This window comes from Setaria viridis, chromosome 8, assembly GCF_005286985.2.
Source record: "Setaria viridis chromosome 8, Setaria_viridis_v4.0, whole genome shotgun sequence".
Taxonomy (NCBI): domain Eukaryota; kingdom Viridiplantae; phylum Streptophyta; class Magnoliopsida; order Poales; family Poaceae; genus Setaria; species Setaria viridis.
Window position 1 is genome coordinate 35,275,996 of NC_048270.2, and position 141,405 is coordinate 35,417,400.

The following is a 141,405-nucleotide window of genomic DNA, read 5'->3' on the forward strand; positions in this document are numbered from 1 at the left end:
TGGAGGGGGATGAATTTACGACCACACTTGGTGAATTTTATGATGAAGAACAAGGATTGTTGTCCCTATTGTGTGCATGTAAAAAAGCAATTCTTTGTCTTAGGATCCTATGTATAATGTACTTGTTGTAATTAAGGATGTATTGTAGCTTTGAATTTATGTCTTATATTACAAAATTCACAGGGGGCATGCTATCTTGAGTAAAATATATAGTTCATAATGAAGGTAAATCTCCGGGCTCTACCTAAATTGGGGATGCACACATCTAGTTTACCTTTTATAATGTATGGGACACCATTTCTTGACCATGCCATAGGTAGGTGCTGACCATGTAAAACCATAATATTTAATAAATCACTTTAAGTGAATTAGACTTAACCTAATGTTTTTGAAAAATACAAATTGTAGCTTTCATATTTGAGGAGCATGCCATCCACTTGCCAAACCTCACAAGGTGAAATGGAAGATTATGCAAAGCAGAAGTATATAGAGTCTTTCTTATGGATCTGATACACAGATAGAATTGTGGTTTAGAGCGTATGCTTAGCAACGTGGTTATGTAAAATTAAAGTTCTACCCCTCTGATACACAAACTGAAAACATCGAAGGTGCTATAATATAGCTGCTTAAAGTGCAAATTTGTGACTGTATGCGCATAGTTTGAATAATATGGTGAATTTTACCCCTTTTCCTTTATACGTTTAAGTAATTTGGAGGTAAAGTGAATAGTATGAAACGATGCTTTGGCCGAGTGGTTAAGGCGTGTGCCTGCTAAGTACATGGGGTTTCCCCGCGAGAGTCGACGTCGTTGTTTTTTCCATTTCCCCTTTTTTTTTTATACAATATCATTTTTTATATGAACCGCCGTTGTGCCAGCATCTGTCACGGTCACATCTCAAATTTGCAAGATGAGCGACACAAGTTGCAAGCCACTCGCAGTAACTTTCTTTCTTTTTTCTCCCATTTCTGCAGTTTCTAAGCTTTAGCACTCTCTGAAGCTTTATCTGAACAAACGGTAGAACAAGAGCACCGTGCAGAAGCTGAGCAAGTGATTCGTGCTGAAAAGGATCACTGAAAAACGAATAGTCGAACCACTGTACTACTCAACAGGAACATAACCTGCTAAATTTTTTTAACATATATTGTGCATCGTTACCCAAAAGCAAATCCCTTGATACAAATTCCGAACTATGTCACTGCGGTGAGGCCTGGCATGTCCAATGAAGTCCGATTTGAACAAACCGTGCAGCAAGTAGAATGCAGAGGCTGATCAAACGAGTTTATCTTTTTGAGATTATGAAGTAATCAAACCACAACAATGCAATGACTTTTGTCACTTGCATTGTTACAAATGACGAATCTTGTGCCCCTTGCTTATTCGCCCAAACACAGATTCCTTCCAACGCTTCCCCACAACAATGCGCAACGATGTTCAGCTCCGTTACTGCAATGAGATTCTCTCACGGCCCCAAAACTTTGGCTTCCGCTAACATCTTGCTGGAGATGGCGTGCGGCATCATCGAATCGAAGCCGGTACCAGCCTAGCAGGAACATACTTGTTGTACTCTGTTCTTTCCAGACCTCCATGTCGTCAATTGCAGTTGCAGGTTCACCAGGCCGGCACATTGCGGTACTATTCCCCACTGCAAGATGCCAAGATCCTATTGTCCCTGCACCGCGTTACTCATTTCAGACAAACAAAGGTAAAATTTAGCTAGCTAGGAAGACATAAAAGTGAATGAGCAAGCATGTAAAAGACACATATCAGGTTGCTTGAGCCCGGAAATCTAATCCAAAGAATTTAATCATTTAAAGTTTGGGCCTCATATGAGCAGCAAAAAAAACTTCAGCATCTGTTCCACTGTAATCGATTATATACATTCACGTTAATCTACACACTAGTAGTCCAGAGACTTCGTTCGACAGCATATACTGACATCTTAGCTAAACCTGCAAGTGATAAGTCTGTAAATTTCATTTTCATTGTTATCAATGATTTCTACAATTTCAACTATCAAGTTGCAGGTTGCAGGGAGGTGATTGGATTGTTTTTGATTCATAATAAGTTCTATTTGATTTTTAGCAAATATCAAAGGATATTTACAGGCAAGCATGCCGTACTGGCGATCAGCAAATCTAGTATACACAATCAAGGTACACAATTGAAAAAGAAAAACTACATAATCATAACCACCAATTGAATAAAAGAACCTACAGTTGCAACATGTGATTGATCTGGGGGTAGAAAATCATGTGAATAGTAAATGGACAGTTTTATATCTTTCATAGAGTAACCATAATAAGAAAATATTCTTGTGTTCTTACCAGCACTACATTTCCTAACTTGCAACGCGTATCCTTGGTCCCAATGAGTGAACAAATATGATAACTGATAACAGTACTGAGAATATGTTCGGGTAGAACCATGTCAGATTTTTGATAAATTGCGACACATTAACGTACATACGTGCAGGCCTGATGTACTCGCATGGTCAGCTTGGCTGATGGCACTGTCCATAGATGGAAGCATTTGATTTCTGCAAGTGTGGTGATTGATGTTAATAACTAGAAATCATCTGTCCGAACCATCGTTCATCAGGAAAGAAAATCAGTGGAGGTAGCACACCTTCATCCCAATTCATCAGAGTATCTCAAGTGTGGGATGGTTGGGATGCATTTCAATTGCACGCCTCAGCGCACGCTCAGCTTCCTCCACCTGCCCCTCTCTGGCACCTCCACGGCGGAGCAAAAAGGTGACATCTTGGAGCACCGGCAGGTTCCCCAAGCCGAACTCGAAACCGCCGGCGATGTCTCTGGCCTCCAGCACAGGGATCTCCAGGTGAAGTCTTGCCAGCTTCACCATAGCTCCTTGGTGAAACGCCACGGGCCCTATGTATCCCCGAAGCACGCAATGTACCAGGCATGGGAAGGAAGAATCATGGAAGACTAGCCTCCGAAGGATTCCGTGGTTCTGATTGCCCACCTCCACATCGAGATAGAAGAGAGCCGGCAAACTCCCAAGGATCTCCAGATCCTCCTGCCGTAGCTTCCTCACTTCGATGGACAGGAAAGAGAGCTCCTGAAGAAGCAATGGATTCAACCAAGCTGACAGAGTAGATGAACAGCATCCTGTTATTTCCAATCTACGGAGATGTGGAGGGGCGACCCAGGCATCAAACTTGCATTCACCAACAACTGAGATGGATAATGTGTGGAGTTTTTGCAGCTTGTGTAGACACTCCACCAGGGATTTCTCAAACCTTTTGAAGTTCCATCCAGTGTGGCAGTCAATACCCAGCACTCTCAGCTCTGTTTGATTTCCCAGGCCCTCTATAAGATCAGTGGAGTCTTGGATGCATAATGTTGACAGCTCTTCAAGTGATGTGAAGCTCCCAATCCCGCTTGGAGCTCTTGTCCAGCTATCAATGCGTAGGCACATCAGATGCTTGAGCTCAACGACAGTCGACGGCAAGCTAGAAATTTCATTACCTGTTACATCCAATGTCTGTAGAAATTGCAGCTTCCCTATTTCTCGAGAGAGTTGAGAAATGCCTGTGTCTCTCAGTCCCAGGTACCTTAAGTCAACTAAATTTTCAAGATACTTCAGACTGTAACCTTGTGAAAGGCAGCAACTTTGTAAATCTAGCACGCGTAGAACTCTGAAGCTTGCAAGCGCTGGCAATATGTTAACAGCAGATGGAAATACAACAACTGACCTCACTTCCTGCATGCTCATAGTAGCCCGATGCGTAGCATGATCTACCATGCAATTTTGAAGGGATAACCGCTGAATAATCTCTTTTGAAGGAAATGTGTGATGCACGTGATCCAATATAGAAACGAAGTTTTCTTTACATGACAAGTAGCAGATAAGTTCAAACACCATATCATGTACACGGCAATTTTCTGTCATGTCATAGTACCATCTCTTATACACAGGTTGGATCATACCTCTGTCTATGAGCTCGTAAAAATACCTCTCTCCAATTTCAAATAGGCTCTCCCCTTGTTTTTCACATTGGATAAGATCTTCAGCTATCCATATTCTTATCAAACGATCTTTGCCAATTTCATAACCTGCTGGAAACACACTTAAATATAATAAGCAAGTCCTTAGATGGGATGGCAGATCATCATAGCTAAGTGACAAAATCCTTTTCATATTCTCATCATATAGACTATCTTTTATGGTAGTACCAATAGAATTATAGACCTTATACCACTCATTTTTCTTTCCTCCTTTAGTAGCCAACAATCCAGATATCATAATGATAGCCAAGGGTACACCACCACATTCATGTAGTATTCTCTCGGATAGTATGATCAACTCATATTTATCTGTGTCTTTAATTCCAAATATTCTTCTATTGAATAATACTCTAGAATTTTGAATGCAAAGATTTGGCATCTTGTAATAAGCACCACCAACTTGTTTAGCCACATCAAAAATACGTGTAGTTGTAATAATTATATATCCACCATTATTAGTTGGCAAAGCACATCTAATCATTTTCCAGACAGAGATATCCCATATGTCATCAACAACGATGAAGTATCTGCACATATGGTATCACAAAACCATGATATTAGCAAGTTAAGCTAGCTACGGTAGAAAATTTATGATTTTTCTCACATATGATGTGTATATTAGGCTAGCAAGATGACTATTAAAGATTTAGTGAGTTAAGATAAGAAATATAGTACTAAATCTTAGGAATAAATTTTTTGAATATCCAATTTACAATACTACTAGGCTTTTGTGTTTTCTCTTTGGTTTATTGTCAGGTTTCACGATATTCATTATATTGTGGCCATACATGGCATTATATACATTTCCTTTCTTTTTTAGTTCGATCTTTGGACACCAACATATGGGAGGCCCAAAATGATGATTAGGTGAAAGAGTATCGGAAGATGCAAGGTAGTGTCACTTTGGGTAAATTATATTATAATAACATATATTGGTAATTCAGATATTTGGGTTTTTATTTTTTTCAGAATCACAAATAATTAAAAGAAGATACTAGGGGTACTTTGGGTTGTATCTCTAGGAGAGGAAGCCTCGATGCAACATGGGAGGTTATCACGGTCAGATAATGACACAGTATTGGGGGGAGGGGGGGGGGATAAACTCACTATGCTGATGACACAGTGGTGATGGTTGGATGTGACCAGTAATCTGTTACAAACCTAAAATTCTACCTCTACTATTTCGAATGGATATCGGGACTCAGGATAAACTACCATAAAAGTGAGGTTGTGGTATTTGGGGTTGATGAGGAGAGCAAGACCAAGATTGCTAATATGATAAATTTCAAAAAAAAATTGGGAGGGGGGGGGGGGTTGATCTTAACTAACACATCTCTGAGCAGCATGCCCATATACCTCATGAGTATGTTTATGTTCCATGAAGGACACAAATGGATACTGTGAGATAGAGGGGATAGTGACAAGTTTAAATACCATATGGTAAAAATGGGAGAATGTGTGTTTACCTATAAAGACTTTGGGGGCCTCAGAATTATCAACACTAGGCTTCTGAATGAGGCCTTGCTACTAAAATGGGTATGGAGACTACACAACTGTGAAGAGGATGACATCTGTTGTCAACTGCTGAGGGCTAAATACTTCCCGAATAAACCTTTCACCCGTTGCAATGATACCAAGGGGTCACAATTCTGGAAGGGGGTCCACAAAGTTAAAGAGAAAGGGGGGCGACCTACCAAGTAAACAGTGGCAAACAGAGGGCCTGTTTGGTTATAGATGCTTATTTATAAGTTGCTTATTTGCTTATTGTAGTTGCTTATTTATAAGTCTAGGTGTTTGGTTTGGGTTGCTTATTTGCAATAAATGAGACTGCTATTGACACATTTGCCCCTGCCATCCCATTTCCCACTACCCCTACTAATTACCAGCTCCTTGGCGCCAGAAGAAGCGGGCAGCGGCCAAGCGCGAGCGGCGGGCGGGAGCGGCGGCGGGTGTGAGCGGCGGCGGGCGGCGAGCGGGAGCGGCGGCGGCGGGCGGGAGCTGCGGCGGGCGCGAGAGGCGGCGGGCGGCGGGCGGGAGCGGCGGCGGGCGGCGCGGAGGCGGCCGGCGGCGGCGGGTGAAAGCGGCACCAGAGTGGTGACGGACTGACGGGAGAGAGGAGAGAGAAAGGGGAGAGAGGAGAGAGAATGAGGGTAGGAGGTGTAAAGTACCCCATAAGCAACCATAAGCAACCCAAAAGTTGCTTATTTGCTTATGCATAAGCAACTTATAAGCAAGTCTATAAGCAAGAGTGTTTGGGTTATAAGCAACTTATTTGCTTATTTTTAAGTTGCTTATGGATAAGCAACCATAACTAAACAAGCCCTCTTTTTTGGGAGTATGTATGGGTAGGAGAGGTGCCACTGAAGCTGATATTTCATCAACTGTATGAGTTCAGCAGAAACAAGAAAAACTTGGTTAGTGAATGCTGCAAAGATATGGGGAGTAGGTAATAGAATTTAGAAGGCCCTTTGGGCCGGGCGAACTGGCACAGTGGGAAGCTCTACTAGACATGCTGAGGGGTGTTGACTTAAATGGAGAGCGAGACAAAATTCGGTGGAGCTTGGAAAAATCCGGAAAATACACCACCAAATCCATGTATGGATCGAGCGCTAATGCACAGAGGTGTGGCCAGCGCTTGTCTGGGGGGTTTATCTACCAATCAAACTAAAAGTTTTCATGTGGCCAGCTTGTCAAGGAAAAACTGCAAACGGGTGTGGCCCTGTAGAAGAAGAAATGGAAAGGCAACATAACTGTACTATCTGTAGAGTGCCTGAGACGGAAAAAGTGTTGTCTTAGCTGAACTAGTCTCCTTTGTCTCCGTTCTCTAGTTTCAGTCAGTTCCTATGTTTGAAGGTTTGCTCTATATGTAATATCTAGTAACCCCAGCAGGGTTTCGGTCATGTCTGTACCAAACTTTATATGCTCCTATATAAGCTGGGTTATCCTGTTTGCAGGGGGGGGGGGGGGGGGGCGTACTTTGGGTTAATGTTTTTGAGTTTTTCGTATTGACATAGCTGGTTAACTTATATAAAGGTGCCAAGTGGTGGATGCCAAAACATAGGGGGGGGGGGGGGGGGGGGGAACCACCTTGGTCTGTCAGCATGGCATTTATGGACTAATATTGTGAAGTGGTGGATGCCAAAACATACCGGAAAAACGTTTTCTGTTGGAATACATTGATTTGTACTGCACCCATACCTTCTTTTCTGAAGAAATTCAATGAGTTCATAGACGAGCAGCCTCTCATCCAATATTGATTCGTGGATGTTTGCATTGCTTTTCTTGCCGAGCTGATAGAGCATGCACTTGAATAGTTTCTTCATGTCAGGATTTCGAGACACCGAAACAAAAGCATAACAATTATATTGTGCTCTAAGTTTTTGATATATTGCATGAGCAAGAGTTGTCTTTCCGAGGCCCCCAAGTCCAACTATGGAAACTATCTTGCCTTGTTCCATGGACAATTCATTTCCATCTGTTATAATATTCATTAGCCCATTTACAGCCTCCTCGATGCCAATGAGCTCTGCCGTATTTGCTTTTTTCTCGGACAAGAGCTCTATCGCCTTCATTTCTCGATCCCTAAAAACGCTCGAGGACACGCTTTTGTACGCCCATTTGTACTGAAAACGAGCACCGCTCTGTACTGAGCAAATAAACAAGTAAAAACAGTAGTACTGATAGGCTTAGCAATAACACCATGCCTCTCACAATCGTCTTTTCATATGGCTCATGACGTCTCTTTACCAGTAACGAAGGAATGCCATTGCACGTGAAAAGGCTGATGAAACCATCTAGACATTTAGTTTAACATGTGTCTCAACTACTTTACAAATGCTCAAGGTAACCAACGAAATTATGTGTTTTAAACTGAGATTCTATATTTGGTTTAGTCATCAGCCTTTGCAACAAAGGAAAAAGCGAAACGTTTCTTGAATAACTAGATGATCTGAGCAGAGGTCATTAGTGTGACAATGTGTCGAGTATTCATACCTGACCAAGAATTGGTACACATTTTCTATGGAGCTTACCAACAATATCCACTATGGAAGGCCTCTTGTTCCGATCAGCCTCCACACACTTTAGCCCTATTTCAATGCATGCTTTTACATGCTGGAGGTGATTTGAATCTAGCAGTGGGTAATTGCATTTTATTTCATTTGCCATCCAAAGTTGATGTACCTACATAACAGGATTCTGATCCTTAGTGGTAAGGTAATATATAAAATGAATGTAAAGAAAGCTTCTAAAACGGATTTTTCAACCATCAAGTCATCAAGTAATGTCGTCTTACATTCTCAACATATCTCCTTGCAGATCTGTCCTCAGCATCGGGACAGTTCTTCTCTCCAGTTGTGATCTCAAGAATAAGCATGCCTAAACTATATATGTCTGACATTGTGGAGATTTCACATTCTGGAGCCATATACCCACTGCAAGAGTTTATCATGCATCAAATGTAGTTTACTTTATAATAATTAGAAGGAATAGGCATATTTCACTGTTTGTTCTGGCTTACATATTTTCCTTAGCATTGATTGTGTGCAGGATCGCCTCTTGACCAAAGAGTCTCGAGTGACAAAAAACGGCAATCTTTGGCACCCCGTTATCATCCAACCATATAGAGTTAGGCACAAGATTCATATGAATAATGGGCTTGTCCAATGCCTTATGAAGGAAAAGTAAACCCTCACATATCCCCATAATTATTTCGAATCGTGTTTCCCAATCAAATGACCTTGTGTCCGCTGAGGAAGTAAATAAAGTACTAGTGAATGTATTATGAAATAATATTTTCGTCCAAAGTGTGTATTGTTTACAGTAGTGGCACAAAAACGACTATAGAAAAATAAGAATCATAATAGCATAAAGAGTTATTGGGATTCTTATTTTCAAATGGATTGGGTAGCACATTACATACCATTAAAATGCTTTTCAAGACTTCCTTTGGGCGGATATTTGTAGCATAGACAGCTTACGACCACCTCTTCGAACACAAATCTTCCCTTGTGCTCAACTAACCTCTTCTGTGCTTCAAGGCAGGAGCCAACCAGCTCTACTATATTTTTGTGCTGAAGTTTCATAAGATTTGCAACCTCAGTTTCAAATACTTCACTAGGTGGCACTGGTGAGTTTTCAGTAAGCCTCTTCACAGCAATTAAGCTCCCATCTGGAAGAATCCCCTGTTTAACCTCCATGGATCATTAGTGGAACGATTTATATGGCAGAGTTTCATGTTTAAATGTTAGGGCACCATCATATACCTGATAAACTATTCCAAATACGGAACGACAGAGTTCTTGCTCTGCAGAAAAATCATTGGTAATCTGCCTCAGAAAGGACGCCGGTAGATTCTTCGGAACTGCACTTGCAAGACTCTGCTTTTTTTTTAAGAGACTTGCAAGACTCTGCTTGCTCTGTACGCTTGCCATTTCTGATGATTTAAGTACTTATGGATCTGTGCTGCTACAAATTACATTATCAACAAGGCTTCTAATGTGCTCAAAGAAGCAAGAAAGTTTCCTGAACCACATACACCTAGCAAAAACATGATTCCTCTAAGACCTTATAAACTGATCCAAAAACAGAACGACCAAGTTCTTGGTCAGCAGGGAAATCACATCCTTCATAATGAACTTGTAGGACTCTGCTAGCTCTGCAGACTCGCCACTTCTGACTATTGAAGTAGTTAAGAATCTGAGCTGATGCAAATTTTAGTTGTGAAGGCTACCAATGTACCACAAGCACTCAAGAAAATTGCTTCATATAGCAAGAACATGATTCTTCTAAAACCATTCGAGAGCAAGAAAGAAATCATGTTTCTTTTTTTTAGGCACAAAGGGCCTAAAGGCGACAAAATGCGCATAAGCAGATTCTGGACTAAATAAACGGAAACATGGATGTTGCAAAGTAAACCAACTCAGAACAACCAGTTTCTTAGAGGCACTGACCTGGATCGAAACACTTGAAGGAATCCTATCTGCAGGGAAGGATCTGGAGAAGCAGCTTACGGCCTCCATTATTGCTGCAAGGGATATAAAGAAACAGAACCGCCCGTAAAATAAAAAAGTTGACTTGACCCAAGCCTCGATGCCCAATAAACATCCAACACGTTGTCACGAGCTCGTGTACTGGACAAGTACTATGAAAGTTTGCATTGCTATGTACACTAATCTTTATGTCCCCAGCGAATTTACACTATGAAAATTTGCATTCCGAAGACTGACGAGTTTTCATACAAGTTGCTATACGAGTACAATACAGCACACTTTGGCTGTAGCTAGCATGTCCTGTTCTATAATAAAGACATGCGAATCAATACATTCTGTAGTAGTAGACAGTTCGTAATCAGGCAACCAACCTCGTAATCAAAATGAAGAATGCCATAATTTTTGTCAAGGCTGTTTCCACTTGATCCTTCTCTCCATTAAAGAAAAACAGAGGAAATGTTGCAAGATGCATGTATGTGCCCAAATCTCATAATAAAGGAGGGTGCCATATTTCAGAGTACTGAGACTGAAGAAGAGAATATCCTCAAAATTGTAGTAGGATTCTCCAAGTACTACTAGGGATAGGGGTGTAAACGGTGCTAAGAGCAACCGCAACAGATGGAGAAAACCAATCCCCTCTCCCTGTATTCCTGGTTAAAGGGGATTGAGGGGGGAAAATAGATTGAGAAAACAATCCTCTTTCCCTATAATTTTTTCTCAATTGAGAAAACTAACCCCATCTCCCCTTTAGAAACGGGATTCATCCCTCTCCCCTTTCCATCTTTTCATCCCTTCCACACAAATTCCTCCACGCGAGTGCTCGCCATGCCCGGCTGCCCGTGCGCCACCCGCCACTGTCCCCGTCGTCCACCCAATCGCCGCTTGCCCAAGCGTCAGCGGGCCCTACCTGGTTGCCTCCGTCTCCGTCCACCTGAGGGCTGGCGGGCCCTGCCTCAACTGGCTAGCCGGCTGCCGTCTCTGTCCGCTCGTGACCCGTCCACCCCAGCGCTGGTGTGGGGACTGTCCCCAGACGTTCGCACTTAAGTAATACAGTGCCATGCCCTGGATCAGTATCTGACACCAACGTATATTGGAATGATTATCAAAGTAAGAACAAGAGAAAATAGAGGGAATTATGCCAGTGTATCATCACCTTTAAGGAGTAGCAGGCAGCAATCAAGACGCATCAGAAAAACAAAAATCGCTCCCTAGACAACCTGGCAAACAAGCAAGATTGAGTACTTTTGCCAGAAGTACTCAGCAAGTATCTTAACATAGAATAGCTAATGGCATGTAAGGTAAATCAAGGGAATACTAGGGGTTTTATGCAGAAACTCATTCTTATACGAAGTGTAACACCGTTTGGGCTTTTAAAAGAAAAGTTGTTTAAATATTAATATTGTTGTTTTGGTCTGGAGGGGGAAAACAAGCCTCCCCAACCAGTTCCCATGTTTTAATGGCAGCGATCATCAGGATCCTGCTTATCTCAGAAATACGGGCATCCGCCCTTTCTTACTCTACTTTTATACCAAGGTGTGACTAATCAAAGAGAGATTTGACTATGTGAGTTCATGACCAAGAACCTCGGCTATTTGAATAGATTAATTAACTCTGCAGAGCTCGTGTCACACCCAATTTCTGGATAAAACCAGATGCATCGCATATGTGTGCCAGGATCCGTTCTCAGACATATGTTGACATCATTAGTGAATACATCAAAGACAGTGCTAAAAAATGTACATAAACCAGTAGGAACTTTATTACACTCAACGAGATAGACACGAAGGTCTTTAATCGTTCACCGATAACTTAAACGCACACACACACAGTGCAGCTTCTCCATAGGCTTGACTGGTGAACGCCTGCCTAGAACTCCTCGAAGTCGTCGAATAACTCCACGTCGTCACAAGCTTCTGAACAGCGTTTGGGCAAGGGTGAGTACACTTATGGTTGGTACTCAGCAAGTGGGGGAAACATGCAAGGCTCACAAGGAATGGCTCAAGGCTTTAAGCGATTAGCATTTTAGTTGGTCAAATTTTATTAGCAGCACCTAATTACTAAGTGTAAGTTTATACCAACCCAATTAAGCATATAACATTAACATTAACCCAAAGCTAAAGGTAACACATTTATTCTCATCTTTAAGTTCAATTATCATGTGAGGGTTCAAGCCACTCTTAACCGTGAGCACGACTGATATATCAGTTTTCACTCTGCAGAGATTGTACACTTTACCCACAACTCATGGTCCCCTGTGTCGCCCGGGTTTGCAAAGCCCTTAAACACTTCCTTTGGTGAGTGGCTGGGGGGTCCACTACGAAGCCTTTACAAAGACACGTAGGTAACTGATAGCCCGCTAGAGTTTCAGTAGCGATACGGACCACAACCTGTTAATGAGACAGCACCTTAGCGAAGGCTACTGCTTCGGATCATGCACCCAACACCTTCCCCCTCCTTGCCCTTTCGGTAAAGCCACCAGCTAACCACATGCCTAATTATTCGGCTAAGATCAGAGCTATGTGATGTTGTGGTTGTACTATTTTCTTGGGTGGTTCTCCATGTTCCGATTAAAATAAGTGTTCTTGCAATTAAACAGGTATAGCAACATAAATAAAGCATGATTAACATCTTTCATGATTACCAACCCAAATTAAGAGACTAGCAAGTCTACCCAACATGATTAAACATGTTTTCAAGGAATAAGGACTAAGACTAGGTAAGTCCAAAGTAAGCATTCCCGTCAAACTTATGCACATACAAGAAATAAATAAAGTGTTTAATCATGATATTATTGGGACAAAAAGAATATGCAGGGGAGAATACCACTTGCCTTCCTCAGCAAACTGGGAGTACTCTTCTTCGAACGGTGGCTGCTCTTGGACTTGCTCCTCCACGAACGTCACGTCGTCTACACGATCACACAAGGCAAACAAACAAAGAATAAGTAAAACAATACAACAAACATATGCAAAGGCTTACAACAAACTCCTAAAATTAACGTTCATGCAGAGATGATCGCGTGAGCGCAAGAATCGCTAAAATCAAATTTAAAACGCTAAAGATATGAGATAAACAAGTTTCAGGGGCTAAAACAGAATTAACTATATACTTCAGGGGCTAGCAAGGAATTTTAGAAAGATATACTGAACAGTACATGCGAAAACAGAGAAACATAGGGTTAGATCTACAAGATGGCATGGGTTGTGTTAAAATGAAAGTATACAGAAACTTCAGGAGCTTCTCTGGAAGATTTACAAGACACAAGAATTAAGTAAAAGGAATAACAGAGAGTTCAAGGACTAGGTCACAAAACGCCTTATCTTCTTCCTTCAACGGGCAACCGAGCACACAGAGGCATGTCCAACGGGGAGAGGGTCTCACCGGTGTGGGAGGGAGGCCTCGCCGGCGGCAAGCTCGCCGGCGCGCAGGCGACGGCATCCCGATGGGGGAGAGGGGGAGAGAGGAGGAGGGAAGGAAGGAGAGGGCCCTCACCGAAGGAAGAACAGGAACTTCGGCTGACGACAGGATGGGCGGCGGCGCGGCTTGGGCGGCGGTGCGAGAGAGTGACGGGTGAGTAGCAAAACGGAAAGAGGAACTCTGAGCGAGGTCGATGGCGACCTTTATAGGCCCTAGGAAGGAGCGGAGGGGCTCCCGAGAGAGATCGAGAGCCGGCCAGCCATTAATGGCCTTGAAGCTTTGTGCGGCCATTTCCGGGGAGAGGAATGGAGGGAGCGTCGGTTTGAGGCCGGGAGTGGGTGGGGAAGGTGCGGCACAAGGGATTGGAGGGGTCAAGAAGGCCGAAGGTCGCCGGGAGGCGAGGGGCCCCGGCCGAAGGCGCATAGGGGGGCTCACGGCACCCGTGCGTGCGTCCCTGGAGGCAATCGAAGGTGGGAGATGGAGGAGCTGGCCGGTTGGGCCAGTTTGGGCCGGCTGGTGGAGGAAAGGAGGGAGGTGGCGGCCCAGAGAAAAAGGAAGGGGGCTGGGCCGGCGCAAGTAGAAAAGAGGGGGGAGAAAAAGGAGATGGGCCGGCGGGGAATGGGCCCATGCGGCTGGAAGGGGGAAGGGAGAAAAAAAACGCCCTGCGGGCTGAAAGAGAGGGAGAAGGGATTTCGGCCCAAGGAGAGGAAAGAGAGGTGGAGGGTTTTGAGAATTTAAAAAGAGTTGAAGTTTTCAAAATCAAATTCAAATTCTTTTGAAATTCAAAAGCAAGCATTCAAACAAAAGCCAAAATAAAAGAGAAAACAAAAACTCTACCAAGCACTTATTGCTTCTAAAATTATTTCAAGTGCTCTTTAATTATTTAAGACCGTAATTTAATTAAAGTAATTTATTTAATCCTTAGAGCACAAAAAACTAGACCGAGTTGCTTACATTGCATTGTGATGGAATTTTGGGTGTTACAGCTCGTACACTTTACCCCTACAATTAAGTAGCCCATACCAAGGTCTTTGGTAGTACTACCCTACAAGACCCGTACCCACCAGCGTCCATTTCTGAATGACATCCTCCAGCTCCATCCACGGATACCACTAGGGCCTAAGTAGGGGACATTCAACGTCCACTCAGGAACAATTCCGGGGAAAGATGCATCATAACCTGGCATACAATGCCACCAGGTCCTAGGGACCTCAACCAACAACTCGTGTTGATCAAACTTGGAACTATGCGAAGGTCCAGCTCCAGTCCATCCGTTGCCCACCGTGGCCCCTTGGGATGATTTACTAGATTCTATAGTAGGGTGTGAATCAAGTCCTCACATAAATAGGCACTCCCGAAGGCTGTACCTTTTTAGCTCGTATGGTTGCACTTATACACTAGAAAAACTTACTCAATGAAACGGTCCTTATATGACTGATATAACGTTGGATAGGAGCTCCTTGCGAGGCTACCCAACTTACCTCGCATTCCTCCTTAGCTTGTTGCTAGTCAAATTTTATAGTTGTTTCCTTTACCACACCTCACACCTAAAAGATTTGTATTGAAAACAGAAGATAAATATAAAAGGTCTAATAGGCCTTGGTTTCAAAGCCATTCCTAGGGTTTTAAACAAGGGGGAGGAATAAGGGCTTGCTTTTAGGAATATGTCTAATCTTATTTTTTATGAGGCTTATGAAATATGCAATACCATATTATTATCTTGGTTGATTTTAGTATTATAAATTATGGAATCAAAATATGATCAAGGGGTTGGTGTTAAGACTTGCCTTACTTGTTGAGTGAGGAACTCAAATAACTTCGGGGTGGAACGTGATCCTCCCGGAGAGCTTAAGGCACTAGATAATCAAAGAAATAAGCATGCAATCAATAGCCAAACAATAGTAATCCAAAGCTCATTGGAAAGAATTTAAGGAAGGTCGTGAAAAGGGGTTGAGATGGATTTTCCTAGGTTTCTGGTGATCTTATATATTTCATGTGATTTTTCTAATTGTAGGTTCATGGGTTAGGGGGTGGTTTAGTGGTGGACCCTTGGTTATGGGGCTTGGGCATGTGTTAAGAATTTCCTAAGCTCCTAGGAATGATTTGGAAGTTTGGCATGGTTTCCAGTATAAGTGAAATAGGATTTCTATAGGTTTATTAAGTGGCTCCTTAGTTCTAGGGGTTTAAGACATGAGTTTGGGGAGGTGAACTAATAAATGTGTTTAGAATATATTCTAGTATTTTTGGAAACTTATTAGATATTTTTGGAGCTAAGAATGGCAAAAGGAGAGATTCTAGGTACACTAATAGGGCTTTTTTTATTGGCCGAAAAGGATTTTATTTAGTTTTGGACCTTAAGGATGTGCAAAAAGATGTGGGATGGTTCCAATATGTTTGGGAATTTAACTATTATTTTAGAGAATTTTTGTGGAATTTTCGGATAAAAGAAATGAGCAGAATAGTATTTGGTGTGCATTTAGTCGGGTGTACTTAGCATTTTTAGTTGGTTTGGGAGGCCAAAAGGTAGGGTCAGGCTGACGTGGTCAGCGGGTGGGGTCAGCATGGGTCGTGCGCGCTACTATGCCGTGGATCTATGCATGGACGCGTACTGCGGCGCTAGTGAGGGAGCGGTCCACTGGACCATGTGCAGGGCAGGGTAGAATGGTGATGGGACAGGTCAGGTGGCGTGTGCATGTGGTTGTCATGTGGGGCCAGCACGGACATGGCTACCTCGTCAGCGCCACGTAAGGGCGCCGCCCAAGATGAGCGTTGTGTGAGGTGGCGGAGCAAGGGAGCTCACCAGAACTCTTGCTGTCAACCGCTATAGGGCGGTGCCCGCGGTAAGAGCTGGGTCTAGGGCTTTGGGTGACGCAGCGGAGTGAATGGGGCAAGCATTGCGGTGGATTGAGGCTAATGGCGGCTAGTGGAGCTCACCGAAGTAGCGGCGACGACGCGAGGTGAAGGGGAAGCACGACTAGAGAGGGTTTGGGGCTCGACGGGGTGCGTGGGTGTGTTTAGGATTGCGAGCTGCAAGTGCCCTTGAGTAGGCTGGTGGGTGACCGGCATCGCCGGTGGCTTTCCGAAGTTGGGCAAAGTGACAGCTTGTCAGGGAGGGCGACTGGAGAGGGGATGAGGCTCGGGAGAGGGCGCGAGCATCATAATAGGGCTACCTGGGATGTTTTTGTGGGTGGCATAACGGCCAGACCTGGACGGTGGCACGTAGTAGCGGTGAGGTTGAGCGGCTGTCGAGGATAGATCCCTATTACCTGCAAGGAAGGAAGAAAACGGACTCCTACTAGGACTCCTCTGTAATCCTACTAGGACTCATACCATGTAATCCTACTAGGACTCCTACCTTGTAACCGACTAGTAATCCCGCCCCCTAAGTATATAAAGTAGGGCAGGAAACCCTAGATCAGTAGGCGAAGACCTCATAGAACCACAACAGAGGATCAAATCCTCAACACCAAACAATACCCAAGCGTAGGGCACAATATACAACACCCCAAACAGGACGTAGGGTATTACGCTACTGTGCCGTTCCAAACTTGTATAAATTTGTGTCTTGTGTTCTCACTTTTACCTTCAAGTTCCAGATCCAATGATCCCCACCAACCAATCCACTACCTCGGGATACCCCTCGATAGGTTGTCGAATATAAAACACCGACAGTGGCGGCAACGGGTGAGTGCTTAGCGGCCGGCAAGGCGGCACTGCATCGCGAGGAAGGAGGTGGCTAGGGGCAGCGTGACAGCCTCGACTTCGACCCGGCTTGACTTCGACGTGGCGCTCTTTTTAGCATCATGGGGAAGGCCGAAATGAGCAGATTAGCTTAGCGGCCGCTGCAATAGGGCCATGGTGTCATGCGCATGCAAGGGTGGCCGGCAAGGTTATGAGGGAGGGAAAGAGAATCCTGACAGAGGGAGTGGGCGAGGTGTGGCCATGGCAGTGTGGCGCACTCATCGCGGAACAGGGAGGTGGCTAGGGAAGGCGCATCCGGGCGCCAGCGTCGCGTGTCAGGGGGGAGGAATGGGCGGCGTGAGAGAAGGAAGGTGGGCCAGGTGGACTGGGCCGGCTGCTGGGTAAGGTGGCCTACTAGGCCAAGCGGCCTGTTGGGCTGCGCAGAAGGGAAGGAGAGGGATGGAGGCGGGCTGGGCCGGTGCAAGGTTGGGCCGGGGTTTAGAGTTGCCAGCCTGCTTAGGGATTTAGTGGTTTTTCATTTGTTTGCTTTGGTATTTGACATAGTTTATTTGAAAATGTGTTTAGAAGCTTTGGATTACACCTAAACTCTAAAGCACACAAATGCACATTCATGTGATGTTTATGCATAGTGGAATATATTTTAAGAAATTTAATATGAGGGGAGAAAAAGAGGATTAATGTTATGTGTGTTTTAGAAAATTTTTAAAGGGTCTCACTTTTTTATGTGTTTAATTTTGGGGATGTTACAGCCGGTGAGCCCTGCCCCAACCACCGGGTTTTCATCCGCCCGTGGCCACGCCGCCCCTTTGCCTGTGGCTGTGCCACCCCACCACACCAGTTGACGCACTACTACGCCGGCAGCCACCTTGCCCTGCCGCATGCCACCCCTTTGGCCGGTCGCTGCGCAACCCCTCCACATGGCCGGGCCCTTCACACGGCCCACTACGTGAGATGCAAGAGGGAGAGGAATGGGAAAAGAGTAAAAAAAACGAAAGGAAAAAATAGATTACCCACTGACAGTCAGGGCCCACTATTAGATGAAAGAGAAAGGAGAATAGAGAAAGGGGATCTGCTCCAGTATTGGTTCCCTTCATGTTTAAAATGTGTTTTCTCAATTCTCTTTAACTAGTACAGGGGAGCGGAGTTTTCTCAATCTGTTGGAGCTGCTCTAATAGTTTCCAACTGGCTGTGAGGAACTAGTCACGTGTTTGGTTTCTAGGATGATCTAGGATAGGTCGGGGGCAATCCTCTTTTTCCTAGTGTTTGGTTGGGAGGTTGAGAGGACGAGTCGATCCCGTAGATGAATATTCGCTGTAGATGCGGAACGTCCATAGAAAATGAGAAGATGGACTCATCCCTCATTGACGCCATCCTCCTATGTTGTTCATCGAGAAGGCTTAGGTCACCACGTAAAAATTAAAGACGCGACTATATCTCGAAAAAAAAGAGATCCAATTTAGGAGGAACTAGGCGATTTTTTCATTAAGAAGAAAAAAATAGACATCCAAATTAGAGCTAGATGGGACTGAGGTGCAGGACCACACTTCCCGCCCTATAGCTCACTTCCTAGACCGACGTTAAATAGCGTTCGAACGGGCACAATAAAAAATTTGGTCAATGCAAGCGGTGCACCTCGGACGCCTCAGCTGGGGGCCAGGGCAGCAGGCAGCGCATGTTGCGGAGTGGTCCACATGAGCCGAACTAGCACATGACGAGCACCCTTCGAGGTCGAGAGGTTTTGTCCACTGGTAGCTTGGTTGGTGGCAGCAGGGCCCGACCGATAACTTCAGGGTGTTTGGATCCGAACTAAACTAACCCCTATCGTATTGAATGTTTGGACATAAATTAGATGTATTAAATGTAGAATAATTATAAAATTAATTTCACAACCTCTAGGTTAAATCGCGAGATGAATCCATTAAATCTAATTAGTCCATGATTTGACAATATAGTGCTACAGTAAATATTCGCTAATGATGGATTGATTAGGCTTAATAGATTTGTCTCGTGATTTAGCCTAGGGGTTCTGCAATTAGTTTTGTAATTAGCTCATGTTTAGTCCTTCTAATTAGCATCCGAATATCCGATGTGACACGGACTAAATTTTAGCTTCAGGATCCAAACAGCCCCGGAGAACTGCCAACGCTCGGGCAATCACATGCCCACGCACCGCCAACCAATCAGCATCCGGAGAAACATAACTCATATAAAAAAAACTCCAATGACACCATATAAAAAAACTCCAATGACACCATATAAAAAAACTCAGAAAAGATAGGACGACGAATCAAATATAATTGTCAACAGTCAGCACCGTCCTTTAGCTAGGGGGTGGAGCAACTTCTTCGCGTCCCTCCAGTCTTCAGATCCAGGTCTTCAAGCCCAGCACAGGTCAGTACTTCAATTTCTAGAAGCTCATCTCTTACTTCAATTTCTAGAAGCTCATCTCTTCATCGAATCCATCTGGAATTTGTATTTGCACTTTGTACATGTTCTTTCCAATCCCTTGTTAATTAACTCTGTTTTCATGATATAATGTCCCAGAATCAACCGATTATAGTCAAAATGGGGGGGAAACGATGAAAGATAAGTCAGCTTTGGATACTGAGATGGAAGAAGCGGGTGAAAGAAGAGCATCAAAACGAGACACCACAACACTGGTCATCCGTGATGTTAGCAAGGAACGGGAGGCTTTCAAGTCCGAAAGAAGGAAGAGGATCAAAACGAGACACCACAACCCTGTTGTTGCTGCAAGGAAAAGTTCCATAGTTCCTCAGCGTACAGCCATGGACAGGTCAGGTATGAGTCACATACGAAGCAATCTCTTTGCTGTCTTTTGTGATGATGATTTTTAGAAGACATCGCGTTAAGTTGTGATATTAATCTGGGTAGAAATAGTGATGAAGTGCAATCAGCTTTGACTGCTATGAAATCAGGAAGACTGGAAGAGCTGCTGTTACTGAAGCAAACTATAAATTTCGTATAGAAAAGAAATTAGCTGGACTACATTTCTTCGGGCGGGGGGGGGGGGGGGGGGGGGGGGGGGGGGGGTAATCTTGAAACTTTCGAAAACGGGGACATGCTGGAGTATCGAGAAGAGAGCTTAACCTTCCTAGTGGCCCAAATAAACGCTTGAAAAGATAAATTGTTCAATTTTTTTCGAAAAGATAAAGAAGAGAGAGGGCCGATCAGCTAATCAGAGTCAACAGCCAGCACCATCACCTATCTCTTCTTGCTCTCCAGCCCTTCGCTTCCCTCTAACTCCAGATCTTCAAGCGTAGCATAGGTTAGGACGTTTTAGAAGCTCCAGCTGTTTGCTGCATTCTTTCGGACTGATATATCCCGCTCCTGTTTTTACACTTTGTACATGTTCTCTTGAATCCCTTGTTAATGCTGTTTTCACGATTATCCGTTCTTAAAATTTTTGAGATCTACAATTGATATGTTTAATGCCAATTTTTAATTTTATATCGATTATTAAAGTAGGTAGTCGATCACGAGCAGCTTGTTTCGACGGAGCTTCCCATCTTCCACTTAACATGTACAAAATTACCCTTCCAGGGAATATGAGATTTTACAGGAACGTAGAAAATCCTTCTAGGTTTCCATGCAGGGAATCTTTTGATCCAAAAGGCTACAGATCCGGGCTCTTTTTCCTAAGGAAACATCAAAATTATGTTTGAAATACAATTGTTCTAGACATTTTAACTCCCTCCGTTCTTAAATATATAATATTTATTAGTACAAGCTAATCAGTTCATTTTGAGATAATTAACTTGTCCTAAGCATCATATTAAGGATGATGATATCTATTTGGCCCTAAAAAAATTCACAACAAGCCCTTCGTTATCAATGTATACCAGGGCACATTACTACCCTAAGAAATGCTCTCTGTGTTTGGAAGTACATGATGTTTTAGGGCTGTTTGGCTCTCGCGTGCTAAACTTTAGCCCCTATCACATCGGATGTTTGGATACTAATTAGAAGTATTAAACATAGTCTAATTACCAAACTAATACACAGATGGAGTCTAATTCGTGAGACTCCATCTGTGTAATTAATTTTATAATTAGCTCATGTTTAGTCCTCCTAATTAGCATCCGAACATCCGATGTGACACGTCTAAAGTTTAGCACCTGATATCCAAACACCCCCTTAGTATTTGGTTGACCGTTTCCTTAAGATCGTCCACTATCTAGAAACCTATCTAGATTGGCAAGATAAAGTTTACTCTGTTTAAATTTTTAGAAGAGGCAATTTGACCAATATTCTCTTTTGTCTCTATTAACATAGAAGTCCAACAAAGCACGAGGGGAGCCACTGCGTCATCACATTATCTCTCTGCTATTGGATTCTGATAAAATTAATTAAAATATACTACAAATGAAATTTACGATTGCCAAATAATCTATAACACACATGTTTATAAGAATAAATAAAAAACAAGGTCGTTCAGAATGTCCTTGGATTTAAACAAGTAAAAAAAGCCATATGTCCTTTTCTATATCGTTGGCAGTACAATGTTTCCCATATGCTGTAAAATTAGAAGATACTTACTGCCTGCGGACACAATTCAGTTTACTAAATACAATAACAGTTGCTTGTTAGAGATTGTGACTTATGTATTTCTAAGTAAGTCATATATCCTTCACCATACAGATCGAGTCCATTATGCTTTTTTACATGGAAAGAGAAAAGTTGCAGCGAGATTTATTCCACTGTATTTTGTCTCTTATATGTAGAAATGAGGCAAGCAAGTTACGTTGAAGACGTGGAGCGCAGACTTAGTGATGCAAGTGCAGGACCCATCAGCATACCTTATGCAGTTATAAAATCTATTACCAAAAATTTTGCTGAAGTGATCGGTAATGGTGGCTTTGGTGTGGTTTACCTGGTATGATATTAGTAATTGATTGCCTCACAACTAATAAGCTTTCATTCATTTGCTTGCCCATGGGAACAATGTTGATGTGTCAATACTTACAGGGCATGCTAAAATACGGAGGTCTTCAAAATGGGATGGTTGCTGTGAAGAAGGTTACCACATGGGACGATTTTTCTGATAAGCTATTTTTGGATGAAGTCAACTGTCTGAAGAGGGTAAAGCACAAAAATATTGTAAAATTTTTAGGCTATTGTGCAGATATACAAGGGGAAGTGATGGAAGTAGACAGAAAAAAAACAGTTATTGCTGAGAACATACACAGGTTCCTTTGCTTTGAGTATGTACCGAATGGAGACCTTCACCATTACCTTGAAGGTATAAAGTTTGCTACATTATCTCCCTACCATTGTATTCATGACATCATTCTTTTACCTGCCTGTCATGTGAGGTGTGGTTAATTTAGAAGTTCTACCATATAATTTGTAACAATATAGACAGCTGATATCTATATATATCTATATATATATATATATATATATATATATATAACTCAAATTTTAAATCCAGTGCATTAAGTAAGCTGTTTAACACAGCCTTCAACTGGAAAATTTTAGTAGCTATATTGGTCATGGACCTACTAATATGTAACCATAAAATCTATTAGCCGCACAAAAGATAACTATCCTATGTACCTGCCAATGGGTATCCACACCCTCTCCCTAAATCCACACCCACTTCAAATGGGGAGGGGTAGAAAATTATGTACCCATTAGAAATGGGGAGGGTAAGAAGTGAATAATATATGTATATATATGTAGCACAAAGTTAATTATCCATTGGATATGGGTGAAATTGGGGAGGGTAAGAAGTGAATAATAATTATATGGATTTGAGTGTGAACAAGAGTGGGGTTGCCCATACCCTCCCCAGTGGTAGGTATATTGTCATATAGGCATTAAGTCTTTTATGGTCTGTCAATATCTTTAATGACAAAAGTTAATTTTCAGTCAGGATGACTAATAAGTTCCTTGTTCCCCAACACCACAAATAGACCCACCACAAATTACATTAAGTAGTAGCCTACAACACATTGCATCTCCTATTGATCACTACAAGAAAACCGTGGGTTCTCTGTTTCGCTTTGTTCGCTGACTCCATGCCATGTGTTACTTTGTCACTAGGCTGCTGCTTCACACGGTCAGCCGTTCTGTAGAAATTATGCTATCTGCCGCTGCAACACCACAAATAGATCCACCTTGTTTAGCTTTGCCTCTACCGCTCCGAGGAGCTTTGATGCGGTCGAGGTCCTTCCCTCACCTGCCATCGCTTTGACGCCACATCGTGGTATAGGGAGGGAGCTGGAGGGAGGGAGGGAGGGAGGAAGGGAGAGAGAGAGAGAGGAAGGGAGGGAGGGAGAGAATGTAAAAGGGAAATAGGTATAGCAGGTGAGGAAATAAGGTTGTTCATGGGCCCTACTGTGATTGAAAAAAAGACAGAACACAGGAACGGTCAACATTGTGCATGCATGCCTTTACAAGGGCCTACACACATAATGGGATTCCTGGACCAAAAGAAGGCGATGATGGCGAGACAGGTCGTGAAAATTTAGGACAGGGAGGAGGGTGTTAAGTGTCATCTCAAGGGCATCAAGCTTGTGTCGGTGGGACAAGCTGCTACCAAGGAGGACATCAAGGAGGGAGACATAATCTAATGAAGAAAGACAGGATGGAGTGTAAATGGAGGATGAGGGATGATGGACTCCAAGCAGGGCAAGAAAGGGTCATGGACATTGGTTTTATTTTTTTAATTATTCTCTCTGCTATATATTAAAATTGATTATTGAATTTAGTGTGGTATTCCCTGTGGAAAAAACCACAAAATCATGGTGCTCACCATGCAAAATTGATGAATGTAGTGTCCAAAGTCCAAACCAGATGTTGCAGAGGCTCTTGCTCTTCCCTGTTCTGTTGTTTTTACGCTTCTGAGTATATGAATAAAGCCAACTTTAACCTTAAAAGAGGGGGCCAAAACTACACTCTTTTACTGTCTCAATAGACAAATTTCCCTAAGCAAAATCTTGCAATGAGCACCTTGTAGCTAGCTTACACGGATTGTTAAAAGATGATCTCTTGCTCCAAAATAAGTGCTAGACTAGAAAACATTAATGTGAATAAATTCATGCTCTTTTGAATGGTTTCCCTAATTTTGAGCCTATGCTCAAATCATCTACTAATATAAGTGGGATTCTCCTCATAAAAATATAAATGGGATTCTAATTTAGAATTGTAGTCCTGCTATGTGCAATTGCGCATAAAATGTGTAATGGAACCTAACTAAATTTGCATGTACTGATCATCATCCAAACGTTGCGCATATTGAAGCTTCCTTCACAATGAACTCGTTTTCTTTTGTGATATTCACGATGAACGCATTAATTTGAATGCTCTTTTGTGTACAATCTACAGAAAAGTTCGATGGATTTCAATGGAACATGCGTTATCGAATAATAAAGGGAGTTTGTGAGGCTCTGGACTATCTCCAGAAAGCACACATTTATCATTTGGATCTCAAACCTGCAAATGTGCTGCTGGGTGCTGACATGGAGCCAAAAATTACAGATTTTGGTTTGTCAAGGTGCAATGACGAAAAAAAATCCACAATATTGGCTACGGATGTTAAAGGAACTAGGTAAGCACTCGTCTTGAAACCTCAACGTTTATCTTGAAACCAGATCTGTACAATCAGCCTTTTTTCATTATACTTGAAACCTTCTTATTGCCTGCAGGGGATACATTGCACCAGAAATGATAGACAACAAACAAATATCATGCAAGTCAGATATATACAGTTTGGGTATTATCATGATAAGACTACTTACGGGGAATAACGAGGTTATTGTTGAAAATGTAAGGAGAACCGGTAGTACTTCTTCGAAAGCAACATTCCTTTCAAAAAACATCATGTCAAAATTTTCACCTAAAAGTTAAAATATATAAGAATCATTTAAACTAAACAATAGTCGAATTACAGCTCAAATGTTTCAGCTATTAAATTGACTGCACAAAACTTCACAAAAAAAGTTACCACATAATATTTCCAAATCACAGATTGTATGAAAAAATTGGAAAAAAGCTAGGAGTTAAACAACTTTGGTTGCATGTTAGAGCTGAGGGATAAAAGTGGCAGTGGCCCAGATGAGGAGGGGAGGACCAAAATTAGAAATTAAAGTAGGGGGAAAGCAAGCGGAATATTGAGAAATGTGACATGGGAGCTTCGGCAGTAGAAAACAAGCGCGGGCCTGGATAGGGTGCCTCATGCAATGCATTTTATCACTATTGAACTGGTTCATACCACAACCCGAAAATAAATGACATGACCCTACAACCCCCTTGGGAAGGAAACAGTACAGTGCTGAGGTATTGTGTGAGGTGGCTTGGTTTGAGCACACATTATGTAAGGAGACACTCCAACTAGAATAGAGAGATGATACAATACAGTGCTTGGAAGGAACCTTGCCTCAAATATGTTTGGAGCATTAACAAGGGAAGCATGAGAAAGTGAAATTATGCAATTGAGTGTAATTTAACAATAATACCAAGTCCCTCTAGTTGACACTATATCCATCCGCCCAACCAATCACTGCCATTCTTGTGCCTAGTCAAGAAATTGTCTCTTGCAATTGTTCGGGTAGTCCCAACCTAGAGTTTCCATAGGCAGTGTCTATGTCACCATGTGAACAATAAACCACCTATGGATGGGACACCGCCTCTCCGACCCATCGTTTCTTACTATGGGCCCATAATAAATTCACCTCTCTCTCTCTCACACACACGCACGCACACCTGTCTATCCTCTTCTCCTTCCTCTTTCTGAAACCAGGTGCATTAACATGTATTAATATGTTCTCGTCAGACATCCTGTATTAACATGCTTCGAACATTAGATACTGTCATCCTTACTGTATTTTTTGAATTTTTGCAGTGGCACGAATCATTAGATGGAGGCTGCAAACTAATGGACAGATGCATTGAAATAGCACAAATTTGTGTTCACCATGACCCAAGTAAAAGACCTACTGCGTGTGACATAATCGTTATGCTTAACCAGACAGAAGCCATGACTCAAAAGGTTCCTTCGTTTTTTAATAGGCTAAGAACTGATCCACCGTTTTCATTACGGCAGGTATGATCACTCAAGTCAAAGATGCAATATATTTTCATTTCATGATCAATTTACACATGGATCCTTTGAGTACATATTCCACTCGTTCCTTGTGTCAACTGTACTGTATCGCACCTTAAACCTCAATATAGTACGTACATGATACTGAAAAATTCCAAATACCAAATACTCCCGAGTAAATACTGGTTTAGATTCTTCACAAAAAGAATACGTACAGGTTTAGATGCTACAACTGGTACGGTGATACTAGTACATTTAAATTTATGTACTCAAACCAAAAGCATTATTGACACAAAACACCTCCTTTAAACTAATCGAGAGGAATATTGCATTATTTATAATGTTGCATATTAAACGAACATCAAAACATTTGTTAGGAACTGAGTTCAGATAAAAGTACATGCTAACAAGTTACATGCCGATGAAGGGATATTTCTTTCCATTTGTTTGAATGATGGAAGTTGTATATTTTAATTTCTTTTCGGTGTATGTTTGAATGATGGAACTTGTACCCTTGAATTTCCCTTCCATATATCATAAAAAGTCGAACCATGTACAGCACTCAGCTTTGGCATCAACAAAATTCGGATTATATATCAACGAGATCCTTTGCAATGTCAGGTGCTACTAAAAACTAAGGGGGTGTTTGGGAAACACCTGTTAAAGTTTAACACCTGTCACATCGGATGTTTGGATGCTAATTAGGAGTACTAAACATAAGCTAATTACAAAACTAATTGCACAGATGGAGTATAATTCGCGAGACGAATCTATTAAGCCTAATTAGTCCATGATTTGACAATGTGGTGCTACAGTAACCATTTGCTAATGATGGATTAATTAGACTTAATAGATTCGTCTCGCGAATTAGCACAAGGTTCTGCAATTAGTTTTATAATTAGCTCATGTTTAGTCCTCCTAATTAGCATCCGAACATCCGATGTGACACTGTTAAAGTTTAGCACCTCGTATCCAAACAGCCCCTAAATCTAGTACTGGAATAGTAATTAAGTTCACAAATACCACGTGCATCGGCATGCACAGTTGGTTCTAGAAGTTAAATAATATGTTTAACTGGATTGATTTTGTGATTTACCGGTGGGTACTTTCAGGTACTTTTCTTTAAACTTTTGCTAGCATTTGATCTGAGGAAGATAATTAAAAAATCAAATTAATTTAGGTACCAGTATTTTTGGTACTTAATCCCACCTGTTTAGTACCTCTTGGTACTATACCTTAGGTACCTCCTATCTTTATCCACCATACAAATTCCTCTTGATGGACGGTTCTCATTTTTTTCTAACTATTGTAAAAATCCTTATAAAATGAAAATGATCGCTTATCATTTGTATTATGACTGTAGATTGTGCAAAGATTCCAGAAAATGTTCTCACAAACTCTTTGCGAGCATTGCAGGTACGTTAATGCTAGTCATGTGGACTACAGCTAATGTGCATTTTTTTTTCATTATGATGCTTTATCCTTACTTTAAGAGATTGTCCATTTAACTTGTAGCTTTGTGGTTGCTTGTGCCATTTATCTTAAGGGCGCAGACGGATATAGTAACCCAGCTGTCTCTGTGTCTTGCTGGTCGATTATGGATTAGTTGATTAGTTTAGCCAACAGGAAATGACTGCCCTGTTTGACTCTGAACTAATAAGTTACCAGGTAATCCCTCCGTCCCAAAAATAATAATTTTCTGAGATTTTTCAAACAGATTATGGGTGAATGAAAAAGACACATGTACCCTTAATTAGTTCAGTTTGCATATAGAAAATGGAGAAAATATGTTTCCATAGAATCATGCATGCACGAGATCAATGCGCCAAATTATGTATGCATAGGATTTAAATCCTAAAATATCATTCTTTTTGGATAGATTTTGAATCCTAAAATATCATTCTTTTTGGGACGGAGGAAGTATTTACCATACCAGAAATATAAAGCAAATTGGTGTAAATCCAACTGATTTGGCACGCCATGCCAGAAATTAGTTTAAAAACCCAACTGATAGTCCCATACAGCTAATGTTTGCATGCTGAATCAATGCTGATTTATTATATTTCTACTTTTCTATGTTAGAGGACCAGTACTTAATGACTGAGTTTTGGGGACTTATGGGTTTGTACAAAGTAGCGGACTGTCAGACTAATTCAACTGCAATAAATTTTGGTCAATTTATTTAAAATTTGAAGGTGTGAACACAAGATTTTAGTTTTAGGGTTCGACTCTTGACCCGGAGCCCTCACATGTAAGTCTAGCCGCACTACTTTGCACAAAGTAGCAGACTGTCAAACTAATTAATCTGCAATAAATTTCAGATAATTTCTCTAAACTTTTAAGGTGTGAACACGAGGTTTGTATAAACTTACTGCTTCATGTACCAAATCCACAGGTTATATCAATTTGTGGGGCGGGTTGGGTTAGGTTTACACAATAGAATTATGGAGCAGGGCGGGGTGAATGAGTTAATTTATTATGGGTTGGGTGGGTTTGGGGCGGGTTTCAACCCATTAGCAGTCCTAATTTCTGTGTTAGAGGACCAGTACTTAATGACTGAGTTTTGGGGTCTTATGGGTTTTCCTTGAAAAAAATAATAATGTTTTTCAAGCTTTGCCCCAGTTCTCCTGACAACCTTGCTCTGTCCAGCAAGCAAGATAAATTTTCATTGCTCTAACTTTAAAAGTATATTGTTTGATTAGAATGGTCGACATATCTGATGATCTTAATATACTGGAGCGTATACTTGAGGGAAGCCAGAAGCCGAGTAAGATATCATATCCACTTCTGCAGTTCATCACCAGAAATTTCTCTGATGAACGAAAAATTGGTCACAATGAACTTGGAGATTTTTTCAAGGTAAAAATGAACTTTTCGTCGCACCACTTTTGCAAGTTTCCTCACAGCAGAAAAGAAAAAGCTATCTAAAGCTCATCGGTAATATAGTGGCCGTTCTAATAAGTGAAGTTTAACAGGGAATCCTGCGGATCGTTGCTGTGACAAGGCTTTCTAGGAGCCTCAGTATTAGCGATAAGATCTTTCATCAGGAGGTTAAACTCATGACGATGGCTCAGCATGGAAATATAATACGGTTGCTAGGCAACTGTTCTTATGCAGAAGAAGAAAATGTAGGAAAAGATGGAGAAATTACCATCGATGAGAGGGAAAGATTGCTCTGTTTTGAGTATTTAAGCAACGGAAGCCTTAAGAAGCATCTTTCTGGTACGATAGGAGAGACATATAAGTATCTAGCTAAGTGTAGAATTCCATTTTCTTATGATAATTCTATTTCCTTTATCTCGTCATCTTCCCTTTATCCGGTTCTTCGTTTTATTCGAATGTCGATTTATTAGAAGTGATAGAAGAAAAAAATGCCCTACCATCATGCATGAATAAAATATTAGATTATTTCACGCTTCAACTATTCTTCTTATTATTTCACATCTGCAGATGAATTAAGGGGGCTTCAGTGGCATACACGATATCAGATAATCAGGGGAATCTGTGAGGGTTTACGTTATCTTCACAAGGAAAGGGCAATTTTTCACATGTATCTCAGACCCGCATGTATACTACTGGATGATTTTATGGTTCCAAAGATCACAGAATTTGGTATATCATCAGAACTTGTAATGACAAGCACTAACCATCATCAACAGCGGTAAGCTACACATTTAGATATCCATCATCGAGTTATAACTTATAAGTGATTACACGTCTATATTTGAATTTACACTGCTCCTGTTATTATTAAAAAAAAGATGGTTTCATGAGTTTATGATTCGCCATTCCAAATGCGAAAATTGACTTGCCACTGCAAACATAGGCCCTTGTCATTTGACTTCATGGAAACTGACGAGTTTGATATCAAATGGTCTGACCAGCAATGGACAGAAATGTTGTCTGGTTGTTCTCAGTCACGCCTCTTCTGCTGTCCAAAACTTCCCTTATGTGATTTCTCCAAAACAAAAGAAAAACTTTGTTTCCGTGGTTTTATTTCACTCCAGACCAAAGTGCCTGGAGTGTTCTAGTGCTTGGGAGGAACAAATTAAATCTCTTTTAATCATTGAATATGCATAATTTATACATCTACTCACACCCCTATAAAAGTCAAAGGCTTCTGAGTTGCATAATTCAAAGTCATGCACACGGCAACTGTAGGTTTTCGGAGCAGCATGTTGAATGTCATGCAATGTTCTCCTTTTAATGAAAAACGTGCTAAGCAGGTATGCTTGCTAAAATGTCATGCAATGTTAGTTTGTCATTGATAAATACTCAACCCATGCTCTTACAAATGCTAGCAATTTTGTGCCTGTGTAATTAATGCCATGGAAACCATCACATGGAGCATTACTGCCCTTAGACCAGTTCTGTCTTGAGATAGTGTCTAAATTGCCATATCAGACAAATTTTTCTTGTAGAAACTGCACTCCTCAACTCATGATTTCTATACGTGGGCCCGTAATAAATTACCACGTGAGATATAGGGGGTGTTTGGATACCTTTGCTAAACTTTAGCAGCTAAAAGTTTAGTCAAGGGTTGTTTGGATACCTTTGCTAAACAGCATTAATTGAGGTGGATAAAGACATGTTTGCCCTTAATGAATGCTACCCATACGAGCAATAATGAGGGGCAAAGGGTGTCCACCCCACCTTTTAGCAAGGTTTAGCAACCAAAAACTTGCTAAAGGGCTAAAGTTTAGCAATCATAGTTTAGCAAACTTTAGCAAGAGTGTTTGGCAAATTTTTTTGCTAAAAGTTGCTAAATTTTAGCAGTTTAGCAAGGGGTATCACCCCCGTAACACGAAGCCGCTTGCTGAGGTAGGGAGTTCCACCATCTCTAGCGCCTCTGAGTTTCTTTTAGCGTGAACAAGTTGCAGCATCACCGATGAAAAAAAAAGGAAGAACGACCAGCCGCAGGGGAGATTCATCCGCCGCTGCGAACACTGCATCTCGGATTTGGGGCGGCTCCGAGCTAAAGCAGCGCGCGGGGCGAGTTGAGTGAGACGGGGTCTTCGCACCGCCGGCGAGAGGGAACAGGCAACCAGGCAGGTGCTCCGATCCGCACAGGAGGAGCTTGCACGCAGGGTGGGCATGGCGGCGGAGCCGCGGGCGCAGCAGATCGGCATGCCGTGGGAATCGCGGGGAGGAAACGCTGCACCTCCCCCAACCCCGTTTTTCTGCTTTCTTTCCTCTTGGCCCGCGCGACGAGCTAGTTTCCTGCATGCCACCCGGTTTCCATATTTTTCCTTCTCTCTTCTCTTTAATTTTCGTGCCACATCAGATTAATTCTTGTTTACTTGGCACTCCCATTAATTCTACGGAAATCAGCTGACTAGCTAGATTGTTACAGTATCATTTACTATCTTCCATTATGTCAATGTCATTATATTAGTGCATAAACTTGTGTTTCCATGTAGAGAATATTCGGCTCCGGAGAGCATGTTGAATGGCAGTGTGTCATTTAAAGCAAACATTTATAGTTTGGGTATCATAATCAGAGAGTTGGTGACCGGAAGTAAGGAGGCACCCTGTCTTACTACAGTAAGTGTGATTTATCTTATCTTTCCTGCAGTTGCGTGTATTTTGGGTTATTTGGAGTAACAAACCGACAAGCCCGGCATATTGTCCAAGGAGGAAAATACATAAATGTGTCGAGTAGAAGAGAACAGCAGAACTGTTACACAATGCACATAGCAGTTCGCTGGACTGTTGCACACGCATTGCAATTTGCTAACCTGTTGCGCCGGCACATTCAGATATTATCCTAAACGGTCTTTGTGAAATGGCAGGTACTCCGGAGATGGAAACACAGGTGGGGCAAATCAGGTCCATTGTGGTGCCTACAGATAAAGAAATGCCTGGAATTGGCGCAAAGTTGCTTGCAAAAAGACCCAAACAAAAGACCTCCTATATCCCACATAGTCGGTGAACTCAACGAATTGGATACTAACGCCAATGTTTCTACGCTTGATCAGGTAAACTCGTGTGCTGGCATCGAGCTCCATAAGCCATGCATCTTAGTAAGCAGGAGTACATCGTCATGGTAATCCATATCTATCTTCTCTCCCAGATAAATTCTTGCTCGGAGGACATGCTTGAGATTGAGCCACTTGAGCTTCATTTCCGGTTTGAGCATAATAAGGCGATAACACGCTCGGTTGAGCTGATCAATGATACAGACGATGCCTTCGCCTTCAGAATCACAGCCTCGAGCTCACTCCCGTACTACACAGAGCCAAGCAAAAGTATCGTTGGACCGCGATCCAGGTGCAGTGTCACCATAGCATTGGAAGCACTTGAGATGGCACCAGAGCAATGCGAGTATGGTGCATCACGGTTCTATGTGCAGAGCACCAGAGTGGATGAGAGTCTTACAGCTGAGGATATAACTGAAGACATGTTCGACGAAGAGACTGCTGATAAAGTGGTCGATAAGGTGGATTTGATTGTTTTCCTTGAGTGATTGCATTCACTCCCTACTCTGTTGGACGATGTAAGACCACCAGTCAATGTAAGAGTGCAAGTGTCTAGCACGAAGCAAAAGGGCCTACGAAAATGATGGGGACTTGCTCTTTGAAATTCCAGTGTGCATCTGAGTAAGATACTTGAATATGCATTACTGGGATTTTTGTGAACTTGCCCGGAGTCACTTTGATTTTCTCAATTATGGAAGTGCATTTCATGTTTCCCAGAACCATCAAATGATTTGCATGTATGACTTTAATAGCAATAAATCCCAGAATATTTCATAAACTCCAACATATTATAATTATTGACTTATCTCCGCAAGCTTTAAAAGTTGAACTGAATAGCAAACGAAGTCGAACGATAGTCTCGAACTGCTGAAAAGATGGCTTATTTGACGAATAGGTTATGGCTAGAAGATGGTCCCTGCCCGATGAATGGATATCCAGAGGCCAATTCTACAACAAGAACAGTTGCATTTCTAGTCTGGCTTGGCCTTTGCACTTGCAATTCAGCTAGCATGCTAAAAGAGATGACCTTCATACTCAAAATTCTGTTTCTTGTCCCATATAAGAAACAGTAGTTGGAAGCTGGACGGAAGGAGCGCGACTATGGCGGCAGTGGCGATGCAGAGGCCGAGGAGGACGTGGAGGAGGTAGTGGCAGTAACCAGTAGCCCTCCAGGAGTGGAACTAGAGCAGCAGAAACCCTGCCGTGAATGGCGTGACCGGCTCAACGCATTCATGCACAACACGGCGACACGGTCAGCCGGCAGGTACCTGCTGCTCTGACCAGCCATTTCCACAGATTATGTTACTGTGTCAACTGTGGGTATGAGATGATCAACTGTCTTAACTTGACATGAACCGCTATCAAAGAAACAGTTGAACTGGAGTTACGGAGTACTAGATACGAGGAGCATAGAGTTTTGTATGTTCCAGAATTCAGACAGAAGATATTTGAGAACTAGCAGGAAGAGAACCGGAAATGAGTCAGATCGAAGTGCTGCTGCTTCCCTGTTGGTGGAAGCCCATACCTTCGCATTTCAATCCTTGCACAGCACCTGAACCTCCAAAATAAAATGCTCCTTGCACTCTGATGGCTGCACTCTCGCCGAGCTGTCTTCACAACGCGAGCACAAGCTCACGCCTCAACGTACTGCCGGTGAGGTCGCCATCGAATAGAATTACGGACCATTTTTCACATCAGTCGGATCGCCATGCAGAGTTGGACCGGATTAAACCGATCCTAGAAAAGGTGGAAAACAATATTTTATTGGAACATTAGAAAAACGGTTAACACCTCAATCCTGCATCCTTCAAATAATGGCAATTTTCTGACCATGTATTCCTATACCAAATCCGAAAACCCAAGCAATATATAAATTATTCATAATGTTGATAACCACACCAATCTATGTGTTTTTCAAAAAAAAGAGATATAAACAACTCGCACAAAAACAATTAGTAAAATTTTCAAAAAAGATAGAAATCCTCTGTTGGTCCATCATGCTGCCCCCTTTTTGTTGTTTACTCTCTCACCCATGAGGCAAATATAGGAAGGCCATCAAGGCCCACGGCCGGCCCAACTGAGAGTTATTCCAGCACAAATGGGTCCTTACTCCAAGAGGTCGCAGGTTCGATACTTGACCTAAATAAATAATTAAATATATTTACTTTCAAAACTGATGGATGATGGATAGCTTTAGGAGGCTACGAAGACATACGGATCAAAACAGTAACGGTCCTCAAGTAAATGTCGTAATTTGCAATTACAAGCATCGTGCGCCATTTGTTAGCAGCGACAAGATATATGAAAAGAGAAAAGGGCCTCAAACAGAAACAAAAAAAAAAAACGTTTTACTACCTTCACGTGGATAGGTGATGGTAGTAAAATAGACTTTTTCCAACAAAGAAATACTCAGCCTATATATCTCTTCATTGATTGACTCGCAAGATGATCTAAGGTGGAAATCACAACGGTAGCATCTTGTGCTTTGGAACCTGCATCCTTTCTATTTACTTAGTTTTTGATATGCACTTAGATATACGCTAGAATGGAGAGAGTAAGAGTGCAGGAGGGATTGAGGAGAAAATTGGTTCATTTTTCACGACAATCCATAAGTATTGGGATGACTTGAAAACAAGACCCTATAGGGATTTTTATATTTCTATGGCCCACCTTCAAAAAAAAAAGATAGCAGGGAGCTAGCAACCTCCCTAAGGAGATTCACATGAAAGAGAGGTCCATAAGCTTGGGATCAGTTCAATATGGCAGTGTAGGGAACGACTAGTCATGTAGTTTCACTGTATAAAGATGTTGAAGGACGAAACAAACATCAGCAGAGGAAACTAGCAATGATGTAGTTTTATCCATTAAAGTATGTATCAAGTCAGCTTTTTAGTAGAAGTTGCAATAGATTCACCCAAAAATCTTTCCTTTTAAAAATGTAGACATGACTCCTTGACTGATGGTGTGGTAAGGGCACCGAAAAGTAAAAGACAACATGCAACATGTCCTTGGTCAAATGAGCAAATAAAACGAAAACTACTGTGAAAATGTTCCAAAGCTATGCAACATGTGCTAATGTGCAGGATTCATCGATCTGTAGGACAAAAATCTGTTGTCCAGACCAACATCAATCTGAATATGAGATAGAGTCCAGAGGAAAATTAAGGTTATTAACTCAACAGCCTAAAAAGAAGAAAGAGAAGATAACAACTGTGGCTTGCTAACAACCTTCAACCGCACATGTCATAGTTGGGATGATTGGGATGAATCTCAAGCGCATGGCTTAGTGCAGCCTTTGCCTCTTCAACTTCCATTTCGCTAGCGCCTCTTGATCGGAAGTAAACCATGACATCCTGGAGTGACAGCAGGTTCTCCAAGCCTAAGTTGAATCTACCATCGCTGCTCGTAATTCCTCACACCTCCCGTGCATGGAATGTGAAGGCAAGGCTTGGAAGCCTCATCATAGCTCCTTGCTGAAATACCACGGCTCCTAAAAATCCCAACTATCTGCATCCTACAAGGCATGGTAATGAACAAGTACTAATGATGAATCTCCAAGGGATTTTGAGATTCTCATGGTCCACCATCAGATACAGATGGCGGAGAGCTGCAGCCTCCCAAGAGTTGCGATATCGTCCTGGTGCAGCTCCTTCAGGGATATCCATAGGAAGGAAAGGAACACAAGTGACGGATTCATCCAATCTGGCAACTTTGAGAACCAGCAGCAATACAGTTGCAATCTGCGGAGATGTCGAGGGGCGACCCATGCATCGAAGTTGCATTCACCACCTGAGGCCCAAATAGTTAGACTCTGGATTTTTTTGCAATTTGCATAGGCACATCACCAGAGATTTCCCCAAAGCTTCGTTCCCTGCAGGGAACAGGAAGATTTCCAGCGCCCTCAGTTTCGTTAGATGGCATAGCTCTTCTGTAATATTCGTGGAGTCGCATATATATAACGTAGAGAGGTCTTCAAGGGACGTTAGGCTCCTAATTCCATTTGGCAGTCTTGTATTCTGGTCGATGCATAGACGCACTACTGGAAATACTCGGCAAAGGCTTTGCTGAGTGTTACACTCGGCAAACGTCACTCGGCGTTGATTTGGTTTGGTCGGCAAACAGTTCTTTGCTGAGTGTTTTTTGTCGGACACTCGGTAAAAACTTTGCTGAGTGCTAAACTGGCTCTCGGTAAAAAAAAAGGTACGGGACGTGGAGAAGACAGTGACGACGGCTTTGCCGAGTGCCAGAGTAGAAAAAACACTTGGCAAAGAGCCAAAGGTGTGCCGAGTTCCAGGTGGAAAAACACTCGGCAGAGGGCCAAGGTTTGCGGAGTGCTAGGTGGAAAACACTCGGCAAACAAGCTTTGCCGAGTGTTTTTACCGTGACACTCGACAAAGCTTTGCGTTCCGGGCCAGATTTTAACCTCTTTGCCGGCAAAGAGGCCAAAATCTGCCTAGAATGCACAGAATTTGACCTCTTTGCCGAGTGTTTTTACCTTGGCACTCGGCAAGAGCCCTCTTTGCCGAGTGTAACACGGCAAAGCGACCATATATTTGCCATTTTATAGTTCGGTCACATATAATGTACCCCACTTAAACAAACATTACAGGCATCTGGGGATGAGGCCAAGCTGGCCGAGAGACCCGAAGCTAAGCAAGTCTCTGGCACGAAGTCATGTAGCGTTGATGACGTGGACGACATGGGGAGCATGATTGGCGGAGCCATGTGAGAGCGCAAATCACGACGCTGGCAGGTGGCAGGGAAAACGTGACTCCCAAATGACCTTTATGTAAAGCATATACCAAGAATGTAGTTGTTGTGTAAGGGTAAAGATGTAATGTAAAAATGCCTTCTGAGCACTATAAAGGGGAGCCCTGCCCCATTGTAAAGACACATTCATTATTCGAGTTGAGGGGCAGCTACCGGAGAGAAGTTGGCCGAGATTAAGTACTTTGTTTGTTCGAAACCAATTGTGTCTTGTCCTCGTAAGAGTTGGAGACCCAACAACCGCCAAGATGACTCTTCAAAATTTTTATCCATTGACCAGTATCTAAATGAGTCATTTCCTCATGGAGGACACCAATTAACTCACACGTAAGAAACATTGTATGAAGCTAGCCTACCAGAATTCCAAAAAGTTCTACTTTCGGACACAAATGGTCTTAGCTTGGGTGTAGGACCAAACTAAATTATATGACCTTTTTTCGACAAAAGGAAGTTGTAATAATTTTCAAGAACCTTACATCGAGTTGATACAATGAACCCACTGTCGGTAGAATAGGACCAATTGTCCACCAGGCCGGATCCCATTCACTTGCACTGCAGCACAGGTACTGGCAAGGGAACAAAATGTAAAATTTAGAGGAAAATTTGCGAAAGACATACGGATCATGACAGTCCCTAAGCATGAAAATCTAGTCCACGGCAAACTACCATTTGAAAACAATTTCACTCCTAAATGACAATAGCCCCGCTGCAACTCTTTATATGCATTTATTTTCATCCAACATACAAACTGACAAATGATTATTCCTTTTCATGTTATTTATTTTTTAGCTAAAAATGAAAGCCTTAATCTCTGTATAAGCTTCACTGCAACCAAATGATCACTAGTAGAGAATTGGCTTTCGATGCACCCCATTTTATCCCGGTTTAAAGTTGGCCCGGGATAAAAGGTTCACCAACCGGGACTAAAGCTCGGTCACTGGTGGGGGGCTCACCAACCGGGACCTTTTATCCCGGTTGCAAAGGCTAGTATGAAAAAAAGATCCTGAGAGGCATTTTATCCCGGTTTGTAACACCAACCGGAATAAAAGGGTCGAGAGCCTTTTATCCCGGTTTGTAACACCAACCGGGATAAAAGGGGGTCATTTATCCCGGTTGGTGTTTCAAACCGGGATAAAAGGGTCCCGAACGAGGTCACTGGAAGAGGACTAAATCCCTCGAACCCTTTTATCCCGGTTTGTAATACCAACCGGGATAAAAGGGGGTCTTTTATCCCGGTTGGTGTTTCCAACCGGGATAAAAGGGTCCCCCATGAGTTAATACAAAAGGATAGCATCCCCTCCTGGGAGCTCGGGATTTTTTTTGGCAGCGCCGACCGTGGTGACCCGTTTTATCCCGGTTGGTATTACCAACCGGGATAAAAGGGGGGTCTTTTGTCCCGGTTGAGTGACCCGGGATAAAAGACCCCCCCTTTTGTCTCGGTTGGTTTATCCCGGATGGATTTTCGGGAGATTTGCACCCTACCAACCGGGACTAAAGGCCAATTCTCTACTAGTGGATGTAGGAGGTTTAACAAATTCTTCTTAGGTGCTGTAATTCTAACTACTAACACAAATTGCAGGCTAGCTGCATGAAGGTTATGGCCACGAAATTGAGTCACGAATTCTATTTTCTAAAGGGGAATAGAAGAAGTAGCATGGAGCTAGCAGCACCTTCATCTTCATTATCATATCCAAAGAGTGGGACGATTAGGATGGTTTTCAATTACACGTCTGAGTGCAGCTTCCGCTTCCTCTACCTCCTCACTGCTGGCGCCACCGTATCGGAAGTCAATGGTAACATATTGGAGTGACAGCAGGTTCTCCAGGCCCAAGTGGAAACCACCATCACTATTGGAGATTCTTCCCATCTCCCGCACAGGCAACGTTAACAAAAGGAAAACTATTCCATCTGACTCATCCCCGACCCCGAGCTCCTCGACCTCTCCCTCGAGTCCTCGACATGGAGGACCCAAGGACAGGTAAACAATTGCGTCTGTTTCCCTTTGTGCCCTGGTGGAATCCGATGGCTTCACGAATCCATTTGATGGGATTGGGCTCTAATGTTTCACGAAGTCACATCAATCTGAGAGGATTCTGCATCCCTTCGGTCTGCAACTCATTTTGACATTTATATATTTTCGTCATCACCGCATCGGAAATATAATGTCTAGAAACAACGGCTCATCAGCTGTTTAGAAGGCAAGCCAACGAATAGCTTAAGTTGTGTTAATTTGACAGCGAAGCCGCGCACCATGAATGCATCGATGCTATATATCCTCAATGTCATAAGATAGCTCCCTCAAAAACCTGAAAGGCGTGGTGAAAGATCAGCTGGAGATCGACCATCTCAAATAGAGGAATAAACACAAATATAGTTTAGAAGAAAGGGGAATAACAATCAGGATCTGGCGCACCTAGATAAAAATATAGTGACGGGGATGATTGGGATGCATTTCAGCTTCATGCATCAGTGCAGCCTTGGCTTGCTCCACCTCCTCCTTGCCAGCACCATCACATCGCAGGTCAGCCCGGACATCCTGCAGCGATGGCAAGTTTCCTAAGCCCAAGTTGAGACTACCGTCATTGCAGGCCATTCCTCTTGCCTCCCGCAGATAAAACCGCCAGAACGAAAGCACTTTGAGCCTTGGCATAGCTCCCTGTTGAAATACCACTGGCCACACAAATTTCTTGAAGTAACAGCTTACAAGGCACGGAAACGCACCTGCACCAACAACGAATCCTCGAATGATACTAAGGTTCTTGTTGTCCACCTCCAACTGTAGAAAGCAGAGAGCTGGAAGCCTCCCGAGGATTTCGAGATCAACCTGATGTAGCTCCCTCACGGTGATGGATAGCTTAGTGAGGTCTAGAGAAAGCGATGGATTCACCCAAGCTGGAAGTATTGAAAACCAACAACTGCCTATTGTACTCAGTATGCGGAGATTTCGAGGGGCGACCCAGGCATCCAATCCGCAGATGTTGCGTTCATCAGCATAGACAGCGATAACTAGTTCCTGCATCTTTTGTAGCTTGCATAGGCACTCCAATAGCTTGTGGTTCCACTCGTCCAATTTAGTTAGCTGGATGGACAGCTGCCTCAATTCAGTTAGCTGGCCCAACTCTTCTATAATGTTTCTGGTGGAGTCATCAATGCATAACCATAACAGTTGTTCAAGGCATGTCAGGTTTCCAATTCCGTTTGGCACTCTTGTAGACCTGCCAATGTATAGGCAAATCAACTTTCTTAGCTGGACAACACTCGAAGGCAAGCTAGAAATTTTGTTGTGCCTTAGATCTAATGTTTGTAGAAACTGCAGGTTTCCTATTTCTTCCGGGAGCTGAGAAATACCTGTCTTACGTAGTCCCAAGTACCTCAAATGATGCAGATTCCCAAGGTACTTAAGGCTACTATTAGCTCGTGAAAAATTGCAGCCATCTAAATCTAGAACACGTAAAACTCGGCAGCAGGCAAGAGGCGGCACAAGAGAAGCAGCAGCCGGAAAGACAACAACTGACCTTGCATGTTGCAAGTTTCATGTAGCTTGAGCCATCACATGACTTTCCTGGCAATTCTGAAGGGACAACCTCCGAATCGTATTTGGCGGAGATGTGCCTCCCATATTACTTACTACGGTAACAAAGTTTTCTTTACTTGACAAAGAGCGGATAAGATCAAGTACCATATCATGTACACGACAGCTTGATATCATATCATCTCGACTATTATGTATTGGTTGGATCATGCTTCTATTTATAAGCTCGTTGAAATAACTCTCTCCGAGTTTAAATAGGCTCTTCCCTGCTTTTTCACATTGGATAAAACCTTCACCTATCCACATCCTTATCAAACGATCCTTCCCAATTTTATAATCTTCAGGAAACATGCTCAAATATAATAAGCAAGCCCTTAAATGGCATGGTAGCTCATAATAGCTAAATGACAAAATCTTTCTCATATTCTCCACATCTAGATTGTTTTCCAGACCAGTACCAACAGAATTGTACACCTCGTACCACTCCATTTTATCTCTTGCTTTGCAAGCTAGCAAGCTAGCCATCGTAATTATAGCTAATGGCACACCAGCACATTTCTTCAGTATTCTGTCAGATACTTCGTCCAGCTCCTCATGACATTTTTCTTCTGCTTCATTGTTGTCTTTGTTCCCATTACCAAATATTCTTCTATACAGTAGTTTTCGGGAGTTATTCAAAGAAAGAGGTTTCATGTTGTAAGCACCCCCAGCTTGTTCAGCAACATGAGAAATACGGGTGGTTGTAATAATAGTGTATCCAACATCATTATCAGGCAAAGCACATCTAATCATTTTCCAAACTGATATATCCCATACGTCGTCAACAACAACAAAATACCTACACATATGCCAAGTTATTAGCCAAAAATAGTTGTTTAAGGACTGAAGAAAGCTCTAATGTTGTTCATATACCAGCTAATGGTTTAATGATTAAACTAAAATAGCTCGGGAGCAGCTGGATTAGCAAGTCTGTGGATAAAACAAGTCCACTCAGAATTTTGTCAAAACAAAATGAGGTCCAGTGAGGAAATTATTTGCACTTAATAATGCTGTGGTAAAGCTTAAGTGGCTGTACTTTGTAATTTAATAGGTGCCACGTGCATTAACATTTAATTAACCCTATGTAGACTTATAGTATTGTGATCAGAGGGCATAAATTATCAGTCAAAAAAAGTTCATATGTATAAATTGGCGAAAGGAATGCTTTCGTACCTTTTGTCTGCAAGGAATTCTCTGAGTACTTCTATGAGCCGCCTCTCACCCAATGCTTCGTCATTGATGCTCTTGCCAAGATCATATAGCAGGTCGTTGTACAGTTTCTTCAGGTCAGGAGTTTGAGAAACAGAAACAAAAGCATAGCAATCAAATTGTGCTCTAATCTTTTTGTACACTGCAGTGGCAAGAGTTGTCTTTCCCAGGCCTCCAAATCCAACAATTGAAACTATCCTACCTTGCTTCAAGGGAACTTCATTCTCTTCTATGAAAATCTTATTGATTAACTCATCCCTCGCCTCACCAATGCCAACAAGCTCTTTCACCTCCGTGTACTGAGCGAATAAGCGAGGATCCACAGTTACAGGCTTATCAACACCAAGGCTGACCTCATACCTGCTGCGCCGCTCGTGCACCTCGATGACACAGCTTTTGATCCCTCTGATTTCTGTAGCAATCTTACGACGAATCTTAGGCTGCCTGAACCATTTGAGGGTCCTAGCAATGGCTTCCTTGAAGCTATGCTGTTCGGTCGTCTTCCACCCCTTGCACTGCATGATAAATTTGTCAATATTGTCCTCTATATCGTAGGACATCTCTCTCACTTTCCTAGCCCAGATCTTGTCCTGGTCGTCAATCTTGTCTGCTGGTGTCCTCGAGATCTTCTCGAGGGCACCTTGCATGCTCTCGAGCTCAGCTTGGAGGAAGATGATCCCTCCCTTCACCTCCTTTTGCAGATTGTACTCGCCAACTAGCAACTCACCGAGCTTGTGCAGGAGGCTTGGAATTGCCCCTGTCACGATCTCCATGGATTTGTCCCTTGGCAAGAGCAATGAGTAAGGTTGTACGCTATGGGTATAGGTGTAGCAAGCAGGGGCGCGTGATGATGAATTATAGTGCTGTCGAGTGCCTACTGCCTAGTGCCCTCGGAGGTCTGCAGACGGGCACAAAGAATGGAAGTGAGCGAGGACTCACCGGTTGCCGCACTCTCCTTGTCGCCGGAGTGACAATTCCCACCGCTAGATTGGTACCAACTTGCTGCCGAGGAGCTGTTAGTTGCCTACGCCAAGCTTGCTGCTGCCTTGGAACCACCGGATGGACAGGAGACAAGGGGAAAGCTTATCGATGGTGGAGGCAGACAAACAAACAAACAAACAAAATAAACAAAATACAAACAAGGAGACAAGGGGAAAGCTTATCAATGTCCATACTTGAAAATACAAACAAACAAAAATATAGATAAAAATAGATGCCAATCAATTGATCTGAGAGATGCTTTCATACCTCTTCTTCTCGAGGAATTCTCTGAGCTCGTTGGTAACATCACTGCTTTTATTACTTTCCCTCCCAACAAGTTGATAGAACATGTGATTGAGTAATTTTTCCAGGTCAGGTGTCTGAGATACCGAAACAAAAGCTGTGCACTTAAATTGTGCTCTGAGCTTTTTATACACCACAACAGCAAGAGTTGTCTTTCCCAGGCCTCCGAACCCAACAATGGAAACTATCTTGTCTTGCTGCTTGGACACTTCATCGCCTTCCATCAGAATCCAAATTATCTCCGTTCTTGCCTCCTCAATGCCAACGAGCTCTGTCACCTTCTCGTACAGAGAAAATAATCGAGGGTCGACTGTGACAGGCTTAGCTACATTACTGTTTAATAACTTGTACCGATCATGCCGCTTGGCCACCTCTTCTACACGGCGTTTGATGTCTCTGATCTCGGTGGCAATCCCATGGCGAATCTTGGCCTTTCTAAACAAACCAACACTTGTATCAATGAACTTCTTGATGCCATGCAGGTTGGCCTGCTCATTGCACTTGCCACGGACCATGAATGTGTCGATACTGTCCTCTATATCATAGGACAGCTCCCTCAGATTCCTAGCCCAGATCTTGTCCTGAATGTCAAGCTGGTCTATTGGTGTATTGGAGACCTTCTCGAGGGCACCCTGCATGCTTTCGAGCTCAGATTGGAGGAACTTGATCTCACCCTTCACCCCCTTTTGCAGATTGTACTCTCCGATGAGCAGTTCACCGAGTTTTTTTATGACGCTTGGCAGTGCCCCAGCCATGACCGCCATTTGATCAGTCCTGGATGAGCGAAAAAAAAGTGAGAATCATGTATGTGTGTGCGAATCGATTTGAAGACTCTTGCTTAGGCCAGTTTAATACTAGAAAAGATCCTGGCCTAGTAGCAGTAAAGAACGAGAATGTGTGAGCAAGGACTTACTGGTCGCAATGGAGCCTCGTCGCCGCCGGTGAAGGCTCCCCGCCGCTCGTCGCTGGACCAAGCTCCCTAGATTCGAATTCGCTGCTGCAGCCACCCAGCTCAATGCTCTGTGGTCGCTAATGATGCCTTGGAAGCGGACGGTGAAGGTAACAATGAGCTACCGCTCACTCGCTGTACAACTACCGAACTCAATACTTGCTGGTCGCTGCTGGCTTGGAAGAGAACGAAAGAGCCCAGCACGAAGGAGAAGGGAATTATTGGATCCCTGCACGTCCTGCTCCTGGCCGCTGCTTGTCCAGGAGGGCCACGCTCACGTGCTCACTCCAGTCGACGACTCGAGGTCAAGACCAAGGTCTCCCCACGCTTCAAACGTTTCCCGTTCCGTTTCGCTGCCTTTTCTCCGGTCACTATCGTGAGTTCTTGACATACTAATGCAATTTCTGGACAAATGCAATATAATGCTCTCCCATGCACTTGTTTCTCTTGATTACTTGCTCTTATCTGTACGCCTCTTCCATGGAGTAGGTGCGGCCGCCGGCAAGTCCATGTTGGCTTTGAAGAAATACGAGTTTGACCTTCATATTGAGGAAAAAGGCAAAAAAAAAAAAACAGAGAGACGTCATTCTGCTGCAAGAGAATTTCTTATGGTCTCATGTGCCAGCATGTTTTTGTATATACGTTTTCCAATTTCCTCCCTGGCTGCATTGACCAAGTCTCTGCTTATGCTTACAATTCTGCAACATGTCAGGAGCTGCAAATAGATGCAACAATTAATATCGGCCTCACCAGCCGAACGACCATTCATACTGGAAGACGAGAGAGCTAATACAACAGGTCACTATTGAAGCCTATCATTCGTGGCCCATGTGACTCTAACGATTGCACGTTACACTTGACAAGGACTTTGAATTCCGCCTCATCTGTTTGTCCAGAGAACCACGGCCAGGCACGAGGTCAAGGTCTGCGGTATGGCTCTCAGTGTAGAAACTAATTGATCACTTACGGTGCAATTTCTTTAGTCCCTGTCGACTGTGGTGGTTCCTTGCAATTTCTTGGCAAATCCAATCACCCCCGTCCACTGTCAAGATCTTTTTTTCATCACTTGCAGTTTGGTGCAACCATGCCTATACATGCTACTGGGCACCCGGGACAAGCCGTGACATTAGTCTCCACTCCGCAGACATGTTTATTTTTTCGATAAAGGGTAGACATGTTGTTCATGCAAGCTTTGTTCTTGAAGAAATCTTCCAGTGTACGTACAATCCTAGAGGAAGGTAGCTTCTAGCGTAGATGTTTATTTTTTGGCAGTACTATAATGTCGACGTGCGGCATTATAGTACTGCAAAATAGAGTAAAATTTAGCCGGCTAGGATGACCTCCAGGTTCCAATGCAAGCGTACATGCATATGGCAGACATCGTAATAGTACTTCACCAACCAAATCTGACCCACACATGTGACACTTCCATGGGAAACTCAGTTTTGATGTAATGGGAAAAGGAGACAAGCAACGAATAACAACAGGACATAGCAAGCCACCATGTTCTGCGGAGCAGAGTTACGCACACAACAGAAAAAGCACACTGAAACAGAGCATTGGATCACTACTTTCACTGCACGCCAAAACAGAGCATGTGCGTCCTAGTTGCGATGATCAAGCGACTATGGCTAATAATTTATATTGATCAAAGATGAGCTTTCAGTAGTACATAGGGGGTATTTATACTAGGAGCAACCCTCCTAGATGGGTGTAAGATAAATCTAAACTGAAGTGACCACGTTGAGAGCTTAAACGCCATCTAGTGGAAGCATTCATGAAGTCTTCTTCGGTTCACGCGCGTCTTCTCAGCTTTTGTGCAATCTTTACTAAAATGGTCATAACTCCTAGCTCGGATGTCCAAATGATGCTCCATTTGTTGTATTGGAAACAAGAGTTGAAGGAGTTTCCAAGCATGTGCAACTTGGCCCTTGTCTCTTCCCTAGATGGTACAGACTTGGATGTGAAGTTGAAGCTTCTGTCATGTAACCTTGAGTCGTGTGTGTAAGCCTTCTCAGCTGGGGCAGCAGTCTTGGTGTAATCGGTGTAACCTTCAACGTCCTCCAGGTAACCTAGCAGATAAGCCTCTTGTGTAAACCTTAGTCTCTGACAGTCCATGGTCCATCACTTCAATCTGAGAAATGTAAAGTTCAAAATAATCTGAGAAATAAATATGGGGAGAAAAAGCAAATGCAAACTAAGCCCGGAAGAAAGGGGAATAGGAGAGAAGCAAGGAATAACAGCAGGAGCTAGCTCACATCAAACACAAAGATATATATCATGGCAGGGATGATTGGGATGCCTTTCGGCTTCATGCATCAACGCAGCCTTGGCTTGCTCTGCCTCCTCCTTGCCAGCACCATCACATAGCAGGTTAGCCTGGACATGCTGCAGCGATGGCAGGTTTCCCAGGCCTAAGTCGAGACTACCGTCATTGCAGGTAATACCTCTTGTCTCCCGCAGGCCTAAGTCGAGACTACCGTCATTGCAGGTAATACCTCTTGTCTCCCGCACATAAAACATCCAGAACGCAAGCGCTCTGAGCCTTGGCATAGCTCCCTGTTGAAATACCACTGGCCACACAAATTGACTGAAGTAACAACTTACAAGGCACGAGAACGCATCAGCACCAACAACGAATCTCTGAATGATACTGTGGTTCCTGTTGTCCACCTCCAGAGATAGATAGCGGAGAGCTGGCAACCTCCCAAGGATTTCGAGATCGGCTTGATGTAGTTCCCTCACGTCGATGCATAGCTGGGTAAGGTCCGGAAGAAGTGATGGATTCACCCAAGCCGGAAGTGTTGAAAACCAATAGCTGCCTTGTGTACATAATACGCGGAGATGTCGAGGGGCGACCCAGGCATCCAATACGCCGATGCTGCATGGACCATGATTGTCCTTGATAAATAGTTCCTCCATCTTTTGTAGCTTGCACAGGCACTCCAACAGCTTGCCGTTGGGCTCGGTGAGTCGAATATGCAGTTGCCTTAGTTCAGTTAGCTGGCCCAACTGTTCTATAATGTTTCTTGTGGAGTCATCAATGCGTAAACATGAAAGCTGTTCAAGGCATGTCAGGTTTCCAATTCCGTTTGGAACTATTGTAGTTCGGTCAATGTATAGGCACATCAACTTGCTTAGCTGGACAACACTCGAAGGCAACCTGGAAATTTCGTTGAGCCTTACATCCAATGTTTGTAGAAGCTGCAGGCTTCCTATTTCTTCCGGGAGCTGAGCAATACCTGTCCGACGAAGTCCCAAGTACCTCAAGTGATGAATATTCGCAAGGCACTTAAGGATACTATTAGCTTGTGAAAGATTGCAGTCCTTTAAATCCAGAACACGTAAAACTCGGCAGCAGTCAAGAGGCGGCACTAGAGAAGCAGCAACTGGAAAGACAACAACTGACCTTGCATGTTGCAAGCTCCATGTAGCTTGAGCCATCACATGACTTTTCTGGCCATTCTGAAGGGACAACCTTCGAATTGTATTTGTCGGAGATGAGCCTCCCATATTACTTAGTACAGTAACAAATTTTTCTTCACTTGACAAGGAGCGGATAAGATCAAGCACCATATCATGTACACAACAACTTGATATCATATCATCTCGACTATCATGTATTGGTTGGATCATGCTTCTGTTTATAAGCTCATTGAAATAACTCTCTCCGAGTTCAAATAGGCTCTTTCCTGCTTTCTTAGATTGCATAAAACCTTCGCCTATCCACATCCTTATCAAACGATCCTTCTCAATTTTATAATCTTCAGGAAACATGCTCAAATATAACAAGCAAGCCCTTAAATGGCATGGTAGCTCATAATAGCTAAATGACAAAATCTTTCTCATATTCTCTACATCTAGATTGTTTTCCAGACCAGTACCAATAGAATTGTACACCTCATACCACTCCAATTTATTTCTTTCTTTGCAAGCTAGCAAACTAGCCATCGTAATTATAGCTAATGGCACACCAGCACATTTCTTCAATATTTTGTCAGATACTTCGGCCAGCTCCTCATGATATTTTTCTTCTGCTTCATTGTTGTCTTTGTTCCGATTACCAAATATTCCTCTATATAGTAGTTTTCGAGAGTTATTCAAAGAAAGAGGTTTCATGTTGTAAGGACCCCCAGCTTGTTCAGCAACATGAGAAATACGGGTGGTTGTAATAATAGTGTATCCAACATCATTATCAGGCAAAGCACATCTAATCATTTTCCAAACTGATATATCCCATACGTCATCAACAACCACAAAATACCTACACATATGACAAGTTATTAGCCAAAAATAGTGGTTTAAGGACTGAAGAAAGCTCTAATGTTGTTCATATACCAGCTACAAGAAAATTAAGCAAACTAGACCACTGCTGATGGTTTAATGATTAAAATAAAATAGCTCGGGAGCAGCTGGATTGGCAAGTCTGTGGATAAAATAAGTCCACTCAGAATTTTGTCAACACTAAAGGAGGTCCAGTGAGGAAATTATTTGTACTTAATAATGCTGTGGTAAAACTTAAGTGGCTGTATTTTATAATTTAATAGGTGCCACGTGCATGAACATTTAATTAACCCTATGTAGACTTATAGTATTGTGAACAGAGGGCATAAATTATCAGTCAAAAAAAGTTCATATGTATAAATTGGCGAAAGGAATGCTTTTGTACCTTTTGTCTTCAAGGAATTCTCTGAGTACTTCTATGAGCTGCCTCTCATCCAATGTTTCGTCATTGATGTTCTTGCTTAGATCATGTAGCAAGCTGTTGTACAGTTTCTTGAGGTCAGGAGTTTGAGAAACAGAAACAAAAGCATAGCAATCAAACTGTGCTCTAATCTTTTTGTACACTGCATTGGCAAGAGTTGTCTTTCCCAAGCCTCCAAATCCAACAATTGAAACTATCTTGCCTTGCTTCTTGGGAACTTCATTCTCTTCTATCATAATCTTGCTGATTAACTCATCTCTTGCCTCATCAATGCCAACAAGCTCTTTCACCTCCATGTACTGAGCAAATAAGCGAGGATCCACAGTAACAGGTTTATCAACACCAAGGCTGACCTCATACCTGCGGCGCCGCTCGTGCACCTCTATGACATGACTCTTGATCTCTCTGATTTCTGTAGCAATCTTACGACGAATCTTATGCTGCCTGAACCATTTGAGCGTCTTATCAATGGCTTTCTTGAAGCCATGCTGTTCGACCGGTTCCCTCCCCTTGCATCGCATCATATATGTGTCAATGGTGTCCTCTATGTCATAGGACATTTCTTTTACTTTCCTAGACCATACCTTATCCTCACTGGTAGAGAATTGACCTTTAGTCCCGGTTGGTAGGGTGCATATCTCTCGGATATCCATCCGGGATAAACCAACAGGGACAAAAGGGGGGGTCTTTAGTCCCGGGTCTTTTAACCGGGAGTAAAGGTCCCCCTTTAGTCCCGGTTGGTGTCACCAACCGGGACTAAAGGGCCTGCCACGCCAGGCGCAGGACAGGCCCTTTAGTCCCGGTTGGTGACACCAACCGGGACTAAAGGGTGTCCCTTTAGTCCCGGCTCAATTCCAACCGGGACTAAATTGCGCTTGCATGGCACTGGTGACGCCTGAATTTTTCATGCATGCATCACATATACGTATAGTAGTACCGCGGCCCTTTTAATTTGTTAACCTTGTAGTTGAGATTTTTTTAGAACGAAATCAACTAGTATTTAAACGAATGGGATTTGTAATTATACAATTACTATATATATACACAATCCTTATACACAATTCATATACACAATTCAACTAGCTTAGTACAAATCGATCATAATTAGCGCGTATTATATATACAAATAAATCAAAGTATCTTCCTACGATTTTCCCGTCGTGGTGTTGCTGAGAGGAGTGTCTAATTGTCGTCCATCGTAATAAAATTCTCCTCTTGGATCTACCACCTCGTCCATTATGAATCCAATGAGACCTTCACATATTGCCGCTACTCTTTCTTCCTTCAAGAGTCCTTGTTGAATATTTAACATCTATAATTTGGAAATTTGTGAATGTTACATGAACAAATACATATAAGGAGCTAGAAAATAATTAACTAGTAATATATTTATTTTACGTACTTTAAAGTTGTGCGGCGTCATCTTCCGTCCCTTGGGTCCCAAAAAACTGTGCATGTGCTCACAGATGTAGTAGCCACATAGATTATTCCCGGGTTCCTGTCTTAAGCACTTCAGTGCGGAAAAAAATAAGTTATGAACTATTCGTGTTATACAATGTAATAAATGTGCAGACTTCATACGTACCGGGAAGTCTGTGTTCCATGTAAGATTTTCTTTGAATGGACCTTTGTGTGTCCTTATGAATTGTTTCCATACGCTGCGGATTAGAATAATGAATGACATAGTGTAATAGGGATAAAATTTAGGAAATAAATTTTTGCATAGAGATAAAGGTCCAGAATTATTACAAGCCTAGCATGTCTTGCAATTCTTGGTAGTCCACCGGATCTTTCCTTAACGAATCAAAGACAGTGACGTGGCTTCTTTCAGGCTCAATTATAATAAGGATCCAGTGGAAGCTGCGTGCGTAAAATGTTCATGCATATTAGAGCTAACTAACATGTAGAGATAAGGAAAAAGACATCGAAAGTAGACGGTATACACACACTTACTTGAAGTTGTATGGAAGTAGTATGAAATCCTTGAATGTTTGTTTGTGTAGGAAATTGTATATTTCCGCAAAGGTTTTTTCCGGCGCTAATTGTATCTGTTGTTGGTTAACTACAGATGGATCCATGAAGCCTACATGTAGGTACGCCTCTCGGCGGCATGTCTGAATTAGCATCCTACATGAAATGGAAGATGAAGTTAGTACGGTGACGCACGCCAAAATTTACATGTAGAGATAATAAACGGACACTTACAGAATCCAAGCGCTGATCAGAGAGACGTCCAGGGCATCATGATGGTACACTTCGTATATATCCTTGAAGTCTAGCCACAGCACTTTCTCCCCTTCACCGTGAAAATCTATCGGTTTTACCTTCATGCCGATCATCTCCCTCGAGTTGGCGGATGCCGTCATGTACCATTGATGGAATTCGTACATCTTTGTTGACAGCTTCCGTAGCATTGAAGGCTTCACTAGAGGTTTGCCTAGCTCATAAGGCCATCTCGGCTCAGGGGGCGGTGCAGTTGGCGTCTCGACTTGCCCTATGCATTCATCAAGTCCCAGACCTGTTTCTTCCATGAATTTCAATATATTTGCTTGCTGATCCAAGGGCATTGCTTTTACCCGTTGAGCATCTTTTTTTGATAAATGGCTGAGGTCGGGGACTGGACCTTTGGAGGATGATTTTCCTTTTCTTTTATCCTTTTCATCAGCCTTTACTAGAGCCCGTTCATAGTTTGACAAGAGTGGTATCCTTTTCTTTGCTCCTTCCTCCATCCTGATAAAAAAGTTTAAATCCCGCCGACTTACTGGCGGTGGCTCCATCTCCCTTGCCTTTTTTAATTCGGCTTGTTTCTTGAACCACTCACTGGCCTCTCGTTGGATTTCTGTCCACTGTTCCGCATGAGACATTGCCTCAAAGCGTTCCTTGTGAGCCACTTCAGGGTCGACCTTTGTTTTCTTCTTTCGAGGCTGTCTTTGCTTGGGAGGCGGTGCTCGTGACTTCTTGAGTGGTGCTGCAGGTTCCTTCGAGGTCCATTGCGTGATGGCATCCACGGGGAACCGTTGCTCCTCCACGGGTAACCTGGGCGTCTGCGCATCGGGGACCCCTGTAGAAGCACAACTGCTCCCGAGGCGTTGAGAAGGGCTGGCGGTGTGAGGATTCGGCATTGCTCCAGATTGCGCCAACTCCGCAATTGCGTCGGCCACCCGCCGATTGATTTCATCCATCATTCTTTGTTCTAGCATCTGCCGCCAGCTCTCCTCCATCTGTTCCTTTCTTCGCTTCCGGCTTCTGTAAGAGGCGCTGTCGCCTCGGAAAGCGAACTTCCACGGAACCACCCCGAACCCCCGGCAACGTCCTGGGTGCTCTGGATTACCGAGGGCCAATGTGAGCTCATCATTTTCTCGGTCCACCCTCAACCTCCCAGCCTTGGAATCTTCAATGTTCTTCATGAGATGTTCGGCCTTCTCACGTATTCTATCATTGAAAATCAGCGTCCCATCCTCTTGGCTTAGGGAGCCTCCATGAGCGTAGTACCAGTTCTTTGATCGTTCGGGCCATTCAATAGTTGCAGGTATGATTCCCCGTTCGATCAGATCTTGTTCCATCTTTCTCCACTTGGGAATTGCTGAGCCATACCCACCTCACCCCAAATGATGGTGGTAGCCCTTCTGACTAGCATTTGCAACGTTGGTCGTGATCTTTTTCACACCTTCTTCACTCCTCTTGTATTCAACAAATGCATCCCAGTGGTCCCTCAACTTGGGCCACGCGTTGAAGTCTGGAGTTTTGCCCTTCTTGATGTAGTGGGTGTCCAGCATCTTCTTGAATGTCTGGAATTGAGTAGCCATCTTCTTAAGTGTCCACGCTTTGACATCCTTCTCGCTATATCCTTCGGGGAATGTGAAATGTCTCTTCACGTCTTCCCACAGCATATTCTTTTCTGTCTCTGGAAGGGCGTACGGATTATCGCTTCTGCTCTTCCATTCTCTGATACTGATAGGCACGTTGTCCCGGACGATTGCCCCGATTTGACTAACGTACTTCTTTGCTACTTTCTCAGGAGCAACCGGCCTGCCCTCTTCTGTAACTTCGGTGATGACAAGCCTCCCTTCCATCACCTTTGTACGACCTCGGGTCTTCTGCCCTTGTGTCGATCCGGAGGGCTAACAGTTCAAGATTCGTTAATTAGTACGTAGTAGTAGCGGTGGCGTGAAACAATACAAGAATGGTTGTATATACCTCGCCGGAACCTTCCGCCACGGCAAGTTGTTGCTGCGGCTGTTGCTCTTCATTCCCATCGGCAGACATGTTGAGGAACATGTCCGCCTGGGTGCCCTCTTCATCCGTGTATGATAGTGGAACGTTGTCGCCACTACCATCACCAGCGATTATCTGCTCCATGATATACCTTGCGGTCTCATCGTCTGCCATTTCAACTATTGCTGGAAACATACATGGAATCATACATGACAGTCATAGAAATCGTCTTAATACAAATTTGTATATAATGAAATCATAAAATAATGAAATCGTCTTAATACAAATTTGTATATAATGACAGTCCGGAATCATACATGTATATAATGAAATCATAAAATAACATGAATCGTACAAAGTCCGGAATATTTATACAAATTTCTATGAATTTCTACAAATTTCTATGAATTTCTATGAATTTCTATGAATTTATACAAATTTCTATGAATTTCTATGAATTTCTACAAATTTCTATGAATTTCTACAAATTTCTATGAATTTCTATGAATTTATACAAATTTCTATGAATTTATACAAATTTCTATGAATTTCTATGAATTTCTACAAATTTCTATGAATTTCTATGAATTTATACAAATTTCTACGAATTTCTATGAATTTCTACAAATTTCTACGATTTTCTATGAATTTCTACAAATTTCTACGAATTTTGACGAATTTCTACGGCGGCGATAAGGGCGGCGGAGGCGGGACGGCGGCGGTCAGGGCGGCGGTACGGCGGAGGCGGTTCACCGGAACCACGGGCGGTGCCTACTACGTTGTGATGGGCGGCAGGACGGCGGCGATCACGGCGGCTACTCGGCGGCGATCACGACGGCTACAAGGCGGCTCTCACGGTAGCTACTCGGCGGGACGGCGGCGATCACGACGGCGGGACGGTAGTTAACAAGCTAACTAGAAATCTAACTTAACAAACTAACTAGAAATCTAAAAATCTAACTTAACAAAATTAGAAATCTAAAAATCTAACTTAACAAAATTACAATTCCATCTAAAAAAAACAAAATTAAAAATTAAAAGAAAACCCTCTCCCGGCGCACCGGCCGGCGCGGCAGACCTCTCGCGCGCGGGACGGCGGCGGCCGGGGCGGCGGGACGGCGGCGGCCGGGGCGGCGGGACGGCGGCGGCCGGGCGGCATGCGGGACAGCGGCGGCCGGGGCGGCGACGAGGACGAAGACGACGACGGCGGGACGACGGCGGCCGAGGCGAAGACGACGACGGCGGCTACAAGGGATGGCGACGAGGGGCGACGAGGGGCGACGAGGATGGAGCCGGCGACGAGGGGCGATGCAGCCGGCGACGAGGTGGCCGGGGGCTGGGCCCGTCGACGGACGAGGAGGGGATCGAGGAGGGCCGGCCGGGGGACGACGACGGCGCAATGCGGGACTTCGACGGCGCAATGGGGGACGACGACGGCGGCGGCCGGCGAGGGAGGCGGACGGGCGGCGACGGCGGAGAGCGCGGGACTTGCGAAATTTTCGCTAAGTGTGGAACTGGCGGGGGGTAGAAGGGAGTACAGTGCCTTTTAACCCCCCCCCCCCCCTTTTATCCCGGTTCGTAATGGGACCCGGGACAAAAGAGCCTTTTGTCCCGGGTCCCGTCACCAACCGGGATAAAAGGGGGGGCCTTTTATCCCGGTTAGTGACGGGACCTGGGATAAAAGGGTGCGCTCCAAGCCCCACCTGGCGGGGCACCCTTTTATCTCGGGTCCCATCACCAACCGGGATAAAAGCCCCCCCCCTTTTATCCCGGTTGGTGACGGGACCCGGGACAAAAGGGTGCCCCCGCCAGGTGGGGCTGGGAGCGCACCCTTTTATCCCGGGTCCCGTCACCAACCGGGATAAAAGGGGGGGCCTTTTATCCCAGTTGGTGACGGGACCCGGGATAAAAGGGTACGTTCGGGCGGGAGACGAAACGTACCCTTTTATCCCGGTTGCCGTGTGCAACCGGGATAAAAGGGGGGCCTTTTGTCCCGGTTGCTGTTAGCACCCGGGACAAAAGGTCTTTTTTCCTATTTTTCTTCTCCCGCCTGTTTTTTGGAAATGGATTTTATTTAACCTTTTCACTGCATTCCAGGATGAAAAACAAAACCTTCTCAGATTTTGTACATGCAAAAATATATTTAATTAACGAGTAAATTGACAATAAGTATGAAGTAATCATTATTTCTATACCAACTCATGTAGCCTGTAAAATATTTATTTTACTGCATTGCTGTGATCAATAAATTATTCAATTAAATTATTTGAATGCGCAGAAAAATCCATGTTAGTATGTGGTTAACAATGTTCATGTATATCTAAAAAATCTTCACCTAACAAATTTAATAACACATGAAATCATACATAGGGTAAATTACAAATTGTATCAATTAATACACAAAGGTCATGTACATTTAACGCATTACAATACAACATTGCAAAATTTCTTCTTCACGAAAGTTCCTTGATCATGATCGCGGCGTAAGTACGGAGCCTCTTCTTTGGATAGCAGGATGCTTGGATCAACTTCAACGGCGAATGGAGGCATGCCATCAAACTGATCATAATCATCTGATTGGTCTGTTTTATCCTCGACTCCCACGATTTTTCTTTTACCTGGAAGAACTATGTGGCACTTTGGCTCCCATGTCTCTTCTGGATTCCTCTTGGGTTTGCTGCACATGTCCTTCACATAGAACACCTGATGCACATCATTGGCAAGTACGAATGGGTCATCACTGTATCCAATCTTGCTCAGATCTACTATTGTCATTCCGTACTGATCTTTGGTGACGGCAGTTAGCTTCACCCAATTGCAAAGAAATAGAGGGATGTACAGCGGTCCGTATTCGAGTTCCCATATCTCCTGTATGAAACCATAATACGACTCCTTGCTATTATTTCTGTCCATGGCATCTATGCGGACACCACTATTCTGGTTCGTGCTTTTCTGGTCCTGGGCTCTCGTGTAAAATGTGTAACCATTTATCTCATAGCCTTGGAATTTGACGATTGTGGTAGCAGGTCCCCTGGCTAACCAGGCAAGCTGTGGGTGAATCTCAGAGTTACCCATAAGTTGTTGGCGCAACCAGGAGGGAAAAGTTTCCATGTGATGACGGGTAAGCCAAGCATCGGATTTGGTCGGGTTTTTGGAAGCTACCATCTGCCTGTGCTGCTCGATATACGGAGACACAAAGGATGACTGTTGTAGAACAGTGTAGTGTGCCTTGTCGAACAAATCAGTATCATTGCTCAAACTTGATTTCCTTCCAAGGGTGCCCATTCCTCGGAGCCTCCCCTCGTGGCGTGAAGTTGGAACCCCAATCGAGTCAATTGAATCAATAAAATCAACACAAAACTCGATCACCTCCTCTGTTCCATATCCCCTGGCGATGCTTCCTTCTGGACGGGCACGATTACGAACATAGTTTTTTAGGACTGCCATGAACCTCTCGAAAGGCCACATATTGTGCAGGTATACAGGTCCGAGAATACCAATCTCTTTTACTAGGTGAACCAGTAAGTGCGTCATAATATTGAAGAAGGATGGTGGAAATAACAACTCAAAACTGACAAGACATTGCACCACATCGTTCTGTAGCTTTGATAGCTTGGATGGATCGATTGCCTTCTGCGAAATCGCATTGAGAAACGCGCATAGCTTTACGAGCGGCAACCGGACATTTTCTGGTAGAACACCCCTCAGTGCAACCGGAAGCAACTGGGTCATCAACATGTGGCAGTCATGAGCCTTGAGATTTGTAAACTTCTTTTGTTTCATATTTATTATTCCCTTTATATTCGAGGAGTACCCAGACGGGACCTTCATACTATTCAAGCATTCAAACATGCTATCCTTCTCCTCCTTGCTGAGAGTGTAACTGGCAGGACGTAAGTAGTGCTGTCCATTATCTCTCTTTTCCGGATGTAGGTCATCTCGTTGCCCCATGGCTTTCAGGTCCTGTCGTGCTTCCAATGTATCTTTTGAGGTTCCATAAACACCCATGAAGCCTAGCACGTTCACGCAAAGATTCTTCGTCAGGTGCATCACGTCTATTGCGTTGCGAACCTCTAGGATTTCCCAATAAGGTAGCTCCCAAAATATTGATTTTTTCTTCCACATGGGTGCATGTCCGTTATCATCGTTCGGAACAGGTTGGCTACCAAGTCCCTTTCCGAAGACTACATATACATCCTTCATCATCTCGAACACACGCTTTCCATTACGGTGTGCAGGTTTTTTACGATGGTCTGGCATCCCTTTGAAATGCATCCCGCTCTTTCTCAGCTGGTGGTGAGCAGGGAGAAATCGACGCTGACCCATATAGACGACCTTCTTACAGTGCTTCAAGTACATGCTATCTGTGTCGTCTAAACAGTGGGTGCATGCCCGATATCCCTTATTTGTCTGTCCTGAAAGGTTACTCAATGCAGGCCAATCGTTGATGGTTACGAACAACAGTGCTCGTAGATTAAAGATCTCTTGTCTATCCTCATCCCACACATGTACACCTTCTTCCTTCCAGAGCTGTAAAAGGTCATCAACCAACGGCCTTAGGTACACGTCAATGTCGTTGCCGGGTTGTTTTGGGCCTTGGATAAGCGCCGGCATCATAATGAACTTCCACTTCATGCACAGCCAAGGAGGAAGGTTGAACATACAAAGGGTCACAGGCCAAGTACTATGACCACTACTCAACTCACCGAATGGATTGAATCCATCAGTGCTTAAACCAAACCTTATGTTCCTTGCTTCACTTTCAAAGTCTGGGAATGTTCTATCAATTGATCTCCACTGTGCCCCATCTGCGAGGTGTCTCAGCATCTCATCTTCCTTACGGTCTTCTTTGTGCCATCGCATCAACTTAGCATTCGCCTTGTTCCTGAACAAGCGCTTCAAGCGTGGTATTATAGGGAAATACCACATCACCTTCGCGGGAACTCTCTTCTTGGGAGACTGCCCCTCGACATCACCAGGATCATCTCGCCTGATCTTATACCGCAGGGCTTCGCAGACGGGACAAGCATCCAATTTCTCGTATTCATCACCACGATAGAGGATACAGTCATTAGGGCATGCGTGTATCTTCTGAACATCCAATCCGAGAGGGCAAATAATCTGTTTAGCTTCATATGTTGTGGACGGTAATTCATTATTCTCGGGGAGAATCTTCTTGACAATGTTCAACATCCTCTGAAATGCCTTATCGGACACACCATTTTTTGCCTTCCATTGCACAAATTCTAGTGTCGTACCTAGTTTTTTATGGCCCTGCTGGCAACCTGGGTACAACAATTTTTGGTGATCATCTATCATGCGCTGCAACTTTGCTGCTTCCTTCTCAGTTTCGCAATCTCTGTATGCATCTCGTATCACCTGACCAAGGTCATCAGTAGGGTCATTTTCTGCAAACTCATCTTCATCAGCCTCGCCCATTGTAGTACCTGCAAAAGCTTGGCCTGCAACCCAGTCCGGAATGGTGTCATCTTCCTCCTCCTCCTTGCCATCTTCCATTACAACCCCTAGTTCACCGTGCTTGGTCCAAACCAAATAGTTAGGCATGAAACCGTATTTAAACAAGTGGCTGTGAATAGTCCCCCAGGAATCCTTTGAATACTCCTTCCTGTTATTGTATTGGAAGCATGGACAACATACGAACCCATTCTCTGGCTTGTTCGCTTTTGCCACTTCGAGAAAATAATGCAAGCCATCAATAAACACCTTGCTCCGCATGTCTGCATTATACATCCATTGCCGGTCCATCTGCATCGTATTACGCATGAAAATGGATTACACTTGACAATGGATTACGCGTGAAAATCAATTAAAGATCCAAACAACATGGTACAATACAACAACATGAAGATCCAAATACACATATTTAAATTAAAGTCCCAAACACTGCATAAGTTGTTCAACTTGAAGACCGTGATCATCTCGCGAGGATGTCCTCAACTGGGCGGCACCGGTATTCGTCATGAAAGAGGTTAGATGCTACGAAAAAGGGGACACGGTCACGATGTCCGTATCCACTCTTTCTCGTAGAATCGAACCTCCTTGACATACGTTGCTGCTCGGCGGAGAACATTCTCGCCGAAATGAACACGGTATGCAAGTTCAACAAGTATATGGATTTAAAAAACCATATTGAATTTGATAAGATAAACCGTCTAGACAAGGTAGCATATGGATTTAAACCATTGCAATAATGCATACTATATATGACATATCAATCTCCCTCACATTCTAGCTCAAAATACCTCTCCATTTTTCTACTTCATCATCACATTGTAGCAAATAATCTTTCCATCTCCAAAGAATAAATCAAAGCATAACACGAGGATGAAGTAGCAAACCTTCGCATTACTTGTGTTGGCCGAGTGAAATTCCCACGAAAATGAGGGAAAAAACTTCGGGCAGCACCTCCCTTGCTTGGGCACCACCGGAGAGTAGGTGAAGCTCAGCTCTCTATCAATGTGCTGGACTGCTCGGGCTGGAGGAAGAAGAAAGTCTCTGTCTCGGGATATAGTGGGGGATGAGTTTTTATCCCGGTTAAAAACTCCAACCGAGACAAAAGGAAACACCTTTTGTCCCGGTTGGAAGTTTATCCCGGTTGGAGGATCCAACCGAGATAAAAGGGATACCCTTTTATCCCGGTTGGAGGCACCAACCGGGACTAACCCTTTTATCCCGGTTGGTGCCTCCAACCGGGATAAAAGGGTAAAAGGGTGTCCCTTTTATCCCGGTTGGATCCTCCAACCGGGATAAAAGGGTCCCGCCACCGACGCCCCCCCGCTAGCCGTTGCAACCGGGACTAAAGGGGGCCTTTAGTCCCGGTTGCAATTACCAACCGGGACTAATGCTCCCCTCCAAATTCCCGCACCCCGGCGCACCCCCTTTTGTCCCGGGCCACTTTTAAACCGGGATAAAAGGGGGCGGATCGAAAGTCAGTTCTCTACTAGTGTCTATAACTAACCTTCATAAAGCTTCATACGACACACAGCTTCTCGGCTGCGGTACATATACAATTGGACAACTCAGTACCATTCATTAAAACAAACTTTTTTACTGTTTTTTTTTTTCAAAAAGAAGCGCAGCAGAACTAGTAAAAAGTATTAGAACTAAAATGATTGGCATTTTCAAATAGTTTGAATCGTTTACATACCGAGGTATTATGAGGCATTAACAATGTTGATTAATAATTATATAAATCAAATACAAATCATGCTGCCCGTCCCGCCAACCTTTTGTCGTACGTCAACAGTGTTCCTAGGGATGAAAAATAATTGAAAACGGTAAGGAAAAGCCTTCAACGCCTCTTCAATTTCATTGTTTTACATAAAATTGATAAGGGGAAGCTAGGAAGAAAAACGATATTTGATATACCGAAGTTGAAAATGAAATCATCCAACTGGAGGCAAGTCGATAATGGTCCGAAACGCAAATGCACCAGTAGTGCAATGATTGGTCCCTAAGTAGTGCTGCTAGCTAGCCGAGGTTCAAAAACCGAAAAAAAATCATGCCATCGTGCTTCCCGAAAATAGTGCCATGATTAGGGGTTAAAACTATCGATAAACTGAACTGATATTTATTAATTGTTATCGTCCAAATCAAGTAGATATCGGAATATGAATGTGGATTTGAGCTATCCATTTTGTATTTGCATTCAGCAACATCTAAATCTTGATTCTATTCGAGATAAAATGCAGTAAAAAGTGCTATCTGATTTCTAACGAATCTGATCCGATTCCATCCCTAACCACGATCATTTCGGGGGTACAGAGGCTGGCCGGGAGGCCCTTTTTAACCTTGCCATTGAAATATGACTGTTTTTTTTATAAAAAAAATCATATGACTGATTTTGGCACAGTCCAAGCATGCATTATTTATATATATGGCTGTCAGGAGAAGCATGATCCATCGTCAAGCCAAGGGTTGCTTATACATCCATAGGTTTTCAGACGAAACAAGATTTTCCAGCTTTTATTCTCCGCGTACACATATCAGCAGCAAACATGACGTAGCGTTCAACGGTCGCGTTGTGGAATCGTCGTCATGAAGCACGACCCTGTCCCTGACCCTGCTCAGTAGGAGGGAGCTTTCTCACTAGGAAGTAGGATGACGCTGGCATCTTTTGGTGCCTGCAAAATCAACATGCATCTTTCAGAGACCAATGTAAGCAGCTGATGATGGCATGATCAGTTGTTATCCATGAGCAAGTTGATTCGATGTGGCGAAAAAGTTGATTGGAAAACTGGCCTCGGCCGGCATGGGTTCGCCCAGCAGGAACTGCTTGAACAGGACGAGTGCCTGCTCCGGACGGTGCAGCGGAACCTCGTGCCCGGCGCCGCGGACGGTGACGTAGGTCAGGCCGTCATACTCCATGCTCCAGCCACCAACCTATATGTCATCACAATTCACAGCATGCATGGCCATGGAGGAAAAAACAATGTATCCGTAAGAAACTAATACAAGGATTCAGAAGAAGCTTGGTATTTAACTTTCTCCTGTCCAGTGATGAACACTGACCTCAGTTGGGACCATGTACCAGGGATACCAGCTGGTCTTAACAGGAAGGCCCAGAGCAGCAAGGGAGCGCCTGGTCGAGCTCAGCGGCACTGCAGTGTCTGTGTCACCACTGCAAATGCAAAAGCATGTATTTTCTTGCAGGGAAATCGACAATGAACTCACTGAAGAAAGGCATAGAACACAGCCAGCTTCTTGTTACCTGAAGACCCAGATCTTGAGGCCAGCTCCAATGAGCTCCTTGTAGATGGGTATCATGGAAACATTAGGCGTGATTGTCGTCCAGTTATCATAAATGGGATTGCTGCAGATAAACAACGAATTCAATTGAAATAATTTGAATTTTGAAGAAAGATGGATCAAACAGAACTCAGAAATGTTGAAGAATACAGAGTAATACTTACTTGCACATCGTCCACGGGTACTTTATCATGCCGCTGACGTTGGCGTGCATGGCGTTCTGCACCTCGGGGATGTTCAGGTAGTTGGTCGAGTACCAGGCCGTGCACGGGTCGTAGGGCGGCAACATCAATGGCTGAACGACCCACGCATGCATCATCAAGATCATCATCGATCGTTCGTCAAGCAGTTTCCATGGCGAGATCGAGCTAGAAATGATGATGGCCGGCCGGAGATGACCGCCGGCAGACAAGAGAATTAACTTACGCGGCGGCTCCGCTCGAGCATGCGATCGTATGGGTTCCCCCTCTCGCACGGCGGCGTGTAGATGCTGTAGCCGTCGATCTTGCCCATCTCCTTCGCGGCCTGCACGTCGCAGATCTTCTGGCACTCCGGCGAGGGGTGGATCAAGGAGCTACCCAGGCAGACATCGAGCCCGCTCGCCAGGGTCTCGTCGGAGATGAGGCCGTGGTGCCACCAGTACTCGAGCATGCCGATCATGTCGCTGAGGTCGTCGATCAGGCCGTTACCGACCTGGGATTAATCAAATTAAACTGAATGTGCATTTTTATAGTTTGGTTGGTATTTACATTTCGTTGTACGTGTGTTCGTTCGTTGATTCAGTTTGGATATAGTTATGATGAAATCCGTTGTGTGAATTCAAAGGTTTTGATGGATTGTAGGTTTTGATGGATTGTGTGCGCGTAAATACCATGAAACCTTTGAAGTTGATGAAAGGCTTCTCTACGCCGATGTTGTTCCTGTACACAAGCTGGGACAGCTGAGGAACATAGTGACCTGAAAAATTAAATACTTCAGGAATTACTATGGTTGGTATCAAATGAAACTGCAAATATAGACAGAACTAATTAAGTGGAATAATTTTTCAACATTTTGCATGTCTTTTCGAAGTAGGATATAGTGGGGATTTTGAATTGAGTGCACTAAAAATTTGCAAACAAATAAATCTGGAAGAGAGGGAGAGGGAGGGAGGAGCAAACACTACTGACCTGCATAGCTCTCTCCTGCAATGTAGAAATCGCGGTACTTGTACTGCGGGAATCTCTCGAACCATTTCACCAGGAAAATGTACGAGTCACGTGCTGCAAATAGAGCAAGAATTAGTATTAATGCTCACATCAGAGGAACGGTAATATGTTTGTGTCATGTGTTTTTTAACGACCCGTTCTGTCGTCGCCAACAACGAGGTCAGAGCTGGTGTTGCTGTAAGAGAACCCCACGCCGGCCGGCGACTCCAAGAACAGTACGTTCGCCGCTGCAATGCACATCACATTTTCCTTTAGTCTAAGGCCTTCTTGCTGTAAGGTCATTAATCTTGATCGTTATCTAAAAAAGTGATTAATAATCTTGATTGTTCATGTCGATTAGTCTTGGTATCTAAAAGAGTGGTTAATAATCTTGATTGTTAATGTCGATTAGTCTTGGACTCAGATTAACGTCTGTCTTTTTTTTTGCGGTGATCATCGATCTCTCCGTTAGCTTATAGTACCTTTGTTCCAAGCGAACTCGTTGAGCAGGAGCGTCTGTCCGTCGGTGTTGACGCGGAACGCGCCGAGCTCCTCGAACGCGCCGGAGCCGACGGAGGAGCACCCGGGCCCGCCGTTGAGCCAGAGGACGAGCGGCGCGGTGGCCGGGTCGGCCGTGGCGCGGTCTGCCTCCTGGAACCAGTAGTAGAGCGCGCGGCCGGCGCCCTCATCCACGGTGACGTAGCCGCCGTACATGTCGAACGCCACGCCGTCGTTGGGCTGCCCCGGCATCCCCAGGATGCGGTCCTCCTCCTGCGAGTTCTCGTGGGACGACCCACTTGCCAGTGGCGGCACCAGGAGGAGGAGGAGGCCGGCGGCCAAGGCGAGGAGTAGTGGAGAGCAGTGGCAGGAGCTGCTAGCCATGATGTTTGATTCTTCCCTGACCTTGATTGGCTACAAAGACAATGAAAGACCAAGAATCACTTATATACTAGCAGGAGCTGTTTGATGAATTACCGCACGTGTGTTGAAATGCTCTATCATCATTTCGTAACAATCATAGGGATAGCAGCTAGCATGAATAGGAGCATGTGGACATACTGCCTGGAAGCTGAAACGAGAGAGACTACTAGCTCGCCGGTGATCGTCCTATATTATGCTCTCCCGTAAAAGCTGCTACGAAGAAACGGCCCAAGTAATTCAATGCTGTCGCCGTTTTGGCCCCAGAAGTGCACATCGCCATGGTCTCCGTCCTCCCCATCCTGCACCATCGCCACTTCCACATGGCGGAGCAAAGGTGGTCCACCTGGCCGTCTGTAGCCATGGCGGTGACCACCAATGTCGTCCTCGATCAATCTTGTCGGAGATTTTGCGATGGATACCACTTGTCGTGGTGTCACGTTGCATCGTCTCCGGTGTGGCGACCGATATTGTCTTGATTGGATTCATGCGAACGCTACATCAGCACGTGTTCATATGCGACGAATCAAGCACGTTATTCATAGAGTGGTACTGTGGTACTCTAGTAGAGGCTGGTGGAACAATTCGCTTTTTAATTGATATAATTAAACATTGATTTTAATTTAATGCTAGTTATCAATTAAGAAGAATAAACTAAAGTGAACTAAAAAAATCATATTAAACAAGTCTTCAATAATCTCAATAATGTTCAATCATCTTTTCTTCAATAGACACTACAAACAAACGGTTTTTTTTTCCCTAAGTGATGTAAATTGGACTGAAAGTTTTATTTGTGGTGGTAGTGTGGGCATAAAAAAGGTTAAATGGTGACATCTCTTGGCAAAGAATGAATAGTAGGGAAGTAGGGACATTCGACGGGCGTCAACGAAGCTTTCGCGGGTCACTAGTTCAAAGAATGATGGCTAAATAAGTGGATTGATTCCTCACCACCATGAAAAGATGCCTTTTCCATCTTACAATATGCTGACAATGCAATTTTGCTTTACGGACAGTGATTTGATTTGGATCAGAACATATAATTGCTGATTTGTGATTTTTAGCAGTTATTCAGTCTTAAATAAATTACTATAAGAGTGAAGTTTTCTAGTATATATGGTCAGGAGAAATAATACGCAGAATTGTTCAGGGTGGCCATTTAGATATTTGGGTATGTAATCAAGTAATCAAACCAACGTCTGGTCATGTACACCACAATTGCCACTGGCCAAGAACTCTAGGTCATCTCTCATTCTATCCCTTGTGTAATATAAGCATACAGATATCAATAACCATTACAACAGAAAGCTCATTAACCAATCAAAGCTTGGGTAAATTTGAGAGAAAAAAGGTAGATTGGCTTTAAACGAGCCGAAAATGTACACTCCCTGCAATTGTGCCTAGCTATTTCTGACCGTGGATCTGCACCTATACCAAATCCATTACTCAAAGAACATCAGCAGAGTTGCCACTAGACAGCCCACTCCTCGGCACCAGAGGCTCGCTAATGCGAGGAGCAGCGTCGTTCAACACGCAGGAACGATGGAGCTAGCTATTGGTTACTTGGTTAGGCGAAATTGGGCTTGGATATAAGAAATGTTGCTACTGTAAGTAATAATGAAACTATACATCACCTCTTTTTTCGAATGTCGCATGGCTAGGCTGCTTTGGAGAATAATTCATACTACCTTTGGCTTACAAATACCTAAAAATGTCATTCATATGTTTGGGTAATGGCTACAAGGTATTAGATGGAAGGAAAAAAAAATTAATATTGACAGCTATAACATGTGCACTACCAGAGCAACTTGCCGACAGTAGCCCATAGTGAGGAAACATCGCTTTCTCCTGTCGGTTGGACGGCAGGAATCATTTCCCAGTTCCTGACGGCCACCCTAACATGCCTCTGAAGGCCAATTCACCGTCAGGAAACCAACTAAAAAGGGTAAAAAAAAATATAATGCATACACCCATGCAGATAAGCATCAATGATCAAAATTTCTCAGCAGCATCAATTCTAATTTGTATGATAGTTTAATATACATGTCCTTTACAGATCTGCATCCACGATTACAATTTCTCACCTCCATCAAATCCAATTTGCATGATAGTTCCATGTACATACATATCTTATAAATTGTACATACAGATCACATTGGCGTCCATCAAGTTATTGGCATAAAATGACTACTGCCCTATAATATACATCTTTTCAGATCTGAAGAGAACTTAAGATGACAGATTGCTTAAAAATCTATACATAATTCATTGTATACCCGAGTACGTGACTCCCAGCTAGTTTTGTGAACTTGTAGACAGCTCAATATTAAACTTTTAGTCAAACTAAAGGTCGTTGAACTTCACCTTCAAGTTGAACTGAAGTATTATAAAGGATGGCAGTTCTCGCTAACTCTATTCCGTTGTATTTTTGTACCAGACCAGGAACAAAATTAACGATGAAATGGCAGGCATGTTCAAGTTGTCAAAACTGAAAAGAACTAGTAATGATCATTGTTTTCACGGCGGTAAGGCGACGCGTGGTGATCCACCCCCTTCGAGACGCCTAGGCGAATAAGGCGCGCGGCGAGGCGACGCCATACACATAGCCTAACCTACAATAGGGTAGCACAAACATACACTGATACATACCTTCTTGCTGCCAACTAGCGAGCAGAACAGAGCAGCACTGAGCACAGGAAGGAGGTGAAGGAAGAGCAAAGAAGAGGAGCAGAGAGAAGATATACATATACCTGAGGGCGGAGCAGAGGAGCAGAGCAGAGGAGGCGCAGAGGAGCAGAGCAGAGGAGGACTTCCCCCTCGGCGGAGCTGAAGCAGCAGGGGACTTACCCCTCCAGGTGCCGCCGCCGCCCTCTTCTCTTCCCCCTCGGTGCGCCGCCGGATTCCAGGTGCCGCCACCGCCCTTTTCTCTTCCCCCTCTCTCCTCTCTTTCCTCCTCGGCTGGATGGAGGCAGCGCGCCGCCGGATTCCAGTGCCGCCGCCGCCCTCTTCTCTTCCCCCTCTCTCCTCTCTTTCCTCCTCTCTCAATTGGCGCGCTGCAGGGATGGGGCGTGGCGTGCCCGCGCAGGGGGTACAGGCACGCGCGCATCTCCCTCTCCCTTCCCGCGCGCGCGCATAGGGCCGCGCCTTTTTTTCCCCGCGCGCGAGGCGACACCTTACCCGCGCGATGCCGCGAGGCGACGCCATACCTCATGTGCCTTCTCCACCATCAGGCTGGCCTCCGGCAGCGCCACATTGCCCTCCCCCTTGGCCGGCGCTGACGCAGGAGGTGATTGGATCTTGAGGGAGGACAGGCAGCAACTAGGGGCGAGATGGAAGGAGGGCGGCGGCGGCAGCATCAGCAGCGAGGCTGAGGAGGAGGAGGAGGAGGAGGATGCGGCGCCCGCGGGTGGCGAGGACGGAGGAGGATGCGCCGCCACCAGAGGGTGCGAGATGCGGCCAAGAGTCCAAATTACACCCCTGATATAGTCACCCAGTCTAAAAGACACCCCAAACTCCGATACCGGCCAGATGAACCCCCTAGCCTGTTTTACGCTGCTTTCTATCCTACGTGTCACTGGTTTTACTATTTTTTTTTCCATGTCAGCCTCTTTCTAGCGTTCGCCCTCTCCTTTCCACTGCTCGGTTAACAGCCGGGGGACGACGAGGAGCCGCACGGACGGGGACGCGCGGGCAAGCGTAGTTGCACAGGCAAAGCAGACAGGCATGGACGGTGGAATTGGCGAGGAGCGCCGGCGAACTGCAAGCCGATGCGACGAATCGCCGGCGCGTCCCGTAGGCGGCGCAAAGATGATGAGCCACCTGCGCGCGGATGGGAGGATGGGCCGATTCTGCGGAAGCAGCCTGGAAAAATCAGGCAGGAATGGCAGCGCGGCCACAAGCTCACCAATCCAAGCCCCTCAATTCGGTGCATTTTCTCCAGCGCATAAATCTGCAGCTGCACAGTCGCCGCGGCGTTGTCGGACCTGCCCGCGAGCAAGGCCGCCACAGAGGCGTCGATGCCGTCCACGGCCACGCCGCCGAGCGCGCTCCTCGTGTCAATGCCGCCTTTTCCCTCGTCCACGGCACCGCGCGCGGCGAGCGTTCGCCAGCTCCTCCTTGACGGTCGGCGCTCGGGCGGCACCTGAGGAGGTGGAACCACCGGGCCTCGGCCTCTTGCTGATCGCGCCGCCGAAGAGATTGCGCGGGTGCGCCGCCGTGGTGCCGTGGTTACTTCCTTTAGCCACGGTTCCTTACTAGGTGTACCTTTAGCGAATTATGGTGTACATACCTGAATATCTAAGTGGGTACTCACCAACATCACACCCGAACAATTCTGTATAATCTTTCTCTTCCTCATATTGATCATACTAGAAAATTTCACACATTTTCTAGTTTAATTTCCCACTCATTTTTAATCAATGATAATTTAAATTAAATTACCAGTCCGGGATTGGGCCTGGTTTCCTTTGGCCACGACCAGCCCGGACAATAGTAGGTGTACGCAAAACCCAGCAGGCTCAGGGTGGGACGGGCCGGGTTGGGCCTAATAAAATGCTTAGGTATGTTTATCTTAAGACCAAATAATGGCTAAGATAGCAAATGAATAATTTCTTTATGGCTTGATCCAAATTATAATCCGTAAATAAAATTGTGCCATCTGCACACTGAGAGATACTGAAACAAAAGCAGAGCAATCGAATTGTGCTCTAAGCTTTTGGTACACCACATTAGCAAGAGTTGTCTTTCCCAGGCCTCCGAATCCAACTATAGAAACTATCTTGTCTGATACTTCTTCATTCCCTTCCACCAGAATCTTGCTTATCTCATCTCTTGCCTCATCAATGCCAACAAGCTCTGTCTCCTTTGTGTACTGAGCCAATAAACGAGGATCAACAGTTGTCTTGACCCCCTGAGCAACAACACTGTCGATCTTGTACCTCTCACGCCGATCGCACACCTCTATGACGCGGCCCTTGATGCCTCTGATCTCAGTAGCAATCTTATGGCGGAACTTAAACCGTGTCAACAAATCAAGGCTTCTATCAATGTACTTCTTGAAGCCCTTGGCCTGCTCATTTCCCCTGCCACGAACCATGAATGTGTCGATACTGTCTTCTATATCGTAGGACAGCTCTCGCACATCCCTGGCCCAAATCTTGTCCTGCCTGTCAAGCCAGTCTGCTGGTGCCTCCGAGAGCTTCTCGAGGGCAGCCTTCATGCTCTCGCCTTCACCCCCTTCTGCAGCTTGTACTCGCCAACGAGCAAATCGCCGAGCTTAGGGAGGAGGCTCGGCAGTGCCCCCGTCACAACCTCCATGGGTCTGTTCCTGGGAGAGCGCAAGGAGTAAGAAACTTTCCTAGCTGCTCTTGAGAGTTCGAACGACCGCAAAGGACGAGAGAGAACAAGCGAGGAGTCTAGGACTCACCGGTCGCGCCTGCTCTCCAATCACGCCGCCGCTCTTCGCCTGATCAGACTGCCCGCCGCTTGTCACCGCATCGAGCTAATGCTGCGACGGAGTGCCAACGCCCGCCGCTCGCCGGATTCCAGGTTGCTCCTCGCTGTCTGCCGTTCACTTTGAACAGGACTGACTCGAAGAGCCCCATGAGACGAAAGATGCTTTGCTTTTTCTTAGCCCCGTTCGAGCATCTAATCTTATCAAATTTTATGAACAAACAATATGTATACGTGGCCTTCTTCGGGAGGGCTTTCTTGGTGGCTTCAGGTGAAGCCCTCCCAGTAGCAGGGAGCGAAACGGCTTCACAGCCGAAGCTTCGCATTTCCCTTATATTTCCCCCCTAAGGTGCAGTGGGAGCTGAAAAAATCGGCTCCCTAGCTCCTCCATGCCCTTTGCCAGCCCTGTCCTTGGGTGGGGTCCGTCGGGATGGCCGTAGGGGCATGGCCCATGGGGAGAAGGTGATTAGCGGCGGTCACAAGGGCGGTGGCCTGCGGGGCCGTGGAGGAGGTGGCCGGCAGCGGTCGCAGGGGCGCGACCCACGGGGAGGTGGTGGCCGGCCGCAGGGGCGCGGCGATGCCTGCAGGCTGGGGCTGGCTGCGGGGAGGAGGTGGCCGGTGGTGGGTGCGGGCTGTGGGAGAGTCCGTGGAGAAGAGAGTGCGGGAGAAAAAGTGAGAGGAAAGAAAGAAAAATAAAGAGGAAGGAAAATAAATAGGAAGAAGGGATGAAAAAAGTAGAAAAAAGAAAAGATAACTAGATAAGGGAATACTATACATTTTACATTTTCTATCCACTTTAAACAGTCACAAGAAATCATTTTGTTAAATATTTTTGCAACGAGACAAGCTGAAAAAAAACCTGATTCATCAAAGGAGCTGCAGGTGAAGCTGTTTCAGCCACAAGATGCGTCAAGCCAAATCAGCAAGCTAACCACTCGCTAACAATGTGCGGCATGAATAAATGTGCCCACATACACTTAGGGTGCGTTTGGTTTGGAGACAAGATGGGATGGGACGGTGCCGTCTCTATTTTTTGGGATGGGATCATCCCGTCTGATGTTTGGTTGAGAGGGATGAATTCATCCCAGTTTTTTGTTTGGTACGATGGATTGAAAACGAGGGACGGATGGCTCGGGTAACACCGTTAGCTGCATGTGTTTAGTGGGACCCACATGTCATATATGGGCCCACATGTCATCTTCTTTTCTTTTTTTTCTCCTCACCCGTATCTTCTCCAACCAGACCCATCTCCCCATCCGACGCCGGCAAGCCGGTTCCCGCCCCCGCCAGCGCTCCCTGCCGCCCCAAGCCGTGCCGCCCCCGCTCGCCACCGTCGGAGCTCCCTACCGCCCCCGCCGGAGCTCCCTGCCGCCCAGGCCGTGGGCACCGGCCGCGGCACCGGGGGCGCTCGCCCCGCCGGCTGGACCCGCTTGCCCCGCCGGCCGCTCGCCCCGCTCGCCCCAGGCTCCGCCGCCGCCCGCCGGATCTCAGGGGCCGCGGTGGAGCTCGCCCGTGCCGGCCGTGGCGGATCTCGCGCCCGCCGGCCGGGGCGGAGCTCGCCCGCGCCGGCCCATCCGCCAGCGGCTCGCCCGCCGCCCAACCTCGCCCCCTCCACCGGTGCGGACGGCGCGTGACGACGCGTGACGGGGGCGAAGTGGGATGCCCCCGTCCGCTCGTTTTGGTGGGATGGGGGCATCCCGCATCTGGAGGGTATATTCCCTCGTAGGGATGTCCCCGTCCCACCTGTCCTCCAACCAAACGCGGGACGAAGTGGGATCGTCCCGTCCCGTCCCACTTCATCCTCGCAACCAAACGCACCCTTAGAGATGACAGAACAGATATTGCAAAAGGTGCTGCAGCCGCTGGGCCCCTACAAGGCCCAATGCCGAGCAGCCCATCTACTGCTTTCAGTGCTACTTGAATTACCGATTCGTATATTTTGTGCAATTTGGAGAGCAACCATGGGGCACAGCACATTGTTTGATGTGTTATGTATTTGCTTTAATGCTCGGCGGACGTGTGGTTGTAGATTCAATTAGTCAGGCTGATGAGATGTATATTGGACTTAGTTAGGGGGCAGGACCTTGTAGTCCTGGAGCCAGCTAAGAAGAATTAATCTGAGAGCTGTTTTTCATGCATCATCTTTTGTAGATGCATCTTCTCTGTTAGCCTACTTGTTCATGTCAGCTATTTAGGATCATTAGTATAGCTTTCTATGTCTATATTCTGCCAAAATGTTCATGTCTTTCAAACACCTGTTCTACATGGTATTTGCGTATATATATTGTTGATTTAAATATTGGGATCATTTAACTGTAAGTTTGCTTAGTGACCTGTAAAGTGCATAACAGTTAATTATTGGGATCATTTAACTGTTATGCACTTTATAGTCATACTCCCTCCGTCCCAAATTATATATCGCTTTGGCTTTTGTAGATGCATAGATATTATTATGCATCTAGGCATAGGGTATATCTAAGTGCATAATAAAATTTATAAATCTAATAAAACCAAACGACCTATTATTTGGGACAGAGAAGTAGTACTTTTAAAGTGGGAGGTGGGGCCAGAGTGTTGTCCTAGTGCTTCAATCACAAAGCTGAACATTTTTCTCAACCCATATTTCCTGACCCATGACGTTTGGATTGGCAAAAGCTAGCGAAAAAAAAACATACTGAGAAAATGCACACCTAGATTCGTCTGTCTGTGCAGAATTCATCAACCAGGGTCAGTTTTGCTTGAACCGTCTATCGGCGAGCATCATAATTCTTGCAATGTTGGCGATTGGCGATAACGAAAAATATTTTCTCACGTCCATTATCAATCTGAATCTGAGACAGAAACAAAGAATTTCTGGGAAACATGGGAAAGGGGGAAACAAGAAGGATGATAAAACAACTGAAGCCACAGCAGCCTCACCTTTTATTGTCAAGGTTCACCAAGATGTAGTTCAGCTGCATGTGGCAATTGAGCACTGGATGTAGTCTGTATCTTCACCTGCTTATCGACTTCATCAGAGTATAGTAAGGCGGGGATGATTGGGATGAAATTCAGCTGCACGCCTCAGTGTAGCCTTTACATGTTCCACCTCCTCAGTGCTGGCCACTTCAGATCGCAACTCGATGAACACATCCTGCAGCAATGGTAGGTTCCTTATGCCCATGTCGAGACCGCCATCGCTGCTGGTGGTTTCTTTTGCTTCCCACATAAAGAACAGGTCGAGATAAAGCTCTCTGAGCCTCGGCATAGCTCCTTGCCGAAATACGACAGGCTCTACAAATCCCCAAAACTTGCAGTGTACAAGGCACGGGAACAAGCCAGCACCAACATCGAATCTCCCATGTATTCCATGGTTCGCATGGTCCACCTCCAGTTCTAGAGAGCGAAGAGTTGGCAACCTCCCGAGGATCTCGAGATCCTTTAGCTGCAGCTCCCTCACGGCGATCCATAGAAAGGAGAGGTTCGGAAGGACTGATCTATTCATCCAAGCTGGAAGTGCTGAGAACCAGCAGCTCCGTACGGTATTCAATCTACAAAGATGTTGAGGGGCAACCCAGGCATCCAATCCACCAATGCTGCGTCGACCATCGATGACCTCAATGTATAGATTCCTAATCTTTTGCAGCTTGCTTAGGTACTCCACCAAATTGTTGTTCCAATTGTTGAAGACAATACGCAGCACCCTCAGTTCCAGTAGCTGGCCCATCTCTTCTATGGAATCCATGGTGGAGTCGTCAATGCGTAATAGCAGATATTCAAGGCATGCCATGTTTCCAATCCTGCTTGGCAGTCTTGTAGACCAGTCAGTGTATAGGAACATCAAGTTTCTTAGCTGAACAACAGTCGGTGGCAAGCTAGAAATTTTGTTACGCGTTACGTCCAAAGTTTGTAGAAATGAGAGGTTTCCTATTTTCTCGGGGAGTTGAGCAATACTTGTGCCACGTAGTCCTAGGTACCTCAAGTGAAATAAATTCCCAAGATGCTTAAGGCTGTAGTTTTGTGAAAGATTACAACCATCTAGATTCAGGACACGTGTAACTCGGAAACTCTCAAGGGCCGGCATTAAATCAAGAGCAGATGGAAATACAAAAACTGACCTCACTTGTTGCAAGCTCTTTGTAGTCCAAGTCACAGAATGATCTTCCTTGGCACTTTGAAGGGACAACCTCCGGATTATATTTGACGATGTGTTTTCAATATCATTTAGTATTGTAACAAAGTTTTCTTCATTTGAGAAGGAACAGATAAGATCGAGTACCATATCATGTACTCTGCATCCTTCAACCACACCAGAGTACCAGTCATGCATGGGTTGGATCATACTTCTATTAATGAGATCATTGAAGTAACTCTCTCCAACATCAAATAGGCTTTGGCCTTGTTTTCCACATTGAATAAAACCTTCGGCTATCCACATGTTTATCAAACGAACTTTGTTAATCATATAATCTTCTGGAAATAGACTTGAATATAATAAACATGTCCTTAGATGGGATGGCATATCATAATAGCCAAGTGACAAAATCTCTCTCATATTACTCACATCTGGATCATTTTCCAATCCAGTACCCATAGACTTGTATACCTTGTACCACTCTATTATATTTCCTCCTTTCCTAGCCAATAAACTAGCTATCGTAATGATAGCTAAGGGTACACCAGCACATTTCTTTAGTATTTTATCAGAGACTTCTGCCAACTGCTCATCAGGACATTCATCTTTGTCTTCATTGGAAAATATTCTTTTATACAATAGAATTTTCGAGTCATGAAGGCAAAGAGGTTTCAGCTTATAAGTACCACCAACTTGTTGACCGACATTGAAATTGCGGGTAGTTGTGATAATTCTATATCCAGCATCATTATCAGGCAGCGCACCTCTCATCAATTTCCAAACTGAAATATCCCATATGTCATCAAGAACAATGATATATCTGTTTGTATGGCAACACAAAATTAAAAGCCATCCTATTAACAAATTAAGCGACATAGGGTATTATGCTTACACACACTGTGTACGTTGAGCTGACTAGGGAGTTGTTGTTAACTTACAATAGCTAGAGTATTAAAAGAACAACTAGATTAGCGCTGCAAGTCCTTTAAAGTCAGGAGTCTTCTTTAAGTCCTTTATGAAATTATTTTTCTATATTACGTGATAAAGCTTGAATGGTTGTATTTTTTTAAAAAAAATAACAAGGACATGCATGAACATTAATTTATCATCAACCTTATGTATACTTATTACCATGATGAAACGGAGGGCATATATTATCAGTGAAAAGAAAACAACTTCATGTATATGTACAAATTGATGAAAGGAGTGCTTTTATACCTTTTATCTTGAAGGAATTCTTTGAGAATATTGATAAGCCGCATCTCATCCAACGTTTCTTCATTGATGCTCTTGCCAAGGTCATAGAGCAATCCCTTTAGTAATTTCTTCGAATCAGGATTTTCAGACACTGAAACAAAAGCAGAACAATCGAATCCTGCTCTAATCTTTTCATAAACTGCTTTAGCAAGAGTTGTCTTGCCCAGCCCTCCAAATCCAACAATTGAAACAATCTTGCCTTGCTGCATGGGTACTTCTTCCCTTTCTGTCATAATCTTGATTATCTCATCTCTTGCCCCGTCAATACCAACAAGATCTTTCACCTCCAGGTACGGAGTGGATAAACGAGGATCCGAAGCCGCTGTGACAGGCTTATCAACGCCAATTTTGACCTTATAATTGCGGCGCCGCTCGTGCACCTCTATGACGCGGCTCTTGATCTCCCTGATTTCATTTGCAATTTTACGGCGAATCTTGGGCTGCATCAATAGATCGAGGCTTCTGCCAATTGCTTTCTTGAGACCATGCTGATTGACTAGCTTTCTACCCTTGGATTGTACCATGAACATGTCAATACTGTCCTCTATGTCATAGGACAGCTCTCTCACATTCCCAGCCCAAATCTTCTCCCCATTGGGAAGCTGGTCTGGAGGATTCTTGGAGATGTCCTCTAGGGCACCCTTCATGCTCTCCAGCTCTTTTTGGAGGAACTTGATCTCACCGTTCAGCCCCTTCTGCAGATTGTACTCACCGGCGGCCAGATGAGCGAGCTTTGTGATGACGCTTGGCAGTGCTCCCGTCACAACCTCCATTGCTATCTGCATTTACACGGTTATCAGTGGCATGCCTATCGGAATTCATATCTATAAAGATCGAGAAAGAGCAAGCTAGCTATAGGACATTAGGACTCACTGAGTGCTCCTGGTTCCCTATGGAGCCTGCTGGTTGCTGGATCCGTCAGCTCGCTCTATGTTTCTGCTCGCTGCTTTCTGCCTTTGCTGCTGCTTTGCAACAGGATGGAGAGCCCGATGGGATGTAGGGGAAGGCAATAATAGTCGAGATGGAGAAAGTAGAAGAGGTCGCTATGGAACCCTGTCATCCGTGGCCCACGTTACACCTAACAAGGGCATGGAATTCCGCCTCATCTGCTTGTCCAGAGAAACACGATGGCCCATGCGGCTGTTGTTTTGTTTCACTTCTTTAGTTGTTTTCTTTGTTCCTTCTGAATTCCCCTACCAAATCCCCAATTGTTTGTGTGGTTGTGCTGAATTGGTGGACAAGCAGGTTCTCTTACTTGCAGAATTTCGTAGACTTTGACAACGAAGAGGACCAAGACATTGAAAACATTTTATTCTGCTGCTGCTGCTGCGCCTATTTTACAACCCAAGAGCCAACCTGTGCAGAGTACGTGTAGAACTAGTTAGTGCAACAAGCACTCAGGGGCAGCAGGGCAAAGCATGCATGGCACCGGTAGCAGCCTAGCAGCGGCAGACGGACACCAGGAATTGGCGGTGGCTGGCTGGTGAAAGCAGCCTAGTGGCGGCGCCGCATAGAACTCCAGCACCAGCTGTGTCTACATAGGCGGATAATGGGATCCGGCTTCCTATTTCGAGCGGATCAATCAGCAGCTATTACAATCTGTACTAATCAAACCGACTCAGAAATAAATTCTCAAATTAAAAGACCATCCATTTGAACTCCACTCAAAAATAAATTCTCAAACTAAAGGATCATCCATTTAAACTAAAGTGCTGCCATCTCGGAAGACAGACACGCTGAAATTAAGAAGTCCTAGTCGTCACTCTCATTTTGGTGAAACCTGGCCCCGTATCGCAGCTGGTACGTTCTCCGAATAGTACGTGAAAAAAGCTTTCAGTCAGCATTTTTCAAAAACCACATCATTTCTAAACATCCAAATTGCCAACAAAAAATTGCAACCCCATCAGTAAATATAAATTTGGTTTGTGTCCCCTTGCCTAGCGCAACCGTGAAACAAATCATAAATATTAGATGGTGGGAGATACCAAATACTATATAAACATCTCGGTGTAGAAATTTGGTACAGGTGCATCTAAAGAAAAGATGGTTAATTGATTCTGCATAACTACAGCAGTATTTGTCACCCTTCTAATTTCTTCTAACAGCAGTATTTGTCACCCCTTTCTTTAAGTATCGCATACTAGTAGTAGTCTCAACTGCCACTAGTACTGACGAGACGATTATACATGAATTTAAATGAAAAAACATCATTCTTGTGTAGAGACCACACAAATGTATCTCTTCCTTAATGAAGATTTACATCTACAATTCTAGTCTCTAGATTATGCCACTCTAAAAGCTTAACATGTGGGGGCCTTACTCTGAAGGTTCCGCTGATCACCTATATTAGTCCCTGGATTAGTAGACTATTACAGTTATCATCACAGTTCAGTATTTAAGGAATAAAAGACGTATAAATTAATAAGAAATCAAATTCACCAGTGAAGAGAAGTGCAAGTGCCCATCCACTAACAAGATGGTTGAAACACCCAGAGACCTATATCTGCACAATGAAAGTAAGGTTGAGTACACTTATGAATGGTACTCAGCAAATCCTAGTGTCGAAATTATATTAGATGCCGGGGAGATCAAGGGAAGGGTATGAGGTTTGATAATAAGCATATTTAATGCAAGGTGAGGTGGTATTTTGGAAGAAGAAGAGGGAGAAGGCAATTTTATTATATTGTTGGCCCTGGAGGGGGAATCTTACCTCCCCTACCAGTTCCTAAGTTTGAAAGAAGCTCCAGAGGCCGTCAGGGTCATTCTGGGCCGGCTTACACCTCATTTCAAGATTACTCTCTTGGGGCCTCAGCCCTACCTCACCAACACCCAAGCTATGGAACACATGATCGCTAATCGACGAGAGCTTTGACTATGTGGGCTCGTAACCATGAGCCTCGGCTATCCAGATAGATTTATGACTCTACGTAGAGGTGTACACTTTACCCATACGTTCGATCAACCCATACCTCCGCGAAAGGTGATGCTAACCTATGAAACCCGTACCCACCGACGTCTATCTCTAGACAACATTCCCTAGTTCCATCCACAGATACAGCTGGGTCCAAACAGGGGTCATACTACGTCCACAAATGGACACTATCCCTGGAAATAGATGCATCATTACATGGCATACAATGGCACCAGGTCCTCTGGACCTCAGCCTATGACTCATGCCGACTGAACCTAGGACTATGCGAAGGTCCTGCTCTAGTCTACTTGTTGCCCACTGTGACCCCTTGGGATTGTTTACTAGGTTCAGCTAGTGGGGTGTGAATCAAGACCTCACATAAACAAACACTCCCAAAGGTTGTACCTTTTTGGCACGTGTGGTTGCACATTTCACTAGAATGAGTTTCCCACGACCTGGTCCTTGTACGACCAAAGTAAACTTTTGAGACACGATCCTCTACCAAGGCTGCCCCCTTACTTCCTTGTCTTGTCCTTAATGGGTTCTAACTTTTTAGTTGGTTGATTTTATTACAAACTCACACCTTCTAGGGTTTTAGTGTTTAGACCTGGCAACCTACCGAGGGGGTGCCTGAGGTAGTGTTTTGGTTGGTGGAGCTCGTCGAGATCAAGAACTCAAAGGTAAACGTAGACACATGATTTAGACAGGTTCGAACCGTTGAATAGCTTAATACCCTACATCCTATGTGTTGGTTATATTGGATTGCTTTGGAGGGTATCCCTGCCTCGCCTTATTTACACGGAGGTAGGGTTACAGGTTGGTTGGTTACAAGAATACTAGTCGGATACGACTAGAGAAGTCGTACTCTCATTATAATGATTACTTTTCTAATCCTCGGCTAGTTCCTATCTTTCCATGTAGATTATGCCGTCCTGTGCCATAGTTTCAATGTCAGATGTGCCTCGGAGTACAACCCCATATTCGGAACTGCCAAACTTTCTAGTGGGCCCATGGATGTAAGTACGACATAGGGTTTTCCATAAAACATAATGATTGTGATATTCTCAGAGAATTCTATTTCTAAATGACGCTCGGTCATTGATATAGTCATGACTGGTATCATTAATAGGATTTCTGGCAAGAAGCGGCTGCAAGTCAATGCGAGAAAAGAGTAGAGGTGGGTTGCTCCTATAACCTTTTAGAAAATGCAAGTCAAGTTATTATCTTGGTGAATTTTATTATTTCTAAAAATATAGTTCAAAATATGTTCAAGGAGGTTGGTGCTAGGACTTGCCTTCATTGATGCTTCCTTAACGTATCTCAGGTCGACCAGGGTCTTGACTTGTCATCCTTCTCTTGATTGTCTACCGAGTGATAAAAGCGCATAAGACAACAATCAATAAAACAATACACCAATCAATACCTAAGGAATGGAAACAAGGAGGATGATGGACATTTTGGGAATTACTTGGCATTTAAAGGTGAATTCCCGGATAAAGGATGAAAGGTTTATTAATTATTTAGAAATAAGTTTCTAAATAATTAATGGATCGATTAGTTGGATTTTTCAAAATAATTTTAAGAAATTATGAACGGATTTCGTAGAGTTTTGGAAAGGCATTATAATGGCTGGGTTTGGATGATAATTTGAGATTTTGGTTGGGTGGCACTACAGCTAGATGGGGTTAAGGTTTAGGATTTTGGTTGGGTATTATAATGTCTAGGTTGGGATGATATTTGGAGGTTTCAATTGGGTGGCATAACGGTTGTGCTTGGACGAGGATTGGATTTTTGGTTGGGCGCCATAACGGTTATGCTAAGAGGCTATCTAAGGTTCTATTTGAGCATCATAACGGCTATGGGGCGGAACGGACCGGAGGTTTGAGTAGATCTTTAAGAGGTTGGGGTCACTAGTGAATTGTGGAATGATCCTAAAGAGTAGAACTTGAGAGATTGTGCGACAGTTGGTCTATCCCGACACTAGTGGATAGTACACATGGCGATAGACGCAGTCGGGCAATATCCTAGTTACTAGCTAGTCAATATATGCAATAACGGGCTATCAATCAAAACATTAAGACCAATTGCAAAATGTCTAAGTTAACCATAACGGCCTACAAAAGAAAGTACAACCATCAAATTCTTAAAACCTTTCGATTTAACAGAATACGAGAGTGACTAGTAGAGAAACGCCTATTTTTCTAAGGTGATTTCAGTCACCTTTTTTTGTCGAATCATAATGTGAAACGCTAAAAAACCCATCTTACTAGAAAGCAGACGGAAAAGGGGAGTCTATTGAAAAGTAATGATAAAACCAGTAAAGAAAAGGAACATCATCCAGACTAAGAACCAGCTGAAAATTAATGAAAAAAATACAATCAGAAAAAAGAGAGCAGGCAGTTTGCACGAATTTTTCAGAAGTTGTCCTTGAAATGGGACTCATTTTTCAGATGCCACTCAATCAGTTGCAGCAATATCTGAGAGCAGAAGAACATCAGCAACTCAGACTGTGTTATCTGAAACTTTACTTGCTACTCTCACTTTGGCATAAGAAAGAAAAGAAAAGAAGATCCGGGCCAGAACACTTGATCATGTTGTACAACACAATTTTCTATGAAGAACTATTTTCCAATCAACAAGAACTTTCCTTCTCTTATTCTACTCCTCATGTAACAAGCATACAAAAATCAGTGACTGTTACAAATCAAGTTAAGCAACTCATGAAACCTTTTTGTAAATTTCAGGAGAAAAAGGCTCTGGTAATTTCTCTTTAATTAATCCCAAAATGTACACTCCCTACCCGTATGCCGAGCTCAAGTCTGAAAACTCTCAATGGCCCAGCCATTTCTTCAAGTACTCCTATACCAAATCCAAGAAGCAGAGAAGCAGCAATGGCCACTAGATCGCGCACTCCTCCCGGGCGCCCGTGCCGGCGTCACCCTCCATCGCCGCGACGTGCTTGTCGTGCATCGCCGTCAAGTCCGGGTGCCCGTACCTCGCCGCGGCGACGGCGTAGCACACAAGCACGTACAGGAAGGCCAAGAACACGAGCCCGAACAGCTGGAAGTTCGCCAGCTGCTCGGAGCGTTCCTGCGCGGCGTGTAAATGGCACTCGATGTGGCCGTCGGCATCACGGGCACAGCCCTTGGGGAGCATGGGACCGTACAGCGTGAACGCCGTCTGGTAGAACCAGAGACCCTGCAGGGCGATGAGGATGCCGGAGGCGAGGTCGACGGGGAAGCTCTCCGGCAGGAGCGCGCCGAGGACGGTGGCGACGATGCAGAGGCCGACGAGGACGACGAGGAGGTAGTGGTAGTAGCCCTCCAGGCCCATGTGGGTGGTGGAGTGGAAGTAGAAGAGCACGAACTCTGCTGTGAACGCTGTCGCAGCCAACAGGCAGAGCACGCCATCGGTCAACGGCATGTACCTGCAGCGATCACCATGTTAGCTCTGCACCATAGATAATCCTTTGTTTACCTGACTGTTACTCTGTTAAAACTGAAAATGACAATGAGAGAAGTAAGGTGCGATTTCGTTCTTTTAACTGAAACAATAGCAGGTGAAGGAAAATACATGGCCTATTTTGACCGATTATGCAACCAAGTCACCCATTTCTCCAAGTTGCTGTTGCTTTGTACATAAGAATTTTAGCAAATTCTTGAGGTACAGAACTGTTCGGGCAAAATTCATACTTTATCAAACAAATCCTGACAGCTCAGTACTTGCACTGAAACTGGGCCTCTAAAAGATGTTCGAAGCACTGAAACCAGTTGATGGTCAGAATGATTGGCCTCCACAGGGTAATGAGGTAATGATTGCTGTGTACCGTAGTACTAATTTGCAGTGTGAAGCATCATCACTCTCTATAGTTATCAATGGTTGCAGGGACAACATAACAAGATAAAACAAAATGGCAATATGATTGCAGCAGGAAAAAGGAAAAGGTCGAGCAGGGATTCCGTTCCACTGACAGTATGATTGCAGGGGAAAAGGTTAAGCAGCGATATCTGGCGTCCTGGGGGCCCAACACTACTCAAATGCAAAACAGAGTCAGACTGCACTTGCTACTGTACTTAGCAATCAGCAGTCGTGAGTAGTGACACCCTGGACCTACATCAACTTCCAAAGGTAAAAGAAAAGGGACATAAACATCTCCATGAGTTCCCTTTTTGTCCAGCTCAAGAATGCAGGGTGAGATGGCAAATCTTTTGCATCATCATCCATGCTGATTCAGATTCTGCAATGATGTGGGCCTAAGGCCAGTCTCAATGGAGTTTCATGAAGAATTTTATGAACATTAAATTTTATATCACATCAGCAATTATGTTGACTTGGCAAGGTCATTGATGATGAGAGTTTCATCATATGTGAGAGGAGTTTTATCCTCATGACACTCCGCTAGCACAGTTATCTAGTTCTCAGTCTTGATAACTATACAATGAAACTGTACACTGAGACTGGTCTGAGGGTGACACCGAAGACCATTGTCACAGACATAACAGCTACTAATAAAGTAATCACACTGTTAGCAGCAATACCAGTGTGCCCAAAAATTAGTATGTCCATCAAACTTTGGCCGGCTATTGGCTACCTGATGAAGAAGGGCACTTCTTTTTTATTTTGAAATAAAGAAGGGCACTTTTACAGGCATTCAAAAAGGCAGAGCACTCCGAAGGAATTTCTTTCACGGAAAAAGCAGCACTGGCACGAAACTAACAGTACAAGTACTTGTTGCCATTTGCTAGCCAAGTTGGACTAGCTGGACCACATGGACCAGCCACCAGCCGATCGCTCAAGAAGAACCCAGGCAGTGAGCGAGGCAGATGCGGACGCCGCAATAGTCAAGAACCATATGCGGCGACGAAGATTCCTACGCCACCCAACTAACCCAACCAACAACCCCACCTTTTCCTTTCAATTCACATGTACGATGCCAGCCAGACCGTGGCAATTGGCTTGGCTGGCTGAAGATCATCGAGTTCATCCGGAACCCAAATCCTAATCTTGCTGTTCCGATCAAAATTTCTAATCTTTGTTCAACCTCATGTTCGAAACGAATAAAAAGATGAATTTTTAGCAAAACAAAAAAGCGATCTTTGATCATGTGGATGGCGCTGGTTGATGCTGATCCGTGTATAACTGTGCTAGAAGATGAGAAAACGACGCCGAGGAGGTTGACTGACTGACCTGGGCTTGAGCTGGGACGCGAGCGCGAGCGCCCCGAAGAGGAAGAACATGAGGAGCATCCCGCCGTGCTCGAGGTCGTTGAGGTGCGCCGGGTTGATCTCCCCGCCGGAGAAGATGTGGAGGTGCGTGGAGTAGAGCACCTCGACGCACATGTCCGCCAGCGCGCCGCCCGCGATCACGTAGAGCTCCAGCAGCCGCAGCGGCGACGATGGTGACGCGACGGAGACGGGGTTCCAGGCCCGGACGCGGAAGGAGGACGGGTCGGCGGCGAACCGCGCCACCGAGGACCAGACGCGCCACAGGCCGACGAGGAGGAAGAGCGTGCCCGGCAGCACGTGGCCCTTGAACGACCCCATTTTTTTTTTCGCCGGAGGGGCGGGCGGCGCTCCGGTCGGTCTCCGGCCCGCCGCGCGGGGTCGATGAGATGGATGGCCGGCCGCCGCCGCTTCGGGGCGTTGACCTGGGCACCTTGGCCGGCGAACGGGCGGGCGGGGTAGTTCGCCTTGGCTGGCTCTGCGCCCGAGCAGAGCGGATCGTGGGATGCAGGGGTTGACTTTGCCGCCTCGGGAGGGAGCGCCGCCGCCTGGAGGAAATGAAATGAAATTAAATCAGGGAAGGGATGAGGATCACGGCTCGGCGGCCGGCGGTGCCTGCGATCGCTGGGCAGAGCGTGCGCTTGCGTTGCGGCGGATGGAACAGAGCGGCGGAGGCGCCGCCGCCGGGAGGGATCCGGCGAGCGGGAGCGAGAGGCTCTGGGATGCGCGGTGCAGGGGAGTGAGCGAGTGATGCGATGCGATGCGATGCTCCGAGCTGGACCGAATCATTGCTTTATCATGGGGGGGGGGGGGGGGGGGGGGGGGGGAGATCGGAATCAGAGAAGCGTAAAGCAGAGGAAGGACGTACGTGTGCGATGGAGCGGAGTGATGACGACGGCGGACGGATGGGTCGTTGACGACGGAGGATCGGAGATCTCTGGTTGGCTCCTCCTCCTCCGCGCTCGGTCGCCTTTCCGGGGCGATGATGGCGGCCCGCTACCTGGCACCTCCCCCTTTTTCCCTCCGTCCGTCGGAACGATTTGGATTTGCCCCACCAGCTGTAGAGGCAGCGAGCATGGGGGTGGAGCGGAGCAGCTGGAGCTGGGCGCGCACGTGTACAAGAGCAAGTACAGCGGGGCAGAGGGCCGGACGAGGGAGGAGGAGGAGGCGTTGGGGTTGGTGCGCGGCGGGGTCGATGGATGCTGCTGGCGCCGCCTGCTCTGACCTGCCCTGCCCTGCCCGTCCCTGCTCTGCTCCGGGATCCCCCCCCCCCTGCCCACTTGGTTTGTCGCCTGCTCTGCCTCCAAGCCACGGCGCCCAAGGGAAAGGGAGGGAACCGGCCGGTGCACAGCGGCAGCGCGGCAGGCGGCAGCGCCGCGTCGGGGTCAGGGACTCGCTTCGTCTAGTCCGGGCGCGTGGCGGTGCGGTGGACGAGCAGTGAATGATGCTCGCGGTAGAACGACCTGCTCCCGCGTCCCGCCCGTGCGCATCTGCATGCGCGCCTCGTGCTCTAGGCTACCTAGCACGCACACCCGTGGATGTAAAAAATAAATGCATTTTATTTAAAGATTCTTCATTCTACAATAACGTAAGTGGTACGTTTTTTTAACAAAAATTAGAGCATGTTAGGCCAGTCCCAACCGTCCATCTCAACCGTCCATCTCAACTGCTCCTGTTTGGTTACTTTTGCTAAAGTTTAGCAGCTAAAATTTGCTAAACTTTAGTTGCTAAACTTTAGCAAAAGCTGTTTGGATACTCTTGTTAAAAGACATTTAATGAGCTGTAAAAAGATCTATCTACCTTATTAAAGGTGCGCAGGAGGGGGAGACAAGCAATAAATGAGAGGTATAGGTTGTCTAGCCCACCTTTTAGCAAGTTTTTTGCTAAAGTGCTAAACTTTAGCAACTTAACTTTAGCAAGTTTTAGCAAGGGTGTTTGGCAATTTAGCAGCTAAAAGTTGCTAAACTTTAGCAACTAAAGTTTAGCAATGTGGAACCAAACACCTCCTAAATATAGTCATGTAGGCAAAAAATTGAGGAGGTAAGAGAGTTAATGAGCAAAGATGTAAAAATATGGAGAAAAATTTGGCAAGATTGATACTATTTATGGACACTATGGGTTGGAACTTGCCTTAGTAATCACTATGAATGCAACTAATGATGTTCAGTGATCAAATAAACTGCATGCATGCGTATTAATGAACCGAACCTTAGAAACTAGCAAAACTAGACACTTGCATGAGCATGCATCCGTAAAGAGTGTATTTTTAGGATCAGGTAGTATTATCAAGTTCTTTACCATAATTAGGAGCTTGATAACTACACTTAATGAGTGTTATTAGGATGAAATTCCTCTCCCATCTCCCATCTGAATACATGTTATGCTAACTACTAGGAGGACAAACGCTTCGGGCTCCGTAATTTTACTGCCTTTCGGTAAGGTTCTCGTGGTCATCCGACTCGATCGAACATCCGTCTCTTCATCGACTAGTGGCATCTGGTTAGGATTTCTCTTCTTTGGCATTCGATCCATGACTACGATTATTGGAAGAGACCGGTGCTCTCTCCTACCACGCACACATCGCCATCACCCGTCACACAGTGGAAATGATAGAGGGAAACAGGTGGAGCAGGCATTTTCGTGCGCACCCTTGATTCCTTTTTCGGGCCTCCTAAATCGCAAAGCGTTCCTAGCCACCAAAATATTAAGTGAATGTGAGAGTTCACGGTTCGTGTTGGACAAATCTCTTTGGGCTGAACTAGCAATCGCCTGGTGGTGTCAGGCTAAGGTACTCCAAGTAAACATGGATCGTAGATATAAAGACGTATACCTCCTTTTGAGGTAATATATTAAATATTTATCATATACATTTAAAAATACAAAAATGTGGGGGCAATATCTTCCTATTAGATACTAACTTCCATGTATTATTGTATTGGATCTAATTAAAGTTTCTCTCTTTTCCCCTCTCAGGTGAACATGCATGGACTGCAACAAATCTAGAAATTTCATCACTTTGTCCTCAGGAGACACATCTTAGGGATTATTTTCGTTCACGTTATAATTTTGCAGACTATAGGTGCCATGTAATATAATGTATGGATGTGTAGTGCCGTTCTAAATTTCAACATGACAAATGTGGAATTTGTTTTAACTTCAAGTGTGTATGGATTTTCAATAATCATTAACAGCCGGCGTAATTATGTTACCTCGTAGAAAATGCATCATAGCTTTGTATAAATTTTGTGTAAGCGCACACATGATGACATGACGGTGCACCAAACACCAAACACGTAGATGAAAAGTTTGTAACAGCATGCGTATTACCGGACTAAGGAGATAATGGCGCAGATATATTAACGGCATGCATGCATGTGTATGACCGGGACTTGAGGAGATAATGGCGCAGAGATATATTTTCCTTTTATTTTCTAATTAATTTTTTCTCATTATAATCAAAGGTCCAGATTTGATTCACATCTTACCCGTAAAAGGTGTACCGTAGCATTGCTCACGAAACATTTCACAATTCACCGTAGTTAATGACTATGGTGATCTTTTATTGGGAGTTTTTCGGACGTGTGTGTGGATGGGTGTGTATGGAGGGGGAAGGGAGGGGTGCTTGAGCCCCCACTCCTCCACCCATGCACATATTGAGGTCGTTTGAGGAAAACATGAGTTTAGATGCGTTTGTTTTAAAGAGTTTAACGAAGAGCGAGCGAAGAAGGTAGTTACATAGGAACAAAGGAAGACGGTTTAGTCATCGTTGTGTCATCCGAGGCTTTGTTGGATGGAGAACAACCAGCTGTCAACAAAATTGGTATACTCCAGTATTTAGATAGAGCAATGTAGTGGCTAGCGAAACTCTTGCAGTTTTGCAGTTTGATTACGTACGGTGGACAACATAAAAGCTTTTGGAACAATCCAAAATAACTCAAAGCGGATTTGTTGTTACAATATCAACATAATTCATGGTCGGAGTAAAATCAGTGAAGAAATAGATCCTGAAGAAAAATGGTCAAATTGAAGAAGGAAATACACCCAACATTTGAAGAAAAAAAAACGAACCTGACCAATTCTGTGCCGGGCACTTGTTAACGCCTGCTATTTATAGAAAGAAACGCCTGCTTGTCGCAAGCAGCCATGAATGACCAAACGCCTTGCAGAGGGCAAGACTACTGTCGCTAACTTTTTTTTTTCCCTTTCACGCATACACAACGAAAAGCAGGGATCTGCCCAGCACAGAGTTGTTTCTTTCGCACAGACGCACAGGCGCCACGGCAACCGATCCATTGCTAACGGTTTTAGGTTCTCCTTGCCATGTAAAAACTCATTCCATCTTCGTGCGATCGTGAGTCGTGACATCTAGTTAGGATTTCTCTTCTCTTTAACATCCAATCTATGATTAGGTCCTAGCTACTACAGCCACACCCATGGCCGTCGCATACTAGAAAAACAAAACAGAGAGGTATGTATAGTGTTTTTTTTTTGAAAAAAGAAAGTATACATAGCAGGTATTTTTGTGCAACACTCTGTCATGATTTACGACGTAATTGCCTGCCTCATCTGACACCCACCACGGTTCCTGGCTCGCCAAGTCATATTTGCCTCATCTGACACAGTTGTTCATGCCGTATCCACTCTCAGTACCTCAGTCTTTATTAATGAAAAAAACAAAAGATTCCACAGATAATTAAATTATACTGATGGAAACAGTAGATGTTGAGCAACTCAAGAATGTTGGAACAATCCAAAATAACTCTACAAATAGATTTTTTTATATAATTTAAATAATTCAAGAACGGAGGGCAATCAAAGAAAAGAAAAAAAATACTTATAATAAAGTGAGTGAACAGAAGAAGGAAAATTCTCAAATTTCTTTTCCTTGTTTTTCTAAAAAAGCTGGATGAACTTGTTAGCTCCTGGTTGTTGCAAGTAGCCACGAACCGCCCAACGCCATGCGCTGGCAAGACTGAAGTTTTATGCTTGTAAAACCATTTACCCATTACTAAACCATTTACCCATTACAACACCAGGAACACCAAGATCTCACCGGCAGCCATGTTTAGTTGCCCAATTTTGGAGTGCCAAGATCACTGTGTCAGCACTGTAGCACACTGTAGCGTTTCGTTTTGTATTTGTGAATTATTGTCCAAACATTAACTAATTAGGCTCAAAAGATTCGTCTCGCAAAGTACAATAAAACTGTACAATTAGTTTTTAATTTCATCTAGATTTAGTACTCCATGTATGTACCGCAAGTTTGATGTAAACTAATTTCATCTAGATTTAGTACTCCATGTATGTACCGCAAGTTTGATGTGATGTGGAACTAAACAAGGCCGACTTGTTCCGTTCGCACAAACACCGCGGCAACCGAGTGGCAGCCGATCCATTGTTTTTATTATCCACACGACATGATTATTTATCTTACAAGCTCAAGACACACCTCAATTCTCAACGCACACCGACATACATGCCATGATGCTGCCTATCGTTATCCATCCTTTGGGAGTTCACACTCCGGATATGAGCCGACGGAAGAGCTACCAAAGCCATCGCCGGCGGCTAGCCACCCAACCACCGAGCACCGCCGCCCGGCAGGCTCAATCTCCGGCTAGCAGCTTTGGATCATGCATTGAACAAGGCACCGCAACCGCCGCCGCCACAGCCTCCACCACATCCTGAACCGCAGCCGCCTGACATGGAGAGGCCCTCGCCGCCGGCCTTGGTGCTCGCGTTGAACATGATGCCGCCACATCCACCACCACAGCCGGAGCCACAGCCTCCGGACTTGGCCTGGCTGCTCTTGGAGCCTTCAGTGACCATGGCGCCGCAGCCACCGCTGCCACAGCCAGAGCCACAGCCGCCGGATTTGGCCTGGCCGGCCGCAGTGCTGGAGTTGAATAACGCGCCGCAGCCGCCACCTCCGCAACCGCTGCCGCAGCCAGAACCGCATCCGCTGGACTTGGCATGGCTGGTCTTGGAGCCTTCGATGACCATGGCACCACAAGCACCACCGCACCCGGAACCACAGCCAGCCGACTTGGCCGGGCCCTGACCGGCAGCACAGCTAGAATTGAACAGGGCGCCTCCCCCACATCCACCGCCACAACCAGAACCACAGCCGCCAGACTTGGCTTGGGTAGTCTTGGAGCCTTCGATGATCATGCCGCTACCGCAACCACCACCGCAGCCGGAGCCACAACCAGCCGACTTGGCCAGGCCCTGGCCGGCAGCAGTACTGGAGTTGAACAGGGCGCCGCAGCTGCCACCACACCCGGAACCGCATCCGCCAGACGTGGCGTGGCTTGTCTTGGAGCCCTCGATGACCGTGCCACTACCGCAGCCGCCGCCACACCCAGAACCACAACCAGCCGACTTAGTCAGAGTCAGATCCTGACCAGCATTAGCGCTGGAGTTGAGTAGAGCGCCGCAGCCACCGCCTCCTCCACAACCGCCACCACAGCCAGAACCACATCCACCAGACTTGGCGTGGCTCGTCTTCAAGCCTTCAGTGACAATGCCATTACCGCAGCCGCTTCCACAGCCTGAACCACAGCCAGCCGACTTGGCCTGGCCATGGTCACCCTTGGCGTTGGAGTTCAACAGGGTGCCACAGCCACCTGCCCCACCACAGCCAGAGCCGCAGCCTCCTGACTTGGTCTGACCCTCAGTCATGGTGCTCGCTTTGAAAGTGCCACAGCCTCCCCCACCACCACAGCCACCACCACATCCGGATCCACAGCCTCCAGACTTAGCATTGTCGCCCTTGGAATCGTCAACAACTATGGGTCCACAGTTGCCGCCGCAGCGGACCCCACAGCCAGCAGACTCAGCGTCACCATTCTTGCCAATTGCAACAGCCGGCCTGCAACCACCAGATCTTGCATGGTCAGCCTTGCAGCCTGCCATGACCTTGTCATCACCAATGGCCGTGCTGCATGTGCCACATTGCACAGGAGCCACAGTCGCTCTCCGTGCTCCAAGGGTCTCTGTCTCTGAAACCATGGCGGTGTCAGATCCGGACACTGCAGCCTTCTGAACCACAGCACCACTGATGAGCTTTGCACCATCTTTGCTGTCAGCATCCACGAACAGGAACGATATTGTGATCCACGGAAGTAGGAAATCATCCTCATTAACCTAAAAATAGCAAACATTATTATGTTAGCAGAAAGAAATAAAATTCAGGTTCCCCAAATGATACCACAAGTAGAAGTGTACCATGATCAACTGAGATTCAGTGTCCAGCAATGCAACAGCTTTGCCATATGGGTGCTCAGCACTGAACTTCACAGCGGTGACAGCTGAGGCATCCTCAGAGTGACAACTGCAGCATTTGCGTTCGTATTCGAGTTTCCTTCCCCCGTAGAGCTTTATCTGATTGGTTCAAACAAGTACTAGAAATTTAAGTTTGCTACATGGATTGTTGGATACTAGATAGCACTGTGAACTGAGCTTGAGTTAGCTTACCAGTTGGTTGTCACCCTTGACCTCGAGCATACTGCCATCGGTGCTATCACTGATTGACAGGTTCGAATTTTTCAGTGTCCATTTATTTTCCTTGAATTCTGCTAGCTGAAGTTGCTGTTTTGTCGACTTCAATACTCCAACCAATTCCCGACTGCAAGCTGTGGTATTCTTTACCTTGTGCTCCCTGAGCCACAGGGGAGTTGTTACTCATTAGTCTCACTTGCTAGCATTGTTCCCCTTAGTAGTAAATTGACAAACTGTTCTTTTTACAGGAACATAATTCTGTTTACCCTGCTAGCATTACTCTCAGCCCCCATCACCAAGAACATTGTCTTACATTTGACATAATGTTCTAAAATCAATTTCAACAAAATTACCACAAGTAAAGTCCTTCCAGACTCCTAATAATATCAATTGTAGATCTGATTTGTAATTTTAGATTTCTTCATAAGCACAACATTGGTTCCTAAAGAAGCTACCAATTTGCAACTTTGCATGTTTTAACCTAATTTGGAAGATGTAACGAATAGATGGCAAAACAACATTTTAAACTTTAAACGGAAAGGAAAACAGCATCACTACAAGGTTGTAGTGTAGTACCAATCATCAAATGCATTTTTTGGCATACAGTTGCAGAGCAAGAATTCATCCATTCGAAATCCAAGAAAAATACCTTATCTGAAGACGGATAACCTCGGTACCACAATCATACAAGAAACGAGTCCAGCTGCCCATCTTCTGATCTTTACTGGAGTGTGGCAAAAGACAGGACTTGAGAGAGAAAGGCTCTGTCCTGACCATGCTAAACACCTTCTGCGCGCTACTTGGAACAGTAGCAGAGGCTGCAACACGAAGACTGACAGGAGCGGAAGTGGCATGCCCAGCATGAGCTTTCAGTTCAAACCACCTTTCAAAGGAGAGCTTAGAATTAGGCCCTGTCAGATCGTGCAGTGGGATAGAAACCTTCCCTATTGGTTCTGGTTTCTTGGATGCCTGATCAACCATTACTGTCAGAATGAGTTCTCCAGTAGGTTCACACTGTAAACCAGCTCCAGTATTCTTTCCTGTAACAGTGGAAATATCCAACCTGCCGCCATCACTAATAAACATATCTGATTGGTTCTTGGTGAACCTTACATACACATTTTCTTTGGGAACAGCAGATGGCAAATTCTTGATGTCCACAATTTGCAAATATAACTGCAAAGAAGGGAAATGTTCAAATCCAATGATAAATTTAGTAGGAAAATCTTGGCATAAGAATGGTAGCTGGTTTTACGAAATTATCATATCTATTGTGTCCTGAAACAACTGTTTATAGTAGTTATTAGTATAACACACAGCATTTTGATTGTATTATCAGATCAGACCGTTTGAGCTAGAATTATGTGCCTTGTACTGACTTTTACTTGAAGAAGAGAGTAGCATACCTCTACAAATGTTAATTTAAGAACATTAAGACCCTGCTGAATTTTGCAGATATCAGATCCAACCTCAGTATTGAATATCTGAGGAGCGGATGTCACAGGAGACGGCATGTTGCCACGGTACATACATCCGGCCTTCCAGTATCTTACACCAAAGGAACTCTCAAACTGTTCAGTAGTCTCTGTAAATCCAACATCAAGCTTCTTCCCTTCAGATCTATCAGCGTCGGTGTCATCATGCTCCAGAACTTTTCCAAGAAGCTTCAACATATCTTTGCAGTAAGTAATAGGATGCAGCTGGTGCGTGTGCCACATGAGATCCACATCGTAGGTTGGTACACGGAAGCGCTGCACTCCTTTCTCCAGATTCATCTTGATCAAATATAGAAATGCCTTGTATCGAGCTAATGCTTCAACAAGAAAACGCTGATCATGCATGGTTGGTGTTCCAACCTGCAGGAAAAAAAGAGAATTTTCTGATTTCCTGTACAGATCCTTTTGTCTGATGTATGGATCATAAAAATAAGTTTTCAATAATGATCACCTGCACTTACTGGATCGATTAAACTAGGCAATTAATCTCTAGTATGTCGTCCAAAATGTAAAAGCTATTCAGTTATATGAAGTTAAGATTGAAATAGTGACTTTTATGTGGAATCAGGAACACGGAGGCACATAGCATATAGTGGAGTAAAGATTGTTTAGATACCTGATAATAGAAAGAAGATTGTCTCTTAACAGCTGAAACCAGATCATAGGAAATGCCCTCTGTAGCTCCAGGATCCACATCCATGGTAGTTTCAGAAGAACTTGTGTACTCTAACTCGAAGGGCTCCTCAGGATACAACTCATTCCAAACTTTCTCTGACTGAATCTTTGATTTTGTTCTAGTGGACGACTCAACATTGTCATTGTTCAGTATTCTGCCATACACTTTCTTGCAGTCCCTTATGTACTGAACCTGAAAGATGTGCAATTGGACAATTACCTCATGAGTTTTCTGAATACAGTCATATCCTATATATCACAAGAAAATGCAGGTGGATGTCTAATGTGTGTTTGGATTATTCCATACAGTGGGAGTAACATCATGAATCAATGATGATTATCTTTTGAAAGATGCATACCGGGTTAAGGCGATGGCAGTGCCAAATCCACTCACAATCAAGAGGGACAACTAACGATCCATCCACAACAGGAGCCTGAGTGTGCTTAGCAAGAAGGGGAAGCCAACAAGCTTTGTACCTAGCACAGCAACAAAATAATTTAAAAAAAGGTCAATGGTTTCCATCCAAGGACATGAATCGGATCACAGTTTTTCTGTTTCCAAGAGCAGTAGAGAATTTCCTCATAATTTTCTTTTTCCAAATCATCAAACCACTAATTCAATATGACAGTGACTTTTATGTGACGTGCATTAATTTTAACTAAATATCTCCAGGTAAGGCCAAAACTAAAATTAAGAATATATGCAATTGGTCTCAGCTGTCGTCTCAATTCTACCACAAAACTGAAGTTCAGGCACCTTATAGAGCTGTACTCCTGCAGCACTTGTTATCTAACTAGCTATTTCCATCAAGATTGTTACTTTCTCAGAAGAAAAGAAACTTGCAACCAAGTTTTAGCATTTTCATCTCTGTTTTTTTCTTTTTGAAGCACAGCATTTACATCTCATGATTTTCCAAGGGATTTATCTATTGATCATGAACCAGGCTCGACAAAGATGATCAGCCGACGACCAACCACGAGAAAAGCATGAACCGTCCCTTGCCTTCTCCAATAGTCAAAAGCCAAGGCGACGGAAAAAACAATAAAAAAGAAAAGATATTTCTCGCATCATCCGTACCTGCGTATGGCCCGGTCGAGCAGCGGGCCCTCGTAGAGCCACCGGCGGCGGTCCACCGCCGCGAGGAACTCCAGCTGCCGCAGCGCGGCCGCGACGAGGTCCGCACCGACGGGCACCCTCTCCTGCGCCGCCGCCCACCGAGCCGCCTGCTCCCCGTCCATCCCCTCCTCCCGTCGCCGCCCTGCGGAATCGATCACCACGAGGTCAACGGCAGGGTGGAGATTATCCCTCGACCGCAATCGTCGCGGGAAAACGGGTTCTTGATTTGTTTCCGGCGGCCGGAGAGATCGATAGGCAGAGTCCACGACGGACACGGCCTCTGGGCCGTGGACCCTTCACCATTGACTTTCAGTGTTCTTCTCTGACACGTAAAGATTGGATTTTTTTTTCTTCGAAATATCACCCTAGACTTTATGTATACTGGTGTTTGTCTAATTTGTGTTGTTGCAAATTCGAATTAAGTAGCAAAAGCTTGATAGAAACAGAATCGACATCGATTCAGAAACATCTCTCTGTTTCATTTTTTCATGCAAAAAAACACTTCAGAGTAGCAAGTCTGAATCAAAGAGATGCAAGAACTGAATTTCTACTGCTACTGTACATGCTAACTGAAAGAGTGATGAGATCAAGAACCTGAACCACTGCAGCTGATGAGAGCTCGAACTGCGAGAGGGAGAGAGAGAGAGAGAGAGAGAGACTGGCACCTCTGCTGCAGAGCTGTCTCTGGCGCTCCCTATTTATACAATTATACAGGCAGTAGGTGCAGCGGACACGAAATGGCCTGAAAACTGAAAACAAAGGCGTAAATTTTAATCAACTGAAAGTCTGAAACAGCACCGCTTTCTTATCCAGGAAGGTAGCTTAGCATCATTGCCACGGGCGGTTAAGGCCTACCTGCAGTGATCAATGGCCGATTTTCCAGCTGAAAACCCTGTGCCAGTTACTCCTTTTGGTTAACTGAACTCCTTGCTTGCAACACTGAACTGAAACCCCAACTGAAAGCCGTGCTTTTGCGGTGTCAGCTACTACCGGATTCAGGCGAGCCGTTTTTGCTTGGCTTGCGCCGTGAAGCAAGCGACAGTACAGTTTCTCGGCGTCACTTGTTCTTGTGCATTGCTTGACGCCTTGAAACTGGGCAATGGACGGCCGGTGGTGAGTTGGTGGCACGCATGAACTCGAGGAGAAAACGGACTCCACTGACAGTAGCTGACGTTTTTGGGTCAGTTAAGATGACTTGATAGTGCATCAAGGGCGCCACTTTAAGCTTGGAAAAAAAATACCTGAAAGAGTACAGTAGGGGGAAAAATTACCCTCTTGTTTAGATGTGGCCTGGTTGTTATGATTGCTAATGCTAGTTTTTGCTTGACTTGAATATTCCAGTGACATCCATGGCCGGTTGCACACCTAACGCTGTCCCTACCTCGTCAGATTGCTCATCAGATGCAGTACGGTCGTACTACAAAGCCATGGAGCTGCAGATCTCCTTGTAGTACAAACCTGAAGGAGCCTCTAGCTCGTACAAGCGCAGATAGCGAACCTGACAAGCAAGTTGCCGGCCACAAGGTCACGGTTTTCGTCAAATCGCGTGACATTCAGAACATCGTCTGTCACTCTGTCGGATTAAGCGGATGCGGAGCAAAGATTATGAAAAAAGCGTTGCTCCGGGGCGAAAAATGCCCGCACAATTCATGCGCCCAGTAACTTTTGTGAATGTCAACGAATAAGTCGCAAATACTCACAATTTATAACAAAAATTTGTGTTTTTGGTTGTTGCTGTAGTGCTGCATGGCTGCCGACGTGGACTTAGACCAGGCTGGAAATTTTTCCATCCTTTTTTCTTCTTTTTTCTTTTTGGTTTTGAGGTAAAGTTTCCGCATAGCAGGAACTGTTACAAACTTAGAGGCGTGTTCTGTAGATGACTGTCAGCTACTACATTACATGGTACAGGGAAAAAAATGTCTCGAGGGACAAATTGGGTGCGTTTGCAGGGCGGTAGCTGATGAACTAGCAGTACTGAATGCTGATGATACTGAACCGTGTGGTGTTCGATGCGTGCCATCCGCGTTTCGTTTCAGTCCCGCGAGCCGCCGGACTGGAGGATGAAGAAGACGGCGAGGCCGACGACGAGCCCCGACACGACCAGCGCCAGCGTCGGCGCCGGCGTCGCCACGCCGAAGTTCTGCATGCAGCGGCGGCGAGTACTTTCGTGTTAGTTTTAGGAGCCCCCTACGCTGCTGTTGCTAGCTTGTTCGTGTGTGTATGTACCTGGAGGACGCCTTTGCCGGTGGCGACCTCGACGGCGATGGCCGAGGCGAAACCGACCATGGCGGCGCGGCCCAGCCACACGTCCGGGCCACCGCCCTGATTCGCGCTCTGCTCGCACCTGATGGACAGAGACCTGGCCGCCCTGGAGGAGACGCGCCTCTTGCTGCTGGAGGTGACGCGCACTGCGGATGCTGCAGTTACAAGCCAAAAGTCCAATGCTAGACAGTCTCAATGGGCAATGGTAACACCAAATCACCAGATTTCAATAGTAGCCATGTTCGTAATGCTAGTCTTTCAGACAATCCAAATAATGTTTGCCAAAAGAATCTTAAGATTCCACAAACTTCGGTTGAGTAACTTCTGCACGACTAGCAATCTGGAATCGAAAGCAGAGCTATACAGAGAGGAGGTGCCATACCACGGCCGGACACGCAGCTGAAGGACGGCGCCGCAGCGGCGGCGGCGGCGGCCACCGGAGATGGGCGGAGGACGGCGAAGAGCGCCATGGGACAGGACCCGCTTGCTCTCTTCTTTCTTCCTTCTCCTCTGCTCTTGAATGAATCCTTGCTCTCTGCTCGAGCTGTGCGCAAGCCTCGTGCTCGTGTTTTTGTCTGCAGGGTGGAAGCGCAGGAGCCAGCCGAAGTGAGTGGCCGTCGGCTGGCCGACGTGGCCGTCTCTGGAGCTGGGAGACATCCATCCTATATTCCTATCCAAAGAAAAGAGAAAAAAAAGAAATTCCATGGCGAAAATTCCCATTGGCTTGTGTGGGCTAGAGCCCTCCGTGTGCCTGGTTGGGCTTGCCTGGAAAAGGCCCTGTACGGAGACTAATACTTGGGCCTAGTAGGCCCCTGTACGGAAACGATATACGTAGCCCGGTGGGCTTCTATGCGGAACTTGGGCCTAGTAGGGCTGCTGTCTCAGCCTCTCTCTGGAGGCACAACCGGTAACTCACTCGCCACGAGTGACCAAAAACTTTAACAGTGCTCGTTGCCCTCTTTGTAAACTCTTAGCGATTTCGCTCATGCAGTTGTTCGCATAATTTTTACAGCACAAATTTCAAGCGCATTTTGGTGACCGGTAACCCTTTTGGAGACGTGAAAAATGTGGTTTTTCAACAATATTTGCACATGAAAGCTACCCCCAGTGAATATGTTGCTGGCTCCTTATCAAATTTTACTAATTCCTCGTATGGAAGTAGTTGCATGCGTGCATGCATCAATGTGCTGAAACGAGGAGAGCGAGGGCCGGTATTACGTAGGCGGAGACAACATCTGGGTCCTGCCGGCCTCCGAAAGGCTCTTGTTCATCCGTGTGGTGTTGCTGGCGAGGCATGCAGGAGGAATAACACGGCGGCAGATGACGAACTTGTTGTGTGAAATATTTACCAGTGATCAATTAATGTTAGAGATAATTATAGAGGGTTTTTTCACGAAAGGGTGTGAACCTTTCGTAAAGGGGTCAACTCGCAAGGGATATGGTGCCCTCTAGGCACGTCCATTCCCCTTTATAAACATATAACCAAACCACTCAGCGAATGAATCCGTTATTTCCATCTCTCTTTCTACTCTCAACAATCCTGATCAGTGGCCATTACTAACCACATTTGTTATTGTATATGGTAAGTATGCAATGATACATGCGCATCTGCATGTGTTTGTGTGCAGCTGTGCACGCTTGCCTACCTACACATCTAACAAGCAACACAAATTGCAGTTCTTTTTTTTTTTGGAAAAAAATCTGGTTGCCCGTCAGTGATCACTGAATCACTTTCAGTCTCTTTTGCTGCATGCTGGTAGGCCAAGTTGTCGATTGACCGGATTCTCTCCCCGGCTAATCCCCCACATGAACCTGTACTAATCTTGCGTTAAACAACAACCTGTGCTAATTTTGATATTACAAACATCTTGATTTTTTTTCATATAATCTCTACATTGTTTGAGGAGGAAAAGATTATCATGCATGCCCTTAGAGCCATTTTGCAAAATCTTTCATGGATAATCTTAGACCTGAGCATTTTAAGCCCGACCTGCAGGCCCGGCCCGAGCCCGATGGCCGCTCCTCTAAAAACCTCGTATGGCAAAACAAAATCACAGTCATGTCCGCTCCTCTAGGATCCTACCGACAAACCTCGTATTTGCGTAGTGCAGCAAAACAAAATCAAACAAAAAAAACATTTGTCCTGGAACTCTTTCGGTGGCGTCGTCCGTCCCCAAGAGACAAATTGCCAATTCTTTACCTGGGTCTGCTTCAGTTCCCATTCTTGGCATCTTCTCCCACAAAGGTCCGTCCCTGGCAGAGATGGCTGGCTGGATTATGGGGTCATTACTTAACATCTCCTTCCGGTGTGCATGCAAATGTGGGCAGAAAGCAACATGGGGAGCCCCCATCTCTTTTTTGGAATTGGGGCCAGCTTTCCCCCCATTACAAAACCCCTGCCTGTCCTGCTCATCTTGCTCCTCTGTCCTCTCCATCTTTTGCCTATTGCCTTGCCCAGTTGCCCCCCTTCTGCCAGTGTCATAGAGAGAGAATGCGTTTGTGCTAGCTAGAGAGAGAGAGAGAGAGGTTGAGGGAGGGAGAATATAAAAGTGGGCATGGGGAGCTGGCCGGCCACTGGCCATGATTTCACCTCAGCATCACACACAGGTCAGGGTCACTGGGTCAGGCTCAGGCCCCTCTTCTGTCTTCTCTCTCAGTCTAGTCGACTAGTAGTCCCCATGCCTGCTCTCTTCTCTCACTAGACTAGACCCTGTTCCCTGAACACTTCCCGATAGATTCCATCCCCTCTCTATCATCCTCGGCATCCGCCCTGCTTTGCCCTTGTTAATTGCAAAGGTTTCTGCAGGGATAACATTTGTGGGGTGAGTCCTATAGAATCCCGCCCTCCTTTTTATGTTGCTTTTCTCCTCCAGCCTCCTATTTATAAGTTCTTCTTCCATTGCTTGCTGCTTGTCAGCATCAGAGGCTCCAAGCTGCTCATACCACAAGCAGAAGCAGGCTGCTCTCCTGGTCCTGAATCCTGATGGTTGTGTGCTTCTTCAGAGGAGGGATTGAGGACTGAGACAGGTGAATCCTTGAGGAAAGCTCATGTTTAATTTCTCTTTGTTCAGTTAACATAACAAGTTCAGTTGCTGAATTTTTCCTTGATGCATGGTGTTTTGTATCTTGGATTTTGTTTTTCTAACCTCTGGTTGGTTAACTCTTGTACATTTGTACTGTATGTACCCCGTTGAATCTTTCACACTACATGTCCCTCTTTATTATTTTGTTTCTAGTACAAACCAATCCCACCATAAATGCAAAGATTAAATTTTTCCTCTCAAGTTCAAATCTTTTCTGGCCCCCAGCTGAATCAATGAGTCTGATTTGGTCTGTCTGTGTTCAATTCAGGTATAGCTTCCTTGCTTGCTGTTGCTGTTGTGTCAGTCAGTCAGCGTGAGAGGTGAGACAGCAAGAGCAAGAAGAGGAGGCTGGGGGGTGAGAGGGAGATGGACGGCGACAGCTTCTCCGGCATGGCGAACGGCGGCGGCGCCGCCGGCGGGCCGGTGGACGGGAAGCTGATCCAGACGTTCCACAAGAGCTTCGTGCAGGTGCAGAGCCTGCTGGAGCAGAACCGGCTGCTCATCAGCGAGATCAACCAGAACCACGAGTCCCGGGCGCCCCGCAACCTCACCCGCAACGTCGGCCTCATCCGGGAGCTCAACAACAACATCCGCCGCGTCGTCGGCCTCTACGCCGACATCTCCGCCTCCTTCGCCCGCAACGCCGACACCGCCGCCTCCTCCGACGGCGACTCCTCCGGCACCCTCCGCTCCCCCGACGGCCGCGCCGGCGCCGGCCACAAGCGCGTCCGACCTGGCTAGATTGCCTATGAGCCTTTTTGGTCTTGGCAATTGGCATCCCCCCATTGCGACTAGTGAGGTGTTGCTTGCTACTAGGATTAGCCTTTTTTTTTTTTTCTTTCCTGCAGTTCTTGACTTCTTGTTCATTAATCATCCTTGTCCTTGCTGCAAATGCTAGCTTCTGCATCAGTGATATGGTAGCGAGAAACAGAAAGCTGTTATGTGGAAGCTGCTACGATGATGATGATGAGACGAAATGTTCATGTTTGGAATCCTTCTTGTTACAGTTGAGTTATAGCAGGATCTGGAAATTATTTCCAGGCTAGTTTTCAAGTGTACTAGGAGTTGGAAGAGGAGCATGTGCATTTGCATCTCCCTGTCACTGTAGATGGGTCAGGTTCAGGTAGGCAGTTCATGCGCAACAGGACAGATCTTGATTGAGGCTTACCATCTGACATTGCCGTCATCCTTTCCATTCATCTTTTACCTGAATTCTGAATCTGATGAGCCATGAGTGCTTCACTTTGGTGATCTCGCAGCTCTGAATCTGATGATTGAGTGCGAAATGGTGGCTCATGTACTGGCGACGCAAAGTGCAAAGCTTTACAGCTTTACCAATCTGCTCATGCTCACTCTTCACCCCTGCCATGTCTTTCCATCTTGTCCTGATGAGTTATCATGAAAAAGCCCAAGATGGCCAAAGGCCCAAAACTACTTGTGCACCAAAATTCCCAGCTTTTTCCCTCTTGTTCCTACAATCCTACTAGGTACTTGCTTGAACAAAAAGGCTCTCCTTTTCTGAATGCCAAAAGGGTGAACAAAAAGCAGGGGCTGTCTAGTGTAGTGAGCATCTATCTGCGAGATGCTGGACAGCATCAGCTGGAGGAGGACAGGAAAAGCTTCAATAATTTTTTGGGCTGCCAATCATGTCGTGAAACACCATGGCATGGCCAGAATTTACTCCTATTTGAAAGAGTGGTGTGTATGTGTCTGAAATCTTGCCCTTTTTCCTGATCTGAGTGTGTGAAACTTTTGACCACTGATTTGGCATGCTGGACAGTGCCATTGGTCCCCTTTGTTTGCCTAGCGTCTACAGTGGTACCGCTGCTTCAAACATTTAAAGAAACACAAGACATGTAGGCAGATTCTCTGTTGGATTAGCAGTTCATGAACAGTACACATTTGAATTTTCATGCTGTATGTTTCAGGCTTTGAGATTCTTTTGAAGCATTAAAAAACTTATGAAGCTAACTAGTTCTGAAGATTCAGTTATCTTGATAAGAGGTAGGTTGAGCTGGCTCTTCCTGATCCGAAAAGGCAATGCTAGTGTTATGACTATTTTTTCCCCTTCCAATAATTTTCTACTTTGATCATTCCACATGTTGCTTTGATCCTAATGTTTCTAATTAAGTACTGACCATCACTGTTTCCATTAAATTTATCTGGACACATCTCAAGGACTACTTCTATATAATATAATAGCAAAGATGTAGTACTAGCAAAAGCACTAGAGAATATTACCAGAACCATCTTAGCAGTGTTCCCCTAGCAGGCAGGACAAGCTGGTGGAGGCCCACATGACAGGAGAGGCTGTTCTTGTTATCTGATGACAGCCTCTCTCCAAGTGCTTATCCCCTCCCAGTGTCTCTCTAGAACTTAAGAGGATCTTTTGTATTCTTTCTGCATGAAACAGCTAGATATGAATGAAGGAAAATGACATGGTCACTACTCGGTGCTCAGACACTGCACTAGGTAGGGCCCACAGCTGAGCTACACCAAGTATCACAAAACGCAGCAGTTTTTGGATCACAGCTCTGGGAACTGGCCAAATTTTTGGGTCCCGCAAAAATTCCACGTGGATAGCTAGACTTGATTGGTTAAAAAAATTGTTTCTTTCTTGCTTAACTCTTAGGAAAAAAATGCACAACCTTGGTACCACATGGGCCAGGGTGCAGCTTCTAGCTTCTTACAGTCAAAATATGTTTTTTTAAAAAAAAGTCAAAATATGTTCAGATTATTTGAGAAGTCCTTTTGTACTGACTCTAATAATAATAGTAATGATGATTCCAGGAAAACATGATACTGAATTGCGGTCAGTGCCTCGCAAAAAAAAAAAGCTCGATCAGTGAAGTAGCAATTGTATTCTTTAATTTGATATAGTCACAGTCCCCTAATTTGAAGGCAGAACATGTGGTCTTGACAGATACAGTGTGGTCAGATTCAGTGCATCAGTGTCCTCATTGGTTTGATTAACAAGTTAAACGGTTGTTTGCACAATGATTTTCATGAATTACTATAAAATGAGTCTGTAGTCAGCCTACATGTTTCCTTTTACATCAGCACCTGTACTTTGAAGTTTACAATAATACTGCATAATTGGTTTAAAAACAGCTAAAAATAATCTTTAAGTGACAGCTTAGGACCCAATCTTTGATAGGATCCAACATAGGTTCAATCTTCCAGACATATTCCTTATCAGTTTTAAGAGTTTGCTTGGCAGTTGGCCATGCCTCAAGCGTCTCTAATGATTGTCAGGGACCCAGGTGAGCAACTTGCACATAATTTGCAATGTGATGATTGTACCTTCGGTTTGTCTTTCCTATTTACAAAGCCATGAATTAATTAATTTAAGCCATTTCTGTATAAAAACCAAAGAAAACAATTTCACTTCTTCTATTAAAAAGTTCCAGCTTCTCCTTAATTCACAGATGCTGTGAACTTTGTCCGGACAAATGAAATCCCTCAGAGGTGTATGTATCTAAATCAAAAACAGACTAAATAAGGCGATTCGAATGTAACTCATTTATGTGAAGTACTCTGATGAGTGAAAAGAACTTTATTTTAGAATTCTTAAAACTTACTCATAACAAAGATGGACCAGTCTTATAATAATTGGGATAACATATGTTTGTATATGCGCTAATAATTAATGCCACCACTGAAACCTTTTGAGGGTTAGGTTCCAGCAGATCAGATCTGATACTCCGTCAGCTGATTGACTCCATTACACTGTACTGAAATCTGATACACCACCAGCAATTATGTTATACCCTGTAGTAGGTATTGGAGTTGTTGGGTTTGGCAAAAAAAAATAATTGTGATAGGTAGGACCACCCCACATTGGGGGCAAAGTGTTTCTTGTTTGTCAGGACCACTGATTAGCGAAATGATAGGCATCTTAATCAGGCTTATCTTGTACCATTAGAGGCATTAACTTATGTGCTTTTTGTGCATTGGAAGTATCCATTTTCATCCACAAATCTAGTAAAAGGACCCTGCTTTTCTTTTTCCTTAAAAGTATACCCCAAGGATGCTTGTCCTTAGCTACTCCCTAGGGTGCATGAATGACCTTTGCAGTTTTATATTGTTCCATTCCTTGTGAAGATATAACCAAATATAAAGGTTAAGGATGATAATGTAAAATAGTTCGAATGAATGGTTCTAATTGGCATTAACTATAGTTAAGCCTGATAATGCAAAACAATTTGAGCTGGCCGGCTAAATTATTTTTCGTACAGTTACATTTCATATTCCAAAATTCCGGATAGTAGTCTATTGGAGTCCACGCGGGCATCTTGGTCCATGTATCTTTTTATAAATCAGGCATATTCATACATATAATATATTATTTTTTGTTTAATAAAACCTACTAGTTCTTTTCCAAACTATATCGCTGTTGAAGTATTTTTTTCATTGTGTACTCACAGTTTTGATTATATTTTCAGGTGTTGCGATGCTTGTCCCCTATAACCAAGTTTATCCTTTTACTCTTTTTTTAATCTCCTTTTGTGTAGCCAATCACACAAGCCCACATCAATGTAAGAAACCTAACAGAGTCTTGGCTGTTCTGAAAATGACATGAAAGAGAGAGTAATAATAGTCCCGAGGCCATGCCTAACATGAATTCTATATTATGTTTATCCATGAAATGCTCGAACATGGGATATCTTTTTTGTGTTTCTAGTTTGCCAAACCAATTACTATGAAAACTTCTATCCAGTGACTACATTTCAATATCTAATTTTACTATTGTTAATTGAAGACACCTTTTAGAGCTTCCACATTAATCCTCATGAGGCACATTAGAAAAAAAACATAAATAATAGAATTTCACACATAAAACTATAAATATGGTAGACTCTAATCATCATTGATAATAAATAGCCATCGTGTTTATTATTTTTTATAAAAAAATTTAACTTCATGAATCTATATCTAAATTGCCTACATATTCCATTATGAAAAATAATATAAAAACCGCATAATCTTAATCTAAATTACTCACCATAACCATTATAAAAAAGAGTCTAAAACAATCTTAATTTGCATCTGAATTACCTATATCTATTATTATAAATAACCTAAGTAACCCTTAAATATGTGTTTGAATTACCTACAATGTCAGTATAAAAAATAACTTAAAATATTCCTATATAATATATATATACTTCTAATTACTCTAGGTATTTATGCATAATGTACTTGACCTTGCAGACGAGGTGTACATGTATGTAGGAAGTAACGAGCATATCTATTTCTAACAATACACATGTTAAACATATATGGAGGTGTGATGAAAAGAAGAAAAAACTATGAATAGGAATGGAAAAACATAAAAAGTAGTTAGTAAATAAAGTATATGACAACCGGATTAAGATAACAAAATATATACTTGAGAATTGTGCTATAGTTAATATGAAAAAATTTGAGAGCATGCGTAGATTTATCCATGTATTTCTAACAATTATGACTCTTATAAATTTACGAGTTTGTGTAGAAGCATGGGTTGGTAATAACTAAGTGTACCAGTCGGACTAAACTGTAACCACTGACCAGTAATTATTTTGGTTTCATTTATCGAAACCAATAATATAAAGGTGTAAGTTGAGATGCATTGCTTTCAAGAAGAACTAGGTTGTTGGGTAGTCAATTTTCTGTAAACTAATACTAACAATCACAGGACCACTGTCCACTGATGGGGCCATGGGCATGCATGATCGATGCAACAGCAGCAACTAAAAGACACAAAAGGAGGTTGAGAATCTATGATCTCTCTCACTGCGTGTAACTCGGCCTTAGCCAAAACACAAGCCTGATTGCCCTGTTCCCATTTTTAAAAGGACTCCACCAAATGTGAGCGACAAGTAGTTGCTGCTGCTGCCATCCAAAACTGGCTCAAAAAAAATGCCATGTCCTTTTCCTGAAAGCAACTGATGCATTGGAAACTTTGCCGATTTGCGGTTTGTTTAAGCTGTCAGTGCAGTATCAGTACGCATTGGAGCATCACATTCAGAGATGCTGTGCTAATCTTTGCTCTTTTACTTAACCAATCAGGTCAATCATCTATTTAGCAGGCAAAATCACCAGTTTTCAAGTATGGTATAAAACCTAACCATCACATAAAACGTGGAACAAATGATTTAGATTGCGATAATTAAAAAATGATGCTGTTATTTCTTCAGCAACAGAGAACCAGGAGATATTTGTAGAAAGAGCTTGGAACACCAAATTCCCTACAGGTCTGCAGGAGAATTGTAGACGGGAGAGTGGAATGAGAGCAGAGCCTGTTGTTTCCTGGGTTCAGTTTGCGAATTACTACAGACTTACTGCATTATCAATGCTTAAAGTAACATAGCAAACCTTTTTAACATAGTCAGAAATAACACCTTTCTCATGAATACATGGGGGAACAAAAAACGACATCAAGTACATTCGGAATCAAGGTGGCGTCCTTACGAGTGGATTCAGTTCATATTGACGACACTGTTCCAGTAATTAGAAACCCCACTACATTAAGAATCAAAATCCCAGTGAGTAAAACCGAGTATCAGATCTGGTGCCAGTACTGGCAGGTCTGTTGCCCGTACCAGATGCAGTACACTGAAAAATATCAATTGTTGCAGGGATTTCAATCCCAGCGCCCGGACAGGACCATCAGGGAATGATGCTGGTACAACATGATTGAACGCCCCTGCCCATTAACTGCATTTCATCTACAAAGGAGAATGTGGCACTATTTACTGGAAACTTGTTCAAGTGTGCTAGAAGTAAAATCTGAGAAGGTTTGGGCCATTATGTCTGTTTAACAGTCTGTTCAACATAATACCGTTTTTATTAGATTTACCCCGAGTTTTTTGGTGCATACAAGTATTTTTGTTAGAACGCTGATGGGCAACTAAAGGAATACTTGTAGTCTTCCCACTACTTGATGAAAGGATCTTATGACCATCACTAGAAATGATCGTTTCCTCGCGTTCGGCTAGCTTACAGTCTACCACAGATGCATGCAGAATGAAATTTTTGCCTTGATGTAGAAATTGGGAAAAACTGAAATCAAGTAAAGAATGATGTCTGGAACCTTATATTCTTGTTGATAAAGCGAGCAAAACTTGCGACAACGAAATTGTTCAGAAATTTACACCTAGAGATGCTAGCTCCTCAATCAGATGGAGCTATATATATAGCTGCAAAGCAAAGACTAGAGACAAACAAAAGCAGAGAAAGAGCATAATACTTACCTCAAACAGAACATTGCAACCTGGTGCAGCAGCAGAAAAATCCGAAAAGGGCCCAGAGAAATATGGAAGTGTGAATCAACATCTCCTCTGATCACCAGGACATGCTCTGCTCTTGGCTGTGCACTGGAGACTGAGTAGCTACGCGATGCAAGCCTGTCCCAGTCTCCCATAGTGTTCAGCGACGGCATGGCAAATTGGCAATGCATGATCCTTGTCAGTTCGAAATTCCAATTAGAAGGAACGATGCAAGAGAGGCAGCGGCCTCAAATTTCAGCCGTCCCCGTCAAATTTGCTTCGCAAGCAACCTGATAAGCATTTCCAAGAACACCTTGCGGCTGTCTGAGATGGGCGAGAACATCAGGCTTCACACCACCTTGTAGCTGGCATGGCTTCTCTGATGGCAAACATGGCGGATCCCTCATGGGGAGCTTGCAGATGCTACGTCTTGAGCAGCGGAATGGTGGGTGGATGGGCCCTGCGCTGTGCTCATGGCGGCCGGGCGGGGAGGAGGGCGGCGGCGGGAGGAGGAGCGGACCCCGACCAGGGTGCTATATGCAAGATCCAGGGTTCTAATTATAAATATTCGGATCGCGATCATTAATCGTGATCCAAATTAGGGTGTTATTTAAAAATATGTCGGGCGCTATATGCAAATATTCGGATCGCGGTTATTGATCGCGATCCAATATAGGGGGCAATTTGAAAATGTCACGATCCAATCCAGAGGGCCATCCGCGAATGTTCCGGGCCGCTCCCGGCCGCCGGTGAGGTCGCGCCGCTCCGTCGACCTCCGCTATCCTCGCCGCCGCCGGCGCTGCTCTCTTCGGGCCTCCTCTGCTTCTGCTGAGGCGGCGGACCACCACGGCCACCGGCGTCCGAATCCTGCAAGGCTGCAACCTGAACCGTCCAGGACAAACGCCTCCGCCGCTTCACGGCGTGGCTCTCGCCAGAGCGCCGCCGCGATCTGTACGTCGTCCCGTCCAGCCATCTCCTTCCATGTTGAGATGGACCTCTCCGTCCCTACAGCAGGCAAACAATCAACAATTCGGGTCACTTGCATTAGCAGGCTAGAAGAAGGATTCACCTTTTCTGATGATTGTCCATTCACCTTTTCAGATTAGAACTTAACTAGGAATTAAATCATAATAAGATCACAGTAATCGCTAAAAACTGGATATTAAGTTATGTAAAAATGGATTATCAATGTCACTTCCCTCGACTCCTCCATTAAATTTGATCAAATATAAAACGATACAGTATTAGTTATTAAGGGATCATGTACATCCAAGAATCAAAATCCCGGGAGTATCTGAGTATCAGATTCGTATAGATGCAGCACACTGAAAAAGTACAAATTGTTTCAGTAATTCAGTCTCAGCATCGGGGCTTGGGGCAGTACCATCCTCCATCTAGGCATGCTACTCAGATATTCAGTAGCAGTTCTGTAGATGGAACTAAATAAACATCAGAAATCAAACCAATAGGTTACTTGTACACTCAAACTCCCAGTTGAAGAAACTGTAGCAGCTTTGACAAACGACGATACACATTTCAGTTCTTGCATACACATTGCAGAACAGAGTATGCTGGCTTGCAGCTGAGTTCCACAGTTGCTACAGGCCACAAATTATTATAAATGTGCAACAAATTGTTCAGGAAACAGAATGAGTTTAAAATACAAACATGCACATAGTTACTGATGAAAGAAATCAAAGTATACAACCAAGAAGGTGGGAGCAACTCTGAACAAGCTGAATTGAACAGGCGTGGTGCCCTGGGACGTAGACCTGTATAGATGTCTCCCTCGATGACACATCTTCGGCTCCCTGCATCTTCTGATCCCTGATCACTGTCCCAACTAAAATGAGCTGATGAGCAATTGAAAGAGGTATAGGGCTCTGTGTGACTGTGTCAGTGAGCCTTTTACAAAGAAGGATGGGAAGGAAGAAAACAGAACAAACAGTAAACAAACTTACATGCAGACAGCTAGTATATGGCAAAGGCAAGTTGAAAATGGGAAATGCGCAATCTTCTGCCAATTTGGATGTCCATCTGCCTGACAGGTCTCTGTGAGTGAGGGGTTGCAGTTATGAATTTCAAGTCTCTTGAGGGACAGAGGCAAACTTGGAAGTGACAAGATATTGTCGCAGTTCAGGAGAGAGCCAATTCCTCGAGGGATGTTAGGCACTCCATGCCCTCAGGCAAAGAGGATGCTCCCCGAAGTCTGAGTTTCTGGAGGGACAGAGGTAATCTTGGCGGTGAGCGGATATTTTTGCACATATCAAGAGTCAATACCTCAAGCGATTTTAGGCGCTCCATGTTTTCAGGCAACAAGGATCCTTCCCAACTTTACAAGTACTTTGAGGGACTTAGGTAACAATAATAGGTATGGGATAACCAATTTCTCAAGCAATGTTAGGCGCTCCATGTTCTCTGGCAAAGAGTACGTACCATCTGCAATCTGAAATGACAAGTGCATGCAAATACAAAAAGGATTTGAGAGCTCGAGATGTTGCAGGTTCTCGAGAGCTCCCTTTTCTTGAGAACCAACTTGGGTATGTTGATCCTTTGTAGTTCATGATTTTAAGAGATGTGATAGGGAACGGTGGACGGAGGGCCTCAAGGATCTCCTCTTGAGAATCTGAACTCTGATCACTAGTCCTCCCTTCTGCTAACTCCTAGTCCGACGTCAAATTGGAGTTCTGATTGTCAGAATTCCATTGCAGTACCAGATCAGAGAGATGGCCTGACAAGCCTCCTCCTTGCTTCTAACATTTTCAAGTCTTTCGATGCTTAGGGTGCCACGAAGATTGTCCAGATGCTCCAACTGCTGAATCTCATGACCCCTTGCCATCCTTACCCTCAAGACAGGCAGAGTTTGGAGCAGCACCAAACTCCGTATGTCAGGAAAGTCAAACACACGGCATATTATGTAGCGCAGATTGACAAGGTTGGCTATTTCATCATCTGACAGCAAACTTCTGGAGATGGTAGAGCTCGGTAAATCGGCGTGGTGTGGCAGAGTTATGATGGCTATTCTTCCAAAAAGACCAAGATAGCGAAGATGTTTCTGTTGACCAATACATGGCGAGATTGTTGACAAACTGTCAACCTCTACAAGCAGTTTCTTTAGATTCTTGAGCATGCTTCTGAAATCTTCTACATGCATACTCTTGTTGGTAGAAGACATTATTAGAGTGCGCAGTGACTTCAGATTCAAAATCTCCTCCCGGAAAACCATCTCATCACAGGACAGAATAAACAGATGCTGAACATCTTTAGGAATTTTTCCCACCATACCTTTCTCAATTGTAAAACAATCACTTCCTGCGACTCTTGCTGCTAAGTCGTACAATAGATCATGAATTGTGAAGTATTCTTTGCTGAGCTCATTTCTCTTTAACTGAATAAAGGAGGTTGACAGTAACGTATGAAGTAGTAATGGCCTACATCTTCCATATCCTCTGTTTATATGGTTGTATTCACAAAACCTTCTGCCATCCACAGGTGAAAAAGCTCGTCGCGCTGCAACTTGTATGTTCTGGGAAAAATACTACAATATGTGAAACATTGCTTGACATGCTCCTCAAACTGTTGGTAGCTCCACCATAGAGTTTCCATAGTTCCATTGTTTATCATGTCATTATTCATGGTTCGCGTCCAAAATTCAAAATCTAGTCTTGTTTTTAGCTGTCCTGCAACTATTCTTGCTGCCAGAGGTGATCTTCCTAGCTTTTCAGCAATCTTTCTCCCAATTGATTGATATGATCTTAATAATTCTTGGTCACTAATTTCAGCACCATCAACTGCGTAATGCATGAACATTGAGAAGAATTGCTCCTCATCCAAGTCGGAAATCGCAACAAGGTTCTGAGCACCAAGAGCTTTTGCTGCATCTATAGTTCGTGGGGTCACTAGGATTCTGCTTCCCATCTCCCCAACTTTCAGTGGAGAAAGTAGCAGATCAACTTGTCTCCTATTATCTTTGTCACTCCGGAAATCATCCAGTACCAACAAAAACCAAACCCCTTAGTTTTGCTTCTAATTCCCATTGCAGCGTGTCAATATTAGTGAATTGACTTCTTTTCCTACCTGATGCTATCTCTAACATATCAGTGAAGACAGTATCCACAATAAAATTCTGAGAAACATGGACCCATATGACAAGGTTGAAATAACCATCACCTCTTTCTTTGTCACAAACATATTGTGCAAGGGTTGTCTTCCCTAACCCTGGAATTCCATGGATGCCGATAACAGAGTAACACTTGGTTCTAATTGTTAGAAAATTAGCCCTCACGGCAATGATCCTGAAGGACCGAAACGGCGACCAGAGGGGGGGTGAATGGGCGCAAGTTCAATAAATAATGTTTAACACTTCCCCTTCCTCGCAAAACCTAATTAAATCACGTTTTTCAAATCTGGACAGAATACTGTTTCCTTAATAAAAAAGATATGGACGAAAATCCGTAAGACCGATCAACCTAAAAATTTGAAAGAAAAATTCATACAAAATTATGCAACTAACCCAACTGGAATCATGTCAATCGGACTTTCGGATCTTGAGATATTAAAGGAACAAGCAGACTGTATCAGACAATGACGAGAATAGATTAAACTCTAATAAGATGCCCTAGCATGATTTTAGATGGATCAAATCAATCTTAACCTCAGCACAACATGACGCACAGGCACATAGATTAATTCACTAATATGAAAAATTGAGACAAGTAATGTGCTTACAAAAGTGCATCTAGCCTCCGCCCAAACATCCTCCCTCTCTTAATTGGAGAGATCAATAAAAATCCCTCACTTAGATTGAAACCCTAGGCTAGACTAGAGAGAGATGAACAGTACCTGCGACGATGAAAAGTACCGCGCGTGAATAGTAACCGCGATGAACAGTAACCGCGATGAACAGTAATCGCGAGTTACTGTAGCGCCGAGTACTGTAGCGCCGCCTGTAGCAAAAGGGCTCAAACTCTCTCAACCCTAGGTGCCACGTATTTATATCCTTAGGGTGGCACGGCCTATTTACACATAACCCCCTACGCTAAATAAATTTAACGTAGGTGCGTAAATTCCAGTTACGTCCTCCATGACAAATTCCGCGATGTCCGCGATTCCTCCATCTCCGTGATGTGATCCTCGCGATGTCGCCGCACGACCATCCGAAATCGTATCGCGATCGTCGGAATTTCCATCTTCGGCGAACGCTCGCCGCACGAGCGTCCCGGTACGATGCATGGCTTTATGGCTCAACCAGCGAACCCCGGATTTTGTGGTGTAATCCGAAAACCTCCCTTGACGTCCTCTCGCCGTGTAGCCAGGTACAATAGACGTACACCGCACGATCGCCTGTCCCTCGAACGCGAGCCTTGATCCACCCTTCACCATCCCACGGTTCGTCGGCATGGCATCCTATCCCCGTTCTTCACTCGTCGCCGCATGTACCTCGTCTCCACCTGTCACCTGCAACCACACCTGCCAAGAGACACGTCACACGCACACCGTGTTGTCAATCGCTCATCACCAAGGTACTAGCCCACCGGCATCTCAATCTCCCCCTTGATGAGTGCATTGACAACATCACACCGCACAAATTTATTCGAGCTAAAAAAGAAAATAGAAAGAAGGAAAAAGAAACAATCTTGATCCCCAAAGACATGGGCTAGAGAAAAAACTAGGCTCAACACAATCAAGATAAAAAAAATCACTCTCCCAAAGTGAATCAAAAACCATATCAATCTTCAAAAAGCAATCTCAGCAGCAAAACTCAGCAGCAAAGCTCCTCTCAAAACAAGCACGTCAAGTCTCAGCAAAAAACGAAATCAAACTCCTCTTGCAAAAATGAATTTGTGCTACTCACTCTCCCCCTTGTTGACAAAGCACTCCATCAAGATTAAAATGCAAAGAATCAATTTCGAGAACTATGTGAGAGAGCACAAGTAGAAGCTTCTGAGACATATGTCAAATACTTATAATAGCCAACTAACAACACTAGCCATCCAGAGAAGCAACACAATGCCATGACCAATAGAAATTTAGAATTAAAGTCATTTTGAAAACCAATTAACCAGGCAAAAGCATGCATATTTCAAAATTAGTGCCAAGCTGAAGACAGAAACATATATCAAGCTCACACGACGGATACACAGCTTCAATCAAAGTTCACTTCAACGCCCACAAATGCACTTGTCATATTTAATTCTGGCTTTTATGAGCATGACAAGCAGGGATATGGGAAGCAAGAATTGTGCTCAGCCAGGTTGTTTAATTTTGCTTATGAGCGAGAACTAGCAGAGACATGGGAAAATCAGAGTTGTGCCCATATGTAAATTCTCAGTAAAGCAAGCAGATCATGAGCGAAATAGCAGAGATATGGGAATTCAGAGTTTTTTGCTCACAACCATGCTATGCACTTCCGAGTTAAAACTTGCATTGTGAGTTACATTTGCAGTGAAAAATCATTAAAAGAAGCTGACAACCGAACCATGAGCAAGATATATGTCTAGGATTCAACAAGTCACTAAATCCAGAAAAGCAAGTAGAGCCCAACATAATTTTGGAAGTATACATATATATATATGTTGTTTTCAAAAAAAACTGGTCAAGCAAAGCATTTAAACCTCTCCAAAAGCATCGGTCGCAAACTAGCCAAAACAAGTATAAAGCATATGTAACCGAAGCAACTCATAATGATACTAAAATGGGTAACACACCCCGAACTCACCACGCAAACGTGCAAACGTGGTTTGATCGAGTGGTTTAGTCAGAATATCAGCAAGTTGCTGACTAGTATCAATGTATTTAAGCTCAATATCACCCTTCTCAACATGATCCCTCAGAAAATGATGACGAACCTCAATATGTTTCGTCTTAGAATGAAGCACAGGATTCTTTGCAACACTTATAGCACTAGTGCTGTCACACAAGAGAGGAACACGAGAAAATGACAAACCAAAATCGCGAAGGGTAGCTATCATCCATAAAAGCTGAGAACAACAACTAGCAGCAGCAACATACTCGGCCTCTGTAGTAGATTGAGCAACATTGGATTGTTTTCTAGAGGACCAAGAAACAAGCGAAGAACCCAAAAATTGGCAAGTACCCGAAGTAGACTTTCTATCCAAACGACACCCAGCAAAATCAGCATCCGAATAACCACACAAACTGAGAGTCGAAGCAGCAGAGTACCAAAGGCCAAATTCAGGAGTAAATCGAAGATACCTCATGATGCGCTTCACCGCCTGACGATGAGAAATCCTGGGGGACGCCTGAAAACGAGCACACATACACACAGCAAAGTGTATATTCGGCCTTGTTGCAGTCAAGTACAGCAGTGACCCGATCATGCTTCGATAATCCTTCTGATCCACGGGCTCTCCATTCTCATCAGCATCCAAAGCCGCGCTAGTCGGCATGGGCGTAGAAATTGGCTTTGCATCATCCATCGCAAACTTCTGCAGGACATCCTTCGTGTACTTTCCCTGATGTACAAATGTTCCTTCCGAAGTTTGTTTAATTTGTAAGCCAAGAAAGAATTTCAGCTCGCCCATCATAGACATCTCAAATTCTTTGCTCATCACATCTGCAAACTTTTTCACAAGAACATGAGAGGAACCACCGAAAATGATATCATCCACATAAATCTGAACTATTAAAGTGTCATTGCCTTGCCTGAGGAGAAAAAGAGTTTTATCAATTGAACCCATTTTGAATCCGTTTTTAAGTAGAAAAGTTTTCAATCTAGCATACCAAGCACGAGGTGCTTGCTTCAAACCATATAAAGCCTTTTGCAACTTAAAAACACGATCAGGAAAATTGGGGTGTTCAAAACCAGGCGGTTGTTTGACATAAACTTCTTCTTCTATAAAACCATTCAGAAAAGAACTTTTTACATCCATTTGATAAAGCTTGTAACCATGTGAAGCAGCCAATGCAAGCAAGATACGAATGGCTTCTAAACGAGCAACAGGAGCAAAAGTTTCACCATAATCAATACCCTCCTTTTGACAAAACCCCTGAGCCACTAATCTGGCTTTGTTCCTGACAACATGATCATCTTCTCCTTGTTTGTTCTTAAAAACCCATTTAGTCCCAATTGGTTTACAAGAAGGAGGAGGATCAACCAAAACCCAAACTTGATTTCGTTCAAAATTTTCTAACTCCTCATGCATGGCATTGACCCAGTTAGAATTAGATAAAGCATGTCCAACATCTCGGGGTTCAAAAGAGGCAACAAAAGCAGTATGAGCAAAAACACAATAATTTTTGTTTTTCATACCTCTGTTCCGTGTCGTTCGCTCATTCAAGTTACCTATCATTTTTTCAGGAGGGTGGCGATTCTGAATGTGGCGTGGTGCTGTACGTTCTGAAATCGCCTCTCCTTCAACTGTAGCCGGTACCTGATCAAAAGTCGGTGAAGCTGCAGGCACTGCTGTAGATGTACATGTAGGCAATGGTCCATCCTCCAAAGTGGTGGAGGGTGCCTGCTCGAGCTGCGCGCCAGGCTCCCCCTACATCACAGGCGGGGCGTCATCGTCGTTGTCATTGTTGTATCCATCTTCCTCTTGCTCATCCTCAAAAATATTCTGCCCGATCTCATCATCACCTGCACATTCAAAAGCAGAAGAAAAACAAGGCATTGTCTCATCGAAGGTGACCTCACATGTCTCCTCGATGCGGTTAGTGTCAATATTAAGCACACGGTAAGCACGCCCTTGCAAAGCATACCCCAGAAATAACCCATCAGAAGAACGAGACTCAAACTTATCCAAGTTTCCCTTTTTTAGAATAAAGCACTTGCAACCAAACACTCAAAAGTGGGAAACTTTGGGAGGACGTCCAAATCTCAACTCATATGATGTTTTCTTCAGGAAAGCTCTCAGAAAAATTCTATTAGCAACATAGCAAGCGGTGTTGATTGCCTCAGCCCAGAAACGTCTAGGGGTTTTATGTTCATCTAGCATTGTCCTAGCCATTTCAACAAGCGTGCGATTTTTCCTTTCAACAACACCGTTCTGAGGAGGAACATAAGGAGAAGAAAATTGATGATCAAGACCATGTTCTGCACAAAAAGCTTTCATACGAGAGTTCTTGAATTCCGTACCATTGTCACTGCGAATTGCTCTAACGGCATTATTTGACAACTCATTTTTCAGCTTCAGAACAAGATCATGAACATGTGAAAAGGCATCATCCTTAGATTCCAGAAAGAACACCCATGAGTATCGAGAAAAATCATCCACAACAACGAGCACATACCACTTCCCACCAGCAGACCGAACACGGGCTGGACCAACAATGTCCATATGTAACAGTTCACCCGGTCGTCTCGTCATCACCTGCGTCACAGGTGCATGGGAAGCAGCAACCATTTTTCCATGTTTTGCAGGGAGCACAAATTAAATCTTTTTCAAACTTGAGTTTTGGCAAACCATCAATTAAATCCATCGAACTCAAGCGACAAAGCAAATCAAAGCTCAAGTGGCCCAACCGACGATGCCACTTCCAAATATCAGGGAAACCATGAGCAACCAAACAACGAGTCTGTCCAAAAGATTTAGAAAAATCAACCTTAAAAACTCGTCCAAAGGGAGAAATCTTACAAACAAGGTTGCCAGTAGAATCAAGAACTCGCGAATTGCCTTTCTTAAAACGCACTTCAAAATCATCTTCAAGAAGTTGTGAGACAGAAAGCAGATTATAGTGCAAATTTTGTACTTTCGCGACATCCTTTAGTATGAATTTATCAGTTACCTTGATGCAGCCATGCGCCAAAACCTTACCTTTACTATTATCCCCGAATGTAATATATTCCTTACCGCTCACGGGGATGAGGCTGGAGAACCATTTGTCATCTCCGGTCATGTGGCGCGAACAACCGGAATCCATTATCCATATGTTCTCCTCGCCTCCATCCTGCAGTCAATGGCGAACACAAGAGTGAGCTAATGACTCAACACTGGGGTTAGGATAATGCAGAGAAAACCAGTGTTGGGCCACTTGCTCAAAAGAGGCATTAGCAAAATCAAACCTCTCGAAAGAATGACGAGAACCACGAGGGGGAAAACATGGCCTGTCATTCCGACGTGGGGCAGGAGCACGAGTATGTGGGCGAAAACCAAAAGACCAACTAGCAGGTTCATGACCCAAAATAGGACGATCATGAGTACCACGTGCAGAGTACTGCTCACGTCTCTCAGCACGCTTCCGACGGAAGCAAAACCCATAGAGATGACCATCACGATCACAAAAATCACAATGGTAATGCTTATGTGAAGGAGCAAAAGAAGCCTTAGCCTTAGAACCAGAAGCAACAAAGTTATGCTTAGGTCTAGCAGTGTGAACACATGGCGAAGTAGATGGCTTAGCGTTCTGTGCAACATTGAAGTGTTTAGGTTTAGGCACCCAAACCTGCTTTTTTGGAACAGATCTGGATGGTTCAACTAACAACCCCTCAGATGTGACACATGGACCCTCTTTCCTAGGAGGTGGTCCAGTGTACTTAGCCAAAGGTGGATTCTTTTCAGAAATAGGAGGTCCACTCTTTTCACCAAAAATATGTTTCAAATCATATCCAGGTCCAAAACGCTCACTCCGTTTAATTTGAGCAATTGACATACCAATCTGAGGTTCACGAATAGAGCACCAACCAAGAATCACTCTCAAATGTTTATTTTCTTCTTCCAAAGCAGAAAACTTCACCCTCAAATCATTATTTTCAGCAACAAAAGTAGGGCAAGTTAAACAGGAAGGCAAAGCAGGACAAGAGTGTTTCTCCAACTCAATAACACGAGATTTAGCATTATTCAATTCAGATTTCAAGGTTGGACAAGAAGCACAAGCGCCAAGTGAAGCCGAACCAGAGTGAAGTTTTTCTAACTCAATCTTAGCATTTTCAAATTTGTCAACAATGAAGGCATGCTTAGATTGCAATTCAGAAAGTGAAACCATATGCACAGAGCACTCTTCACATTCTACTTCAGCAGGAGTAGCATCTTTTAAGTCTTTTAATTCAGAGATGACTCTATCATACTCAGCCTTAAGTTTTGCTAAAATCTTGTTTTGTTTATCAATAATTTTTGTCAATTCTTTAATTTCTTCTTCTGCTGAATTTTGTACCTCATTGTCAGAAGAGTTGTCGCTGAGATTAGAAGCTTCATCATCTTCTAAGGCCATGGTGCACATCCCTCCCTTGATGTCGGCGAGGAAGCAGAGTCCGTCAGTTTTCTTTTTGGGCAGCTCATTCTCGGAGTCTGAATCACTTGAGTTCGAAGAAGCATCTGAAACAAAATCACCAAGAGAAGAAAACAAAACATGTGCAGCCCTTTTAATTTGCTTATCAGTGTACTTCTGGCCATTCTTCTTCATGCGCCTGTCACCCTTCTTCTTCTTCTCCCTTGGTTGTTCCTGGCGCCTGGAGTTGTTGCCCTGATCAAATGTTCTCTTGTTCGGGCAATCAGCTGCAAAGTGGCCTCGCTCACCACAGCTGAAACATCCTTCTGAGCGTCTTCTGTTGCGTCGGTTCTCATAGACTCGCTTGAATTTGTTGGAGAGCAGCACCAACTGATCATCATCTAGCGTCTCCAACTCATCATCTGCAACATGACACAAAGAAGACAAGGCAAAGCTTGGAGGAACTGGATTAGTGTTAGCGTTAGTTTTACTCCCAGAAACCAAAGCCATAGGAACATCAGAAGAAGAAGCGCTAGTGGGATTTTTCAATTTGCGCTTGGAGAGGACATCAATCTCTTTTGACTTAAGCTTACTGAAAAGCTCGTCAGTGGTAAGAGTCTCATAGCCAGCGGACTCAACGATTGCCTCTACCTTCATATCCCACTCATCAGTAAGTGAATGCAACAATCTGTGAGCCCTTGCATGATCATTGTAAGGCATATCCTTATTAAGGGCTTTCATTTTGTTTACAATCACTTGAAACCTTGCAAAAAGATCTTCAATAGATTCACCAGGCAACTGAGAAAAAGCATCAAATTCTTTTCTATAAATTACAAATTTTCGTGTTTTCACAGCGTTGGAGCCTTCATGATATTTCTTTAATTTATCCCAGATCTGAAAAGCTATCTCCTCACTGGAAATACGATCATACTCGAGTTTACAAAGAGAAGCTTGCAAAATGTCAACAACCCGATTATTTGCTTCAAGAAGAGCAACAGCAGCAGGATCAGTAGGGTCCTCTGCAGGAAGCACATATGTAGAGTTTTGTGTGATCCTCCACAGATTCATCCCCTTCCCCTTCAAATAAGCTTTCATACGTGACTGCCAATAGTCATAATCAGTACCATCAAAATGCGGAGCGCGTGTATCGAATTTTCCGGAGGTCGCCATGGTTTTCAGCACCGATTAAGGTATAGAAAACCTAAACCGGCTCTGGTACCAATTGAAGGACCGAAACGGCGACCAGAGGGGGGGGTGAATGGGCGCAAGTTCAATAAATAATGTTTAACACTTCCCCTTCCTCTCAAAACCTAATTAAATCACGTTTTTCAAATCTGGACAGAATACTGTTTCCTTAATAAAAAAGATATGGACGAAAATCCGTAAGACCGATCAACCTAAAAATTTGACAGAAAAATTCATACAAAATTATGCAACTAACCCAACTGGAATCATGTCAATCGGACTTTCGGATCTTGAGATATTAAAGGAACAAGCAGACTGTATCAGACAATGACGAGAATAGATTAAACTCTAATAAGATGCCCTAGCATGATTTTAGATGGATCAAATCAATCTTAACCTCAGCACAACATGACGCACAGGCACATAGATTAATTCACTAATATGAAAAATTGAGACAAGTAATGTGCTTACAAAAGTGCATCTAGCCTCCGCCCAAACATCCTCCCTCTCTTAATTGGAGAGATCAATAAAAATCCCTCACTTAGATTGAAACCCTAGGCTAGACTAGAGAGAGATGAACAGTACCTGCGACGATGAAAAGTACCGCGCGTGAATAGTAACCGCGATGAACAGTAACCGCGATGAACAGTAATCGCGAGTTACTGTAGCGCCGAGTACTGTAGCGCCGCCTGTAGCAAAAGGGCTCAAACTCTCTCAACCCTAGGTGCCACGTATTTATATCCTTAGGGTGGCACGGCCTATTTACACATAACCCCCTACGCTAAATAAATTTAACGTAGGTGCGTAAATTCCAGTTACGTCCTCCATGACAAATTCCGCGATGTCCGCGATTCCTCCATCTCCGTGATGTGATCCTCGCGATGTCGCCGCACGACCATCCGAAATCGTATCGCGATCGTCGGAATTTCCATCTTCGGCGAACGCTCGCCGCACGAGCGTCCCGGTACGATGCATGGCTTTATGGCTCAACCAGCGAACCCCGGATTTTGTGGTGTAATCCGAAAACCTCCCTTGACGTCCTCTCGCCGTGTAGCCAGGTACAATAGACGTACACCGCACGATCGCCTGTCCCTCGAACGCGAGCCTTGATCCACCCTTCACCGTCCCACGGTTCGTCGGCATGGCATCCTATCCCCGTTCTTCACTCGTCGCCGCATGTACCTCGTCTCCACCTGTCACCTGCAACCACACCTGCCAAGAGACACGTCACACGCACACCGTGTTGTCAATCGCTCATCACCAAGGTACTAGCCCACCGGCATCTCAGATCCACCTGCTAATCTCTACCAGCGGAAGCGTTGAATCTACCGAGATGAACTTTCAGCAATCTTTCTCCCAATTGATTGATGTTATCTTAATAATTCTTGGTCACTAATTTCAGCACCATCACACATTCACATTGTATGTCAAACACTCCGGATGCCTCACAGGCCTATGGTCATATATCAATGGTGTATGTGTTTCTCCCCGGTCGGGGAGAAAATTCCACTGATAGAGAGCAGAAGATAATTTCAGTAGAACTTTCAATTTTTATGTGTGTGGTGGAGACTGGAGAGCATACAGTCCTCTTATTATAGGCAGCGAGGCAGTGGCAGGCAGGAGCTGTACAAGTGTACGGTAGGATGGATATTCTTTGAATGCATAGTCAATGAAGCGCTGTGAGTTACTTAAAATCCATATAAACCAAGGCTTAATTCAATGGAATTGTTTGCTGGCAGAGAAGTGTACCAGATTATTTTATTAGAAAAACAGAGGGTTTTGTTGACACATAAAGGGGAACCACAACCTCTTTGTAATCAAAATTTTCTAAAGGTTATGATTTCCTTTTGCATCAGATAATCAAGGTTACTGGACAAATTTAAGCTTTGGTCAGGTAAAACCATTTTTTATTCTAGCATCGCATAACCAAGCTGGAACAGAGTCTCCGACCTGTCTCAAGCAGAGAACGGCCTCGTTGGCTCGTAGCCCAACGATATTTTGCCATAGAGCAGGTCACGGTGACTATCATCGTCAAGCCGGAGTGGTCGGTCGGTTCCCACACCCACACGTACCCGATCCCTCTTGCATGCAGTTGCTTGAAGCAAGATTGATCACACGAAGCTAGACTGGAATGCTGCACGCTGATAACATGCTAATGAAAATTTCCTAGTGTCTCCCAACCCTATCATCTCCTCGGCCGTACCCATACACAGAGGTTTCCAACATCAGTATTTGGCAACTCAGCTAGTGCTACTGAGCTCTCTTTATATTAGATCATGGTGTCAGTTCATTTATCCACTGGTGCAGCCTAGGGCCCTGGACAGGTCATTTATCATCACTACTACAAAACATGGATAATGTAACACACTGTTGTAACACATTCATCAATGTGTTACTAAGGCTAATCCCAGTGGGAGTTTCATAGAGGTTTCATGCACATTAAATACAGTGACACATCAGCATATGTGATGACATGGCATGGTAGTTATGAAGTGAGAGAGGGAAGGAGTTTCATCAGGATGAAATTGTGTATACACTATTTCCAAGACTATGAAACCTATTGAAACTTGCATTGGGGGCTATAGAGTTTCATTTCATCTAACCATATCCAATCACATGCCTCACAATTAAATGTCATGGGCATCCTATGTAATCGTGAAATGAAACTGTGCACTGGGACTCCCTGTTTCATTCATGAGAATACACCTCATGGGATGATGTGGCATCCTTGGAAACAGTGCAATGAAACCTTGCATTGGGACTAGCCTAAGAAATTTCATAGGAACACAAAACAATGGGTAGATCCATCCAAATCACTGCAAGAGAAAATGAACTGCTCTGATTAGTGCTGATTGTGGATCCCGTTCTTACGGGCTGTAGATCGTTGCTGCAGAAGAGGCAGGGCAATCACGGCAGGGCAGTTGCAGCCTGGTCACGGGGAGGTGCGCTGCAAGCGAGAAAAGGGGCATAATGAACGGGTTGTGATCTGGTGCATAGGTAATTAACAAATCGATTTCCTTCCCTTTTCTCCATGTTTGAGTCTGGTTTAAGTTGGGTAATTAGGGATAAATCTCATCAGGTGTTTGGATGCATTTTTTGTTTGCGGAGTTTGTCAGTACTGTGTAATTCTGATCTAGCGTTTTGGGGGGGGGGGGGGGGGGGGGGGGGGGGGCGTTGTCGTTTTAGTCCAATCTGTAGTGTACTTGATGGCCGTTGACAATTTCAATACCTTTCCATGGAGAATTTGAACTCTCGATTTGGTGGGGTGAGCCTTCGACCGATTTGCTGCACCGCAGCATTTCAATGCCTGTCCTCTAAACCTGAGCTCGCAGCCCAAGACTGAGTCTGCATCTAGGAAAAAGAGGTCCTCTCTATATCCCTCTGTATCCATTTTCATACTCTCTTCTTCTCGTATCATCGAAACTAATCAACTTTGCAATTTCTGAGGGCTGTTTAGTTATGTTATGCTTTCAACATTAATTTTGCAGATGCCAAGGTATATTTATACGGTTTTTAAATCTTGTTCTTCACTTTCAACAAATATTCACTATGGACGTGAAAACAAGTACCTAGTTACCCACAGCCCCTAGTCATTATTTTGACATCACATCCATGTGTACACATGATTTATTATCACTAGACTAAGTGCCTATCATTTGTCAATGATAATACTTCAGTCCTTCAAGTTTCTGAAGCAGAGCGGACTTACACACAAAAGTTTTTACTTGCTCGAGTTAAAAGAGGTAGTTTATCCTACTTGATTTCTTGTCCTGTTGCACATTACTGATACATTTTGTCTATATGCTTTTTTTCATTTTCCAAATAAATGATCATAGATATGACATTAACCTTTTGCATACTAAGCACTCATAGCAAGATAATTGACATATGACTGCTTTCTGAATCTGTTTATGATTTTATTAGTCATCGTTGCAATCTATTCAAAATATGTCCATATGTTAGAAGAAAATGGAAACAAACTAAACTGTGTGGTCCAATTTATGTTCATATGGAAAATACAGAGCTCATTTATGGCATTTTCAGTTGTGAGCTATACTATGGCCTTTTCTATAATTTCTTAGTAACTAAATCTTGTAGACTCCGATCTATTAGTGAAAGTTAAATTTAAAACTATAGTCTTCTGTTGTCTTTTGTGTAGTCAAACCATCAAAGTCCTGTAATAGTAGGTTCACATATACCATGTTTTTTTATTTCATTTGTTTCGATCATTGATGGAAATTTAATTGTCATGTATTTAGAAAATGTGAAGATTGAAAAGTTCAAGCAGCTAGTGGAAAAGAGGGCAAAAAAGGGGCAATGAGTGATCTGTAGCTTGGGTTTCACTACTTTCTTTTGTACGTGACTGAATATGCATTGTTCTACCAAGCTATTTTGTCCAACTTATTGATGTGGTAGCTTTCTCTATGCAGGTTGAAATGGTTAGAATGGGTGAATTTGTATATTTTTTATGCGCACAACAATGATCAAGAAGCAATGGATTTCAAGAATACTATGTATTTAAATTTACATTTTATTTCCAATTGTAGAGACTGAACTCTCCACTGAAATGTACACTATGACATCATGTGAACAAGTAATAACAATCGTTTCCTTTCTACAATCAATGCAAGTTTACGTGATTATTAAAATTTATTTGTGGTTTGTGTGATTGTGTAATGTGCCATGTTCCTCGGCAAATTTCATGTCAACATTATAAACCACATATAATAATTTTTTTTAAAAAGATTGAAATGTGTTACAATGGGTAAACCATGTGTTACAAGCCATATGTTCTAAAGTTCTGAACTATGTTCTTGCGAAGTGTTACTGCTACAATATGAATGTGTTCCTAAAGCTAAAAAAATATGTTACAAAACATAACTATTGTAACACTTAAAAAGTGTAACAGTAGATCACAAATTGTGTTACAAAGTAGAAACACTTCTAGCGATACGAGAGAACACATGTTTTGTGTTCCAATAGATGAATCCTCGGCCTGGCCCAAAGCATCAATCTCACATTAGTACGAGGAAGCACGGTAGTGCTGTGAGCAGTAAGCTGTGCCAGGGCTACAGCAGTGCATGGTACCAAATGTCAATATGCATCAATCTCACATCAGTATCATGTTCTTTTATCACGTCACTGTTTTGGGTGCCTCGTTTGTACTATGCCTCCCAACCCTATCATCTGTATGACCGCAGCATACATGATTGCTCACGGGAGAAACATCTTGCACAACAGAGTTTTCCAACATCTAACGCTACTGAGTTATATATTCATTTTGCAGACTATCTTAGACTGAACAGCAACGGAGTAATAAGCTCACTAAAGCATTCTAGTACTGCGTATTTGGTCAGTGATTTTGTTTTAGGAAAAAACTTTGGTTGCTTCAGATTCACTGTACGATCTACGACAGAAAATGACATGGCACAAACACTACATTAAAAATCCGCATAGTCACTATGAATCCAAACACGGACTGAATCGCAATCCTCTGCAGCAGTATTGCATTGTATTTTGAGAACCCATAAGAGAGGTCACTGCACACAAAGAACTCGAAACAGTAACCAGGCATGTACGGTATTGAATAGGAGGGAGCTGAGTGCGAGATCCATAATACTATACTAGAGGAACAGTACTGATTGAATGGTTGAATATCTTAGGCAAGCACAACCGAGTTGTTGTACATTTTCAAATGCTTGAAGTATTGAATAAGCACAACCAGAATTTCTGCACAATTACACTGACAGAGTTATAGGTCATTTACAATTAGTCGTTGCTGCAATTCACATAATTGAGAGCAGCACATTTTCTCAAAAAGATTGAATATCCTCTTTCCTCTTATTATGCACAGCTGAAAGGGAAACCCAGCAAATGCAGTAGTTTGGAGCGAAACCATATCTCTCAGTCTATAATCACATAGTATTAGTGAACGGGAAACTAAATCATAGAAACTTAGACCCTGAACCAAGAATTAACACACCATATATATAGGTCAATGTTTTCCTTATAATTTTCGTTAAATGCATGATAACTGTAATAACTTTTGTTGCATCATGCATGATCACGAGGGTTCGCTGCAAGCAATCCTTCTCACGCAGGGGTCAGTCCACAGATTTTTCTACACCATGTTTATTTCCAATCATTAATTGTAAAAATAATTCACGCTGGGGTCAGTTCATCAAGACAAGCGCTGCTCCTGGAAGTTAGGTTCCTCAGCTCTGTTGTGTGATGACTTGTGCTATACCATCGATCTGGGCATGGAACAGCTCGAGTGATGAAGAGCTATCACCTAGCTTGAGAGATGCAACAAGCACAGTATTTAACTTTAACCTACGGACATACAAGATTCCCTCTGCCTCCCAAACCATTCTTTCTTGAACCACTCTTGCCTCGCAAGAGGATCCATCGAGTTCTACGCTAACATGGTGACTCCTTGGATGCTCTTGAGGTCAGTTTATATAACGTCCCATGCATCATGTCTGTTAAAACTACAAATGTTCAGAGAGTGAAATTTAATTATAAAGGGCCAACAAACTTGTCAAACATTTGCATCTTACTCCAGGATGCATCAAATTATATATTAGGTAAGAGGCATGCCACCTCTTTTCCTGCACGGCTCAGGGCCATCACGAGACCTCATGGTGATATTGGCATTGGTTGCACTAATAAAGCGGTGTTTGGCACACGTGGGCTAAAATTTAGCCCCTGTCATATCGGATGTTTGGATACTAATTAGGAGTATTAAACATTAGTTAATTACAAAACTAATTGCACAACCCCTAAGCTAAATCGCGAGATGAATCTATTAAACCTAATTAGTCCATGATTTGACAATGTGGTGCTACCGTAACCATTCGCTAACGATGGATTAATTAGGCTTAATAGATTCGTCTTGCGATTTAGCCTAGGGGTTCTGCTATTAGTTTTGTAATTAGCTCATATTTAATCATCCTAATTAGTATCCGAACATCCGACGTGACAGGGTTAAAGTTTAGCCCTTATCTCCCAAACACCCCCTAAGAAGTGAGGCTCCTGTCTTCTCGCTGTGTGCACTCAGCAGAATGATCTAGATTATAGTGTTCGTACATGATAAAGACCTCGCATACTACCAGTCATGCTTAGCTTCTGCAGTAAATGAAGAATGTGAGGAAATATATCACAGGAATAACCGCAAAACTTCAGTTTTAAGACATATTTGGCACTCCAGCATGTGATGTCTGCTAAATTAGTGAAACAATTAGTGTCGATTCACCTACAAATTAAGGATCATCCATGTTAAAATTTTTGAAAGTGGTCATTAATATCACAAAGGAGTCACACGTGGCAACCAATGTTTTGTGAAAAAACAGCCTCAACCAATCTATGTGCAGATAGGCATGATAATGACTATGCTCAAGTTGCACGCCCATCTGAATTCACAGACTCAATGTTGCTTTCTTTTCTCAACATTCTCTTCAGCATTTCTGGAAATCAAGACTCCATGCTTTGCCATGATTTCTGGCCACCTCTGAAAAATCTGGCAAAGAAGCAAAACCATTTGAAAGTCAGGCGCCTCAACAAGTCCTGATGCCTCATATGCCTATAGGTTCTCTTGAATGAAATTTTATGTTGTATAGGTACAGGAGGTGACATGCGTGGAACGTTGAACTCATAAATTACTTGAGAGTTTCTATACCTTCTTATACGCAGATATTTCTATTTGCGCTCATGAATAACTTGGCGTCCATGTGGGACTAGAACGTGGCAGTATTCTGCAGAAGAAAAACTAACCACGTGTGAAACTGCATATTGATTCAATGCAATTCTGTGTATCAACCATATCCATGGCAATAGCTAGAATATCTAAATAAAGAATCAATTTAGTCAAATTATGGTAGGATAAGTAGAACAAGGACAAGTTAAACCAGTTCGCCCACCCTTGGAGTTGGAGGCTCTGAACTGTTTAGCGTTTATATTGTTGCTTCCTCCTAACTAACTCACGAATAGCTAGTAAAGAACGCGGAGCTCCTATTCTATTCAGGCAACCTTGGCAGCTTTGCAAGCTCTTCGCAACAGGCTCCAGGGATGCAATAATGGTGATGGTGGCACTCCATGGATTCATGAAGAGAAGCTGACAGACCCAGTAATTGATGCTTTCCAAGCTGATGAAGAACGAGGCACGAGGCGTAGGAATGCTATGAAAATTTCCAACCAACGGCTCCAACAGAACATGAAATTTTATCCACACACTCTTATTCTTAGGTTTTATTCTTATGGTTGGATTCTGACAAAATGACTACTTACAACTCTCAGACCTATTGTTTAATGAATGACAAACCAACGCTCATAACATTATTATGGTTTCTTCTACTCCAGTGCAATTATACCATCTATTATTGGGGCTTATTGTAGTTATCAGACATTTCCTTTTCGATCCTTAATTACTACCATGTCTTGTAGTTTGAACACGAAACCATTCCTGACTTGATCCAGGCGATTTTGGGAAGGACTCCGCATTCTCCCACAAAAGGCCAGGCCTTGAGTTTCTAGCCGACTCATATAAGTGAGGGTGTAAATTGAGTTTAGGTGGCGTATCTTTCTTATAATCAATCTAATTCATCTCTTGCTCTCTTGGCACATGGCTATCTCTTTTACGGAAATGACTTACTTGACTATTATGTAACAAACTAATCGAATCAATCAAACGTATCTCTCCCCTAACATACTTGCTAATTCTAATCTAAATTCCTCTAGTTCCTTTGTTCATCCATGAACATGTCTCAGCTCTGTCGCTGCTTGCCATTCAGATCCCCTGTTTCTCTCCCTGTTTTCTCCAAATAAAGAGCAGCCAGAATTAGCGTTGGCAAAAACCCCAGTGCCAGGATTTCAGAAAACAGCGCCTGGTCTTATTGGTACGTTGATCGGCTGGCCAGAAATGGCAAATAATCATTGGATAATATTGTTTGTATCTGTCTAGGATTTAAAAGAAAAAAATATAGGAAACGTTCCTTGCTCTGAATTGTCACCTGCTTGTACCAGGTGAACGGGATCTCGAATTCCAAAATTCCCCAATGTTTCCCAATCCTATAAGTTTTTGACATGGATGGCGAGTTGAGATGAGGTGCGGGATTAAGATGCTTCTTAGATCCAACTGTATTTATACTCTAGTGTTATTGCCAACACAACTGGTTATGTAGGTCCTTTGCAGCTCATTATTTACAAGGCATTCCTTAGTTTTCTCATTTGCGATACTGTTTGAGGTAGTCACCTACGTAATCTCTACTAGTTTATTGGCCTAAAATGCATGAGGACAAATTCCCTACTGCAGGTACACATACTGATGCACATCATAGTTGTGGTGACATGAGACATGAGACGGTCACTTTACTGTTGCAACGGTAGTTATGCATGGATAGTCTTGTGCCGGCAATGCCACTCTTCCCTAGCACCTGTTTTGTTGTTACCACACAAATTCGCATGGGCTTTTCCATCCTTTCTGAACTGATCTTGTATATAGCAGGCACAAATAGGATGGAACAAATACAGATTAGCTATGCATTCCAAACTTCTTCGGTAACTCAAGCTAAATTAAGATCTCAAGATTCAATGGTGCCGGCAAAAATGCTACACAAATGTATCTTGCAGGAAGGACAAGCCAAATCTGCCGTGTCACTATTACTCCCGTTGCCTCCCAGGCCTACGTTCATCAAAGGGGAGATTCAACGTGTATAAATGCAACAGATAGGTGGCCCTTCTCTACCAGTCTTGTTTTCCAGCTTCATGTGTATATATGGATATTGCCCGAATAGGTGGCCCATCTCTTTGATTCATATGTTTGAACTTTCAGATGTGCTAGCGCCCGGACGTCCGATAATTTTTTTTTTATCGGACGCTCCGTCGCAACGTTGAAAAATAACTATTGAAACATTAAAAATCAACACTTGCAACATGAAAACATGCACTAAAAATAGTTTTGGAACTCATGCACGCCATCCATCTCATTATAGGATAAAAAATCCCCGTGCGCAACATTTCATCATATTTCGTGCAACATTCATCAGAAGATAAATTTGCAATACCTTTACGTGCACGAAACATCTTGAATCGTTTCGTGCAACATTCAAAACAGACACATTGCAACAAATAAAAATCACAAGTTGCAACATCTCGAATAGAAACAATCTTGCGATCTCGGCCAAATCAAGTATTGCAACAACAAAAAAAACATCTCTTACAACATTGCAACAACAAAAAACATCTCTTACATAATTGGAACAGTGAAAGAAGAGGAGGCCGAAACAAAGAAAACAACTATATGCAACATCGTGAACAAGTTAGTGCAACATTCGATTGCTAGCAAGTCAGACTGTTGCAAACAGATGAAACATCAAAAGCTAACTTTTGCCGGAGAAGTGGATGCTGTTAGCGGATTGGAGAGCAAGGAGAGGGAGACGAGGGGGCCCTTGGCACTCGTGAAGCGAACTGGAAACGACTCATCTTGGGTGTGCGGTGCAGCTCATCTCGGAGAGAGAGGAGGCGTGTGCGGTGTGGAGCAGGATAGGGTCATCGGACATGAAAAGCAGTCGTTAATTAGAATGGAATAAAACCTCGAGTCTGGTGCTTTGTTATCATCAATGCCATCTGACTGCTTGCCCAGACAGTGCGTCACATGCGTCCGATCTGCATAGCTCGTGTCGGACGCCCGGCACATAGCATTTCCGTTGAACTTTCATGGAGCTGGTATTGGACCAAGCAAATTCCATATCCACATTACCAGTGGATTGTTGCGGTCAAATAACCACTACCAGATAAAATAGGACCACACTGCAAAGCCTCACATACATCATTCTTGAATTTCGACCATTTCCTATACAACTAAAAAATATCATGCATACTGTGTTCTCGTATGAAATAAAATGTAACCATCACTTTATTGAACTCAGTGTATGACTCTTTATTCTTTTTTTGTTCTTCAACATTCTTACAATAGGTTGCCCATCTCTTTGATTCACATGTTTGAACTTTCATGGAGTTGGTACTGGACCAAGCAAATTCCATATGCACATTAACAGTGGATTGTTGCAGACGCGGGTCGGCGCGGGAGTAGGCCGCTGCTGGGCCGAGAAAAGGCGGGGCGGAGGCGCGGGCGTGAAACGGGCCGGCCTGCTGGCTGCTGCAGGCGGAGGGGAAACGGAGCTGGGCCGGAAGAATAGGAATGGGCCGAAAGAAGATAAAAGGAGGGAGGGAAAAAGAAAAAGGTTTCTATTGTTTAAGAGATTCAAACAAATGAATTCAAATACAAATTTGAATTCAAGCAAAAAAAACAACACCAACATGAATGCAACAATTACCTCCTATGATTCATTAATTTATTTTGAAAAGGATTTAATTGCCTAAGAAATTTAAATGCAACCTTAAAATCCTTAGACACGTGCACTTAATTTCTAGTAAATTTTATTAAATTGCAAAAATTGAAATTTAGTGTGTTACAACCATGAGTTCATCTTGCTGTGGAATGAAGTTTTTTTTTTTATACACTATATCATGCAAGCTTATTATATTATAGACTTGCATAGCGAAAGATGGTTGTTGGGAGAACTTGATTTCCTGATCTATTTAGTTATCTGTGACAAACTTGACTACGAATGTATCCACTTTTATTCAGTTTTCAGTCGTCCCTGCTGCTTCTGGAGGTTTGGTCTGGAGGAGTTCATGTTTCCACTTGTTCTGGAGGTTACTGAAGTAATATATATATTCGTTTTTTATGGAGAGAATCCTGCATGGACACGGCAAAGATGAACCCTATATATGTCATAGCCCACTGGAAAAATCAACCAGCAATTGCTTAAGAACACCCTAGCCCGGCTGCTCTGCGAGCCACTATTACTCCCGATGCTTCCTAGGCCTACGATTCATCAAAGGGGAGATTCAACGTGTGTAAGTGCACCTGCCCTTATTATAAAAGACGAGCCTTCTTTTACCTTCGCTGGTTGATCCTCCCTCCACTATTTGCTGTCAAGGAAAAAGGAACAATAAAACAATATAGCTGCGAATACGAGGGTCATCTAGTTACATGTTTGAAGGTCACTAGTGGTCCGATTTAATGAGCGAGGCTGACGTTCTTGGTTCAGATCCGCAACACACAACTTGCCATGTACGTTCATTGCCAGAGCTCTTTTTTTAATTACAACGCATGTCTTAGTTTTCTCACTTACTAGCGACATCGTTTGAAGTAGACAATACCATACGTACTCTCTACTACTTCTTGGCATCGAGGATATGCCTTGAAACTTACATGATTGTTAGTGGTTGGTTTTTCAGTCATGTAATCCAGCTTCATGTGTATATGGATATTGCCGGCCCCAATAGGTGGTGGCCATTTCTTGATTCACATGTTTCAACTTTCGCGGAGCTGGTATTGGACCAAGGAAATTGCACATACGCGTTCCGAGTGGATTGGTGTGGTCAACTAACCACTACCAGATAAAATAGAAGCACACTGCAAAGCCTCACATACATCATCCCTGAATTTCGAACATTTCCTGTACAACTAAAAAATATCGTGCATGCTGTATTATTGCCTTGTGAAGTAAAAGGTAACCATCACTTTAGTTAACTCAGTGTATGACTCTTGATTTGTTTCTTCAACATTCTTACAAGAAAATTACTTCTACATTTTCACCAATGTTTTGTGTAAAAACAGACTCAACCAATCTCTGTGTCCTGGTAGGCATAATAATGACTATGCTCAAGTTGCTCATATCATTCTGAATTCATAGGACCCATGGACGCAATGCTGCTTTCATTTCTCAACATTCTCCAGCATTTCTCGGAATCAAGACTGCATGCATTGGCATGGCTCATGGTGGCGATTTCGAAGCAAACCAGTTGAAAACCAGGTGCCTCAAGCAGTCCTGATGCCTCAAATGCCTATACCTCATCTTGAATGGAATTTTATGTTGTAGTGGTACGGGAGGTGACTTTCTTGCAACGTTCAAGTCATAAGTGACTTGATAGTTTCTAGACCTTCTTATAGGCAGACATTTCTACTTGTGCTCCTAAATAACTTGGTTTCCACATTTAGGACTGTAGGTCGTGGCTATTCTGCGGAAGAAAAACAAACCACGGTGAAACTGCATATTGATTCAATGCAATTCTGCGAAAATGAGCATATAATAGCTCAGCTGGTAAAGTTCCATATTATGGAACCTGCCTACCAGGGTTTGAGTCTTGCATTTTCCTAGAGCTATTCAAGGATTTAATCGGCACTATTATTTCAGTGGTAGCGAGACGCTAGTGCTGACTTCGTCAATCTTAAAAAATTTGTCAGAGATGCTAATATGGGTAGGGTTGCATGCGCATATTCATAGGTTGAGTGTGCATGCGTTATGTGAGCGTCTGTGTCTGTATTGTGTTTCACAAGAAAGATTCAATGCAATTATGTCTTTGTATCATATCTATGACAATCGCTAGAACATCTAAATAAACAATGAATTGAGTCAAATTGTGATAGGATAAGTAGAAAAAGGACACGATAAAACCAATTTTCCCACCCTTTGAGCTGGAGGCTCTAAACTATGTAGTGTTTATATTTTGAGTAAATTTCACGAGCGGTTCTTAATTTGCTCCGAGTTCTCATCCCGATCCCGGTACCCTCAAAATCCACATAGCAATCCTTATACTTGTCCCGAGTTCTCATCCTAGTCTGAAATGTACATAACAGTCCCAAATTAAACTTGTCCCAAGCTCTCATCCAGGTCCATAAACTTGTACCGAGCTCTCATCCACTAAAACTGCTAGGTGGCTTCACCTAAAGGCTTCAAAATTAAAGGAGCCTCCAATTAGTAATAGTAAGATGGTGGTATATGCAATGCGAAGTGGTGCCTCAGCTTCCACAGGCAAATGCGAAGTTCCCAATCCCACCCAACCCCATATCTGTCTCATGTACCATGAGTTCATCTTGCAATGGAATGCAACATTGGTCAGTGGTGCCTCAGCTTGTGGTAGTGGAATGTTTTTTATATGCACTATCTCATGCAAGCTTATTCAATTATATGGACTTGAATAGCGAAGGATGGTTGTTGGGAGAACTTGATTTCCTGATCTATTTAGTTATTAAGCCACCGAATAAAAGTCCATTAAACGTTATCTGCGAAAACTTTAATACTAATGTATCCACTTGGATTCAGTTTTTAGTCGAAAGAGTGACCTGCGGCCTCAAATGACTGCGTCTGGAGGTTTGGTCTGGAGGAGTTGCTGTCTCAAATAACTTGTTGTGGTTACTGTTAAAAACGTAACGAAGCCAAATTAATTGGCATAAGAGATGTGCATTCGTTTTTTATGGAGAGAACCCTGCATGGACACGGTAAAGACCAACCCTATATATGTCACAGCCCATTACAAAAATTGACCACCAATTTCTAAAGGACACCCTATCTGGGCTGCTGAGCCTATGGCATGTTGATGGGATCCTTCCTAGAGATGCAACCATGCATGCACTGCCCATGTTCTAGACTGCAGTTACTTTCACTGCACTCAAGGAAGCCATTCAATCAAGTAACCATTGCGCGAGTGAGTAAGAATATCCCCAAGGTTCTGTAAATTCTCGCTGGCTGCTGCATGCACAAAGCTAGCTCTTTCTCTTGCCCATGTGTACACTACAGTTCTCTTTCTCTTGTTCATATAAAATCCATTAATTCTAGCGAAACCTGTATGTAACACGCAAATGCTAGCTTCAGAATCCTGATATATTTGTCTATTGATACTTGCCACTCACCTACCACTGAAGCTGAAAACACCATTGGGTTTCTGCTTCCAATAAGCTGTGCAACGAAGGGCCGTATACCGATATATAGTGCAGGTACGGTTAAATCATTTCGAACCAAATTCAATCAGAAACATTTGGTTTACTAAATATTAATGGTGGGTGCACTTATAGGGTTTAGCTATTTTCTACCCTAATCCTTAAAAACAAAACTGACTAGGGTGACACCCACAATAGTTGTAGCTACACTGAGATTTCCCAGATGCTTTATGGTGGGTACCATCGATAAGAGAAAAAAAAGCTGAGGGCATCAAAGAGATTATTGAACTCCCGGAAAATGAAAATGTATATGAAATATGCTGTCAAACTGGACCTTACAATGTGAGAATTTGGTGAACCATTTAATAACCTTAAAATATTTGTGGTGATGTGGATTTGATGAGCAAATCAAATTCACATGATCTCCATCCTAAAAGCAATGCAATTCTGGGATTCAAAGTTTGCTCAGACGAACACAATACTAGTTTCTCAGGGGACCTCACTCAATTAATTCTTATCCTCCCAACATCCCACCTCTAGCATTATCTATTTGTACGCATGCATGCAACATCAATTGCGTCATGGAAAACAAAGAGATGAGGGGCACATGCATGCATCTTTTCCATTAACTCCTAATTTGTCAGCTAAATTGCAAGATTGTATACACAATTCCATGCACCTGAACATGCCCTTTTAAAACCTCCAGGTTAATTCTCACGAAAGGGCTAGAAAAAAAAGGTAAACTATTATTATTTTCAAATTATTTTTGATGCATCCACTTTAATTCTCATGAGACATGCTAGAAAGGAAAAGATAAATTATTACTGATGGAAGACTACTTTTGATTTTCTTTTCTTTTTTTTGAGCACAAGCTGATAACCAGTTGTATTTGTTGAATTTTCATAGTTGGCTGAGCGGCTAGCTGCTTTTGGTAGCGGCGTACATTAGCTATACTAATGATTGGTCTATGAGAAACTAAACTCTGGAAATAGAATGGAAAAAATACTAAGATTAGCTCAGCATTCCAAACGTATTTGACAACTCAAGCTAAATTGAGATCAGAAGCTTCAATGGTGCCGGCAGAAAATGCTGCAGGAACGTATGTTGCTGCAAGGCCAAGGCGAATTCAGAGTGTCACTTTACTCCCGATGCCTCCTAGGCCTACGTTCATCAAAGGGGAGATTCGACGTGTGTAAGTGCAGGAGACCTTTGCCAACAAGCCTAAAGGTGACTCTGTTGTGGTTTTCCGGTGCCCTTATTATATAGGCGCTCTTTTTTCACAAGAGCTAATCAATTAAATTGCTCTATCCGAAGGTTCAGATTGAGATTGGGCACCGCAGCTCATTCAATGTTCCTATTTTACTGAACCATGTGTCTGTTGAGGCTGTATGGATGGCACAAACGCTGGACACACATGCCAAGTCAATGTATATTCCCAATTCAGGAAATGTAAAAGAGAGGAAAACCATGTGAAGGCATCCCTTCTTCCAATGCAGATGCAGCCAACTGCGCAGTGGGGACGAGCTGAGATGCTTCTTGGATCCTCCTGTATTTGTAAAAGAGATAGCTATGCGCGTTCTTTGCCGGCCGGAGCTCTTTATTCAATTACAAGGCACGTCTTATTTTTCTCACTTGGACTACGTGCTTGTTAGTGGTTTGTTTCCTGTCATGTAATCCAGCTTAATGTGTATATGAATATTGCCCGAATAGATGGCCATCTCTTGATTCAAATGTTTCAACTTTCGTGGACCTGGTATTGGACCAACTACATAGCATATACGCGTTCCCAGTGGATTGATGTGGTCAACTAACCACTACCAGATAAAGTAGAAGCACACTGCAAAGCCTCACAGACATCATACCTGAATTTCGACCATTCCCTATGCAACTAGAAAATAGCATGCATACTGTGTTCTCTTCTGAGGTAAAAGGTAACCATCACTTTATTTAATCAGTGTATGACTCTTGATTTTTTTTATTCTTCAACATTCTTACAAGAAAATGGCCTTCATAATCTCACCAATTTTTTTGTGAAAAAACAGCCTCAACCAATCTATGTGCAGATAGGCATGATAATGACTATGCTCAAGTTGCACACCCATCTGAATTCACAGACTCAATGTTGCTTTCTTTTCTCAACATTCTCTTCAGCATTTCTGGGAATCAAGACTGCATGCTTTGCCATGATTTCTGGCCACCTCTGAAAAATCTGGCAAAGAAGCAAAACCATTTGAAAGTCAGGCGCCTCAACAAGTCCTGATGCCTCATATGCCTATAGGTTCTCTTGAATCGAATTTTGTGTTGTATAGGTACAGGAGGTGACATGCGTGGAACGTTGAACTCATAAATAAATTTCTTGAGAGTTTCTATACCTTCTTATATGCAGACATTTCTATTTGCACTCATGAATAACTTGGCGTCCACGTGGGACTAGAACGTGGCAGTATTCTGCAGAAGAAAAACTAACCACGTGTGAAACTGCATATTGATTCAATGCAATTCTGTGTATTAACCATATCCATGGCAATAGCTAGAATATCTAGATAAAGAATCAACTTAGTCAAATTATGGTAGGATAAGTAGAAAAAGGACAAGTTAAACCAGTTCGCCCACCCTTGGAGTTGGAGGCTCTGAACTGTTTAGCGTTTATATTGTTGCTTCCGCATAACTAACATAAGCAATCTAATTCATCTCTTGCTCTCTTGGCACATGGCTATCTCTTTTACGGAAATGACTTACTTGACTATTATGTAACAAACTAATCGAATCAATCAAACTTATCTCTCCCCTAACATACTTGCTAATTCTAATCTAAATTCCTCTAGTTCCTTTGTTCATCCATGAACATGTCTCAGCTCTGTCGCTGCTTGCCATTCAGATCCCCTGTTTCTCTCCCTGTTTTCTCCAAATAAAGAGCAGCCAGAATTAGCGTTGGCAACAACCCCAGTGCCAGGATTTCAGAAAAGAGCGCGCCTGGTCTTATTGGTACGTTGATCGGCTGGCCAGAAATGGCAGATAATCACTGGATAATATTGTTTATGTCTGTCTAGGATTTAAAAGAAAAGGATATAGGAAACGTTCATTGCTCTGAATTGTCACCTTGTACCAGGTGAACGGGATCTCGAGTTCCAAAATTCCCCAATGTTTCCCAATCCTATAATTTTTTGACATGGATGGCGAGTTGAGATGAGGTGTGGGATTAAGATGCTTCTTAGATCCAACTGTATTTATACTCTAGTGTTATTGCCAACACAACTGGTTATGTAGGTCCTTTGCAGCTCATTATTTACAAGGCATTCCTTAGTTTTCTCATTTGCGATACTGTTTGAGGTAGTCACCTACGTAATCTCTACTAGTTTATTGGCCTAAAATGCATGAGGACAAATTCCCTACTGCAGGTACACATACTGATGCACATCATAGTTGTGGTGACATGAGACATGAGACGGTCACTTTACTGTTGCAACGGTAGTTATGCATGGATAGTCTTGTGCCGGCAATGCCACTCTTCCCTAGCACCTGTTTTGTTGTTACCACACAAATTCGCATGGGCTTTTCCATCCTTTCTGAACTGATCTTGTATATAGCAGGCACAAATAGGATGGAACAAATACAGATTAGCTATGCATTCCAAACTTCTTCGGTAACTCAAGCTAAATTAAGATCTCAAGATTCAATGGTGCCGGCAAAAATGCTACACAAATGTATCTTGCAGCAAGGACAAGGCAAATCTGCCGTGTCACTATTACTCCCGATGCCTCCCAGGCCTACGTTCATCAAAGGGGAGATTCAACGTGTATAAATGCAACAGATTGGTGCCCCTTCTCTACCATAGTCTTGTTTTCCAGCTTCATGTGTGTTGGAAACAAATCTCAAAGAGACTAGGACTTAATAATGTAGGGAAGCACTCGTGATTCAGTTCGAGAAAATGAGCATCCGTTTACATCGGCGTAGGGCTCCCCTTTTATACTGTCTCGGAGGACACTTTACATTCCGCAATTATCCTTACTCAACCACTACATTCCTAGAATATGCTATACATGAAGGTATTTTAGAGGTACCTTGTATTGTACGACTTGGTCTCCTCCAGCGAGTCATGCTTCTCACGCCCCCAATCAACCCCGTGAATCGCGCTCTCAAACAATTTCGCGAATCACGCCTTCACGTTCCCAACGTCTTTGTACCTTTAACCTCGCACTTGAAGCCATTTTAGCTTCGAGCCTCGAGACCGTCTTAGCTACACAAATGTATCTTGCGGCAACAACAAGGCAAATCTGCCGTGTCACTATTACTCCCGATGCCTCCCAGGCCTACGTTCATCAATGGAGAGATTCTTGTTTTCCAGCTTCATGTGTATATATGGATATTGCCCGAATAGGTGGCCCATCTCTTTGATTCACATGTTTGAACTTTCATGGAGCTGGTATTGGACCAAGCAAATTCCATATGCACATTACCAGTGGATGGTTGCGGTCAACTAACCACTACGAGATAAAATAGAACCACACTGCAAAGCCTCACATACATCATCCCTGAATTTTGATCATTTCCTATACAACTAGAAAATATCATGCGTACTGTGTTCTCTTGTGAAATAAAATGTAACCATCACTTTATTGAACTCAGTGTATGACTCTTGATTTTTTTAGTTCTTCAACATTCTTACAAGAAAATGACCTTCACAGTCTCACCATTGTTTTACAAAAAACCAGACTCAACCAATATTTGTGCTGGTAGGCATGATAATGACTATGCTCAAGTTGTACTTCCTTCTCAATCAGGGCTGCATGCTTTGCCGCTTTGGCATGGTTCATGGTACCCACCGCTGCATCATGTCAAATAAGAAATCCCAAATGATCAAGTGCCTGAAGCAGTCCTGATGCCTCAAATGCCTATATCTTCTCTTGATTGGAATTTTATGTTGTATCGGCACCGGAGGGGACTTCCGTGCAATGTTAAACTCATAAGCAATTTTATGTTGTTTCTAGACCTTCCTATAGGCAGACATTTATACTTGGGCTCATGAATAACTTGGCATCCACTTTTAACCTTTAGGGCTGTAGGCCATGGTAGTGTTTCGCACATGAAAAACCAGCCACGTGTGAAACTGTATATTGATTCAATACAAATATTCTGTCTATCTACCATTTATTGCACGGTTGCATCATATACTTATTGTATTTTGCATTGGCTTCTCTATAGCAATAGCTAGAGTATCTAAATAAACAGTAAATTTTGTCAGCTTGTCATAGGGTGAGTAGAACAAGGGCAAGATAAACCAGTTCATGGCTATTTCGAGATGACTTTCTTGACACTATTCTAATCCTCACGTGGCTCCTGCTACGGTTGTACTGTTGTTTGCCCAAAGACCCACGCGGCCACGCCCATAACAGCTTGTGTTAATTACTATTTTCTTACCCAGGTGAATGACGATGGCAGTCAGGAAACTTCCTAGTGCCACCCAATCCGATGCTATGAAATGACGCCAGTGGCATTGTAGTTTGCCAATCGGGCCACAACTGATCTGCATCACTATCCACTCGGATAATGACCCCTCTGTAGCTACCTATGGAGCGCAGATGTAGGCAACCTGTATTTTTGACTTCTGTACTTTAGATGTCGTTTTTCTTAAAATAAGGATGAAGCTTCGGATCAGATACAAGGTTCTATGATGGATAAATTTCTCTAGTTTCTTTGTTGATCCATGAACATATCTCAGCTCTGTAGCTGCTTGCCATTCAGTTCCCCTGTTTTTCTCTTTGTTTTCTGCAAATAAAGAGCAGCCAGAATTAGCGTTGGCTACAACCCCAGTGACAGGATTTCAGGAATGGAAAATAACAATTGTATAATATTATTTGTATCGGTCTAGGATTTTTTTTCCACGAAAGGGCGACGCCCGAATTTAATTACTTATGAAGCAATGAAATTACAACAGATTCAACCACCTTACTGCATTTTAAGGTCTCGCTAAGATTACAAGCTTGCTACCATACCATGGAAATTGATCACCAGGTGCAGTCCTAAGCAGTAGCAGAGCACACAGGGCTCACAATTTTTTTTTTATAGACGCCACCTTGGCACAGGCTTCCTGGAGGCTAGGTGCGGAACGGCGTCTCGAACCCCCGCCTTCCAGGCTCCTCCCTTGGGGTGTTACCACAGGGCTCTCATTTACATATAGGAAAGTAAAAGCCAGGACAAACTAGCACAACAGATTGAAGGGTTGTTTGGGAGGCATGTGCTAAATTTTAGCACCCGTCACATCGGATGTTTGGACACTAATTAGGAGTATTAAACATAGCCTAATTACAAAACTAATTGCACAACCCCTAGGCTAAATCGCGAGATGAATCTATTAAGCCTAATTAGTTCATGATTTGATAATGTGGTGCTACAGTAACCATTCGCTAATGATGGATTAATTAGGCTTAATAGATTCGTCTCGCGATTTAGCCTAGGGGTTGTGCAATTAGTTTTGTAATTAGACTATGTTTAATACTCCTAATTAGTGTCCAAACATCCGATGTGACAGGTGCTAAAATTTAGCACTGCTATCCAAACACCCCCTGACTCGAACAGTATAGGCCACAGTTTCATCTGCAGGGGGTCAACTCCAGAAGCTCCAAGCCCAGGGGCAGACTCTGTTCCTGGGAATCCATTGGGGGTCCTTAACTCACTTCCTCAGCGGCTATCAATCTATCATCCGAGTCGAACACGTCTTGATCAGCAACATGCTTGTGGAAGAATAATGCCGTATTCTTCAGAGCTTCAGCTCCTTTGCTCAGGGGGTCTTGGTTCTCAAGTTTTTGCAAACCTGCGCAATAAGAAATAAATGCAGAGGCAGATTTTATCCTTTTATATGTCTAAGATAGGATTTAAAAGAAAAGAATATACGAAACGTTCATCGCTCTGCATTGTGTCACCTTCTACAAACAGAACGGAACCTCGAATTCCAAAATTCCCCAATCCTATATGGCGACTTGGGATGAGGTGTCTCAGTGTATTAATGGGCTCTTGTTAATTGGGATTAAGATGTTTCTTGGATCCACCTGTATTTATACTCTAGTGCTTGCCAACACAAATCCAATTATTTTTGTTCCGGTTGACTTTGGATCTGGGACTAAGGCATTTAGTTCCGGGATATGAGTCCCGGTTAGAAAGACCAACCGGGACTAAAGTCCCCCTTTAGTCCTGGTTGTAACTATTAGTGGGACGAGAGGGCATTTTGTCCTGGTTGGAAACATCAACCGGGACCAAAGACCGCCCTTTAGTCCTGGTTGGAAACACCATCGGGATAAAACGTCCCTTTCCACACGTTCCCTCTCCCTCTCTTCACCTTATCTCCTCCTCTCTCTTTCTCCCTTATCCTGTCCCGGCCTGCCCCCTCCCTTCCCTCCCGTCGCCACCGCCCCCTCCCCCTACCTCCTGCCACCGCCCCCTCCCTCTCCTGGCCTGCCCCCTCCCCTTCCCTCCCGCCGCCGCCGCCCCCTCCCCTCCCTCTCCCGCCCCCTCCCCCTCACTCTCCCCCCGCCGCCCCCTCCCCTTCCCCCTCTGCTGCCCCTCCCTGGCAGTAAGGAGCGGCAGCGGGGCAAGGTGTAGGACAGTGGTGCGCGGGGGAGCGGTGGCCAGCCGAAGGCGGCAGGGCGCAGTCAAGACGCGGCGGCGCCCGGGGCGCAAGTATGCTCACCCCCTCCTTCTCCCTCTGCCCCTTCCTCTCCCTCTCCCTCTCCAACGGGGCACAGGATGTCGTGGGCCGGGCAGCTGACGGGATGCAAGGTCGGGCGGTGGTGGGGCGAGCCGCGGGCGGGCGAGTGGCGGGCGGCCGGCGCGGGTGATCCTTTTTTTTAATCTTTTTTGAAACTTTTTAGTCCCGGTTGGTAGCCAATCGGAACTAAAGGCCCCCTTTAGTCCTGGGTGAATTACCTGGGGCTAAAGGACCCCCTTTTATCTCGAATAGCTGGTCCTAGTTGGATTTTCAGGATCATGACCCTTACCCACCGGGACTAAAGGTCCGTTTTCTAGTAGTGGTAGGTCCTTTGCCGGAGCTCTATATTTAGGATGTATTTAGTAAAGCACCTAGAGGTGATTCTCTGCTGATTTCAACAAGAGCTCTGCCAAACAGTTTTTCAGCGAAAAGTGATTCTCTGCTGATTCTGTGAAGTGATTCTCTAAATTGA

The 141,405-nt window shown here is 44.0% G+C and overlaps 9 protein-coding genes, 1 long non-coding RNA gene and 2 pseudogenes across 28 annotated transcripts; 3 read left to right on the top strand and 9 right to left on the bottom strand.

Moving 5' to 3' along the window:
• Window positions 1–1,032: 1,032 nt before the first annotated feature.
• LOC117833177 (disease resistance protein RGA5) lies at window positions 1,033–10,138 on the bottom strand. 7 transcript variants are annotated; one of them, XM_072295466.1, is made up of 10 exons: window positions 9,981–10,138; window positions 9,294–9,492; window positions 8,951–9,212; window positions 8,549–8,777; window positions 8,324–8,462; window positions 8,023–8,211; window positions 7,228–7,670; window positions 2,627–4,556; window positions 2,468–2,537; window positions 1,033–1,670 (listed from the first exon to the last, which is right to left on the bottom strand). In XM_072295466.1, exons 2-8 carry the CDS (start codon window positions 9,459–9,461, stop codon window positions 2,642–2,644), a joined length of 3,345 nt encoding a protein of 1,114 aa, XP_072151567.1. In that variant the 5' UTR covers window positions 9,462–9,492; window positions 9,981–10,138; the 3' UTR covers window positions 1,033–1,670; window positions 2,468–2,537; window positions 2,627–2,641. The 7 variants fall into 7 exon arrangements, with proteins under 7 accessions (XP_072151567.1, XP_034568484.1, XP_034568488.1 ...); XM_034712593.2 differs by having other exon boundaries at window positions 2,326–2,537; XM_034712597.2 differs by having other exon boundaries at window positions 1,033–1,683; window positions 2,326–2,537.
• Window positions 10,139–19,376: 9,238 nt separating this feature from the next.
• Window positions 19,377–32,902, top strand: LOC117866251 (uncharacterized). Of its 2 annotated transcripts, XM_034750411.2 has the most exons (14): window positions 19,377–19,529; window positions 19,683–19,937; window positions 21,881–22,032; window positions 22,125–22,398; window positions 24,489–24,711; window positions 24,809–24,929; window positions 26,005–26,205; window positions 27,569–27,621; window positions 28,908–29,064; window positions 29,181–29,427; window positions 29,656–29,866; window positions 31,626–31,749; window positions 31,998–32,183; window positions 32,279–32,902. In XM_034750411.2, exons 2-14 carry the CDS (start codon window positions 19,718–19,720, stop codon window positions 32,669–32,671), a joined length of 2,562 nt encoding a protein of 853 aa, XP_034606302.1. In that variant the 5' UTR covers window positions 19,377–19,529; window positions 19,683–19,717; the 3' UTR covers window positions 32,672–32,902. The 2 variants fall into 2 exon arrangements, with proteins under 2 accessions (XP_034606302.1, XP_072151785.1); XM_072295684.1 differs by lacking the exons at window positions 19,377–19,529; window positions 21,881–22,032 and having other exon boundaries at window positions 19,815–19,937.
• Window positions 32,903–38,605: 5,703 nt separating this feature from the next.
• LOC117834591 (uncharacterized) lies at window positions 38,606–69,075 on the bottom strand (annotated as a pseudogene).
• LOC117833532 (disease resistance protein Pik-2) lies at window positions 42,349–44,271 on the bottom strand. Of its 6 annotated transcripts, none has more exons than XR_011898918.1 (4): window positions 43,928–44,271; window positions 42,979–43,788; window positions 42,670–42,771; window positions 42,349–42,487 (listed from the first exon to the last, which is right to left on the bottom strand). XR_011898918.1 is itself a non-coding variant. In XM_072295565.1 (3 exons), the coding sequence occupies exons 2-3, from the start codon at window positions 43,776–43,778 to the stop codon at window positions 42,747–42,749; spliced, it is 825 nt and encodes a 274-aa protein (XP_072151666.1). In that variant the 5' UTR covers window positions 43,779–43,788; window positions 43,928–44,172; the 3' UTR covers window positions 42,609–42,746. The 6 variants fall into 6 exon arrangements, 2 of the variants coding, with proteins under 2 accessions (XP_072151666.1, XP_034568973.1); XR_004635488.2 differs by having other exon boundaries at window positions 42,670–42,812; window positions 43,928–44,267; XR_011898917.1 differs by having other exon boundaries at window positions 42,376–42,513.
• Window positions 60,696–64,034, bottom strand: LOC117833531 (P-(S)-hydroxymandelonitrile lyase). The gene is made up of 11 exons (XM_034713080.2): window positions 63,899–64,034; window positions 63,322–63,751; window positions 62,995–63,087; window positions 62,822–62,914; window positions 62,524–62,609; window positions 62,079–62,345; window positions 61,817–61,947; window positions 61,615–61,716; window positions 61,416–61,524; window positions 61,146–61,286; window positions 60,696–61,027 (listed from the first exon to the last, which is right to left on the bottom strand). Exons 2-11 carry the CDS (start codon window positions 63,719–63,721, stop codon window positions 60,971–60,973), a joined length of 1,479 nt encoding a protein of 492 aa, XP_034568971.1. The 5' UTR covers window positions 63,722–63,751; window positions 63,899–64,034; the 3' UTR covers window positions 60,696–60,970.
• LOC117833535 (uncharacterized) lies at window positions 66,377–68,145 on the top strand. Its single transcript, XR_011898919.1, has 2 exons — window positions 66,377–66,609; window positions 67,359–68,145. It is a non-coding gene; the product is annotated as an uncharacterized lncRNA (long non-coding RNA).
• A 1,312-nt stretch (window positions 69,076–70,387) lies between the features above and the next one.
• LOC117833530 (disease resistance protein RGA5) lies at window positions 70,388–75,771 on the bottom strand. 4 transcript variants are annotated; one of them, XM_034713077.2, is made up of 5 exons: window positions 75,450–75,771; window positions 74,538–75,355; window positions 73,303–74,139; window positions 72,125–73,194; window positions 70,388–72,036 (listed from the first exon to the last, which is right to left on the bottom strand). In XM_034713077.2, exons 2-4 carry the CDS (start codon window positions 75,347–75,349, stop codon window positions 72,219–72,221), a joined length of 2,625 nt encoding a protein of 874 aa, XP_034568968.1. In that variant the 5' UTR covers window positions 75,350–75,355; window positions 75,450–75,771; the 3' UTR covers window positions 70,388–72,036; window positions 72,125–72,218. The 4 variants fall into 4 exon arrangements, with proteins under 4 accessions (XP_034568968.1, XP_072151665.1, XP_034568966.1 ...); XM_072295564.1 differs by having other exon boundaries at window positions 72,125–72,984; window positions 75,450–75,769; XM_034713075.2 differs by having other exon boundaries at window positions 72,125–74,139; window positions 75,450–75,762.
• A 4,308-nt stretch (window positions 75,772–80,079) lies between these two features.
• LOC117833533 (uncharacterized) lies at window positions 80,080–84,185 on the bottom strand. The gene is made up of 3 exons (XM_034713083.2): window positions 83,578–84,185; window positions 82,675–83,257; window positions 80,080–80,914 (listed from the first exon to the last, which is right to left on the bottom strand). Exons 2-3 carry the CDS (start codon window positions 83,028–83,030, stop codon window positions 80,386–80,388), a joined length of 885 nt encoding a protein of 294 aa, XP_034568974.1. The 5' UTR covers window positions 83,031–83,257; window positions 83,578–84,185; the 3' UTR covers window positions 80,080–80,385.
• Window positions 84,186–88,015: 3,830 nt separating this feature from the next.
• On the bottom strand, window positions 88,016–94,190 carry LOC117867029 (glycine-rich domain-containing protein 2). Of its 2 annotated transcripts, XM_072295563.1 has the most exons (9): window positions 94,092–94,190; window positions 93,459–93,639; window positions 92,740–92,857; window positions 92,322–92,573; window positions 91,616–92,065; window positions 90,859–91,385; window positions 90,186–90,369; window positions 89,937–90,092; window positions 88,016–89,855 (listed from the first exon to the last, which is right to left on the bottom strand). In XM_072295563.1, exons 2-9 carry the CDS (start codon window positions 93,617–93,619, stop codon window positions 88,341–88,343), a joined length of 3,363 nt encoding a protein of 1,120 aa, XP_072151664.1. In that variant the 5' UTR covers window positions 93,620–93,639; window positions 94,092–94,190; the 3' UTR covers window positions 88,016–88,340. The 2 variants fall into 2 exon arrangements, with proteins under 2 accessions (XP_072151664.1, XP_034607229.1); XM_034751338.2 differs by having other exon boundaries at window positions 93,459–94,104.
• Window positions 94,191–95,256: 1,066 nt separating this feature from the next.
• On the bottom strand, window positions 95,257–96,396 carry LOC117867030 (stress enhanced protein 1, chloroplastic). 2 transcript variants are annotated; one of them, XM_034751340.2, is made up of 3 exons: window positions 96,142–96,396; window positions 95,724–95,914; window positions 95,257–95,637 (listed from the first exon to the last, which is right to left on the bottom strand). In XM_034751340.2, the coding sequence occupies exons 1-3, from the start codon at window positions 96,227–96,229 to the stop codon at window positions 95,530–95,532; spliced, it is 387 nt and encodes a 128-aa protein (XP_034607231.1). In that variant the 5' UTR covers window positions 96,230–96,396; the 3' UTR covers window positions 95,257–95,529. The 2 variants fall into 2 exon arrangements, with proteins under 2 accessions (XP_034607231.1, XP_034607230.1); XM_034751339.2 differs by having other exon boundaries at window positions 95,724–95,941.
• Window positions 96,397–98,177: 1,781 nt separating this feature from the next.
• Window positions 98,178–100,041, top strand: LOC117866319 (protein ELF4-LIKE 4). Of its 2 annotated transcripts, none has more exons than XM_034750507.2 (3): window positions 98,178–98,581; window positions 98,677–98,786; window positions 99,111–100,041. In XM_034750507.2, exon 3 carries the CDS (start codon window positions 99,209–99,211, stop codon window positions 99,581–99,583), a length of 375 nt encoding a protein of 124 aa, XP_034606398.1. In that variant the 5' UTR covers window positions 98,178–98,581; window positions 98,677–98,786; window positions 99,111–99,208; the 3' UTR covers window positions 99,584–100,041. The 2 variants fall into 2 exon arrangements, with proteins under 2 accessions (XP_034606398.1, XP_034606400.1); XM_034750509.2 differs by having other exon boundaries at window positions 98,683–98,786.
• A 7,626-nt stretch (window positions 100,042–107,667) lies between these two features.
• Window positions 107,668–111,495, bottom strand: LOC140220299 (putative disease resistance protein At3g14460; annotated as a pseudogene).
• Window positions 111,496–141,405: the final 29,910 nt, after the last annotated feature.

Bases quoted from the DNA above. Each gene is read 5' to 3' on its own strand.
- LOC117833177 (XM_072295466.1), bottom strand. From the start codon at position 9,461: ATGGCAAGCGTACAGAGCAAGCAGAGTCTTGCAAGTCTCTTAAAAAAA. The intron at 8,778-8,950 runs GTATGTAATGTG...TTACTTCCTCAG, and splicing joins TCTTGAAAAGCATTTTAATG to CGGACACAAGGTCATTTGAT. The intron at 7,671-8,022 runs GTATGAATACTC...TGCTCAGTACAG, and splicing joins GTGTACCAATTCTTGGTCAG to AGCGGTGCTCGTTTTCAGTA.
- LOC117866251 (XM_034750411.2), top strand. From the start codon at position 19,718: ATGAAAGATAAGTCAGCTTTGGATACTGAGATGGAAGAAGCGGGTGAA. The intron at 26,206-27,568 runs GTATGATCACTC...TTATGACTGTAG, and splicing joins CACCGTTTTCATTACGGCAG to ATTGTGCAAAGATTCCAGAA. The intron at 29,428-29,655 runs GTACGATAGGAG...TCACATCTGCAG, and splicing joins CCTTAAGAAGCATCTTTCTG to ATGAATTAAGGGGGCTTCAG.
- LOC117833532 (XM_034713082.2), bottom strand. From the start codon at position 43,778: ATGGCGGTCATGGCTGGGGCACTGCCAAGCGTCATAAAAAAACTCGGT. The intron at 42,813-42,978 runs GTATGAAAGCAT...ACCATCGATAAG, and splicing joins GAATTCCTCGAGAAGAAGAG to CTTTCCCCTTGTCTCCTGTC.
- LOC117833531 (XM_034713080.2), bottom strand. From the start codon at position 63,721: ATGGCTAGCAGCTCCTGCCACTGCTCTCCACTACTCCTCGCCTTGGCC. The intron at 62,346-62,523 runs GTATTTACGCGC...GATTAATCCCAG, and splicing joins TCAACTTCAAAGGTTTCATG to GTCGGTAACGGCCTGATCGA. The intron at 61,717-61,816 runs GTAAGTATTACT...GTTTATCTGCAG, and splicing joins TACCCGTGGACGATGTGCAA to CAATCCCATTTATGATAACT.
- LOC117833530 (XM_034713075.2), bottom strand. From the start codon at position 75,349: ATGGAGGTTGTGACGGGAGCACTGCCAAGCGTCATCACAAAGCTCGCT. The intron at 74,140-74,537 runs GTATAAAAGCAC...CCATACAAACAG, and splicing joins GAATTCCTTCAAGATAAAAG to ATATATCATTGTTCTTGATG.
- LOC117833533 (XM_034713083.2), bottom strand. From the start codon at position 83,030: ATGGGGTCGTTCAAGGGCCACGTGCTGCCGGGCACGCTCTTCCTCCTC. The intron at 80,915-82,674 runs GTCAGTCAGTCA...TGATCGCTGCAG, and splicing joins GCGTCCCAGCTCAAGCCCAG to GTACATGCCGTTGACCGATG.
- LOC117867029 (XM_072295563.1), bottom strand. From the start codon at position 93,619: ATGGACGGGGAGCAGGCGGCTCGGTGGGCGGCGGCGCAGGAGAGGGTG. The intron at 91,386-91,615 runs GTATGCTACTCT...CCTTCTTTGCAG, and splicing joins TTAAATTAACATTTGTAGAG to TTATATTTGCAAATTGTGGA. The intron at 90,093-90,185 runs GTAAGCTAACTC...TGAACCAATCAG, and splicing joins TCAAGGGTGACAACCAACTG to ATAAAGCTCTACGGGGGAAG.
- LOC117867030 (XM_034751339.2), bottom strand. From the start codon at position 96,229: ATGGCGCTCTTCGCCGTCCTCCGCCCATCTCCGGTGGCCGCCGCCGCC. The intron at 95,942-96,141 runs GTATGGCACCTC...GAGACTGTCTAG, and splicing joins CAGCTGCGTGTCCGGCCGTG to CATTGGACTTTTGGCTTGTA. The intron at 95,638-95,723 runs GTACATACACAC...CGCTGCATGCAG, and splicing joins CCGGCAAAGGCGTCCTCCAG to AACTTCGGCGTGGCGACGCC.
- LOC117866319 (XM_034750507.2), top strand. From the start codon at position 99,209: ATGGACGGCGACAGCTTCTCCGGCATGGCGAACGGCGGCGGCGCCGCC.